The following is a 112,130-nucleotide window of genomic DNA, read 5'->3' on the forward strand; positions in this document are numbered from 1 at the left end:
TCTGTGTCTGTGTGTGTGTGTCTGTGTGTGTGCCCAAGGGAGGCAGGCGCAAAGCTAAGGAAGTCTTGCTCTGTGTTACAAATGTCACCCCCTTTCCTAAGAGACCAAAGAGTTAAGAAATTTTTCAGGTTTGCTGGGATGCTGGGCTAAGCTGGACTAAGCTTCCTGTGAACGCCCCTCTGAAAAAAATTCTGGGGATTGATGGTAAAAAACAACAACAACAAAAGAGAATGGCAGGCTCACGGGGCAGCCTGTGAGGAGCTCGCAGTGGCCATGGGAGAGGGTCTGCAGGATGAGCGTCTCTTATTTCAAACGCTTGGGACCAGAAGTGTTTTGGATTTCTGATTTTTTTCAAATTTGGGAATATTTGCCTTACCCTGATCAGCAGAGCATCCCTGACCCAGCATCTGAAATCAGACATGCTCCAAGGAGCGTTTCCCAAGAGCATCATGTCAGAGCTCAAACAGTTTTGGATTCTGGGGCATTTTGGGTGAGGGATTCTCAACCCGTATGGTGTGCACACATCACAGAGCCGGGAGTGATTCATCTGTCCCAGAAGGTGCAGAAGGTCGAACTGTGACCAATTCATGTCCACCTGGAGCCGATGACTGTGGCCTTATTTCGTATAAGGGTGTTGTCAGATATAATTGCACTAAAGATCTCAAGATGAGGTTGTCCTGGACCAGGGTGGGGCCTAAATCCTACGACAAGTGTCCTTATAAGGAAAAGGGAGCCTGAGACAGGAAGATGGCAATGGGAGGACACGTGTGACAGAGATGGACAGGGGAGCCATGCTGGAAGATGCTGACGGGAGGACACATGTGACAGAGATGGACAGGGGACCCATGCAGCCACTGGGCACAGTAAGAGGCAGGGAGGACCCGCCAGAGCCTTTGGAGGGAGCACAGCCCTGCGCATGCCTTGATCCGGGACTTGCGGTTTCCAGGGCTGTGAGAAGACGAATATCTGTTGCTCCAAGCCACTAGGTTTGCCAGGAAACCAGGCCAGGCTCTCCACCACCCCAAAACTCAGAGCTTAACTGTGGGGTCAGATGCAGCCCAGGCTCTCCACCACCCCAAAACTCAGAGCTTGACCTCCTGGTTAGTACATATCTGGATGCACGTCAGGAATGCAGGCAGGGCTGGCTGCACTTCCGCTCCACGTGGTGTGGATGAGGGCCACTCCAGGTGCTCTGTGGGCAGCTGGGCTGGTCAAAAACTTCCAAGGCGGCCTTACTCCTGCAGCTGGTGCCATGGTGAGACAGCTGGAACATCCACACAGGGCCACTCTGGCACAGGGTCTCAGGGTGGCCAGGCCCCCTCCACAACCCCTCAGGGCTCCCAAAATGAGTGTCTGGAGGGGCCTCTGATGACCCAGCCACAGGGCCTCACTTTGGCCACACTCCACTGGTCAGGCATAACCAAGTCCAGGCAGATGCCCAGGAGGGGAATTAGCTCTGCCTCCTGATGGGAGGAGAAATGAGAGCCTCAATAAGCATTGAATGAATGAAAGAAAGAAACTTGCATGGAGGCATTGACACAGCAACAGCACGCACATTCATCCTGCACGTGAGACACTAATGCACCAATAACATGCAAGTTCATCCTTCATGTGAGACACTGACATGACATGCCAATACCACACATGTTCATCCTTCACGTGAGACACACAGCAATACCACACATGTTTGTCCTTCATGTAACACACTAATGTGCCAATACCACACACATTCATCCTTCACCTGAGACACCAACATGCCAATACCACACACATTCATCCTTCACCCGAGACACCGACGTGCTAATACCAGGCACGTTCATCCTTCACATGAGACACTGACGCACCAATACCACGCACGTTCATCCTTCACATGAGACACCAACATGCCAATACCACACACATTCATCCTTCATGTGAGACACCGACATGCCAATACCATGCACGTTCATCCTTCACCCGAGACACCGACGTGCTAATACCAGGCACGTTCATCCTTCACATGAGACACTGACGCACCAATACCACGCACGTTCATCCTTCACATGAGACACTGACACAGCAATACCACACACGTTCATCCTTCACATGAGACACTGACGCACCAATACCACGCACGTTCATCCTTCACATGAGACACTGACGCACCAATACCACACACGTTCATCCTTCACCTGAGACACTGACGTGCCAATACCACACACGTTCATCCTTCACATGAGACACTGACACAGCAATACCACACACGTTCATCCTTCACCTGAGACACTGACGCACCAATACCACACACGTTCATCCTTCACGTGAGACACTGACGCACCAATACCACACATGTTCATCCTTCACCTGAGACACTGACGCACCAATACCACACATGTTCATCCTTCACCTGAGACACTGACGTGCCAATACCAGGCACGTTCATCCTTCACGTGAGACACTGATACAGCAATACCACGCACGTTCATCCTTCACCTGAGACACTGACGTGCCAATACCAGGCATGTTCATCCTTCACGTGAGACACTGACACAGCAATACCACACACATTCATCCCTCACGTGAGACACTGACGCGCCAATACCACACACGTTCATCCTTCATGTGAGACACTGACACAGCAATACCACACACGTTCATCCTTCACATGAGACACTGACGCACCAATACCACACACGTTCATCCTTCACCTGAGACACTGACGCACCAATACCACGCACGTTCATCCTTCACATGAGACACTGACACAGCAATACCACACACGTTCATCCTTCACCTGAGACACTGACGTGCCAATACCACACACGTTCATCCTTCACCTGAGACACTGACGTGCCAATACCACACACGTTCATCCTTCACATGAGACACTGACACAGCAATACCACACACGTTCATCCTTCACCTGAGACACTGACGCACCAATACCACACACGTTCATCCTTCACCTGAGACACTGACGCGCCAATACCACGCACGTTCATCCTTCACCTGAGACACTGACGCACCAATACCACACACGTTCATCCTTCACGTGAGACACTGATGTGCCAATACCAGGCACATTCATCCTTCACATGAGACACTGACGCACCAATACCACACACGTTCATCCTTCACCTGAGACACTGACGTGCCAATACCAGGCACGTTCATCCTTCACGTGAGACACTGACGCACCAATACCACACATGTTCATCCTTCACCTGAGACACTGACGTGCCAATACCAGGCACGTTCATCCTTCACGTGAGACACTGATACAGCAATACCACGCATGTTCATCCTTCACCTGAGACACTGACGTGCCAATACCACACACATTCATCCCTCACGTGAGACACTGACGCACCAATACCACACACATTCATCCCTCACGTGAGACACTGACGCGCCAATACCACGCACGTTCATCCTTCACCTGAGACACTGACGTGCCAATACCAGGCATGTTCATCCTTCACGTGAGACACTGACACAGCAATACCACACACATTCATCCCTCACGTGAGACACTGACGCGCCAATACCACGCACGTTCATCCTTCATGTGAGACATTGACACAGCAATACCATGCACGTTCATCCTTCACATGAGACACTGACGCAGCAATACCACACACGTTCATCCTTCACGTGAGATGCTGATGCAGCAATGCCATGTACGTTCATCCTTCACCTGAGACACTGACATGCCAATACCATGCATGTTCATCCTTCACGTGAGACACTAACACAGCAATACCACACATGTTCATCCTTCACGTGACACACTAATGCACCAATATCATGCACATTCATCCTTCATGTGAGACACTGATGCAGCAATACCATGTACGTTCATCCTTCACCTGAGACACTGACATGCCAATACCACGCATGTTCATCCTTCACGTGAGACACCGACGTGCCAATACCATGCACATTCATCCTTCACGTGAGACACACAGCAATACCACACACATTCATCCTTCACATGAGACACCGACGTGCCAATACCACGCACGTTCATCCTTCACATGAGACACCGACGTGCCAATACCACGCACGTTCATCCTTCACGTGAGACACCGACGTGCCAATACCACACACGTTCATCCTTCACATGAGACACCGACGTGCCAATACCACGCACGTTCATCCTTCACGTGAGACACTGACGTGCCAATACCACGCATGTTCATCCTTCACGTGAGACACTGATATGCCAATACCACGCAGGTTTATCCTTCATTTGAGACACTGACACAGCAATACCATGCACGTCCATCCTTCATGTGAGACACTGATGTGCCAATACCATGCACATTCATCCTTCACGTGTACAATTTGGTGACTTTTCATGTATTCACAAAGTTATGCGGCCATCACCACTATCTCATTCCAGAACAGGTCATCGTCCCCAAAACAAACCCCATACCCATGGAAGTTCACTGCCTGCAGCTCCCCAGCCCCTGGCCACCCCTAGTCTACCATCTCTGCTCTTCTGGGCATTACCCATGAGCAGAATCATGCTGTGTTTACCCCTTTGTGTCTGGCTTCTTCCACTCGGCCCAGTGTTTTCAAGGTTCCTCCACGTTGCTTCATGGCTCTTCACTCCTCTACATGGCTAAAAAGTATATTCCATTGTGGTTTAACCATTCACCAAATAACGAGCCTCTTGGCCATTTCCACTCGGGCTATGGTGAGTAGTGCCGCTATGAACGTTCACACCTGATATGGTTTGACTGTGTCCCCAACCAAATCTCATCTTAAATGGTGGCTCCCACAATTCCCACATGTCTTGGGAAGGGCCCAGTAGGAGGGAATTGAATCATGGGGGCGGGCCTTTCCTATGCTGTTCTATGATAGTGAATGAGTCTCATGAGATCTGATGGTTTTATAGGGGAGCTCCCCTGTGCAGGCTCCCTCTTGCCTCCTGCCATGTAAGACGTCCCTTGCTCTTCCGCCATGATAGTGAGGCCTCCTCAGCCCTGTGGAACTGTGAGTCCATTAAACCTCTTTCCTTTATAATTACCCAGTCTCGGGCATGTCTTTATCAGCAGTGTGAGAACAGACCAATACAACAGCCAAGCGTTTGCGCAAACGTGTTTTCAATTCTACTGAGTTTACACCTAGTGACACGAGGTCCCAGGGTCACTCTCTGTCTTTTTGAGGAAGTGCCAGGCTGCTCTTCATTTTGCATCCCCATTTGCAAAGCATGAGGACTCCAGTCCTCTGCTTCCTCAGCAGCAAGCGTCACTGCACGTCTTCGGTTCTGGCCACCCCACAGCGTCAGGTGCAGCTCGCCGCAGCTGTGACGCACATTTCCCTGGTCACTGATGGTGTCAGGCGTCTCTCCATGTGCCTCAGAGAAGCCCACTCAGATACACTGCCTCTGCTTTAATGGGGTTGTCTGGCTTTTTGTTGTTGAGTTGTGCATGCTCTGTGTATATGCTGGACACTAGACCCTTCCCAGATGGACAGTTTGCCATTATTTCCTCCTGCTTTGTGACCTCCTTTCACTTTCTCAATGGTGTCCTTTGAAACACAAGTGTTTTTAGCTTATGAGGATCCACTTTCTCTATTTTTCCTCTGGTTGCTGTGCCTTCAGTGACACATCTACGAAAAGTGCTGTCACTTGGCCAGTGGTTCCTAACTTTGCTTTCTCACAGTGCCCCAAGACATCCCATGGCCCACAGGCAAACTTCCTCTTAGTGCTCCGTGCAGCCCTCCAGCACTGCCAATCGCCCAGGGAGAGACCCTCTGGCTCCTCCAGTCACCTGGGGAGAGACCCTCTGGCTCCCAGAAGGCCAGGGTCCCGTGGGTGGGGAGCTGCTGACTGTAGTGCTGTGCCGAGAGGTGGTCCTGAGCTGGGTCCAGGCTGCAGGATAGTGCTCTGTGATTGATTAGCAATGTCTGCCCCGGCAAGCGAGGAGCCTGCACCCTGCAGCCACCCCCGGCTCCTGACTCTCAGGGATGCTCATCACTGTGCCCTGGTCCACTGGATGAGGAGAGGCGGCCTCGGGAATGCACTGAGGCTCCACGCCCCAGGGTGTGTTTGCCCTGCACAGGTACTGGGCCATCTGTAGAGACTGTCTCCTGGGAACCACAGAGCCCCCAAGCCATCTTGTGCTGTCACCAAGGAAGAAACACGGAGGCCAGAGGCCTCTGCTGGGTGAACATTGCCCCCAAACACATGTCCACCCACAACCTGTGAACATGGACTGATTTACAGACAGGGTCTTTGCAGGTGCAATTAGTTAAGATGAGATCAGGCTGGTGTCCTTATCAGAAGGGGGGATATGGGCAGACACACAGAGGAAGGGCCGGGCCATGGCAGAGGTGGAGGCTGTGGCAATACAGGCACAGGCCACGGGCCAAGAGTGTCATAGAAGCCGGCGTCCCGCAGAAGCAGGGAGGGGCAGCAGGGACCCTCCTGGAGCCTCAGGAGGAGCGTGGCCCTGCAATGCCTCAGTTTCAGGCTTCTGTACTGAGAGAACATTTGTCTCTTTTTGAAGTTCCCCAGTTTAAGGCACTTTGTTCGGGAAGTCCCAGAGAACCCACATCACACCTGATAGTGTGTGTTCACCGCACGGCAGGGCCACCTGAGCTGGACTGCCCAGGGCTGCTGCATCCTGGAGGGGGCGTGCCCACCTGAGCAGAGAAGTCACTCAGGTGCACTCCCAGAACCAGCAGGGTCACTGGGGCGAGAGTGGGCGCCAGGGAGGACAGGGTGGCAGGGGGATGTGGGGACAGGATGTGGGGACAGGGTGATGGGGGACAGGATAGCAGGGGAATGGGGGACATGGTGGCAGGGGGAAAGACCGGCAGGGGAATGGGGGACAGGATGGCAGGGGGATGGGGAACATAATGGCAGGGGAACGGGGGACATGGTGGCCGTGGCATGGGGGCACAGAATGGCAGGGGGATGGGGGACGTGGTGGCAGGGGGATGAGGGGACAGGATGGCAGGGGGATGGGGGAACAGACTGGCGGGGGATGGGGGGGACATGGTGGCAGGGGGATGAGGGGACAGGATGGCAGGGGGATGGGGGAACAGACTGGCAGGGGATGGGGGGACATAGTGACGGCGGGACATGGTGGCAGGGGAACAGACCGGCAGGGGAATGGGGGACAGGATGGCAGGGGAACGGGGGACATGGTGGCCGCGGGATGGGGGGACAGGATGGCAGGGGAACGGGGGACATGGTGGCCATGGGATGGGGGGACAGAATGGCAGGGGGATGGGGCACATGGTGGCAGGGGTATGGGGAGACCGGATGGCAGGCGGATGGGGGAACAGACTAGCAGGGGGATGGGGGACATGGCGGCAGGAGGATGGGGGACATGGTGGCAGGGGGATGAAGGGGCAGGATGGCAGGGGGATGGGGGTCATGGTGTCAGGAGGACGGGGGACAGAGTGGCAGTGGGCCTGATCATGGCAAAGCCCAGGTGCTTGACAGGGTGGCACAGTGTTGGGGACGGGGCCACCCTGCAGAGGGGAGCGAGTGGGGGGGCCTCTTTACTAAGACACAAACCTTGGTCATCTTCTGAGCATGCAGGGACAGGTGCAATATTTTTAAGCAGGAGTAGTGCCAGGTCTGAGCCACGGACACCACTCCACTCTATAAAGTGAGTTAGCGAGCAAACAGCCCCCTCACCACCACTCCTCCTCCTACCCCAGCAGACATGGCCGAGCAGGCACAGAGGTGCCTCCCCTGCACGGCAGTCCAGGCCGGTGTGGCAGCTGGAGGAGTTCACGTGCAGAGCGGGGGGCTGTTGTTCAGGCACAGAGCACCTCATAGGTGGGAGTGAGGCACGTGTACCAAACCAGGTGTTGTCGTGGACCAGGTATCAAAGGCCAGGCGACATGAGCAGGTATAATGGATGAGGTATCATAGGCCAGTTATCATAGGCCAGATGTCATGCATCAGGTGACATGAACAGGTGTAACGGGCCAGGTAACATAGGCCAGGTGTCACAGGTCAGCCATCACAGACTAGGTATAAAGGGCCAGGTATAATGAACCAGGTGACATAGGCCAGACATCACGGGCCAGGTGTCATGGGTCAGGCCCACAAGAAGTTCTGGAAGCTTTGATAGGACTGGGGAGTGCTGGGCTTTGGAGCCAGAAGATCTCCCGGGGCGGGTGCAGCCCAGCCCCAAGGAGCACGTAAAGAAACTGAGGCCCAGAGGGAGGCAGGAACAACAGTGCAGGGCCGCGCAGCTCAAAAGCCGGGGGCACAGAGGAGGCAGATGCTGGGGGAGGAGTCCCGCTGGCACAGAATCTGCCTGCCTGGGCTGGGAGCCGGCAGAGGGGAGGGTGGGGCAGAGGGGAGGGGGGTCAGAGGGGAGGGGGGCAGAGGGGAAGGGGGGCAGAGGGGAGGGACAGGGTGATGCACAGAGAGGAGTTTGCAGGCAGAGGCGTCAGGCAGAGCCACCCTGAGGGACCATGAGAGGACTTGGGACAGGGACCTGCTGGGAGAGCCCAGGGGCCTAGCAGGGAGGCGGGCCCTGCAGAGATCCCTGGGGGCTGGGGTAGTGAGGACCCTGCAGAGAGAGCTTGGGGCCTGGGCAAAGCAGTCCAGGCTGGTGTCTGGCTGGCAGCCTGCGCAGAGCTCCTGGCCCCCTCCTGAGCCACCTGAGCGCCTCATCTTCACCCCAGAGGTTCAGACCTCTCCCGTGAAGGTCCGGTAGTAAACCTCTCAGGCTTTGTGGGCCACACGTGGTCTCTGTCACACATCTATACATATTTTGTACAATCCTGTAAATGCGTAGGAGCCCTTCTTAGCTTACAGGCTGAGCAACACCAGGTCTCAGGGTGTCCCTGTTCAATGCCCACCTGGTGCACTGAATGCTGGGTGCCCGTACAGGGCCAGCCCCTCAGTCTATTCTCCAGGGCCAGGAGGCGTGTGGGCTGGGGCCTCCCGCTGGGAAGATGCGTTTGGAATCACTCCTGGTGGCTGCTGGGACTGCAGCTGGCCTGGGTATCTCGGTTTTGCCACCTGCGGGTGCATGGACACACACTCCCTGAAGCGGGAGGCACAGCGTCCACAGACTGGGGGTGGGGTTCAGATGAGCCAGGAAGGGTATGCGGGGAGGATGACTAGGGGCTGCCGTGCCCAGTGGGAGCCGGGTGGGCTACTGGGTGGGCCTGAAGGACTTGAGGACCAAGGTCATGACAGGTCCGGGGCCAAGGCGAGAGCATCACCGAGGGTGCTGGCCACCTGGGGAGGCCATGAGAAGGAGCTGTGTGGGTGTTGGGGCGGCCAGCGTGGATGTGTGGACTTCGAGGTGCCCAGCTGGGGAAGCAGACTGGGGGCTTTAGGCATCGTGGCAGGTGGCGGCTCTGGCCAACAGGGCCCCAGGTGAGGTGAGCAGCAACATGTGCAGGGCAGGGGCAGGGGCGGGGGCGGGGCTGGTTGGGGACGAAGAAGGCCGGTGGGAGAGGCCGGGCGGGGGCTGAGGAGGTGCTGCGACAGGGGGCTCCAGCCCTTTGCCCCCCAGCTCCTCGCAGATCTGGGCTCGGTCTCCACCTTGTCACTGCTGGGACGGTGACTCGAGAGATTTGCCCAAGGTGACCAGGGAGCTCAGTGTGGGTCCAGGCTGGGACTCGAGTCTCTGCCTCCCCTCCTGCCTGCATCTCTCACGTCCCTGGAGCTCCAGGAGCCTCAGGAAGATCTCGTTGGGGAGGCTAAATGTCCCAGTTCTCTGTAACCCACTCCCGGCCGAACATGGGCAAAGCCTCAGAATCCTCCTTAGCTCCCCACTCCGACGGCCACTGAGGGTCAGAGAGGACGATCGGAAAAAGCTGCTTCTGCCCTAATGCACTGTGGGGGCCACTGCCCTGCACTCAGGTGGGACATCACAGCCCCACTCCCCGTGGCCCTGCAGCCCCCTCCTCTGCTCAGCCTCGCGGACCTCCCGCCAGGGCCCACCGTGCAGAGGCGGCTCTGAGCAGTGAGCCTTTTCCCTCTAACTTGGGGACAGACCATGGGGGGACTGAGGCTGGGCCAGCAGGAGGTGGGCCTGCTTCTTTTCAAGGTGGCGTCTGTTCTGCGTCGGGCCGGGTGGGAGGACGTGCGCAAGCGTAAGACTCTAGCAGCCGCCTGATGCCAGCATAGGGCGATACCCGCCAAGCCCTTGTCGGGACCCAGTTGCAGGACGTCATGTGTGTTTGGGTGGTGGGTCCCTGCAGGAGGTAGCCCTCTCTCACCTGGAGGGGCACAGGGGCAGCAAGGCTGGGCTCGAGTCCTTCATGGCCACTGGACAAGCTTTGTGGGCAACTGCTGAGCTCTGCATGGTGCACAGGCAAAGCGGTGGGCACATAGCACACGCGGGCACATAGCACACGGGGGCACATAGCACACGCGGGCACATAGCACACGGGGGCACATAGCACACGGGGGCACATAGCACACGGTGGGCACATAGCACACGGGGGCACATAGCACACGCGGGCACATAGCACACGCGGGCACATAGCACACGGTGGGCACATAGCACACGCGGGCACATAGCACACGGGGTCACATAGCACACGGTGGGCACATAGCACACGGTGGGCACATAGCACACGGGGGCACATAGCACACGCGGGCACATAGCACACGGGAGCACATAGCACACGCGGGCACATAGCACACGGCGGGCACATAGCACACGGGGGCACATAGCACACGGTGGGCACATAGCACACGCGGGCACATAGCACACGGGGGCACATAGCACACGGTGGGCACATAGCACACGGGGGCACATAGCACACGGTGGGCACATAGCACACGGGGGCACATAGCACACGCGGGCACATAGCACACGCGGGCACATAGCACACGGGAGCACATAGCACACGCGGGCACATAGCACACACGGGCACATAGCACACGGTGGGCACATAGCACACGCGGGCACATAGCACACGGCGGGCACATAGCACACGGTGGGCACATAGCACACGGGGGCACATAGCACACGGTGGGCACATAGCACACGGGGGCACATAGCACACGGGGGCACATAGCACACGGTGGCACATAGCACACGCGGGCACATAGCACACGGTGGGCACATAGCACACGCGGGCACATAGCACACGCGGGCACATAGCACACGGGAGCACATAGCACACGCGGGCACATAGCACACGGGGGCACATAGCACACGGGGGCACATAGCACACGCGGGCACATAGCACACGGGGGCACATAGCACACGGGGGCACATAGCACACGGGGACTGAGAAGCACAGGCATCCTGTCTCACACCCTTGTGCTCCTGGGTCTGCGGTAGCCCGCCCTGCACTCGCTCTCCTGGGCCTCCGTCAGAGCTCAGGGCCAGGGCTGAGATGGCGTCCAGTGACAAAGTAAACATCGTAGTGTGGGGTTGTATGGGGCTAAAATCCCAAGGATAGAATAAATATCCACGAGCCCACATTCATATAAATAAAGTATCGAATGGATGAAATAAATAAATGGGGAAGAAAAGGCACATCCCTCCCAAACAATGTACATAGACACTTGCCCAGGAAGTAGCACAGAGCCCCTGCCCGTGTGCAGCCTGCCCATCGTGACTTCTTCCAAAGAGCAGAATGTGTGTCTTAGTCCATTTCTGCTGCTGCAGCTGAATCCCTGAGCCTGGGTAGTTTATCACGGAAAGAAGTTTATTTCTCTTGATCCTGGAGACTGGGAAGTCCAAGGTTGAGCGGCTGCCTGTGCTGAGGGCCTTCTTGCTAGTGGAGACTCTGCAGGGTCTGAGGCAGCACAGGGCATCCATGGCAAGGGGGCTGAGCCTGCTGGCTCAGGTGTTTCTTCTCCTTATGAAGCCACCAGTCCCACTCCTGTGATAACTCATGAATCCAAGAATGGATTAATCCATTCATGAGGGCAGAGCCCTCTAATCACCTCTTAAAGGCCCCACCTCTCAAGACTGCCACAATATGGATTGAGTTTCAACATGAGTTTTGCAGAGGACAAATATTCAAACCGTAGCCTATGGGGAGCTGGAAGAAGAGCAACCACACAGTGGAGATGCTGACAAACATGACCTCAGCCAGGAGGTCAAGGTCAACCTTGACCACAATGAGTCCTTGTGATGGTGTGGACCCTTGACAGGACATAATAAGATGGGCTCTTCAGCCCTGGGGTCTCTGTCCCAAAAACCCTTAACCCTAGTCTAATCATGAGGAAAACAGTAGGAGTCTCAACAGGGAGAGACTCTACAAAACACCTGAGTGGTCCTCACAGTGGTCAAGGTCATCAGAAACAAGGAGAGTCTGAGAATTTGTCATGGCCTAGAGGAGCCGAAGGAGACGTGAGGATCCTGGATGGGATCCTGGGGCAGAGAAAGGGAATGTGGAGAGAAGAGGCGGTGGGGGGACGGGTTCTGAACAAAGTGTGGACTTCAGTTCATACCAGCGTGTCGATGCTGGTTCCTCAGTTCTCGCTGGCGTCGCACGGCGGTGTGAGATGTTAACGGCAGGGCAACCTAGGTGAGGGGTGGACACAAACTCTCCGTGCTGTCTTTGCAGCCTTCACGTACATCTTCAACTGTTCTGAAATTAAGAGTTTATTTAAAAGCCAGTGAGCTTGGTTACGGTGCTGGGCCTGAGGCAGCTGCTCTGCAGAGTCGAAGTCCTCAGAGGCTTCTGGCAGGGATGGGGTCAGTGTGAAGAGAGGCACATTGCACTGGGGGCCAGGACAGCCCACTGTGCTTTGGCCCTGCCTCTACTGCTGTACACCCTCAGGCAGTACCCAGGCCCTCTCTGGGCCTGTGACCACAGCTGTGCACGGAGCATGGGAAGCAGTTCTGCATGTGGCCATGGTGGACCCACAATGCAGCCAGAAGATCCCTCAAAGTGCCTGGTTCCTGGGAGGGGCCGCTATGGACGTGTGCCCCGCGTCCCAGAGGCGAGGTCGGTTCGGAACCCGAGCCTCCTCCCCAAACCACCACATCGGCTCTGGGTCCCGCGTCTCGCGCCCCTCAGGTCACCCTGCCTGCGTCACCCGGCCTCTGTGATTTCCTGCAAACTGCCAGGTGCCAAGCGTGTGGCCTTGGCATCCCTGACAATACCGTGTATCTGTCACAGAAGTCACCCTGACTTGGGGTTTGGCTGGTCAGGCCCAGAGCCCTACAGCAGGTTCTAGAAGGGCCTGAGAAGACCAGTCACCTCCTCCTCACCTGTTGTAAAGGTGACATGAGCCTGGGGTGGGGGGAGTGGATCCTGAGGGTACAGGGCATGTTGCTGACAGAGCCTGAATTGTCCAGCCAGCCCCCTCCCAGGTGCCCAGGCCAGATGGTCCATTTCCATCCTTGCTCTTGAGTCCAAAAGGAGACCCTGGCATGGCGCCATCCACACGCACCTTGTGTGACCATGGGACAGCTCTGTGCCTGTGTTGGCAACACAGCCGCCACCACACACAGGGCTTCTGAGCACCTGAGGCCTGGGTAGTGGGATCAAAGAACCAGATTTTTAATGGTACCCAATTTCAGTTAACTTAAATTTAAGTAGCTCTGTGTGGCCCCGGGGCTTCCACATGGGACAGCACAGTCGTGATGGCCACACACACAAACGCTGGGTAGGTGACACCAGGAGCATGGGATCCGCACCAGGGCCCCTCTGAGGTCACTCATCTTGAGACTCAGGCACGTCACTGCCCTCTGTAAGATGAGAGGCCTCTGCAGGCTGGCATGGCAGAACCCACACCTGGGCAGCTGTCCCCTTGGCCCGTGGGGTCACTCCAGGGTCCATTTCACACAAGCCCAGAGGGAGCCTCTGGCTCACCATGCAGGGAAGGGCCCTTCCAAAGCCTTGCCTGCTTCCACCAAAACACTGGCTCCAACTCCCCTCACGTGGATGGAACTCCCCCCGCCGGGAAGAAGGAGGGTTTTACGAGAGTCAGCTTTTCAGAGGGGAGAATACTCGCCAGCCCGCCCGCCAGGCCCCACTGAGGCTGCCAGAGGTGACCTTCAGGCTTCAGTAACTCTGCCCTTCATCCAGAAGGATCTAGACCTGCTCCCTCGTCGAATATCACTATAATGACCTGGCATCGCATCGCCCTGGAAGGACCAGAGGAAAATGGCACCATCTGTTCCCATTATTTTTGGCTGGGGCAGGAGCGTGAGAGGCGGGACTCTGGACTGGGTCAGGCTGTGAGCGCACCACTCAGACTTCTGGCTAAAGAGTTGAACTTCGCAGCCGAGAGCATTACAAAAGAATTTTTATTCCTTTCCTACTCTTCCTCCGTGGGTGCCCGACAGATATCTCCCGGGATGGGAGTTCTCGGCTCCATCCCAGGCCCGATTCTCCAATGGTCTCCAGGATGCGGGCACAGCCAGTGCGGGCTGCTGGGGGAGGGAGAAGCGTGGTCTCTGGCCCGTTCATTTCGGGAGAACCTCTGCCGACCACGAGGCCCTGTGAGTGCTCTGAGGACCCAGCTACGCTTGTCCACTAATCACCAAAACAGACCCCAGGTCCTGGCAGGGCTCGCTGGGAAACTCCAGGTCGGCTGCCCGGAGCCCCTCCCTCCTAGCCCTGGCCTGGACCTGCATATGCAGCTCCCGGGTCACCTCAAAGCCACAGAGCAAACCCCACAGCAGGACCCTTGCTCCTACTTTTATTTATTTATTTATTTATTTTTTTATTTTATTTTATTTTTTATTTTATTTTTTTTTTGAGACAGAGTCTCACTCTGCCGCCCAGGCTGGAGTGCAGTGGCCGGATCTCAGCTCACTGCAAGCTCTGCCTCCCGGGTTTACACCATTCTCCTGCCTCAGCCTCCCGAGTAGCTGGGACTACAGGTGCCCGCCACTTCGCCCGGCTATTTTTTTGTATTTTTTTAGTAGAGACAGGGTTTCACCATGTTAGCCAGGATGGTCTCGATCTCCTGACCTCGTGATCCACCTGTCTCGGCCTCCCAAAGTGCTGGGATTACAGGCTTGAGCCACCGCGCCCGGCCCTTTTATTTATTTTTATTTTTTAGAGACAGGGTCTCGCTCTGTTGCCCAGGCTGGAGTACAGTGGCGCGATCCTGGCTCACTGCAGCCTGAACCTCCTGGGCTCAAGCAATCCTCCTGCCTCCACCTCCCAAGTAGCTGGGACTACAGGTGCGCACCACCACACCTGGCTAATTTTTTTAATTTTTGTAGTGACGGGGTCTCACTATGTTGTCCAGGCTGGACCTGTTCCTTCCTTTAAGAGGAGATGGGGAGATGGACAGCCCTGTGTGTGCGTCCCAAGCTGCTCAGGCAGCGAGCTGGCCCTGGACCCGCCCACTGCTGGACTTTCAGGCTCCCTTTGTGTCCACGCTGCCACATCCTCCCTCAGATGCTCGTCGCCAAGCCCAGGAGAGAGGTCCAGAGCAGACCCTCCCTCCCGACATCCGCAGGAACCGGCCCCACCATCCCTTCACTTTGGACTTCCAGCCTCCAGAACCGCGAGAAGATAAACTCCTGTTTTAACCACCCCATCTGTTGTGCTTGGTTACAATGGTTCCAGTAAATCCATCTGCCCCACATCCACCCCATGTTAAGAACTGTGGGGAAGGCGGGGCCCGTCTCCTCCAATCACAGTGAAGAAGCTGCGCCTCACGCCCACCTCTGGGCCTCCCATCTTCGCCTTTCCGGCCTTGGCTCAAATTCACCCCAAAGGCGTCTCAAGCCCTGGGCCACGCCCAGCACCCACCCACCTCCCAGTACCATTAGATGTGTTTGGGCCTCCCAGGAAGACAGCAGAGTCCTGTGAGGGGGGTGCGGGGCACACCTGGAGCAGGGGGGCCCCATGACCCCTGGGAAGGAGGATCTCAGACCAGGCAGGGCAGGGCCCGTCCCAGAGAGCTCCGCCAGGTGTCAGGAGCCCAGAGGCCCAAACAGCCTACCCTGCACCCCTACATCCTCCCCACTGTGGGAGCCTGGTGGGCAGAGCATGGCCATGGTGGCCCAGGGGGCAGCAGCGGGCCAGTCACGGCTGCTCCTAGCAGAGGACAGAGCTGAGTCTTCTTGCCTGGCCCACCTGCCCCTCTGCATCTGTGTGCATCCCCTGGGGCTTCCGTGACAGCAGCAGCAGAAGCGATCCTTTCAGAGCTCTGGGGCCTGAAGTGCAAAGTCAAGGTGGTTCAGGGCGGCCTTCCTGCCTCCTATGGCTCCTGGTGGCTGCGGGAGCTCCCTGGCTGTGGCCGCATTGCTGCTGTCACTGCCTCTGGCTTCACACCACTGTCTCCCTGTCCTTGCAGGGACGCCTGTCAGGATTCAGAGCCCCACCTACTCCTGCGCAACCCTTCCTCCATCACACTAGCAAAGACTCTGGCTCCAAATGAGGCCACACCCACAGGTCCCCAGGATTGGGACTTGGGCATATCCCTCAGGGGTCACCGTTGTACCTGCCTCAAGGCCCTGCGACCCTCAGCCCCAGAGCTGGGATGACCTGCTGATTTGCCCACAATGTCGGGGGCTGTACAGGGAGTGGGGGGCCAACAGTGTCCCAATGGACCAGGTCAAACAGGTGAGGGACAGCACTGACCAGGGCCAGCCCAGGCCCTGCCCAGACCCCTGCCGTGAGATCTGGGGACCTCCTGAGGTGCCATCTGGGGTCTGGGACCTGGGGTGGATCCAGGGAGCCCGCCTCAGCCGACTCACTGCCCTGGGACCCCCACTGCCCTGGGACCCCCACTCCCCAGGTGAAGAGTTGAAGAAGACCTGTCGTCCCCTTCCTGAGACCCCTGGGGCTGTCGGGGGAATGGTCACGCAGGACCTCACAGGCTCAACATCACGTGTGGGCGTGTGTGTGTGTGTGTGCGTGCGTGTGTGTGGTGCACACAGCCACTCTCCCAGGACAGGGTAGGGCTCACCACAGCCCTCACAGCCAGTCCTGAGCTCGGGGCAGCATACCAGCTCTCAGCCCCCGCCTCCTGCGCAGGCCCCAGGCAGACCACGGCCTCTCTTACCCTTTCCATCACTTCACTCAGAAAGATCCGCAGGCCAGCATGGCTCTGGGTGGGAAGCAGGAGGTTTCCAGCAACCTGGAAAAAGAAGCAAGCAGCCACTCGTCCCCCGTCACCAGCACCTCAGTTCCAGACACCCAGGCCGGTGCAGCCTCCCCCGACAGAGCAGGAAACTGAGGCCATGAGAGACAGACGGAGGCTTCACAGCCGAGAGGGCTGAGCGAGGCTCAGCGCATCCACGTGACCTTCTGGTAGCGGCAAACACCACACATGCTGCGTGTGACATGCGCATGAGCACCACACACCACACACAAGTACACACACACCAGGCACCACACACACCACACACAAGTACACACACACCAGGCACCACACACACCACACACAAGTACACACCCTGCACGATACACACCACACACAAGTGCACACGCACCATGCACAATACACACCAACACAAGTGCACGCACACGAGGCACCACACACACCACATACAAGTGCACACACATCACACATACACACAAGTGCACACACACCCGGCACAATACACACCACATACGAGTGCACACACATCACACATACACACAAGTGCACACACACCCGGCACAATACACACCACATACAAGTGCACACACATCACACATACACACAAGTGCACACACACCAGGCACAATACACACCACATACGAGTGCACACACATCACACACCCACACACAAGTGCACACACACACTAGGCACAATACACACCGACACAAGTGCACACACACCCTGCACAACACACATCAACACAAGTGCACACACACCCTGCACAATACACACCACACACAAGTGCACACATACCAGGCACAGTACACACCACTCATGAATGCACATGCACACCCTACACAGACCACACACCACATACTACACACACACCACACTACACACAAACACGCACTGCACAATACAAACCACACACTATACACACCTCACACCCCACACACACCACACACAAGTACACACACACGACACTGCACACAAACATGTGCTGCACACTACATACCACACACTACACACACCACACTCCATACATACACATTACATACTAACATGCACTGCACACTACACACCACACACTACACACCACACACCACACAGAGCACATACCACACACCCACCACACACACACCACATACTATACACAAATACGCACCGTGCACAATACATACCACACACTTGCACACATATCACACACAGTACACACTACACACCACATACCACACAATACACACCACACATACCACCATCACATGCAGTGTGCACAACACACAGACTGTGTGCACCCACACCACACACAGACACCCCCAGCTTCTGTGATGGCCCAGCCCGGCAGGCACGAGCAGGGCAGTTCCTCCTGCCCCCCTCAGGGCTGACGGTGCCATCACAGAGCTGCTTTAGTGGCCGAAGGTCAAATACTATCCACGTTTAAACACAAGGCAGCCATAGCAGCCACTCCAGGCTGATCTCCAAAGCTGTCACAGGGAGCAGCCTCCCACAGCACTGCCCTCCTGTCCCAAGGGCCCTGCCCTGCCCTCCCCTCCCCTCCGCTCCCCTCTCTTTGGCAAGATCCATGCAGGGACCTGGATGGTACCCACACCCAGGCTCCAGCACAAACGCCACATCCCGGCACAAGGCCATGGGCACTGCCTGGCACACCTGCCTCCTTGGCCAGAAGCGCCTCACGGAGGGTGGGACAGCCCCACCACCGGCTCACGCCTGGACTGGGCCACTCACCAGCACATGACCAGGCAGGTCACCTCCCTCTCAGAGCCTCGCTTTCCCCTCCAGAAGATGGCCAGGACCTGAATTAACTGGGGAGGCCAAGCAGCCTGGACTCACGCTCCGCCTCCCTGGGGTGGGCAGAATAAGATCCTGATTCCAGAACCTCACGTGGTGAAAGGGGGATGTTCAGGACCCTGAAATGGGAGAAGATCCCAGGGCTCCTGATGTCATCACCAAGCTCCTCAACACTGAGCCAACCTCCCTTTCGGCCAGAAGGAGATGTTGATTATGGCAACAGAGGTTAGAGACACGCGCTGCTGGCTCTGAAGGCGGAGGACCCTGAGCCCAGCAATGCAGGCCTCTAGAATTTGGAAAAGGCAAGAAACAGATTCTCCCCTGTAGCTTCCGGAAGGACCCAGCCCCACCAAAACCCTGACATTTGTGGAAGCTTCTGGAAGGACCGAACCCCGCCAACACCCTGACATTCGTGGAAGCTTCTGGAAGGACCCAACCCCGCCAACACCCTGACATTCGCGGAAGCTTCCAGAAGGACCCATCCCGGCCAACACCCTGATGTTCGTGGAAGCTTCCGGAAGGACACAACCCCACCAACACCCTGATGTTCGTGGAAGCAGTAAGAGTGATTTTGGACCCTGACTTCCAGAACTGTGCAGGAATAGATGCGGGTTCCAAGCCTCCAAGAGTGTGTGGCCCATTGCAGCAGCAAGGCGACCCGCCACGCTCCCCCAGTGTGGCCCTGTGACCCCGGACACATGCTGTGACCTTGTGACCTTGCTGGGCCTGTTTCCTGGTTGTCGGCAGGTCGGGGGCAATCACTCCAGGTGCTCAGGAGGGGGTGACAGATGACAGGCAGTGTGGCCTGTCCCTGACCTCAACACACACCCAGCCCTCGGTGGCACAGCCAAAGGCTGGACGGCTGCCCCCTCATACTGCTGGTCCTGGGCGACCACCTGCAGGTCACTGGGCTGTACGGGCCTCCGTTGCCCCAGCCATACGAAGAGGACGTTAAATGCTGGGAGTTTCTGAGACCTTCCTCTGCCCCACAGGCCTCCGTGCAGGCCTCCATCACCCCAGCCATGTGATGTGGACATTAAATTCAGGGGGTCTGAGACCTTCCTCAGCCCCACAGGCCTCACATGGCCCACCCTGGGCTTTTGGGATTGTTGTCTGACAAAACCGAAATCAAAGCACAGGCCCCAGAAGGGCCCTGACCCTTAGGAGCAAGAGCATCCCGGGCTCCCCAGGCGGCCTGTGATGTCCCCGTGTCCTCCAAGAAAGGGCAAACAGGCCGCCAATGCTCCGATGACGCCCACCGAGCCCTGTGCTGTGGTGGCCGCCCTGGGCTGTGGATCTGTGGAGGCCCCCACCCCCGCCGCCGGCAGCAGGCCCCAGCCGGAGCTCCTCCCCCACCAGCAGAGTGCAAGTGGCTGTGCGGGGCCCCAGGGCTTGAGGCTGGGCCACACTTTGCCACCAACCACCACCCTCTCCCCACCCTTGCTTGTCTCCACTGGGAAATGACAAGTGAGGCCATCCTCGCTCCAGCATCTCATTTGATGTCTACAGTGGGTTTCGAAACTGGGTCACCGGCTGCTGGAGAAACACGATGTGTCCCGTGTGAGGACAGGATGCTCCCCCACTCAGAGAAATACGATGCCGACGCTCACCACGACACAGATGAACCTGCAAGTGACAACACAGATGAACCTGCAAGTGATGACACAGATGAACCTGCAGGCCAAGACACAGATGAACCTGCAGGCCACGACACAGATGAACCTGCAAGTGACGACACAGATGAACCTGCAGGCCAAGACACAGATGAACCTGCAGGCCACAACACAGATGAACCTGCAGGCCAAGACACAGATGAACCTGCAGGCCAAGACACAGATGAACCTGCAGACCACGACACAGATGAACCTGCAGGCCACGACACAGATGAACCTGCAGGTGATGACGAACCTGCAGGTGGTGCAGCCACAACAGGCCACACACGGTGGGATTCCATTTCTAGGAAACACTGGAACAGGCACACACAGACAGCAGGTCCGTGGGTGTCAGGGGCTGGGAGAGGGGGATGGAGAGTGACTGCACAAAGGAACAGGTTTCTTTCTGGGGTGATGAAAAAGCTCCAGAACCAGCCAGAGGGGATGGGTACACAACGCCGTGGACAACTCACTGCCACTGAACTGCCACCAAACTGCCACTGAACTGCCACTGAACTGCCACCGAACTGTGCTCTTTCAGATGGTGGCAGCGGTGACTTTTAGGAGTGTGTATTTTGTTGCACTAGAGAAGCTTCATGCCAACCCAGAGGAATGACAAATTTGCACGGTGTCCTCGTGACTCATCTGAGAGAATTTCACTAATAAAACCGATAACAGAGGCAGGGCCTTTTGGAGGGCGCTGCAGGTGCACAGAGGGAGGGGCTGCCTGTGCGGGGGCTGAGCACGGTGCTGACGGGCACGGCAGGGCACACCGGGCACCATGGCTCAGCACCAGGCTGCTGGGCTGCTGGGCAGGTTCCTGAAGCCCTCGGGCCTGTGACTTTGTCATCCTTGTCTGTACAACCACAACAGGTGTGGGGCCAACTTCCTGGAGCTGGTGGAAGGGGCGGATGGTGGGCACTTCGGTACCAAACCTGCTGTGGGAATGAGCCCTTCGCCTCCCTGGCTGGTAGCAGCAGCCCTGGGGACGTGGCGTGGAAGATTTCAAGACTACAACCCCAAGGGAGGGTAGCCTCTTCTCCCTCCCTAGGCAGGTCCACATCACAGGGAGACGTGGGCACCTGGCTGCCCCGGCCTCACAGCTCTGACCCCATCCTGCTGCATGGGCCTGACCCCTGGGCACTTCCCCAGAGCCCACTGAGTGAGGCAGCTCCTCGTGGTTCCCATCCACTGGAGAGGCCTAGGAGGTGGGGGCAGAGAGCCAGGCCCAGCCTGGGGTGGTGACCAGCCAGAGAGATGTGGCTCTAAGACCCAGTAAGCTGAGGTTGCCCAGGCAGGCCCCGGTGAGGCTGCAGGGTGTGGGCAGGGAGAGACCAGGCTCAGGCTCAGGGTGGTGCCGAGCAGGAGGGAAACCCCCTGGGTGGGCTGACATCCCAGGGTGGGGTGGTCCAGAGAGTGCTGGTCGCCTAACAGTCCTGCTGACAGTGCACCTCCGAGGCCATAAGTCTCACCACAGAGAGTGCTCCCAGGCCCAGCCCTCTCGCTCGAGACGTCACAGTACCCTCCCAGTCGTGCAGCTGGAGGGATCCTGACTTTAAAACATGAGCCAGCCGTGTCTTCCTCCACACGGGAACCACCGATGGCTTCTGCCCTCCTCACGCAGAGGGCGGGCCAGCGTCACTCCTCCCATGCCAATGACAAGAGGCCCGTGACCCGGCGCCCACCTCCCCTTGGAACTCAGTCCCACCCAGCTTCCCCAGCCCCACCCTGGCCCCCTTCAAGCTGCTCGAAGCCACCAGCAGCTTCCTGTCCCAGGGCCTTTGCGCATCGCGCCCTCTGCCAGCCTCTCGCCCCGCCTCACTAAGGCCTCGGCTCACTGCTGCCTGCCCAGAGAGGCTTCCGGAGCCCATCGGGTGTCCTAGGCCTTCCCTGCTCCGTGTTGCTTGAGAGTATGCGTGCGTGTCGTGGTGAGCAGTTCTCCCAACAACTCAGTCCACACGAATCCTCAGAATGCGACCTCTGGAAACAGGGGCCTTGCAGGTGTGATTTGCTAAGGATTGAAATGAGGTCATACACAGATGCAGGGAAGATAAGCCCAGGATGACGGAGGCAGAGATTCTGGAGCTGCGGCCACTCGCTAAGGACCGCCTGGGGCCTCCGGCAGCTGGAAGGGCCAGGAAGGAAGCTTCCCTGGAGCCTCCGGAGGGAGCGCGACCCTCCCCTCCCTGCTGTTGGCCTCCAGGCAGCCAGAGGGTAAAGCCAGTTGTCTCAGCCCCTCTTCACGGCAGCCATGAGGGATGAATGTGCCCCTGCCTGCATCATATCTACCTGCTTATGGCTGCCCTGGCTGGAATACAAGGACACAGGGCCAGGGACCGTGTTGCCAGGCTGTGGCTGCCACCTTAGCATTGGGGACAGTTTCACAAACAGGGGGCACTCAGTGAACGCCTATGGACTCAGCGGCTGGGTGACAGGTCCCGGTGACACAGCCTCCTTGCAACCCAAGGGGTTCCCTTCTATGGGCAGAAAGTCTGCTGCAGGAGCTGCCAGCGTTTGAATCCAGGTCTGCAGCTCCCCAGGGGGACCAGGGAGAAGCAAGGGATGGTGCCTCGCGTCCTGGGGCCGGCTACCTGCCAGCCCAGTGCCAGGCTCGGGGTCGGGGGTGGTGTGATATCTCAGCTCCTGGCAGCCAGGTCCTCGGCTCCCAGGATATTCTCTGGAACCCGGGGTGCAGGCGGCGGGAGTGGAGAGGGCTGTCTGCAGAGTGGTTACCAGCTCGTGTTCAGAATTGGATGCAGCCGGGATCAAGTCTGTGTTTTACCACTGACTAGTCCTGTGACCTGGGGTGAGCCACAGGAGCTGACCGCATCCCGGTTTCCCAGCCTGTCCAGTAGGGATAGTGGGACGAAGTCGCAGCAATGACTTAAGGATGAAACAAGAGGGTGCTTGCAAAGGCGCTTTTCAGCGTGCCCGGCTCCCTAGCTCAAATGGAATGGAGGCTGCGGCCGTGATGTGCTAATGTATGTAAACACTCCTAGATTTTAATTTCCATTCTCCGCCCAAGCAGCCTCCCGAGCAGACCAGGCTCCCAGGCCTCCTCGCTGCAGATGAACAGGGCTTCCTTTTATTCACACTAGACCCACCTTGGTCAGCTTCAAAAGAGGCCTCTGAGCAGTAAGGCTCCAGGGTTTGATGGGCAGCCGAGATCGGAGCAGGGTGCTGGGAGGAAGGCCTGAGCTGGGTCAAGTCCAGGGTCTCCAGTGGGGGAAGGGGGCTGAGAAGAGACTTGTCCTTATTCAGCCCTGCTCATCTCTGGGCCCTTGTCCCCACTGGGGGAAGAACACAGCGCTGTCCCACCTGATACGGAGGGAATGTGGACTCACAGCCCTGTCTCCCATGGGCCTTGGGCCCAGGGAGGGTGGGCAGGGGCACAGAACACTGGGCAGAATGCTGGCGGCCTGCCCAGCTTCAGACACTCAGCTCTGCCAGCCTCAGCCTCCCAACTCTAAAAGGAGACTATCACGCCCCCTCCCAGAGTCCACCGTGCAGACGGCTGAACACCCATGGCTGCAGGTGCTTAGGGGCTGGGCTATTTTCTCATCCTAACTCCAGCAGCGTGACCTTGAGTAGTCCCCCAACCTTCTCGGGCCTCGGTTTCCGCTGCTGCAAAACAAAGAAGCTAAACTGGAGGCCCCTGAAAGCACCCTCTGTTTCCTACCCTCCGTGTCCCGCCACCGTGGCGCTCAAGGACAAATGGGTCCATGTTCATCTTCCCGCTGAACCCTTACCTGACCTGAAGGACGGGGAGAAACGTGAGCGTGGCATGGGTGACCCGGGCTCCCACACCCTGCAGCAGCTGCTGCCGAGCCTGGGGATGGGTGAGGAGTCCAGGCCAGGCCCTCAGATCTCGGTGCTGGTCATCAGATCAGCCTATGAGTCCACAGGCAGCTGTTGGCTCCGTGAGTGGGCAGGTGTTTCTGGGACCCACAGGAAGCCCGGGAACCCAGACAGGCCTGCCCTCCAGGGGCTTGGAGTCTTGCAGGGAGAGTCCTCTAGACCACATGCTCAGATCCAGCGTGGTGACAGCTCTGCGGAGCTGTGAGTGGGGCCAGGGGACACGCAGGAAGCAGGATGGACCTGGACCCGAAGGAGGTGTGGGACTCCCAGGGGAGGACCAAGACCACACTTCGGGGTGCAGACGTGCCCTCGGTGGCCGCCTCTTGAGTCAGCCTCTGGGGCATGCTGTGGGGGTCCTGCACAGACCCACACAGAAGGGGATTTTAAAGCCTCCGGCCTGGCGGGCATCCCACGTGTGGCCACATCCCCCGAGCCTCTCTGAGGAGGAGAGGGCCCTAGAAGCTGGCACCACCGGCCTTCATCATCACTTTCAAATGTCAGCCAATCAGACCGCATGCCCTGCCCTCTGCCACATCACTTCAGATCTATGTGTGTACCCCAAAATCAGACCTGTACCCTCCATCCCTCGTGCCCCTTCCACACCACTGGTGGGGGCCTCCTCGGCTCTGGGCACAGAGAGTTCAACGTGGGAGCTGTGGGTCTAAGGTTGGAGATCAAAGGGGAGTGGTCAGGGTCCAAGACTCCATGATTGAATCTCAGTCCTGCCACTGCCCAGCTCTGAGCCACCTAGTTTCAGCTCTCGAAGCCCTGGTGGCCTCGGGAAACCTCTGACCCAGTGCACAGGGAGGGGGCAGGGCTCCTGGAGCCCCTGGGGAGGGCTGTGTTTTAGTATAAACAAATGCGTGTGTCACTGTGTGTTGATGTGTGCCTGTGTGTGTATTGCCGTGTGCCTGTGTGCATTGATGTGTGCCTGTGTGTGTTAACATGTATCTGTGTGTGTTGCCGTGTGCCTGTGTGTGTGTATACATGTGCCTGTGTGTGTATTGCCCTATGCCTGTGTGTGTTGACGTGTGCCTGTGTGTGTTGACGTGTGCCTGTGTGTGTTGACATGTGCCTGTGTGTGTGTGTTGCCCTGTGTGTGTGTATTGCCCTGTGCCTGTGTGTGTATTGCCGTGTGCCTGTGTGTGTTGACGTGTGCCTGTGTGTTGACATGTGCCTGTGTGTGTGTGTATACATGTGCCTGTGTGTGTATTGCCCTGTGCCTGTGTGTGTTGACGTGTGCCTGTGTGTGTGTGTGTACCTGTGCCTGTGTGTGTGTATTGCCGTGTGCCTGTGTGTGTTGACATGTGCCTGTGTGTACATGTGCTTGTGTGTGTGTATTGCCCTGTGCCTGTGTGCGTTAACGTGTGCCTGTGTGTGTATTGCCCTGTGCCTGTGTGCGTTGACGTGTGCCTGTGTGTGTATTGCCATGTGCCTGTGTGTGTTGACGTGTGCCTGTGTGTGTATTGCCATGTGCCTGTGTGCGTTGACGTGTGCTTGTGTGTGTATTGCGGTGTGCCTGTGTGTGTTGACGTGTGCCTGTGTGTGTGCGTGCATATACCTATCATCACTGTTAACATCATCACCATCTGCCCACTCCCAGTGGACTGGGCTCAGAACGTCCTCCAAGGCCGTGTCAGGGAGAGGCCGGATCAATGAACAAGGCACCACGGAGAAAACCTCCAGCCATGGTCTCCATTGTTCCCTGACCTTGACGCAGCCCCACGTGCAGAGGGGCCTGTCCTGGCACAGCCCACAGACTCGCCCATCTCTGCTGTTGGCCTGGAAGCTCCCTGGGGCAGGAGCTGCATCAGCTCATGGAGATGGGGCAAGAGGCACCAGGCCAGGGTCCGCAGACTCGTGCTGAATCCCGGCTCTCCCGTTAGCTGTGCAGGGTTAGGCAGTGACAGAGAACCTTCTGGAAGCTGGACTTGCCCTGCTATAACATGGAGGTGCAGCTATGGTGGCACATGGTGGGTGCCCAGGCAATGCTTGTGAGGGAGCTGCAGGGTGCCCGGCCAGCCCCCCTTAAAGGTCCCCTCCCAGCCCTCGGTGGTCCCCACCTGTACCCTCTGACCTGGGCCGGGCTGGCCCTTGGCAGGAGGTGTGGGGCCTGGTGGTCTTCCTGGCAGCAGGGACAGAACAGGGCTCCTTCTGGGGTGACGACAGAGCACTGGGCCTGGGTTTGAATCCCCACTCCCCACTTACTATCCCTTCAAGCTGCACTCATGGCCTCAGTTTCTCACCTGTACAATGGGATGACAACCTCTCTGCAGAGGTGGTGGGGACCATCTGTCACTGCACCATGGTGCCACCTCTCCACAGGTCCAGACACTGCCCCTAGCCGCCTGCAGATATCCAGTCCTCAACTGCGTTGACCCCCAGACCCTGGAATGAAGACTTCCTAATGGACGTGGGAAGTGTAGGTTCGAGTCTCAGCCTGGCCCTGATCCTGGGAGGCCACCTCCCCTCCCTGGGCCTCAGTGGCATCAGCGGGGAAGTAGCAGGTCAACCCCAAGGCCTCTTTCCAAGCCAGCATCTCAGTGCACTGGGTGCTAGTGGGCAGGGGAGGCCTGGGCAGGGAGGCGATGGCTGAGACAGAGGTGAAGAGAGGGGCCCGGGCTTGGTTTGAGTTAGCTGTGGCTGGGTTCCGAGGCGCGCCAAGTCTATTTTGAGGCGGTGCAGGGTTATTTTATTTCCCATCGCGTTTACGGGAGATCATGATTCAATTAATCCTTTTGTTGCCCATGCAATGAAAAAATGTGCAGCATGTCCTAACTGCCTCCCAAACTGTGGTTCTTATTAAGCGAGTGACTCAGGCCGCGAGGTGTAGACAAGGGAGGCCTGAGGGAGCCGGTGGTGGGGCCTGTCGGGAGGACGGGGCGGAAACAAGAAGCGCCTCTTCTGCAGGCGCCTTCCGCACCCACAGCGCAGACGCCTGGGACGGCGTTTGGCCCGAAACGTCCACTTGTCCTGGGAGGAAACAGGCACAGAGAGAGGGAATGAGTGGTCACAGGGACACGCGGGCGGCTGGGGCAGGTGGCCTCAAGATCCAGGCTCCTTGCAGGGCAAGCTCCGCTCCAGTGTGGGCTGCTTGAGGGCCCACCTCCCCCAGGTCCCCAGCCGGCCGCACTGCAGCATGGGTGTCAGGCCCCGGGAAGAACAGAGGCGGGCATTGTAAAGAGGCCCAGCTAAGCAAACAGACTCAGCTCGGACCCCCAACGCCCAGGGGCTCGGACCTCAGACCCCCACCACGGCCCCACAGCTGGAAGGTCCACACCCGGGCGGGGCTGGTCTTCCCACCCGGCCTCCAGGGACCGTCTTGGGCAGAGTGTCATCACGGGAGACCTCTGGGGTCTGGGTGCATTTCCTGTGTTGCGGGATCATTTATGTACAGAAAACCACACAACTTGAATGTCTGCAAAATGAACCTGCCCACCCATGTAACAACGACCAAGATCCGAACATTCCAGGATCCAGGAATCCTCCCTGGAGGCAGCCACGAGCCTGCCCACTCCCACCCAGGTCAGGCCCTGATGCTGAATTTTATTTCCATCAATGACATGGAGCAGGCTCTTTTGTGTCTGCCTCTCTTGCAGAGAACACCAGGTCTCTTGAGAGTCACCCCATCCTGGGGTGCATAGCATTCCACTGTGTGAAGGCACCACTTTTCTTTTGTTTTAATTAATTCATTTTAATTTTATTTTTTTATTTTTATTTTTTGAGACTGTGTCTCACTCTGTCTCCCAGGCTGGAGTGCAGTGGTGTGATCTCGGCTCACTGCAACCTCCACCTCCCAGGTTCAAGCGATTCTCCTGCCTCAGCCTCCTGAGTAGCTGGGACTACAGACACGTGCCACCGTGCCAGGCTAGCCTCACCTTTTCTTGTCCTTTCTGCCGTTGGTGGACACCTGGGATGTTCCAGTCTCGGGCTCTTCTGACTTGCAGACTGTAAGCTTTCTTGGACAGCTCTTGGGAGCATAAGTGTTCACTCACTTCTACGGGGACTCACCAAGTCGTTGGCCGTGCAGACGCTCTGCCCCAAAGATGCTGTCACACAGATATTCAGAGGATCTGTGGCAAGTTACGCTCCCACCAGCAGCACGTGAGTGTCCTGGGGGCTCGGTATCCTAGCCCACATTTGCTATTGTCTGGTTTTGTGCTGTGTTTTGCTGTGTTTTGATCTGAGTCATTCGGTTTGTGTGAGAAGGAGTTTTGATTTACATTTCACCGCTGCCTAAAGACGTTGCGAACTTTCTTAAACCTCGTTGGCCATCGGGATAGCCTTGTGAGGTATCTGCTCAAGTTTTAGTCCACTTACCTAAGATCACCTCTGTCTTTTTCATATTGATTTTAGAGGTATTGAAAAACACTGTCTGGATACCAGTCTTTTGTTGGAAGAAAAACAAGGTGTTGGCCGGGCGCGGTGGCTCAAGCCTGTAATCCCAGCACTTTGGGAGGCCGAGAGGGGCGGATCACGAGGTCAGGAGATCGAGACCTTCCTGGCTAACACGGTGAAACCCCGTCTCTACTAAAAACACAAAAAATGAGCCGGGCATGGTGGCGGGCGCCTGTAATCCCAGCTACTCGGGAGGCTGAGGCAGGAGAATGGCGTGAACCCGGGAGGCGGAGCTTGCAGTGAGCTGAGATCCGGCCACTGCACTCTAGCCTGGGCGACAGAGCGACACTCCGTCACAAAAAAAAAAAGAAAAACAAGGTGTTGCAAATATATTCTTTTACTCTGGGACTTACATTATTTCTTCTTTTTTCCCCCAACATTGGATCTGAAAATGTTCAAATATCTGGAAAGCTTGAAAGATTTCTGCAGTGATGATCCATATACCTGGACTGTAGAACTAACATTGAATAGACTTTATCATGTCTCTGTCCATCTTTCTATCCGTTCGTCTTGTTTTTTGATGCATTTCAAAGTAAGTTGCAGACATTAATACACATTGCTCAAAATGCTTCCACATGTACATCATTAACAGAGAGGTCAATATTTGTATATTGGTTCTTGAGGGTTTTTTTTTTTTTTTTTTTTTTTTTTGAGACGGAGTCTCGCTCTGTCGACCAGGCTGGAGTGCAGTGGCGCAATCTCGGCTCACTGCAAGCTCCGCCTCCCGGGTTCACGCCATTCTCCTACCTCAGCCTCCCCAGTAGCTGGGACTACAGGCGCCCGCCACTGCGCCCGGCTAATTTTTTCTATTTTTAGTAGAGACGGGGTTTCACCATGATCTCGATCTCCTGACCTTGTGATCCGCCCGCCTCGGCCTCCCAAAGTGCTGGGATTACAGGCGTGAGCCACCGCGCCCGGCCGAGGGTTTTTTTTAAGTAGAGATGGGGTTTCGCCATGTTAGCCAAGCTAGTCTCAAACTCCTGACCTCAGGTGATCCACCCGCCTCGGCCTCCCAAAGTGCTGGGATTACAGGCCTGAGCCACCGTGTCTGGCCTTGACTTTCTTTTCAGGTGAACTGTACATGCAATGAAATGCACAACTCGAGCGCCATTCAGTGAAGTCCAACAAATACAGCCTAAAATCTGCCAATGTACAGGAGAACCTCATCTCTCCAGACAGTGCCCGCAAGCCCCTCAAAGGCAGCCCACCCCCAGACGATGCCCACATGTCCCCCCAAAGGCAGTCTACCCCCAGACAGTGCCCGCATGCCCCTCAAAGGCAGTCCACCCCCAGACAATGCCCACATGCCCCTCAAAGGCAGTCCACCCCCAGACAGTGCCCGCATGCCCCTCAAAGGCAGCCCACCCCCAGACAATGCCCGCATGTCCCCCCAAAGGCAGTCTACCCCCAGACAGTGCCTGCATGCTCCCACAAAGGCAGTCCACCCCCAGACAGTGCCTGCATGCCCCTCAAAGGCAGCCCACCCCTGCCCAACACCCCCTAGAGCAGCGATCCCCAACCTTTTTAGCATCAGGGACCAGTTTCATGGAAGATAATTTTTTCACAGACAAGGGACGAGGAGGATGGTTTTGGGATGATTCAAGCACATTACTTTTATTGTGCACATTATTTCTATTATTATTACATTGCAATATATAATAAGTAATTATGCAACTCACCATAATGTAGAATCAGTGGGAGCCCTGAGCTTCCTGCAACTAGATGGTCCCATCTAGGGGTTATGGGAGAGAGTGACAGATCATCAGGCATTGGATTCTCAAAAGGAGCACGCAGCCTCGATCCCTCACATACACAGTTCACAATAGGGCTCACACTCCTGTGAGAATCTAATGCTGCTGATCTGACAGGAGGTGGAGCTCAGGTGGTAATGCGAGCCATGGGGAGTGGCTGTAAATACAGATGAAGCTTCCCTCACTCATCTCCTGCTGTGTGGCCCGGTTCCTAATAGGCTTGGGGGTTGAGGACCCATGCCCTGGGGGAAGCACACGTTGTATGATTCTATTTCCATATCTATAGGAAAATCTAGAACAGGTGAAACTAACCTATGATGGAGAAATGAAAACACCAAATCAGGCAGACTTTGCATTTCCCAGAAGACCGATGATGTTGACACCTTTCCATGTGCTTATTGGCCATCTGGATATCTTCCTTTTGTGAAGGCCTCTTTAAATTATTTGCCCATTTAAGAAATTTTCTGTTCTAATTCTTTATATGCCCTGGATACCAGTGCTTTGTCAGATACAAATACTTTCTCCCGGTCTGTGTCCTGCCTATTCATTTTCTCAATGGTGACTTTTCATGAGCACTAGTTTCTTTTCTGTTGTTCTTGAAATCTAACTTATAAATAATTTTCTCGTATGTTCTTGCTTTTCATGTCCTAAGAAACTTTCTCCAGTCCCTAAGGTGTGAAGATATTCATCTAAATTTCTTTCTTTTAAGCATGATTGGTTTAGCCTTTAGGTCTGCGGTTCATCCTGACTGAGTCTGGAGTGTACAGATACTCAGTGGTGCCTGTGCCATTGGTTGGAAGATTCACCATTGGATTGCATTGACACTTCTGTTGAAAAACAAATCATCATATAAGTGTGCGTCTGTTCCTGAATTGTCAGTTCTGCTCATTGATCCGTTTATTGACTGCTCTGTCAGTTCCTGCTGTCTGGCTTCTATAACTTTTAATTAATTATTAAATTCAGCTAGTATCAATTCTTCAACTTTGTTCTTTTCAATGTTGCTTTGGATATTCTTGGTCCTTTACATTTCCCTATCATTTTAGAATCAGTTTGTCGATTTCTACTGAAAAAATCTGGTAAGATTATCATTGGAATCGTATACCAATTCCAATGGTATGCAATCGTAAGATCTATTTATGGCTCCTGGTTTTTGCATAGAATGTCAAAATTTGGAAAGAGTTTTGCTCCCATCCTCACGCTATTCACCCATATAGTTACCATTTCTGATGTTCTCCATTTCCTCCAGAAGACCTGAATTTCTCTCTGAATTCCTATCTCTTCAGCCTTGAGAAGTTTGTTTAGTATTTTCTTATAACCTAGGTCAGCTGCTCATGAATTCTGTAGTTTGCTTTTATCCAAAAATATTTCACCTTCATTCTTGAAGGGTGTTTTTACTGGATATAAATTTCTGGGTTGACATTTTTTCCCCTCATCACTTTGAAGATGTTGGCCTACTGTCTTCTGAATTCTGGTGTTTTTAATGGTGTTTTTAGTGAGGATTAATAATTTGGATCATTATTCCCCTGGATTTGTGGTGCCAATTATCTTCGGTTTTCAGAAGTTTGACTATAATATGCCTGAGTATAGCTTCTTTATATTCTTCTTTCTTCTCGTTGACTTTCTTATAGCTGTACATTTATCTTTCACCAAATTTGAGAAAAACTTAACTGTTGTTTGTCCAAATAATTTTTTACCCATTCTCACCCTCCTTTGTTTCTGAGGCTCCAATTACACACATAGCAGACCTTTTGATATTGTCCTGTAGATCTCTGAGGCTCTGTTAATTTTGACTTTCATCTTTATCTCGGGTTAAGTCACGTCCATTAATCTATGTTCAAACTTACAGATTTTTTTTTCTTTGTTATCTCCATTCTGCCATAGAGCCCATCCAGCAAATTTCTCATTTCACATATTGTATATTTTAGTTCTAGATTTTTACTTGTTTCCTTTTTATTGTTTCTATTTTTTATTGAGGCTTTCTGTCTTTTTTATTTATGACAAGCATAATTTCCTTTACAACCTTGAGCCTAGTAAAAGAACTACTTTAAAAATCTTTGTTGATTCTAGCCCCTAGGTCATATCAGACTTGGTCTCTGTTGATTGTCTTTGCGCTTGAGAAAGTATCACATTCTTCTGGTTTTGTTTTTTGTTGTTGTTGCTGTTGGTTTTGTTTTTACATGTCAGGTAATTTCTTTTTTTTTTTTTTTTTTTTTTTTTTTTTGTTGAGACAGAGTCTTGCTCTATCGCCCAGGCTGGGGTGCAGTGGCCGGATCTCAGCTCACTGCAAGCTCCGCCTCCCAGGTTTATGCCATTCTCCTGCCTCAGCCTCCCGAGCAGCTGGGACTACAGGAGCCCGCCACCTCGCCCGGCTAGTTTTTTGTATTTTTTAGTAGAGACGGGGTTTCACCGTGTTAGCCAGGATGGTCTCGATCTCCTGACCTCGTGATCCGCCCGTCTCGGCCTCCCAAAGTGCTGGGATTACAGGCACATGTCAGGTAATTTCAGATTTTATTCTGGACATTGTGAGTGACGTCTTTTAGAATCTCTAGATTCGGCTGTGTGCCTCCAAAGAGTGATGCCTCCAGACAGGAAGCATTTAAGTTGGATAAACTCAAACTGAAAGAAAACTCTGTCTCCTCTGTTGTGGATGACAGCTCAAATCTTGATTCCAATTTTTTTTAGCCCCAGCCAGACTGCTTGGGGTCTACCCCATGCATGTGTGGCTTAGGGGAGTCAGCCAGATGTTCTGGCAAAGTTTAAATACAGGATTTTTCCCATGTTGTTCTCTCCTATTTAAGATCTCCCCTCCTCAGTTTTCAGTGTCTGTAGCTACCCTCAACTCTGTCTTCTGGTTCTTCCACCCAGCAAGACCACAGGTTTTGCATCAGAGTTTTAGCTGTCCCACGTGGTAGAGACTAGAGTCGTCTCTCAGACCAAAAGCTGTAAAACCCAGGAAACACCACAAATACTCATCCTTTTTCCCATGTGCAGATACCCCTCCAACATCAGGCTACCTTTATTCCCTCTCCGGCACCTCTGAGTGGTTGTTTTCTCGTATTTTGTCTGCAGTTTATAGTTATTACCTGCCTGCAGGCTGGTCTGGAAGGGGCTAGTTGGCCATTAGCAGGAGCAGAACTTGTGGTTTGCATCTCACTCTCTAATGGTGTCTACTGGTGAACCAATTATTTTAATTTTAATGCACTTTTATTTATCAGTTTTTTCCTTTATAACTAGCGTTTTGTGTCATGTTTAAGAAATCACTGCCTATTCCAAGACCACAAATATATTTTTTATATTACCTTCTGGAAGCTTTGTTATTTTACCTTTCACACTTAGAGCTAAGATTCTGAAATTGAGTTTTTGGTATGATGTTAAGTAGGGCTCACCATTCAGTATTCAGTTGATCCAGCAGCATTTACTGAAAATACTATCATTTCCCCTGTAATATTTCATTGGCACCTTTGTAATCAACCAGGTGACTGCATATGTGTGGATTTATTTCTGAACTCCAACTCCAAATTTTGTTACTTTAGCCTACCTATTCCTGTGCCAATATCACTGTTTTCATTACTTTAACCTCACAGGAAGTCACGATATCTTGTGGTGGAAGCCTTCCAGCGTGTTCTTCCTTTATTTTGTCTGGCTATTATGGTTCCTTGCTTTTCCACACAAATTCTAGAATCAGCTTGTTGATTTCCAAAATAAAATAAAATAAAAATAAAAAAGCTGCTGGGATTTAGATTGAAATTGTGTTTAATCCAGAGATCAATTTGAAAAGAATCAACATCTTTCCATTGTAGTCTTGCAGTCTGTGAATATGGCATCACCCTACACTTATTTGGGTCTTAATTTCACTCAGTGATGTCGTGTCATTTTCTGCATAAAAGTCTTGTATAGGCTGGGCACAGTGGCTCACGCCGGTAATCCCAGCACTTTGGGAGGCCAAAGCAGTCAGATCACTGGAGGTCAGGAGTTCAAGACCAGCCTGGCCCGTGTGGTGAAACCCCGTCTCTACTAAAAATACAAAAATAAACTGGGTGTGGTGGCAGGAGCCTGTAATCCCATCTACTCAGGAGGCTGAGACAGGAGAATCACTTGAACCCAAGGGGCGGGGGTTACAGCAAGCTAAGATCGTGCCACTGCACTCCAGCCTGGGCAACAGAGTGAGACTCCATCTCAAAAATAAATAAATAAATGAATAAAAAGGTTTGCACATGTTTCATGAGCTTATTCCTGGATATTTGATGTTTTACGATGTTATTTCAAATGGTATCAATTTTTAAATTTCATTTTCCGATTGCATGTGGGGAAAATGAAATAGCATTTTTTTGGGATCCCTGAGTCGAGTCTCAGCCCAGTTAATCATTAGCTGAGTAATCTCGAGCAGACCTCCAGGCATCAATTTTCCTATCTGCAGGATGGAAGCTAGCTAGGCCTATGTGCCAGATATTAGTTGTGTTTAACTCCCAACATCCAGCCTTTTCTGGTTGATGTTGCTCTACTTGTCTTCTGGGGATTGGCCTGGTGTTGGCTCCCGGGTGGCCCACAGCTAAGCCCATCCAATCAGAGCTCTGCATTCCTAGCCGCTGGGATGGACATGGGACCCACTGGAGTCGGTGGTCAGTCATGTCTTCTGGGACTGTCAGAAGGGCCCAAGCACCCATCTGCTGCTGGACCAGGAGGTGGCAGGCATGAAGCTAGCATCGGGGGGCTGTCTTCCTGCTGCCAGGGGCAGGGCTCTGCTGGAAAAGAACGCTGGAGCCGGCCAGCAGAAACCCTCAGCTGTGCCTGGGCTTTCCAGTTATGTGAGCCAAGCACTGCCTTTTCTCAGCTGGTTCATTTGGGCCAGGGTTTCTGCCACTTGCTGCCAGAGGGCCCTGACCAGGAGCAGGTCCACTCCATGGCACTGGTATGGCTTCAGGGCTGAGTGTAGTTGCAGGTGTCCTCACCAGCCTTGGAGTCCTTTGTAATTACATCTGTGGTCGGGGTAAGTGAGGGAGTCACAGGGTTCCATTTACCTTAGCATGGCAGAGGCAATGCCGCCACACAAGCTACCAGACAGAGACTGCCAAACCCTGCCCAGATTGAGTTCTGCCTCCTCACTAAAGCCTCCTCTACCTCCTCCAACCAGCCATACACACATGATGACAGTGCCCCCTGCAGAAGTCTGGTGTTCCCCCACAGTCTACCATGTATTGCAATTAAGATAATGTAGGCCCGGCGCGGTGGCTCACGCCTGTAATCCCAACACTTTGGGAGGCCGAGACGGGCAGATCATGAGGTCAGGAGATCGAAGCCATCCTGGCTAACACGGTGAAACCCCGTCTCTACTAAAAATGCAAAAAAAAATTAGCTGGGCGTGGTGGCGGGCATCTGTAGTCCCAGCTACTCGGGAGGCTGAGGCAGGAGAATGGTGTGAACCTGGGAGGCGGAACTTGCAGTGAGCCGAGATCACGCCACTGCACTCCAGCCTGGGCGACAGAGCGAGACTCCGTCAAAAAAAAAAAAAAAAAGATAATGTAGACAATAAGTTTACAAGCCCTGGTATAAAGTAAGTGCTAAAAATGTGAGGTCAGCATCATCACCACCACCATCATCATCACTATAACCATTATCATCATCGTTATCATCACCACCATCATCATTGTCACCACAACCACCATCACCACCACCATTATCATCACCATCATCACCTTCACCACCACCACCGTCATCACCATCATTATCACTGTCACCATCACCACCATCAGCATCACCTCCATCATCACCTTCACCATGACCATCATCACCTACCACCATCATCATCATTGTCACCACAACCACCATCATCACCACTATCATCATCACCATCACCATCATCATCATCACCACCACCGTCACCATGATTGTCATCACTATCACCACCATCATCATCACCACCATCGTCATCACTATCACCTCCATCATTCACCTCCACCACCATCACCTTCACCACCATCATGATTACCACCACCATCACCATCATTATCATCACCATCACCATCATCCTCATCACCACCACCATCATCACCATCACTATCACCTCCATCACCTTCACCACCATCATCATCATTGTCACCACAACCACCATCACCACTATCATCACCATCATCACCATCACCATCATCATCATCACCATCATCACATCACCATCATTATCATCACTATCACCATCACCATAACCATTATCATCATTACCATCATCACCACCACACCATCAACACCATCACCATCATCATCACCAAGACCATCATTATCACCAAGACCAGCATCATCACCATCATCATTATGAACAATAACAGTGCTAACATGATCTCCATCATTAACACCATCACTGACACCTCCATCCTCATTACCAGCATCTTCGCCACCACCATCATCATCATCATCGTTGTCTTCATCACCATCATCATCTTCACTTGAGGGCAAGATCCATGTCTTCCCCCTCTTTGTGTCCCCTCAGTGCCTGTCACAGACTCTGATTCCTGTGGGTACTCAGCAAATGTTTGCTAAGTAAATGAAAGAAAATAGCCTATTGAGCTCCAACTGTATACCAAATTCTTAGTTTTAACAATAGCAGCAGCATATATTGAGTTAGATGTTGGTCCCCGAGGTCTCATCTCAACGGTCATAGGCAAGACTCAATCCTTAAAGGCAAGTATTCCAAGCCCACTTTACAGATGAGGAAATTAAGGCACAAGAGGTGTTAAGCTCAAAGTCCCAGAACTTGTGAGTGATGGAGCTGTGATTCACATGTGGTGTGACTGGCTCCGAAGCCTTGCTTCCCCTACCCCAGGATAGCTGATGAAGGTCATCCTCCACCTTCTTCTCCCAGGGCATGGGGCACCGGAACACTTGCTACAACAGCAGACACAGAGACAGCTTTGAGGGCTTTGGAAGGAAGTGCAAATCCCAGCGCCTGTAATGAACTAAAGCAGGAATTTAGAAATCAAAGCAAAGCGACCATGACCACAAAAAGGTGTTTGTGTGAGCGTTCTGTGTGCTGGAGCCAAGCCCAAGCATGCAGTGACCTCCACTATGCACCAGGCCCTGCACCCTTGGGCACCATCCTGAACCTGACTGGCAGCTGCTCATCGGCTGGTCACTGGCTCCAGTCCCTGGGGTCCCGGGCTCATGGCCCCATCTGGAATTCTTAATAATTCCATGAAGAGACCAGCTTTCCAAGAGACATTTATCAAAAAGCAAAAACATCCCTCTCCAAAGCAGCCCCCACGCTGCTGAACTGGTGAATCTGAGCCAGCATCAGCGTCAGTGCCAGCTCCACGGCAAACACAGAGACCCACATTCTTACCCCAGTGCCCGCAGACGAAAGCACGCCCGATCCCAACTCCACTCCAGATGAGTGTCTTCCCTGCACAGGATGAGAGAGGAAATCCAATATTATTTTAGGATTTGCCTTTGCATAATAGCAGCGAGGGCAGAGAACAATCCCGCGCTTATATCAAACACAAACAAGCCTGCTCCCTCAGCTGACACTGGGCCTCACTACTGCCCAGGGGTGAGCTTGGCATCAGATGCTGTGTCCTTCTGGACAGTGACCGGGTCTCTGGGTTGGAGTCCAGAGCCAGTCACAGCCTCCATGGAACCCAGGGGCAGGTACTGAGGAGGGGCAAGAGCTGCATGTATGGGACAGGGTACAGGTGACCTCCTGGGGCCTGGACGCCATCCCTGAGCTGGCAGCAGAGAACTCAGCTCTGATGGGAGGCCGAGCTCCTTGCAGGAGCTCTGTGAGGTGGGAGCTCTGCGAGGTGGGGGCCTCCATCCTTTCTCTTCGGAGGCTTCCTGAAACCATCTGGCTTCTTGGTCTTGAGAACAGAGTTTGGTCGTTGGCTGGGAGCAGCCTCTGGGGAGAGTGCAACCTTGGAGAGAAGGTGGCCTAGAGAGAGTGGCCAGGAGAGCATGGCCCTGGGAGAGTTTGTAGCCTGGAGAGAGAGTGGCCTGGGGGAATGTGGCCTGAGAGGGTGTGGCTGGGAGGACGTAGCCTGGAGAGAGAGTGGCCTGGGAGAGCATGGCCCTGGAAGAGAGATTGGCTCAGAAGAGCATGGCCTGGGAGACTGTGGCCTGGGAAAGTGTGGCCTGGGAAAGTGTGGCCTGGGAGAGTGTGGCCTCCGCAGTGCCGCCAGCTCACTCAGCTCCTTGTTCTCCTTCTCAAAGGCCAGGGCAGGCCACGCACAGTGGCTCACACCTGTAATCTCAGCACTTTGGGAGGCCGAGACAGGCAGATCATTTGAGGTCAGGAGTTCGAGACCAGCCTGGCCAACGTGGTGAAACCCTATCTCTACTAAAAACATAAAAATTAGCCGTGTGTGATGGCAGTCACCTGTAGTCCCAGCTACTTGGGAGGCTGAGGCAGGAGAATTGCTTGAACCCGGGAGGCAGAGGTTGCAGTGAGCTGAGATCGCACCACTGCACTCGAGCCTGGGCAACGGAGCAAGATTCTATCTCAAAAAAAAAAAAGACCTGGGTAGCAGGTCTCCACAGCTGCCACGTCTCTTCCTTGGGGGATCACAGGGAGTGGCCCAGCTTTATGGCAGGAGGTGGCCCTGCAGGCTTTCCAGAAAGTTCTGAGCCATGAATTTCTCCCGCCACTCCCCCACCCCACCCTGGGGAATAAACCCCTCCCTCCCAGGTAGGCAGAACACCCAGCACATGCATCACTGCCCTTGGAATGCCACATGCAAATAAATGCAAATGACATGCAAATCCACCTGTTGCTCCTTCCCGGGTTCCTTGGCATTGCCTGGCTTGCAGAATGGAGGCAACCCAGTAGGCTGGGGTCTGTGTGGCCTCCTCTCCCCACTTCTCCATTGCAGGGGGCACCCAAGCCACATGAGGAGAACATGGGAATTGAAGTAGGACGCAGCAGGGCATCATGTCAGCCCATGGCCCGTTGCTGTGTGACCCTGGGCAAGTCAGTTCACCTCTCTGAGCCCAGCTCCCTCAACTTGAGGCAGGATACTAATTTCATAAGCCAAGTTCACAAAGCAGTCCCTGGGTGTGATGACATTCTCACAGTGACTCTGAGGGGTGACACTGTTTCTCAGAGCAGAGCAGGCTCTCGCAGGGCTAGATAGAGAGGAGCAGGAATAAAGAGGGGCCCACGGTGAGGTGGGGCCTGCCCTGCGCTCTTCATGCCACAGAAGCCACCCCCGCGACCCCCGGTCCCAGCTTCCGGGGACAGTCACACAGTCTCAACAATCCGTCCCCACCGCGCCCTCAGAAACCACAGTGTCCGCTCCTTCCCTCCTGGGGACCCACCTCCCTGAGCACAGCTTTGACCACTTGGGCTGAGGCCACTGCTTTTAATTGCATTGTTTTCCTGTTTCAAAAATAATACCTGTTCTTTACACAAAGTTTGGACACTCCAGCGAAACCCAAACAGGGAAATTTCAACGTTCCCCTTGATCCCGTGGCCGGGATGTCGCCGCAGCCTTTCTGACTGCTGTCTGTCTTCCCACTGGTCCCGGGAACATCAGCTTCTTTTTGTTGCCTTTTCACAAAATGAGTGCCGACATCTCTTATAACCAGCTTTTTACACACACCTATTCAGCACAATTTCCAGTGTCAATAAGAACAAGCCTTTTGCGGCGTCTCCTAGTGAGAGCGTATGTACTTAAACCGTTTGCCTGTTGTGGGCATTTGTGCAGATTGTTGCCAACTCTGATACCATGAAGAGCGTGGGGTGGGCTCCACCTCACGGTGGGCCCCTCGTTATTCCTCAGGGGAAAGTCATGACACAGAGTTGCCAGAACAGAGGAAGGTTCCAGAATTCAGTAGCATGTGCGTGCTCACTGTCCCCCCACTCACTAGCCCTGGGATCCACGTGCCCTGGACCGTGGACAATTGGCTAAGGAATAATATCTTGTCGTGTCACCCACGTCTAGGTTCCTCACAGGGGTGGACGTTCCGTGCAACTGGGCTGTATGTTCCATACGACTGGGCTGGACATTCTGTGCGACTGGGCCGCTGTGTGTCTCACGTGTGTCACATGTTTGTGACCAGGGCCCACTCCTGAGTCCTGAAGCATGTGAGTCTCCTGGGACTGCTGTCACAAATGACCGCAAACTGGGCGAGTGAACTCAGCAGCACTCTGTCCCCTCAGCATGGAGACCAGAAGTCTGAGGCCGAGCTGTGGGCAGGGCGGGTGACTCTGTGGCTCCTGCCTTCAAGATTGGAGTCTTTCTCTCCATCCCTTGAAGTTGGCTTTGGTGACGGGGCAGCAGCAAGTGTGATGCAAGTAGAAAAAGCTTGGAAAGTTTTGCTTATGGGGGTTACGCTCTTCCTGAGCTTGGGAACCCTGCAATCTCTGCCATGTGAGTGAGCCAGGCTACCTTCTGGAGGATGGGAGACACGCAGCCCAGTCATTCCTGCCGCCCAGCTCACAGCAAGTCAACCATTAGACCATCCAGCCCCAGCCAAGTGGCCGGCTGAATGCAGATATCAGCCAAGCTGGCCTAGGCCAGAAAATGGCCCACATGCTCCTCTGTATCTTGGGAAATAATCTAGTTACTGTTTAAGCCGCTAACTTTGGGCCTGGCTGTTACACAGCAAAGGCTCACTGAGAGGGCATCCCACAGACACGGCAGCCTCCTCAGTCTGAGAAACCGACCTGGTCTCTTCTGAGATAGGAAGAGGAGTTAGTCAACACTAAGCACACACAATGCTCTGATAGATAAACGATTAGGAGAATCCAGGAGGGGAGATGCTCATTTATCCTAAAACCCACGTACAGTCATATACATGAGCAATCAGCTTCTCACATTTACACAGGATGTGACCATTGACAAAGGGTGTGACACGTGTCCCCAGTTCAGTCCTCATAGTAACCGCCTGATACAGGCCAGGCAGGTCTGATCATCCCCATGTGACAGACAGGAAAACCAAAGCTCAGGGAGGTGAAGGGATTTGCCCAAAGCTTCCAGTCATGCTTTGTAGAGGCAGAGCTACAATCTGGCTCTAGATCTCAGCCAGAAAGTCATGCTGTGGACAAAATGCATTCATGCTCATGCTCAGAGCAGGTTTGGTTTTGAGAATTTAGCATTCCTTGTTCCATCTCTTCCTCAGTGATGTAACCATTGAGCAAGCCTAGCCAGCCACCAACACCACAGCTTGGTTGTTTGTTCTCAGTGACATCAACACATTTGCAATGCTTAATTTGGTGTTTTCAGTGTACTACTCTGTGAGATCATCATCATCACCATCACCATCATCTCCACCATTATCACCACCATCACCATCACCACCATCACCACCATCATCATCATCATCACCATCATCACCATCATCATCACCATCACCATCACCACCATCACCACCATCACCACCATTAACACCACCATCACCACCATCACCATCACCATCACCACCATCACCACCATTAACACCACCATCACCATCACCATCATCACCATCATCACCACCATCACCATCATCACCATCATCACCATCACTACCATCACCATCATCACCATCATCATCACTATTAACACCACCACCATCATCACCATCATCATCATCACCATCACATCACCATCACCATCATCACCATCATCACCATCATCAGCACCATCACCATCACTACCATCACCATCATCACCACCATTATCATCATCCCCATCATCATCCCCATCATCATCACTATCACCATCATCACCACCATCACCATGATCATCACTATCACCACCATCATCATCACCATCTTTACTATCTTCACCATCATCATGATCTTTACCATCTTGACTATCACCACCATCATCGCCATCTTTACCATCATCACCATCACCACCATCATTACCACCATCATCATCACCACCATTACAACGTCATCATGATCTTTACCATCTTCACCATCATCAGCACCATCATCACCATCACCACCATCATCACCACCATCATGATGATCTCCACCATCATCGTCTCCATCATTACCATCTTCACCACCATCACCATCATCATCTTCATCCCTTCCTAACGCTGACAGAATCCCCTGGCTTGGTGCCAGCCACTCTTTTAAGTACTTTACATTGTTTTGTTGCATCATCATGACAATGTTTGAGGTGTCAACCTCTATTCTGTCACCTCTGTTTTTCAAAAAAGAAGACTGGGGCTCTAAGAGGAAACAAGACTTGCCCAAAGTCACCCAGCTGGCAACTGACAGGGCCCCTCCTGCAGTGGCCACAGTCACCCTGTGCCAGGGATGCCCGGCTCCCTGGTGTATGGCTTGCAGGAGTCTCATTGTGTGATGGGATGTGTTAGGTGGTTTGGTGGGGGAGTGGAATGAAGCCAGGGTGCCTGGAGAGCCAGCATCTCAGGATGGGGTGTTGAGCTATCAACAGGATGAGACGGCTGGGCTGCCCCTATGTGGAGGCAGATGGGGAGGCCACGTAGAGCAGAAAGTCCCCTGAAAAGAGCTGGTCCCGCCCTGCCTGTGCCCCACGTGGCCTCTCTCTCTCTCTCCGGGCCTCAGTTTTCATCTGTAAAGTGAAAAGCCTGGACCAGACCACCCCAAGAGGCTTTCTAGTGCCGACATTCTCAGATGTTCCATAGACTTGCTCACATCACACAGTCACATTGGGTTAAGCACAGAGCGCTCCCTGCAGGGGAGGAATCTTGAACAGGTTTTGGAAGAGAGAAGAGACGGCAGGGAGCGGTGGCTCACGCCTATAACCCCAGCACTTTAGGAGGCTGAGGTGGGCAGATCACTTGAGGCCAGGAGTTTGAGACCAACCTGACCAACATGGCAAACCTCCGTCAATACTAAACATACAAAAATTAGCTGAGCGTGGTAGCGCATGCCTGTAATCCCAGACACTTGGGAGGCTGAGGCAGGATAATCGCTTGAACCCAGGAGGCAGAGGCAGAGGTTGCAGTGAGCAGAGATTGCACCACTGCAGAGCCTGGGCAACAGAGTGAGACTCTGTCTTTTTTTTAAAAAAAAAAAAAAAGAGGCTTTAAGTGTCAGAGATATGAGCCATTCCAGGCTGAGGAATGAACATAGTGTGTGGTGAGGAATGAAAAAACAGACTCAGCCTGTCACAGTTGCACATAGCCTTGCATGGGGTTAGGCACTATCTGAAGTGTAGGGTGGACAGAAATGAGTAAGGCCTGGCACCCTGTGGTCCAGCAAGGGAGAGCCAGTGCACAGCCAGACACAGGACACAGTATGACATATGTGTGCCAAAATACAAGGAAGTGGCATAGAGGAGGTGACTTCTGAATGGGTCTTGAAGGATGAATAGGAGCTTGCTAGGCTGGCAAAGCTGGCAGCAAGGGAGGGGATTCTGGGAAGGAGAAACATCACATACAGGATGAGTGAGGTGCGGGAGACTGAGGAGCAGCAGCTCAGGGTGGCCTGAGTCAGAGTTGGGGAGGCACGGAAGAAGGGGCACTGAGACCAGGAACATAGCTGCGGGCCCCGACAGGGAAAGGCTGGGAGTCTAGAACTGAGTGAACATTCATGCTGTGGGCACCGGGGTGCCATGTGAGGCTTCTGAGCAGGGGCATGACACGACAAAGTCCACGTTTATTCCTAACCCCTTGGTGTTCAGGGACATTCTTGTGATGGGTAAGACGTTGTTTTCTTATTCACACTAACCCAGAGTTTCATGAACAAAGAGTTGCGTGTGCAGTGGACTGAGCTCAGCGCCGTGTGCCAAGTGGGCTGAGGTCGACACTGCTAAGCTGTGAGCGGCTGTATCTGCACTGAGACGTGCTAGTTTTGCCAGCAACTTGGGCAGTGATACAGGCCCCAGCACAGCTCACAGTTCGCAGCAGACGTAAAAGTTTTACCCGCTCTGAGGAAACACCTGCCAGCGGTCAGCGTGGTGGAGTCCACGTACGGGGCTCCCGGAAAACACACGCCCCCACTGCATTTGCACTCACTCAGGAGAGTGCAAAGTAAGAGGCGTGCACACTCAGGGGATCGCTCACTCAGGGGAGTGCACACCTTGGGGATCGAACACTCAGGGGAGATCACACTCAGGGGAGTGCACACTCAGGGGTGTCTACACCCAGGCGAGTGCACAGTCAGGGGTGTGTGCACTCCGGGGAGTAACCGCCCAGGCACCGAAGCACCCGGACGGTGCACGCAGCTGGGGCAGGGCCCTGGAAGGACAGGCCCAAAGGCTGCAGCAGGCACAGGGCGGAGTGGGTGATGGTCTCTCAGGCTTTTTCTGGTTATGAAATAGAATTCATGACCGGTGTGGAAATTGGGGAACATGTGAAGGAGAAAATAAGTCACCCAGAAAAGATTCCAAGAGGAGCCACAGAGTTCACCTCCATCCGGACCCAGGCCGGGCCGCCCTGAGGGCCTGGTGCAGGCCGCCATTCATCTCTCTCAGCACAAGGATGGGGAAACTGAGACACAGAGGGGCCAAGGCCACCAGCCCAAGGCTGCCAGTAAGAGGCAGAGCTGGGATTGAACCCGGACGTCTGCTGCACTACCTCTGAGCAAGCATCTGGGCCACTTAGCAGTGAGTTGGGTGAGTTACCAGAATGAAATACATTAACACCTGTGACGTTTCTGCACAGAGTACCACCAGGGACACAGGCCCGGCTGGCTACTGGTACCATTGCCATGAATGGTGCCACAGCATGGCCCCTGGTGTACCCAGACATCACCCCTACCGGTGCCTCTGCTCATCCTTCCCACGTTTCCTTCCAGCCGTTGAAGAATCTCTCTGTTCATTCATTTATTCAACAAAGATGAGTGCTCCTGGGTGCCGGGCGCCGTTGCAGGCTTAAGGCGCACTGTCCACTGGCGCCCGGCCTGGTCACATCCGGCCACAGTGGGAGTATGCTGAGCCACACAGCCAGCCTGTGCGAGTCTCTCCAAAGACCAAACGAAGGAAATCGTCTGACTGCCGAACTTCGCCCCCCGGGAAATCAGACGGAATGATTGTTTGGGCTCCAGCAGCAGGTGGCAAAAACGGAAGCATGATTTTTCTTTAATGTCACTAAAGGGAAGAAGAGCTGGCTGACGTGTGGGCCGGACTGGAGTGGATAAGCCATTTGGAGAGGAAAAGCTCCCAGGGAAACTTGCCACATTTTTTTCTAGAAGAATGTTGGAAGATTCAGTGGCCAGGTATGGAAAAGAAAACCCGCGTACACTGAGGCCATTCATGGCAGGTTCAGGGCGGGCGGCACGCAGGCCCAGGTGCTGGGAGAAGGACGCCGCTGTTCACCGCACACCCGGGCCACAAGGGCCAGTTGTCTGCACGCCTTCGCCAGTCGCCCCAGCAACACAAAAACACACATCAATGCGCCTTTTACTGCAGGCCTTTCTCGCAGGCTCCGGATAAATGACTGAGCTGAGCAAAATGTAAATGCGTAGTTATCCCCTGGAGACATAATTATAGGAAAAAAATGAGGACAGTGGCGATTCGGACTGCAGACGTCTGACTCCTTCACACAGCCCGGCCGGTGTGAGGGGGCGTCCAGGGTAAGAGGAGGAGGGAAGCTGCAGCGGGCGCTGAAGGCAGCTGTCCCTCTCCTCGCCTGCCCTGGGCCTGCCCCAGGCACTGCCATTCCTTGGGCCCAGCCCGGGTGCCTCCTCCCGGGCTCTCGCTCTGCAGCCGCCCATGAACAGGCCCATTCATGCGCCAGCCGCTGGCTGGGGTTCCCGCGGCCAGCCGGTCTCCGCCGCCTCTGTTTTCTTTTCATTAGAAGGATTCCCATTTTGAAGGTCTGCGAGGACTTAGTCAGGGATGCTGTGGCTGAGCTTGTCTGGAGAGAGCAGCTGCCCACGGCCCCAGCATATTCACTGGGTCACCACGGCAGATGGGGAAACTGAGGCTCGCGGGGTGTCCCGGCCACACGGCTGGCAGACAGCAGAGCTGGGGCTTGGACCCAGGCCACCAGCTGCCTGCTGTGCCTCAGATTCCCAGAGGGGCTCCCAGGGCAGCCAGGAGGTGCAGGGCACGGGTGTGGTGTGTGCCCAGAGCAGGCGCCCGGCCTCCCCTGAGCATGCCTCAAGGCCCCTGAGGGCCCAGCCTCCTGCTGGGTAAAGGGGGAGGATGGCTCTGCCTGCTCAGGCCACCAGGAGGGCCAGAGGCACCAGAGGGCCAGGCCGCAGCGTAGGCTGGCTCTCAGCTGGGTCACTTCAGCTCTGGCAAGTCCCTCTGTGCTCCCAGGAGGGACCTGCCAGAGCTGGAGGCAGAGCTGGGACTCGACCCAGAGCCCACTGTTAGCCACCAGTCCTGTGTCTTATGCACGCCGGGCAGGCCACAGAAGTCTTCCCAGTGGGGCAGGAGCACAGACCATGTGCCCAAAAGCAGCCCTGCTCAGAAGGCAGGAGCCGGGGTTGTGCAGGGCGCAGGCGGGCTTCCCAGGGGAGGGGCGTTGCTGCTCAGAACCTCACAGGGTGGGCAAGGTGGGTCCTGCGTGCCCAGACCCTCTGCCAGCCCGTGGGCCTGGTGGGTTCCAGCTACTCTCCTGCTGGGCCCGCCACACACGGCAGCAGGTGCGTGTGTGAGCCCGTGTGTGTGGCCTGCAGTGGGGATGTGTGCCCGTGTCCCTGTGCAGGACACCCTCAAGGCCACCCCTGTCCACCCCAGCTTCTTGCTCTCGACTGGGGCCATTCAGATGATGGGGTAGAAACGCTTGGGCCGTGGGCATCTGAGTCACGCGCCACCATCTGTCTGGAATGTCTCCTTGGACCGGGCTCAGCCAGGCTCCAGGCCTGACACTGCCTCCCTCGAGCTTCCCTCCATCCTTCCTCCCCTACACACCCCCCACTCTCCCTCCCCTATCACCCTCCTCCAGCCCTCCCCCCTCCCCTCTCACTTTCCAAAGCCTTCCCACTGTCCCAGCTGGTGTCCTGCACCCACACAGGTCCTCGGGGCACGGCCCACACCACCCCTCAAGCGCGGACCTTCAGGTGCTGTGCTTTGCAGATGAAGACTGATTCATCCCCACTTTTGTATTCTAGAGCTTGTATTTTTTTTTTTTTTTTTTTTTGAGGCCAGGGAAAAAAAAACGGTTTTTGAGCTCAGCCCTGGCCAGGTGCCTAGGGAAGCATGGGGGGCACCACAGCACAAGAGGAAACCTGCCCCAGGCACGGGCACCTGCATCCTCAAAGGCTCCAAGTCCGAAGAGCCACCTGCTCCTCCTACCTTGCACATACCCGTTATGTCCAACTGCCCCAGATGCTCCAAGACCCCCTAGTTCACTGCCAGGGAGTGGGGAGACCGCAGCCCCATAGCCTCTGGGGGCCAGCTCTGCCCTCCTGACAGGTGGGCGCCATGATGTCATCTCCCAGATGAGCAAGCGGAAACTCAGAGAGGCTACTGACTCACCCAGGCACACACAGTGGGCAGGGAGCAGGGGGCACTGGGGGCCAGTCCTGTTTGTGCCCTTTTCTCTGCAGCACCCAGACCCAAATTCAGGGTCTACTCAGCAAAGTCCACAGGTATTGATCGTGTTCCAGAAATTCCAGGCTGGTAAAATAATTAGCGCCATATCAGCCAGGTTGCACATTCTTGGAGAGGCCCCATGATCGCTGTCCTCTGTGCTTGCACACATCGTAATGGGAAGAGGACACATGAGCCCCCACTCACCTCCTGCTGCACCCAGGAGCCGTCCTCGGGGAGGCAGGAGCTCCAGAGGCCATCCAGGTGGGCTTCCTGCCCCATAGGGAGTGCCGAGTCTGCACCTCTGCCCGGCTGCTCACCCTGTATGTCGTGCAGATCCCAATGTTCAGGGGCCCCCAAAGCTGCTCTCCCCTCCACTCCCTCCCTGGACTAGGGAGAAGGTGGCAGCAGTCAGCACCTGGGACAGGCTCGACCACTAACTGCCACATCTTCGGGATGGGCTCTTTGCATCCAGCCTGAGTTTCCCTATCTAGCAAATGGGATTAAGGAGCCCATGAGATCACAGGTGAAACTTGCTTTGAAAACTCCCAGAGTATTTAAACATCCCACATGCCACATCTCGGTCACAGGTCAGGTCCTTGCTCAGAGGTCTCCTCTCTAGAGAGCCCATCTGGGGCAGGTGTGGGGCCCACACATGGCAGGGATGTGGCCTTGGTCTCAAGGTGCATGGTTGTCGGGATGAACGGGTGTCCACGCACCCAGGCCATCAGCGTTGAGCTCAAGTGCCAATGACAATCGCCCCTGGAATCTGTCGGAGTCTTCTCGTGCCTCCCCCCTGCACTGGCGCCGGTTACTCAGTTTCATTTTTACATCAGGCAGAAGTCCAGGGGGTGACTTGTGTGGACTGGCCCTCCTGACCGTCCACTGGGACCCAGGAAACCTCACCCCCTGAGGTTGATCAGTAGTAGGCCTGGAGCTCTGGGCAGCGTGGGGGCTTGGCCAGGGCAGGAGACCTGGGCTCAGTGGCTGTGGCTGATGGTAAGTCGAGTCAGTACCCTGCTGGGCCAGTTTCCTCCTGGAAAGCAGGGGCTCAGACCACCTGGGAGTCTTCCAGCTCTGCTGAGTTCACAGACACAGGGGACCCTTCCCAGCCCCTGGTCCCAGCAGAGCACCCCATCAAGCAACTCCTTCCAGGAGGGGTGGACATGGCCCTCCTTTTTGGCTCTCTGATGGCTTTGAGGGCTATGAAGAGGGGGAAGAGGCGCTGCCAGGGCCAGGCCAGGGGAGTGACGGGAATCAGGAGGCCAAGCCTGGAGCAAAGCCGCCCCCAGGAGGGCGTTGATACCAGGATTCTCACCTCCCACCATTGACACCTGGGGCAGGATGATTCCTGTGCACTGGCGAGGTGTGGCAGCAGTCCCTGCCCCCCAACTAGATGCCAGAGGTAGCCCCCAGTCTTAACAGTCCAAAGTGGCTCCTGATGCTGCCACTGGGTTAGTCAAAGCAGGAGGGTGTGGAACATGGGGACAGGCGAGGGGTGGACGGCGGCTCTGGGGCAGGGGAGGTGTGCTGTGGACCTTGGCCATGTTGCTAGTCCTCCCTGTGAAAGGGAAGAGGCAGTCCCACCTCGCAGGGTTGTCAGAGTCCTTCAATTCACACAGTGACCCAGGTTGGGCACAGGGTCATCCCCTGTTGTCACCATGCTTGTGAGCATGGGCTCGAGCGAGGGCTTCTGTCATTTCTCACGCCCAGGCAGCATTCAGGTGCCCCAGGACTGGGGAAAGAACTTGTTTGTGTGCACACACATGCACTCACACACACACACACGTACTCACACACAGACGTGCACACACACACACAAGCGCACTCATACACTCACAACTCACACGCATGTTCACACACACAGACATGCACACACACGCACTCACACACACAAATGCACTCACACGTGCACACACACACACTCACACAGACATGCACCCACACACGCACTCACACAGACATGCACTCAGACATGCACTCTCACACACACACACATGCACTCACACAGACATGTACACACACGCACCCCCCACACCCACAGACATGCACTTATGCACACACACGCACTCACACAGACATGCACTCACACACATGCACTCAGATGCACTCAGTCATGCACACACGCACCCACACACACAGACATGCACTCACACACATGCACCCGCACACACGCACACACACACACATGCACTCACACAGACATGTACACACACGCACCCCCCCACACCCACAGACATGCACTTATGCACACACACGCACTCAGACATGCACTCACACACATGCACTCAGATGCACTCAGTCATGCACACACGCACCCACACACACAGACATGCACTCACACACATGCACCCGCACACACGCACACACACACACATGCACTCACAGACATGCACTCACATGCACTCACATGCATACATGCACATAGACATGCACACACATGCACACACAGAGACATGCAGTCACATGCATTCACATGCATACATGCACACGCACACTCACATGCACTCACACAGACATGCACTCACACACACACATGCACACAGACATGCACACACACGCACCCACACACACACAGACATGCACTCACACACAGACATGCACTCACATACACATGCATTCACACAGACATGCACTCACATGCATACATGCACACACACGCACACTCACACGCACTCACAGACATGCACTCACACATAGACATGGACTCACACACGTACTCACATGCACACACACATGCATCCCACACATGCACTCACACACACACAGACATGCACTCACACATGCACTCACGTGCATACATGCACACACACGCACTCACACAGACATGCAGACACGCACTTACACACATACACACGCACTCACACAGGCACTCACACACACATGCACTCATGCACACACACACAGACATGCACTCACACACACAGACACACAGACATGTACTCACACACACATACACACATACAGACATGCACTCACAGACATGCACTCACACACACACAGACACACATGAGTTTGGAAATTGAAGTCTTTCTTGGAAATAAGAACAGACCCAGTAGAAACGACAAGGAAGGAAACGCCCTCTGGGGTCTTTGTCCAGAGCCAGGGGACCCCTGGCCCTTGAAACTTTAGGAAACTCGCTTGATTGAAATCCTGATTAACTCAAGAGGGTTTCTTAGTTCTTCCCCATTTTCCATGGAAAGAGAGATCCCAGGACCTGGAGGCCCCAGATGATGCCACGGAAATGTGAGCCAAGCCTCGAGCCTCTGGGGCCTCTCAGCCCCTGCCCCTTCTTCAATTCGAGTTTTCGCGTCTACTGGCAGGAATGCCGTGTGCTGCGATGCCCAGCACAGAAACCCCATTGCCATGTGCAGTTCCTTTTAGTTTATTCTATACTGTGCGTGCAGAGTCCGAAAACAGCTTCAGGAGGCAGACCAGATTGGGGGAGGGGGCAGGCCCACTCACTGGCCCCACAAGAAGGCCCATGGTTGGGTCACACCTTGCTTTACATAATAAAGGTGTCCCTTAAAGGGTGTGCAACTTGAACTTGTGTAAGTAAAGCATGCCTGACTTGCTCCCGGGGGAGCTTTGTCTGAAGGACTGATTCTGAAAGCGTTCCTTTCTGCGAAGGCCCCCCACTGCCACCCTATTTCTTAGAAGGCCACCAAGTTCATGACCTGGGATCCTCTGAAGTGGGAGAGGGCGATCCGTCCCCAGACGCTGCCCCTAACGCTGCACCCCTGTCCTTGGAGGAGGCCCACACGCCCCTGTCTGGGACAGCCAGGGATGGGCACGCACTGGGCCGGGGGGCTCTGCCTGGAGCCATCTCCGCCATGTGGCCTTGGGCAGGTTCCTTGGCTTCTCCAGGCGTTGGTTTCCTTGGCTGGGAATGGAGATGTTGGACAAATGACCTGTAAGGGCCTCTCCCTCTCTAGGGGCCTGGATGGCTCCTAGCGCCCCACCAGCAATGCCACAGAACTCATGGGCCAGTCTGGGGCGGTCCCAAGGCTGGACAAGGGACCCAGGTCTGGGGTCAATGTTAACTCCAACCTACGAGAAAGCGTCCCACGGGAACCTCCTTATGGTGCCTTCGAGGGCCAACCTGAGCCACTCAAACCGAACTTGCCCAGGCGGGTGCCAGGTGCCAGTTGGGACATCCCCCAACCCCCAGACAGAGGCACAGGGGCAAGCGTGTCATGTGTGGGCACCTGGGGGCTGCAGCGGACGCCAGGGATGGAGATAGTGCAGCCAGTGGAAGCCACATGGGTAGAATTATGGCAGGCGTTTTATAAGTTGTGCTAAGTCCAGTGTTTCCATCTGAGCAGCAAGGCCTGCCAGTCTGGGGTGGGCTGTCCGGGGAGCGTGGAGAGGGTGTTCAGGGAGCAATGCCTCAGGGCCCCCCATCGCCGGGGTGGGTCCCATGAAACAAACACCTAGGAAGAGCGGCGCTAAAAATAGCTGGGGGGAGGGTGCGGGGGTGGCGGAGTCTGTAACCTAAGCCGCCCCAGCCTCCGGGGGGCAGACCCCGCGGCCGCCGGCCGGCGTCCGGCCTTCCCAGCACCCGGCCCAGGGCTGGAGCTGGCTGCAGGGCTGGCCCGCGGCGACCTGGGCAGGGTGGCGGCTGCTCCCTCTCCTCCCACCCCGCCCCGAGGCGCAGCGCGCGGCAGAGCGGCTCGGTGCCCGGCGGGCGGGCGGCCCGGGCGGGCCTGCGGTCGGGATGAGGACGGCGCCTCCGCTGCAGAGCGCTGGGGCGGCGCGGGCCGGGAGCTCGTTGGCGGCGGCCGGCGTGGCGGGCGGAGCGGGCCTCGGAGCGGAGGTGAGTGCGGATGCGCCACCCGGGCGTGCGCGGTGCCTGGGGACCCAGGGCTGGAACGCGGGGCGGGGGTGTCACCGGGCTGCGCGGGGGTCCCCGGCCCGGCTCCCGCTCCTGCGCCCTCGGGGGCCGCTCCCCGGCGGGGCCGGACCCTCCCAGCGCTCGCGGCGCCCGGCCCGGCTCCCCGGACCTCCTCCGCCCGGGCCCGGACGTGCGGGGCTGCGAGCGCTGGGGCCCGGCGGGGGCCGCAGCCTTGCCCGCAGCGGAGCGTTCGTTGGCAGCGCGGGGTCCGGCTCTGCGGACAGTTTGGGAAGCGCCCGGGCTAAGTGCTGGCGGGGGCCGCGGAGCGGGGGGCTCGGGGAGCGGGGCCTCCGGGCGGGGCTGCGGGGAGCGGGGCCCGGACCGCTCCATTCATCGCGGATCGGAGCGGGGGTGCCCCAGCCGCCTCCTCCGGGCCGCCCCCCGGGCGTGCTGGCCCCGCGGCGCTCCGAGCGCGGCACAGGCTTGCGGGTCGGCGGTGTCAGCGCCCCGGACGGGGGTGGGAGCTTTGGAGCCGACCCTGGGGGAGACCACGCCGCGCCCCCGCCCAGCCCCGCGCACCCCCAGAGGCTTTTGCAGAGCCGGGAAGTTGGCTGGACGTCTAGACCCGTGGGGACGCGGCGCCCCGCGTGGCGGCGGCCGGAAGGGAAGGCCAGTGGGGCTCGGGGGACTCCCGCGGCCACCCAGACCTTGTCCCTGCACCCTGGGCCGAGGGCGGAGGGACAGGTCCACGGCGGGGGCGGGGGGGCCGCGAAGGCTGTGGGGCAGCTCAGCTGCCAAGTCCGCTCCTGCGGCGGAGGCGGTTAACTGCTTCATCCCCAGCCGTGAGCCATACTGGGCAAAGGGAGTGTGCCACGTGTTATTACGTTTAATCCTTACGTCCTGAGATCCGTGTGAACCCACATCTTAGATGAAGAAACCGATGGCCAGAGTGGGCTGATGCTGGGAAGTGAGCACAGCACGCGGTAGTGTCGTTGACAGCCCCTGCCCATTCTGCCAAGAGCAAGTCTAGTTCCCTTCTGCTGGTCGGTGGACAAAGGTGTCTTGAGGCTCTCAGTGCCCAGCCTGTCCTAGGTGCCCCCAGCACAGCCCAGAGCCCGGCATTCCTGAAAATAAACGAGATAAACAGGTAAATGCCTGGACAGCGTCGGGCGTGAGGGCTGAGCAGGGAGCTCGGAAGCGGGGCGGAGCTGCAGTTTTAGGAAGGGCAGCCAGGCACCCTCGGAGGAGGTGGCCTGGGAGGGACATGCCTTCCATGCCATGTGCCTGGCAGGTCCCAGACCACAGCACAGAACTAACCAGGAGCTGGTCATTCTGCCCTGCAAATAGAAAAGAGGGAGAAGGCCCCGGCAAAGAGGAAGGCCGGGGCCTTCTCGAAGGGAACCCAGGGGCTCTGCAGAGTCTCAGCTTGGGAAGCGTAGGTGAAGGGTGTGTGGCTGTAACGCCCCGAGGCTGGCAGCCCTGGGCAGTGTGCAAACTAGGAAGTCCCAGGATTTCAGGGTCAAGGGAAATTTTGGGGTCACGAACTTCAACACCCTCATCAGTGCTTCAGTCTCCACCAGACCCTGCCTCCAGGTTACTGACTCTGCTTGAATACCTCCGGTGACAGGGAACTCACTCCCCATCACAGCAGCTTGTTCCAGCCGTTCCAGCAGCCCTACCAGCTGGAATGCACTTAAGCTGGAACGTGATGAGAAGCTCTGCTTCAGGTTGCACCAACAGCCTCCCACCTGTTCTTTCTGCTGATTCTGGTCCATCATCCTGGGGCAGCAGGCAGCACATCAGCTCAGCTCGTCCACATGGCTGCCTTTGGAGAATTTTAATAGAGATGATGTCCCCCTGTATGCCTAATCTCTTCAGGTCATTTCTGACTTGACATTCCAGGTCAGGCCCCATCCTGCCACCTTCCCCTGGGAGAAATTCAGTGGGTTTCTGCCCTTTCCTCGTGTTTGTTGAACAGAAGTAAACCTGAACATCAGGGTGGCCTGGAAACAGAGATGCCCTCCCCTTCTTTCTCCTGGAGTCTTGCCACCACCTATGGTGCCCTAGATATCAGTCCACGGTAGATTCATCTGGAGCCCAGATGCTTTCAAGGCAAGCCCTCCACCCTCCCTTCTGGTTCTGACTGCTACTAAGAATTTGGTTACCAGCCGGGGGGTGGTGGCTCACACCTGTAATCCCTACACTTTGGGAGGCTGAGACGGGTAGATCACTTGAGCCCAGGAGTTTGAAGCCAGTCTGGGCAACATAGCAAGACCCCATCTCTACTAAAAAAACAAAGTAAAGTAAGTTAGCCAGGCATGGTGGTGTGCACCTGTACTCTCAGCTACCAGGGAGGCTGAGGAGAAAGGATCGCTTAAACTCAGGAGTTCAAGGCTGCAGTGAACGATGATTGTGCCGCCGCATTCCAGCCTGGGTGATAGAGTGAGACTCTGTCTCAAAAAAAAAAAAAAAAAAAAAAAATTCTGTTACCTTGCCTGCCTCCTTGTCCAAACATGGGGCTGACGATGTGGGGAATGGCTGTGTAGTGGTTAAGAGTCCAGGCTCTGGAAATAGCTACTAGGGGCTGTGTGGCCTTGACTGAGTGACCAAACCCCTCTGGGACTTGATTTCTCATCAGAAAAATGGGGAGCCCTCACAAGGGTTCGTGGGACGGGCTGGTGTGTGGAGCATCCTAGCATAGGCCTGGCACACCACAAGTGCTTGGTAGGTGCCAGCTGCTGTGGTCGCATCCCATGGGTTTCAGGAGACTCCATGGGACCTGTGGAGAGGGTTCTGAGGACAAGAAAGACCTGAGTGGTGCAAGGTGCCAACTAAAAGTCCAGATGGAGGCTGCCATAGGGAGCAGTGATGCTGGCAGGGCACATGCAGCCCAGTCCTGTGGACGCTGCCTTTCCCATCTTCCCAGCGCCTTCTCCATCTTCCCTCCTGGCCGGCCAGCCCACCATTGCTTTGGTTCATTCTCGACTTGCAGGGCAGGGAGTAGACCTGAGAGAGTGTGACCAGCCCATCCTCCTGCTCACTGTGGACAGTGGCCACACTCGGTGTCCTGCATTCCAGGCCACAGTCCAGGCCTGTTCTCCTCCCTGACAAGGGTCTTCATGGGTCCATCTCAGGATGCACGTTCTCTCTTCCCACCTCCTGCCTGGGACCCCACCGTCCCGCCCCATCTCCACTGGCAACTGTCTGCCTTACTCCCCCAGACGTCACCCCACCCTCGTGGGAACACCCCTCCTCTCCCTGCTGCCCTCACCCATCCTGCATCCCACCTCCCATTGTTGGTGTCCCATCTACCCTGCAAGGCCGTCCGCCTTGATGAAGGTGCCCTGTTCAGGCTGGATCCCTTCTCCCCAGGCTCAGCAGGAGCTGGCTGGTGACTCAAAGGGTCCTGTCACATCCAGGGCCCTCTAGTGATTCCTTTCCAGACGCAGCTCCATCCACCCACCTAGAGAGACCAGCCGCTCCCAGGTCAAGCCTGTCTCCAAGTGGCTTTAAGCTCCCAGGCCTCTCAACTGACCCCCATGAGCCGGCCTCGTTCTCTGATGGAGCTGACCTGCTACGTGCTGGGGGCTGGGCAGAGCATGGTGGAAGGCAGGGGGTGGTCCCGTAAGGATGGGGCTCTGTGAGGTGGCCTTGGAGTTGCTCAGGGCCTATTTCTTTGGCTACTTCCTCCCCATGCTCATCATTTGCTGATGGTCATGGTGGGGGTGGCAGATGCTGTCCTTGGGGACTGGCTGCAATCTTATACTTCGGAGCTAAGGACTTCCGTTTCCCTAGGTAGAAAGAAAAATGGGCCAGTACAGTTGGGCAGGTTGTTCACTGCACCTGGGCATGCAGTCCATACTCTGCTTGTCAGGCCTCCCCACCCTCCAAGACTGTGTCCGCCCAGAGGAGCGCCTTGTGCTAGACCCCCAGAGCCCCCCGGCAGCCCTGGGTTAGGTGTGGACCGCTGTCCGTACCCCTGAGGACCTTCCATCCTGCGTGCCTGCCGAAGCTGCCCCCAGTGGTCAGAGGGTCGTGGTCTTGGCCTTCATCAGGTGCTATCAGCCGTCCAGCCCTCTCATTCCTGTGAGTCCACGTCACTCCCGGTTCTGCCCCCTTGGTCTGGGTTCACCAGGCCAGCTTTGGGGCGGGGTGGGAGCGGCGGGCAGGACCCACCCCCGGGTGCCGGGGGACTCAGGCCGCGGTCAGCACGGCCTCCAGATGTTCTTCAAAGCGCGCCCCACCCCCTCGGCTGCTTGCGATTGCTGGTCCTGAGTCCGGAGGACCAGAAAGTGAGACCAGCGATGATGGTGGGGGCAGCTTGGGGACTGTAACCCGGCGTCAAACTGTAGGCTTCCTGCTCATTACTCACCCCAGCCCTGCCGGGAGTGAAGTGGTCTCTGAGAATCACCCTGTTGTTGAAAGGGGGCTGGCCTTGGGGAGGAGAATTCCAAATATAAGCTGTTTTTGACCCAGCGAGGAGAGTCCGCGGGCCAGGCTGAGGAGGCCCAGCGTGTCTGGGGAATGCTGGGTGCTCACCTGGCCCACCCTGGTATGGTGGACCTGGGGCTCTTGCTACCCCATCCCCCCACCACCCAGCTCTTGAAGCAAGAGGAGCTCTGTCCCCTGCCGTGGAGGAACTGGTAGCAAAGGCCTGTCTCCTCCCCAGCCCTTGCTCCTCCAATCAGGGTGGGTGGCCCCTCAAGTGGAAAGAACATGGGCTTGGGGGCCTCGGAGCTCTGGGGCCAAGCTTCACTCAGCCCTCCCAGTCACACCGCCAGGACAGGGCAGCCATGGCTCCCAGCCTCAGTTTGTATTACCAAGTGGGGTGCATGGTACCTGGAGTCTCTTTACAACCCCAAAGTGGCTCCCCAGAGAGGACAGCGGCCGAGCAGGCGCAAGGGTATGGATAGTGGATAGGCAGGTGAGTGGAGGGATGAGTGGGCAGTGAGTGTGAACTCAGCGGCCCCGGCCGAGGGAGCTGTGCCCAGGGCTGCTCCTAACACTCCCCACCCTCAGCCCCTCCTGGTCAGCGGGCCAGAGCCAGAGGCAGGATGGGGGACATTCCGTCCCCTGGCTGCCTGCTAACAGCGCCTGTCCTGTCTCTGGGCTGTTCGCAGGGCCAGCATCCCAGCCAGCGGCCGAACAGAGTCCGTATTCATGAGCAGCCATTGAGACTTCCCTACCGGCCGGGCACGGCAGCTGCCTGCAGAATGTGACCATTGGGAGCGTCCCTGAGCCGGGTTTTCCGCATTCCTCCGGGGCTGCCGGGCCAAGGTGGCTGTGTGTAAACAGAGCCTGCGTCGCCAGGCCTGGATGTGGCCAGCCGGGCACTGCCCACTGGGAGGCTACAGAATGGAGCTTCTCTGCATTCCGGGCAGGGGCAGGAATGTGACTTGCTAAGATCCCAGCCAGAGGGGGCGTGGGAGCCAGGACACCCGGGTCTCCATACTGGAGGAAGCCGCCCCATCTGTAGAAGCCGGGGAGCCGGGTGCCAGGGCCATCCTCTGTGCCTTACACCAACCCTTCGCTGTAGAAACCTTTTATAGAGAGCGATAAAGCTCTCGAGTCACATGACCAACCGGTCTTCTACAGTGCATGCTTCAGTGGTTTTCAGGATACTCACAAGGTTGTACAAACATCACCACCATCTAGTTCTAGAACGTTTTTATCACCCCCAAAAAAACCCTGTGCCCATGAAGAAGTCACTCCCTGTTCCCCTCCCCCAGCCCTCGGCAGCTGCTCCTTCCTGCCTGTGAATTTGCGCATTCTGGACACTTCCAGTACGTGGTTCCTACACCCTGCTCTTTTGTGACTGGCTCTGTCACTCAGCGTCACATCTTTAGGGTCCATCCTTGCCATGGCGGGAGTCGGCGCTTCCTTCCTCTTTGCGGCTGAGCGCTGTTCTGCCACGTGGATGGAGCTAGTTTTGTGCGCGCACCCCTCCTCCATTGGACACCTGGCTTGTCTCCACTGCCTGGCTGTTGTGAATCGAGGTGCCGTGAGCATTTGTGTACCGCTTCTCTGTGGGCACCCGTTTTCATCTCTCCTGGGCGGGTTCCTGGGGGTGGAAGTGGTTCGTCCCGTGGCCACCTTGGCCTTCAAGGAGCTGCCCCACTGTTTCCCTCCATTCTGCTCCCACCACTGTGTTCCGTTCCCACCACTGTGTTCTGTTCCGTTCAGCACCGTTCCGTTCCCACCAGTGTGTCAGTGGTGGGAACCTCTTACCCCGTCTCTGTGGATGAAGCAATCAGGCCCGGGGAGGGTGAAGCGCTGGCTCAGGACCACACAACTGGGAATGGGGCTAGGATTCAAACTCTGCCCTGAGTAGGGAGATCAAGGCGAGGGAGTGAGTGGCCATCGGGACCCCAAGGCCGTGTCTTTGAATGACAGTGCAGTCCCCCAGGAGGCTCCCTTACTGTGCCTCCTTGGTCCCCTGAGGACAGCACAGCCCTCACCTCCTGAGCACTTACCTGTCCACTCTCCACTTTCCACACGCAGGGCCAGGTGCTTCCTCACAGTGGGCTGAAGCCCTGAGTGAGGCCGGGTCGGCCTGGGGAGGGCCCCGCTGCACTGCCAGAGATGACGCTGTTCGTCCTTGCACAGGCTCCTCCCAAGGGAACCACAGCCTTTTTCCAGGGTGGCTATGTGTCAAGGAGAAAGAAATAATCAGACTTTTGGGGGCCACTAGACACTGGCTCTGAACTGACACTGGTTCTGGGAAACCCAGGACATCCCTGTGCTCTCCCGGCAGAGGGGCTCACGGAGGTCAGGTGGTCATGGGGTTCAGCTCAGGCCTGTCTCACAGTGGGCCCAGCAGGTCCTGGGATCTGTCCTATGTTCTGGAACCTTCCCCAGTTCTGGATACACATGGGAGTAGGGGCACCCACCAACTGGCAGGGCACCTGTCCAGAGCCCACCCAGCGGGGAGCAGTCAGAGGAGCTGGGGGAGGAGGCCGGACTGCGTAACCCCGCGTGGGGCCCATGAGCACTGTGTGTCTTCTCCAACCAAACAGGACGCGGCCACTCTGCCTGGGAACCCCACTGCTCCTCCTGACCCACGTCTCACTTGGATATAACCTCAAGGGCCCTCAGTTTCCCCTTCCTAGGCAAGCTGACTTTTCCTGCGCTGTCAGCTACTCAGCTGGAGGAAACAGGAAGCAGGGACGGCCACAGTTCTAACATTCGGACGCCGCCGGGCACTGCCCCCAAGCAGCCCCTCCAGAAAGCAGGAGCCGGCAGATAGACTAAGGAGACAGGCCAGTGTGTGAGGATCCCACAGAGGCTCCCTGGGGGAAGGCATCTCTGATCTGGGTGGGTTTTCAAGGGTGACTGGGAGTTCTCTAAGCACGCCAGATGGGAGAGGGTATCCCCAGCAAAGGCAGCAGCATAGGCAAAGGCACAGAGACACATTCCTCTTGGCAGAACTGAAACCTCTGGCAACTCATGGTCAGCAGTTCCGAAAGACCCGACCCAGGCAGCCGCCGCACCACAGGCCCAGGTGAATGGCCTGCGTCGTCCTCTCCAAACCAGGCTGCTGTCCTGGCAATGGTACCAGCTCCGGCTGCCGCCTGCCCACGTCATGCAATCGCAGTTGGGCGGCATGCTGTAGAATCCCACTGTGCCAGCTGCTGCCTGTGAGACTGTGGGCAAGTCCCCCACAGCCTCAGTTTCCCCACCTGTACAGTGGAGCGATAAGGTGTGGAGAGCACCCCAGTGGTGCTGAGGCAGCACAGGGTACCATGTGCAGGGTCTGGATGCCAGCCCCCAGTGGAGCATGGGAAGAGCTGGGCAGCACACAGGGCTGGGATTCGAAGCTGCCACCTCTTGCTTGGTAGGAGGGGCAGAGCCGGGACAGTTGCTCCATGTGACCGCACTTAACTGGCCACATTCCCCAGGTCCCAGCATCCAGAGGATCAAGTCTGACCCTGGGCAAAGCCCTGGGGAACGGCAAATTCAGGGCCATCATTTTGGATAGACTATAAGGGTTCGCTGTCTCTGCCACCCAAGGCAAGGGGCGTCCCTCTCCAGCTTTGGGGTCCTCTTCATCAGGTGAAGGGCTGAGTGGTCCCCAGAGGCATGGGCCCAATGCCTTGGGATCGGGAGCCTCTGACCTGTGCAGGTGGGAAGGCTCCTGGGACAGGTGGGGTTGGGGGACAGGAGGCAGCAGGGAGCAGTGTGGTCTGTAGCCCACGGCGAGCACCTGACACATCTTCAGAAGACATGAGGAGACAGGCTCATGGCGGCCACATCTCATCGGCTTTCAAGAGAAGCCTAACTGAACTTTTCTGTAACATCTCTTGGCTGGAAATTTTTACGAGCATTTTGAACCCTGTGCTGGCTGGGTTTGCAGCCTGTGGGTCAGAATTCACCAATAGAAATAGCTAGAAAGATATAGTATAATATGATACGCAACATAATGTAATAAAGTATAATATAATCTAAAGATATGATGTATGACAACCTGTCATATAATACAGAACATGATACAGTATCATTTTATGATACAGATACATTATATAACATGATACAATATCTTATGCAGGCTACAAACTCCAGCTATACAAGTGATTTTATAGCCACATTAAAAAATACATAAAGAAACAGGTGAAATTAATTGTACTATATCTACAACATATCCTCATTCCACCATGTGGTTGATACAAAGATCAGTGAGTTCACGTTCTCCTTGCTGCGCTCTCAGGAGTCACCTGCGTTCTGCACTTGCACCGCGTCTTGATCCTGGCCAGCCATGTGCAAACACTCCGTGGCCACGTGTGTCCACAGCTGCTGCATGGGCAGCTCAGCCCTGCACCCAGGGTCTCTGAGTGCCCTTGTACCTTGCAATCCTGATGCCAAACGCCTAGAATAGGTGCCTCCCCCCCGGCCCAGCCTTCTCACACCTGACAGCCTTCTCTGTTTTCTCCGGGAAGCCACACTCAACTTTTGTGTCCATCATGGACCTCTTTCTTCTCAGAGAGTTAGCTTCTTAAAATAGGGTCGGTGGGCCTGGATCAGACCCCCTCGGAGGCTGGTTAAACCACACATTCCCAGCTAAGTTGAAATCACTGGGGCAGGGCCTGGGGTTTGCATCTTAGGCTGCTCTGGTGATTTTTACCTATGTTGAGCTTTGAGATCCTTGTAAAGCACTCATCTCTCTGTCCCTAGATGCTGTTTCAGGCACCTGATGGCAGCTGCTGTCCCCAGACACCCCACTTCCTTGCTCACCACCGGACTGTTTTGCTCTTGCTATTCATCCACACCTGGAATTCTTGGAAGACTCCTATTCATCCTTCAAAATCCACCTCCAACATTGCCCTGCCTTTCCTCTGAGAAGGCCTCCCTTCTCCGGCAGGTTTCCTCCACAACCTCCCTTGCTCCTTGTAGATCTGCGGTTTGCGTGCTGGTCCTGAGTCCCTTCCCAGGCAGGTTCCCTCCGCAACCTCCCTTGCTCCTTGTAGATGTGTGGTTTGCGTGCTGGTCCTGAGTCCCTTCCCAGGCAGGTTCCCTCCGCAACCTCCCTTGCTCCTTGTAGATGTGTGGTTTGTGTGCTGGTCCTGGGTCCCAAGTCCCTGAAGCACTGACACCTGCTGAGGGTCATTGACTGTCACCAGCTCTCTGAGTCCCGGAGTCTGCCAGGTCCTGGCCCAGACAGGCCTCAGAGCGTGGATGTGGGATAAATCCAGGCGTGTGTGGGTGGGTTGGTCTCTGCAATCTCAGTAAACATCTGGCTGCAGGGCCTGGCAGGAAGCTGACCTCGTGGGTACCACGCGGCTGGCAGCTGTGGCTGGTCTATAAATACATTCTAAACGCGGACCAGCCCGTGTGCATTCCTGCCTCGCCCGCCCTGGAGTGCCCTCCCAGCGGAAGAAAGGCCGCCAGCGGCCCTCTGCGCCGGGCCAAGCGGTCACTCCCGGTGAGTGGGAGCAAGCCCACAGCAGGGTCAGCCCAGGGCCCGCGGCATCCGATTGTTAGCTGAGTGCTCAGGGCCGGCCTGGAGCTGGGAGCTGCATTTAGCTCTGGGAAAGGCTGTCCGCACCAGCAGCCTGCTTTGCTTGGATGTCTGGGCTGTGTTTATGCCGCACCGGTGCCTGGGGAATAATTAGAGTCTCCAGAGGGCACCCGCGGGGGCCTGCTGTAGGCGGGAGGTGCCTGGGACCCAAAGCCCTGCTGTGCCCTGTGGCCCAGGAGCCCATGGAGGAAAGAGCGGGAGTGGGCTCGCCCCAGTGCTGAGCTGCCCGGGCAGGAGGAGGGGCTCAGGTGGGGGTCAGCCCTGGAGCTGTGGGCTTTGTCAAGGTATTTTATACCCCCAGCCCCAGTTTCCCCACCTGTTCCCTGGTGTCACAAGTCCTGCCTCCAGGACACAGGTGACGACCAGCGAGGCTGGCAATTGGTCTGAAAGCCAGAGGCCAGGGCCGGTGTGTGGTGGCCGTCACGGTTCCAACCGCAAGTAGGGCGGACGCTGCCTCACCAGTCTCTGGCCAGCAGCTTGGAGGGCATGTGTCTAGGAGAGGTCACTGGGGACCCCCAAAGGGCGAGCCATGCTGGGGCCTCAGGAAGGAGCGACTCATGCTACACGTGCGCTGTCCGAGAGGAGTGGGTTTGACACATCTACACCTGCTTAGTCCGAGAGGGGCGGGGTTTGACCCGTCTACACCCGTGCTGTCCGAGAGGGGCGGGGTTTGACCCGTCTACACCCGCGCTGTCCGAGAGGGGCGGGGTTTGACACGTCTACACCCGCGCTGCCCGAGAGGAGCGGGGTTTGACACGTCTACACCTGCTTAGTCCGAGAGGGGCGGGGTTTGACCCGTCTACACCCGCGATGCCCGAGAGGGGCGGGGTTTGACACGTCTACACCCGCGATGCCCGAGAGGGGCGGGGTTTGACACGTCTACACCCGCGCTGCCCGAGAGGGGCGGGGTTTGACACGTCTACACCCGCGCTGCCCGAGAGGAGCGGGGTTTGACACGTCTACACCTGCGCAGTCCAAGAGGGGCGGGGTTTGACACGTCTACACCTGCGCTGTCCGAGAGGGGCGGGGTTTGACACGTCTACACCTGCGCTGTCCGAGAGGGGCGGGGTTTGACACGTCTACACCTGTGCTGTCCGAGAGGAGCGGGTTTGACACGTCTACACCTGCGTAGTCCGAGAGGGGTGGGGTTTGACACGTCTACACCTGCGCTGTCCGAGAGGGGCGGGGTTTGACACGTCTACACCTGCGCTGTCCAAGAGGGGCGGGGTTTGACACCTCTACACCTGCGCTGTCCAAGAGGGGCGGGGTTTGACACGTCTACACCTGCGCTGTCCAAGAGGGGCGGGGTTCCACACTCAAGTTTCAGGTGCTTAGTGGCTTCAGATGAGAAAAGAGGTGAAATGAACTTTAATGATACATTTCATTTAGCCCAGCATAACCACAATAGTTCCATGTTAACATGTGGTCTGGATTTTTAAAAATTATCCATGAAGCCTTCTGTGTTCTCTTGTACTCAGTGTTTGAAGGTGTCTGCTGGTCGCATCGTGAGCACAGGAGGTGCACATGGCAGGCGCCCTGAAGGACAGGCCTGTGGGGTGTGAGGTGGTGCTGACACTGCTGGCCCCTCCCCAGGTCAGGCCTGGCATCCCCGCTGCCGCCTGGTGAGCTTGTCGAATGCTGGGGGTACCTTGTCATTTTTTTGGCCCTGGAGGCCAGGAGACATCCAGGTGTTCAGAGAGTGAAAGATGCAGCGCCTGAGGGAACAGGGGGCTCAGGGCCTCTCAGAACATGACAACAGCATGTGGAGTCCCCTGGACACGTCAGAGCCCTGTCACCATGGCTTTCATGTGGTCCTGGTCCTTCTCTTGTGGTCCCCACAGATACCTGGGCCCACCACTGGGTGGGCACCCAATCCTCTTTACCAACCTGTACTCACCCCCATCCCTCCCTGCTCTCCGGGACAACTTTACTGTGCCTTGGCCCCAACAACAGCTTTGCCCACATCAGCCTCTCCACTCTGGGATCTGGGCTTTGCTGTCATGTCTTGGCCAGTACAGCCTTAGGTTGGCTCAGGTGCCCCCCGCCGCAAGCAGTGAATCAGCCCCAGGGACCCTTCTACTTTGAGGTGAACTCTGTAGGCAGAACTTCAGAAAGTTGAAGCCAGGAGGAACTTTCTCTTATAGCCATTGACAGTCAGCCAGGGAGCTCTGTAGGTTGGTGGGTATGTGGATGGATAGGTGGATGGGTGGGTGGGTGGGTGGGTGGATGGATGGATGAATGGATGGGTGGATGGGTGGATGGATGGATGGATGGATGGATGGATGGATGGATGGATGGGTGGATGGATGGGTTGGATGGGTGGATGGGTGGATGGATTGATGGGTTGGATGGGTGGATGGGTGGATGGGTGGGTGGGTGGATGGATGGATGGATGGATGGATGGGTGGATGGATAGGTGGATGGGTGGGTGGGTGGGTGGATGGATAGGTGGATGGGTGGGTGGGTGGGTGGGTGGATGGATGGATGGATGGATGGATGGATGGGTGGATGGATGGACGGATGGGTGGATGGATGGGTTGGATGGGTGGATGGATGGTTTGGATGAGTGGATGGATGGATGGATGGATAGATGGATGGATGGATGGATGGTGGGTGGATGGATGGGTGGGTGGATGGATTGATGGGTTGGATAGGTGGATGGGTGGGTGGATGGATGGGTGGGTGGATGGGTGGATGGATAGGTGGATGGGTGGGTGGATGGATGGATGGATGGATGGATGGAAGGATGGGTGGATGGATGGGTGGATGGATTGATGGGTTGGATAGGTGGATGGGTGGGTGGGTGGGTGGATGGATGGATGGATGGATGGATGGATGGATGGATGGATGGATTGATGGGTTGGATGGGTGGATGGATGGATGGGTGGATGGATGGATAGGTGGATGGGTGGATGGATGGGTGGATGGATGGATGGATGGGTGGATGGGTGGGTGGATGGATGGATGGATGGATGGATGGATGGATGGATGGATTGATGAGTTGGATGGGTGGATGGATGGATGGATGGATGGATGGGTGGATGGATGGATAGGTGGATGGGTGGATGGGTGGATGGATGGATGGGTGGATGGATGGGTGGGTGGGTGGGTGGATGGATGGTTGGTTGGATGGTTGGGTGGGTGGATGGCTGGATGACTGGATGGGTAGGTAGATAGAAAGATACACACATATATACAGATGTTATTATGTGTATACCTAGGTAACATATGTTACACGTATTGTATAAATAATATATAATGGCATATATGTACAAATATAAATTATATAACTGATATGTTATTGAGTTTGGATGTGCCACTCTTGGGTATGACATACAAGGCACCATGCTCTGACCTGCCCAGGTTCGTTGGTGTTGGGGATCCTCATGGAAGCCCTCTGGGTAGATAACATAATGTTCTAATTCCCACCTGAGGCTCACAGGCTAAATGCCTACTCAGAGCTGCATGACCAGCAAGGAGAAGGGATCAAAACCTGGAGGCAGAAGCTCTAGAGTCTGATCTTCACTCTATGCTGGGCCATTCCAGTGCCAGTAAGAGCTGCCACCACGCGGTGTGCACATGGCACAGAATGTTGACATGCATCAGGCAGGCCACATGTCTGGCCTGGATGGATCAAAAGCCCATGCTGTGTTCATACAGGCCCCATGCCCGTCCTCTGCACTTGTCCCAAGGGTCCTGACCCTGGGCCACCCCAAGTGAACTCTGGAGTTATCCCCACTGCAGGTGACGGCCTCCAGCCAGGCTTCCCACAGGCAGCAGAGTTTAGGTCCCAGGGCAGAGCCAGGACCATCTGTCGCGTATCCACTCTGCGTCCCTTCTCCCCGTTATCCCACCCTCAGTGTGACGGTCAAGCTGTGTTTTTCAGGTGCTTGTACTTCGGGTCTGTTGAGTGTGAGTGACAGGAACACAACTCATAGAACACAATAGAGAATTTCTTGGCTTGTGAGACTGAAAGGTCCATGGAATGATGGACTTCAGGCAAAGCTAAATCCGGGTTCTCAGACAGTGCCAGTGGGTGTCCACCTCTCTTCATCTCCTGGCTCTGCTTTTCCGCACATCAGCTCCAAACTCAAGAGACCCTCCTGCATGGAGACCAAGCAGAGACCCTCCTGCATGGAGGCCAAGCAGAGACCCTCATACATGGAGACCAAGCAGAGACCCTCCTGAAGGGAGGCCAAGCAGAGACCCTCCTGAAGGGAGGCCAGGCGGAGACCCTCCTACATGGAGACCAAGCAGAGACCCTCCTGAAGGGAGACTAAGCAGAGACCCTCCTACATGGAGACCAAGCAGAGACCCTCCTGAAGGGAGACTAAGCAGAGACCCTCCTGAAGGGAGGCCAGGCGGAGACCCTCCTACATGGAGACCAAGCAGAGACCCTCCTGAAGGGAGACTAAGCAGAGACCCTCCTGAAGGGAGGCCAAGCGGAGAACCTCCTGCAGGGAGGCCAGGCGGAGACCCTCCTGAAGGGAGGCTAAGTGGCCCCCAGGGCTCAGGGCTCCATCTGACCTGCACAGCAAAAGTACCTCCTCCTATGAGTGCCAGCAAAGGACCCAGGGAAGCCTCTCATTGATGGACCTGGTGCCCACCCTCAAGCGATCACCATGGCCCTGGGATGAATGTGGTGCCCTAGCTTGTGAGACTGGGCCATGCACCCTGAGACCTGGGACAGGGTCAGCCCCACTCAGGGCTTGTGGCCTGGGAGTGCCTTTCCTTCATCATCTCCCTCCCTCTGCCACACATGTCTGCCTGCTGCGGTCCCAGCTAAGAAGACTGCTAGGGAAGGTCGGCTAAAGAAGGAGATAGATGGAGCTGGCAAATTTCAGGATTCTCAGGGAGTTAAAGTGCAAGGTCGTGTATCTCAATGTTAGCAGTCTTTGCCCCACCATATAAATCTAAATCTGAATATTTATAGAGATATATATGTATGTAGTGTATGTGTATATGTGCAATGGATGGATGGATATAAATAAGAGAGAGAGAGAGAGAGATTCTCCTCTGTAAGATCTATTCTTCTGGTCATTTGAACGACAGTGTCAGTGTCAAAGACTGTTGGATATCCCCACCCTGGACAGCCTCTGACTCCCTGCATCCCAGACACTTTGGAGACTATGCCTGGGAGTGAGAGTCGAGGTCAAGAGAGGAACTCAGCTTTTGCTTCATGGCCTGTCATCAAGCCCCTGGTGTCAGGAGCCTGGCTGTCAGGTCCAGGGTCAGAGGTTCTGCCCTGCCCAGAGCCAGGCACAGGAGATGGTGCAGCTCCTCCTCAGCCTGGCAGGGCCAGGCCTCCATTAACCTCTGGACAGGGCCAGGTCAGAGAAAGAAAAACAAAGCACCAGAAAGTGCTGGAGGAGGTGATCTCTGGACAGCCTCCGATCCCTGCCCCCTGCTGTGGTGTCAGAAGTCCTGGCTGCGACATGCAGCTTTTAGAGTGACGGGTGGGGCTGTGCTCCCTCCACCACCCTCCTCACTACTGGTCCTGTGTTCAGGTCACACACGCAAGAGACCACAAGCCACAGACTAAGGAAAACACATGAGCCACGGACAAAGGGAACACGTGAACCACGGATGGAGGGCCACATGAGCTGCAGATGAAGGGACACGTGAGACACGGATGAAGGGACATGTGAGACACAGATGAAGGGACATGTGAGACATGGATGAAGGGACACGTGAGCCATGGATGAAGGGACACGTGAGACACGGATGAAGGGACATGTGAGACACAGATGAAGGGACACAGGAGCCATGGATGAAGGGACACGTGAGACACGGATGAAGGGACATGTGAGCCACAGATGAAGGGACATGTGAGACACAGATGAAGGGACATGTGAGACATGGATGAAGGGGGAACCCATGAGCCACGGATGAAGGGAACATGCGAGCCACGGATGAAGGAACATGTGAACCACGGATGAAGGGACATGTGAGCCACAGATGAAGGGACACGTGAGCCACAGATGAAGGGACATGTGAGACATGGATGAAGGGGGACTGATGAGCCACGGATGAAGGGGGGCATGTGAGCCATGGACAAGAGGACATGTGAGCCACAGATGAGGGGTGTGTGAGCCACGGATAAAGATAACATGTGAGCCACAGACAAAGGGAAATGTGCCACAGATGAAGGGGGCAGTGAGCCACGGATGAAGGGACATATGAGCACAGATGAAGGGGGGGTGTGAGCCACAGATGAGAGGACACGTGAACCACGGCTGAAAAGAGCATGTGAGCCACAGATGAAGGGAACACGTGAGTCCCAGACAAAGGGACATATGGGCCAGCAGAATGGACTTGGACTTGGATCCTTTGCAGTAGCCCAGGGCGTCTGGGCTGGGATTCGTGACCAAAGGTCAGGGCAGATCTGAGGAAAGTGTCGCTTTCATGGGTCAGGGACAAAGCAAACGATGACAGTCACTTGTCTGCACTCACGGTGACCTGCACCACCTCATTTCATCCCTACAGCAAACCACTGCCCCCACACACAGGGGTCTGTTTTTCACCTCACTTAACAGATAAGAAAACACAGCATAGAGACGTTAACCACTTCCAACTGCTGCGTAACAAGCAGCCCCACCGCTGAGGTTCACACGGCAATGGCTTCCCCTGTTCCAAGAGTCTGAGGTTGACTGTGGCGCTTCTGCAGGTCTCATCTGGCCACCCAGGGGCTGCATGTGGCTGGCAGTTTGGGAAGCAGCTCACTGGGCCCAAGCGGCTCTGTGTGTTTGCCTGGCAGTCGTCTGAGGCTGGGCCTGGGCCCCTCGCTCCCCTCTGCTCCCTCATGTGATGGCAAAGTCTCCAGACTCACATGACATCTGCCGCATCCCAATGATCAAAGCAAGTCCGGGGCCAGCCAAGTTCTGGGGACAAGGATACACTCCACGTCTGGATGGGACACAATGCAGAGACTGGGACCACATTCAATTACTTGCCCAGAGTCACAGCTACAAGATGGCAGTGTTGGAATTTAAACTGGGCCTGTGGGCTCACAGGTCACGCAGGCAGATGCCCGTGGGCCAGGCAGGAGAGGGCTGCGTGAGAAGCCCAGGTGTGGGTGGCAGGGGCAGACAGAGCCACCCTCATGGGACAGCCAGGCCAGAGTAGGGACAACCTTCTCACAAGAACCAGAAACGAGTGTCTGTGGTGCCTCCTGGCAGCTCAAAATCACCTAAAACCAAACACTTTCAATAGCAGAACACGCTTGCTGGGGCCAGGTATGAGCTGAGGCCCCACATCTGTGAGCTGCCCCCAGCCTCACTCCTGCAGCCTGAGCCAGCTGTGCGCCCCTCTCTGCTCTGGATGGAGTTCCCGGTCTCCCAGTCTTTCCTTCTCCCCCAAGGCCCAATCTTGCAGGAGTGCATAGGAGGCGTGGAACCCGGGACAGCAGCCAGGATGGCAGCCCCTCTGCCCGCTGCTCCTCCCCAGGGCTCTACCCAGGGCTGGGGCCACCTCAGGAGAAGCAGATCCCTAGAGCGGCAGACTCCAGGAGCTCTGGGATCCCATGCCGGTCACTCCACCTCCCTGGGCCTGGACTCCTCGTTGGGAAAATGGGAGCCACCATCGTGCCTGCCTCACAGGGTGAGTGAGGGCCGGCTGAAGTGTGGCAGGGACGTGGGGTGAAGAGAGGCAGTGTCTGGGCCAGCCGTTCATCAGCAGCAACTGCCATCGTGCCATCACTGGGGAGACGCAGAGCCGACGGCCCTCATGGCAGGTGAGGACGGGCACCCAGCAAGGAGGCTGGCATCTGGGTCAGCAGGCCCAAGTTTGAGCTCCGGTTCTGCCCTAGCTCACACAGGACCCCTTCTGCCCTCCTTGGAGCCTCAGCGTCCTGTGGCCCCACCCATGGAGAGCCCAGCAAAATGTGCCCAGGCCTGGTAGCTTGAAACCCTGCTGCAAAATTGGCCTGCCAGGACAACGGCTCCATTTTCCAGATGGGGAAACTGAGGCCCTGCCAGTTCACACCTGTCAGAGCTCCTGATGCTGCTCGCAGGAGCTGGCCAGACCAGGAAGGAGCACAATCCCAGAGCTGCTGTGGGTCTTGGAAGCAGTTTGCTCGTCCCTGCTTTCCGGAACCTCTAAGCCAGGCGAGCCCAAAGGCCTTCCTGGGACCAGGGACCCAACTGCTCCACATCAGTCCCTCCTCTCAGCTGTGAAAACAGAGCAACAGCAACGGCTGGACCCAGAGCCAGCTCTGTCCCCATAGCCATGTGGTCAGCAGTGCAAGGCCCCATTCCAGAGGCTGAGGGCAAGCTGAGATGGCACCCAAGGGCCGCCTGTGGGTCAGCAAACAGTCTGTCTCTGGGCAGGTCACCCCACCTCTGGATAAAATGGGCAGAATCTCTTCAGATCCTGTTCACAGGATTACCTGGGAGCATCTTCATAACACCAGGACTGTAGTTACCACCACTAGGGACTAAGCAGAGGGCCGGGGTTGGCCAGGGGCAGGAGATGGAGGGGCCCAGAAACAGTCCTGCTGAACAACAGGCCAGGGGTTGCTTCTGCGGACTGGAGGGGGATAGAGGGGTATCCACAGAAGTAAAAAGAAGAGGTCATTGTCCCCCACCAAGCCTGGTCCCTCCACCCCAGCCCCTCCCTGACCCTGGCTGATGAGGCCCTTGGACACTCAGTAGTCTCAAGCAGAAAAGTGCATTCAGACCCCCGAAGGCTGGGTACAGTTTCTCTCTCCCATGGGACCCAGAAATGACCAAGGGTAAATGCAAGAGAGGGGCAGCTTATCTCTTCTCCCAGCATTGGGGCATGCAAAGCAGTAGAAGACAGTGCCATGGGCACCATGCTGTCCAGCCTAACGATGTCAGGGCCTCTCTGGTTGAGGCTGGGCAGTGGGGGACAGTAGGGCAGTGGCTTACTCCAGGATGCCACTGCACCTTCAGCCCTTCAGTAAGCCAAGAGCTAGAATAGAGTACTTGTAGGCCCAAGATCCAGATTCTAGTCCTGATGATGGACAGATGGATAGAGGGATGAATGGATGGATACGTGGGTGGGCGGATGGATGGATGGATGGATGGATGGATGGATGGATGGTTGGATGCTGGGGTAGGTGGATGGGTCAGTGGATGAATGGATGGATGAATGCATGGGTGGATGGATGGTAGATGGATGGGTGGATGGATGGATGGTAGATGGATGGATACATAGATGGATGAATAGGTAGATGGACAGGTGGGCAAGTGGATGCATGGATGGATGGATGCTGGGGTGGGTGGATGGGTGAGTGGATGGATGGATGGATGGATGGATGGATGGATGGTTGGATGCTGGGGTAGGTGGATGGGTCAGTGGATGAATGGATGGATGAATGCATGGGTGGATGGATGGTAGATGGATGGGTGGATGGATGGATGGTAGATGGATGGATACATAGATGGATGAATAGGTAGATGGACAGGTGGGCAAGTGGATGCATGGATGGATGGATGCTGGGGTGGGTGGATGGGTGAGTGGATGGATGGATGGATACATGGGTGGATGGGTAGATGGATGGGTGAGTGCATGGATGGATGGATAGATGGATAAATGGATGGATAGATGGATAGGTGATTGTATGGATGGATGGATGGATGGGTAGATGGATGGATGCATGGGTGGATGGATAGTGGATGGATGGATGGATGGATGGATGGATGGATGGATGGATAGATGGATGGATGAATGGGTGATTGGATGGATGGATGGGTGATTGTATGGATGGATGGATGGGTAGATGGATGGATGCATGGGTGGATAGATGGTGGATGGATGGATACATGGGTGGATGAATAGGTAGATGGATGGATAGATGGGTGAGTGGATGGATGGATAGATAGATATGTGGGTGGATGGGTAGTTGGATGGGTGAGTGCATGGATGGATGGATAGATGGATAAATGGATGGATAGATGGATAGGTGATTGTATGGATGGATGGATGGGTAGATGGATGGATGCATGGGTGGATGGATAGTGGATGGATGGATGGATGGATGGATAGATGGATGGATGAATGGGTGATTGGATGGATGGATGGATGGATGGATGGATGGATGGATGGATGGGTGATTGTATGGATGGATGGATGGGTAGATGGATGGATGCATGGGTGGATGGATAGTGGATGGATGGATGGATGGATAGATGGATGGATGGATGGATGAATGGGTGATTGGACGGATGGATGGATGGATGGATGGATGGATGGGTGATTGTATGGATGGATGGATGGGTAGATGGATGGATGCATGGGTGGATGGATGGTGGATGGATGGATACATGGGTGGATGAATAGGTAGATGGATGGATAGATGGGTGAGTGGATGGATGGATAGATGGATGGATAGATAGATATGTGGGTGGATGGGTAGATGGATGGGTGAGTGCATGGATGAATGGATGGTAGATGGACGGGTGGGTGGATGGATGGATACATGGGTGGATGGGTAGATGGATGGGTGAGTGCATGGATGGATGGATAGATGGATAAATGGATGGATAGATGGATAGGTGATTGTATGGATGGATGGATGGGTAGATGGATGGATGCATGGGTGGATGGATAGTGGATGGATGGATGGATGGATGGATGGATGGATAGATGGATGGATGAATGGGTGATTGGATGGATGGATGGATGGATGGATGGATGGATGGATGGATGGGTGATTGTATGGATGGATGGATGGGTAGATGGATGGATGCATGGGTGGATGGATGGTGGATGGATGGATACATGGGTGGATGAATAGGTAGATGGATGGATAGATGGGTGAGTGGATGGATGGATAGATAGATATGTGGGTGGATGGGTAGATGGATGGGTGAGTGCATGGATGAATGGATGGATGGATGATGATGGATGGATGATGATGGATGGATGGATGATGATAGATGGATGGGTGGGTGGATGGATGGTGGGTGGATGGATGGATGGAAGGGGGAATGAGTGGGTGGCAGATGCTGGATGGTGACTGCAGTCTGCCAGGCATTGTGCCAGGCACCAGAAACACAGTGGTGACCCTGTCCTACTCTACTGTCTCCTTCCGGAGTGTCCTGTCTAGTGGAGGAAGCAGATTCACCACGTGAACAGGTGGATCGAGAACTCGACCCCAGTTATGCTGAGGATGCTGAGTGCTGTGAGCGGCACCATGGCTGGACCGTGAAGGCACAGGAGTGCAGTGGGAGGGAGGATGGCGAGGAGACAGTCTGGGGGCACCAGCATGGGGAGAGGATGCTACCTGGGCCATGTTGTGTTCGAAGGCCCCTGTGGAGAGGGGCAGTGTGTCCCTGCAGGGGCCTTGGTTTCCCTCTGTGAGTAGAGACTTTCCCCGGATGCTGGTTGCAGCCCAGACCCCTTTGCAGTTGACCTGGGTCTGCCCCCATGGTCAGGGCTTCCACCATCACCTGCTTTCTCAGGGCCCTCTCTCATGCCAGGCCAGCCCTGCTAGGATCTGAGGGCACAGAATGGGGCCCGGCCCCTGCCCACCTCTGGACATTATTCCTCCAGCTCCAGGGCCTCTGCTGAGCTGGGTTCATCTCCCACCGAACTCCCTTATGCACTTCATCTTACCAGTGGGGAAACTGAGGCAGGCCAGGCTAGGGCAGCGGCTGACCCAGGGTCACTCCACCAGTCAGGCTCTGCTGATTCTTCCAGCTGAGAACCACCCCCCGGGAACAGGAATACCCCATCAAAAGGCCGACCCGCCCTGGGAAAATGAGGCAGCAAATGGCAGCACCTGCCCTGCATACCAGCTGCCGTGCACTGCAGAGTGCAGACTCAAGGGAGACACGCTGCATCCAGGCACTTTTAACTTTACAAGCCCCAGGCACTTAAGAAGGAGAGGCGTGGGAGGGATCAGGGAGTCCAGGAGAGAACCTTGGATGGAGGCCGAGTGCGGTTGGGAGCCCACAGCCAGTGGCCGTGCTGGACGCTCCCGTCCGTCCATTGCCAGGGCTCTGTTCCGTGGGGTGGCCATGCATCCTGGTTGCCCAGAACAGTCCCTGCTGTCTCACACCTGTTCTAGGTGAGCATTTACCCTGGACTTCTCATTTTTTAACACAGTGTTGTTAATGGTTATGTTAAAATCCTCTGCGTGGGTTTGGTGGCTCTGGGTTCCGTCTCACACTTGTTGAATGGGGTGAACACAGGCTCCCATTTGGACAGTGGTGGGATTGGGCAGGTCACTGCTCTCCCAGGCACCACAGAGCTCACACCGCCGTCTCGGGAGCAGCTGCTGAAACACAGGGCAGAGGGCTCCAGGTCTCGGGGTCAGCAGCCGGGCCTGTGAGCTGCCATCCAGGCCTCAGTCTGCAGAGGCCAGGGAGGATGGAACCAGGGGCAGGCGAGGGTGGCAGAGCAGCTGCTGGGACAGAGCACAGGGCCTCCTGCCCTCGGCCCCCACAGTTTGTACCATTTGTTTGTCTTGATCGTTGTTGACCCTTTCCATTCTGCAATTGTTACAAACTTATAACTTGAATTGTTTTAGTCTCAGAAGTAGCCTGGTGCAGACAAAGCATTCTCCAGCCTCCATAGAGGCCAAGCCCTGGGTCTGTCTAGATGCCCCCGACCCCCTTTCAGTTCAGGTGCCCCCTCCCCTCAGTACCAGGACACTCCTCAGCCTGGTTCAAAAGCAAATTCGGGGGTTCCTGGTGGGCAAGGAGGGACAGCGCCCTTCCCACCTGCTCAGCTCTGTGGGTTGGGACGGTGCTGCAGAGCACCCCAGAGGCCTCTCCGCCACCACACGGACAGTGCAGACAGAGCCTATGCACTGCCAGGGGGCCCAAAGCCCCCCGACTCAGCTTCCCTGCCATTCTGGGATCCTCAGAAAAGCAGTTGGGATGTTTCTGGTGAGTGTTGTGTTACAGGACCTTTGTGTTTACACTTTTATTGTGGACTTTTTTAAACATACACAAAAGCAGCGAGTGAGACATCACAGCCCTACACCCCCAGCACCCGGCTGCAATAGGTGCTGAGCCTTGGGCAGCCTGGCATCATATGTCTCTGCCCCCATGCTTATTCTTGCTGTGCTTCTTTAAGCAGATTCTAGATACCAGGTCATTTCGCCTGTAGGGACTTCAACAAGAACTGCAGCCAGCCCTTGAGAGGCACGACAGACTGGCCCTGGGTGGCGCTGGTGGTGCACGTGCTGTTCGTGACTCACCAGCACGAGTGAGTTGCTCACCTGTGTGATTTAAACTGGAGCTGGTTCGAGGTCGTCCACCCATATATCCCTCTGGCCGTGTTCCTTAGGCCCACGTGGTGGGGAGAGGAAAGGGCAGCCGTCATGCCTGAGCCACAGTGGAGATATGTCATCTGTGCCCAGGTTGCAGGGGAAGAACTGGGAGGTCTTGGAACAGGTGGAAGGCTCTAGTGCAGGGTGGTTGCCTGCGACCTGCTGCTATGCAAATGAGTGCATGTGCTGGCAGGGGCGGGCACAGAGGGACGCTGCAGGAAGAAGGCACAGACCACCCAGAGGGGTGAGTGTGAGTGGCACTATGAAGAGAAAGGTAGATAGGGCCACAGGGCTGAGTCAGGCCCTCAGGACAGCCAGTGCAGATGCACAGCAGACCCAGGACAAAATCGGCACCCAACTGGGTCATGTGTGAGTCCCCATGTGGGGCCATGTTGGTCAGGATACCTTTCAGCTTCAGGAGGACAGAACCCAACTCCAAATAGGCTTAGCAGAAAGAAGACTATTGGCTTACATAACCAGGCTGTGCAGGGGGACTTCAGGCATAGCTGGATCTAGGTGTTCAAACATCAGCATGAGGATCCAGTCTAACAGGGCGGGGAGGGGTCAGCCCCCCCGGAACCACAGGAACACGGGGCAGGGGAGGGTAGCTCCACACAGCATGCTTGAGGCGCTGCTGCCAACAATGGGAGATTGGTGGTGGGCACGCAAGGAACAGATGTCCGCACGGAGGGGACATTTGCAGCCACAGGATGGGCCAGGGCTAGAAAGGAGGATGAGGAGAGCAGAGCAAGAGCATCTGAGCCCTGAGCCTTGGGTGTGGCCTCATACAGGACGAGGCTGGCACACGGGTAGCCCCTGGACTACCGCTGTGGTTTGGCCACTGCTGTTTTTAAAATATTAGAAGTGCACAAGAATATCCAAGCTTCTGTTGGAAACCAGAGAGGAGTGGTCATATGGGCCCGTGGTACCTTCGGCAGCAGCCAGGTGGGGCTGGGCGCTGCCACCCCTTGGGATGGGCCATGAGTTTCCCCAGCGTGCCCTGTGGCCCATCTGCCTCCCTGGCGTCCTCACCCAGTCGCTGGGGCATTTGCATCTGGGCCTCAGGGGCTGGAGGGGACTCCAGTGGGAAGGGCTGGGGAGAGAGTGGACACAGGTCCCCAGGGAAGTGAACACCAATGAGATTTCACCAAACACTCGTGAGAGCAGAGCAGAGGGTGCAGCCGGGCCCTGTGGACCCTGTGGGTGCTCAGAGTACCCCCAGGAAGTGCACGCGGGTGTGCAGGCTCCCGGCACTCCGAGCCACCTCGGTGGGGCCACAGCGTCCGTCCCGGTCGTAGCCCGCCCTGCCAAGCCCTGCCCAGCCCGCCCCACAGCCCAGGCCAGAAACGCCTCCAGCCCTGCAGCTCTTGGCCTCAGAAGCGGAAAAGCCTCTGCAGTTAGCAACGCAAGATGGTTTCTGCGTCCTCCCGACCCCCGCCCCCAAAACACACACACACATCGGAGCGTCTTGGCAGCTGGTGAGCGCTAACGTGGCTGAATTGCTTTTGGGGACTTTGAAGGAAACTAATTAAAACCAGCTGAGATGGGAAAGCTGGAAGATGGTGGGAGCCAGGGACAACTTTCCACAGGGCCCGGGAGGGAGCAGCCCGGAGCCGACCACGCCACCACGAGCCACAGTGTCCAGCCAGGCCCGACGACCTGCCCAGCCTCACCAAAGGTGGGACTGCCCAGGAAACCGCCCTTCCGTGGGGCCCAGAGCTGAGTACGGGAAATGGGGCGGGAGGGCAGAAACGTGGGTGTGTCTCAGGGTGGCCGTGTATGTGCGCACGTGTGTATTCATCCATGTACACGTGTGTGTTCCAAGGCAGCTTTGTGTGTAGTATGTGTCTCAGGATGGCCCTGTGTGTTTGTGCCTCAGTTTACCTGCCTATCCAAGTGCCCTGCAGTGCCCCCCACGCTGGGAAGCCCCCGCTGTCCCCTGTGGCCATCCTGTCCTCCTCCCTGCCTCGGGGGCTGCCCATGGCCAGGGTCCAGGTAGCCTGTGCCAGCCGCCTGCAGCTCAGCAGACGATTTCCAGGTTATCGGAAGGACCCATGCTTTGGTTCTTCCCATTGAAAAAGCTGTCCCTGCCCAGGATGAGGGACTGAGACGCAGAGGGTTCAACAGGGAGAGGAGAGGGGCAGCCGCCCCCACGCGCCTGCAGTCCCTGCCTCCGAGACCCGCACAGTCCGCTTCGTGTGTGCGCACCTGGGCATGGAGGTGGCTTTTCTTTGCCTTTTTACAAAGATGGAGTTGTGCCTGGAGTACTGTTAGTGTTTTGCTTTCTTGGTTGGGGATGACACAGGGTTGGTGCCACAGCTGCCCCCGTCGGCCCCCAGGTCTCCCGATTCGCTGTAGTGGCTGCTCAGGGCCCCTCAGGTCACCCAGTGCCTCGTGGGTCCCCCTCAGTGGACATTTGCTCTCATTTCCTACAATCTTTCTGCCTTAAAAATCAGCAAAAACACATGTTTTAAAAGACCAGGAGTCGCGCCTGTGATATTGGGGACAGTGCTTATCTGAGAAGCCCGCCCTGACTGCCGTGACCGACATGCCTGTGCCGTTGCTCTCTCTCTACCCTCTATGGCCCCAGGACTGAGGCGTGTGCCCGGCGCTCTGCAGCTAGCTGTCCCTGAGCGGGCGGCTGCGACTCGGAGCTCCCAAAGGGGTGAGGTTGGGCTGGGCCCCCAGAGTGGGAGCCCCTGAGTCACTGGGAATTGTCTCAGCTGCGTTCACACTTCCAGGGATCCGTCGGAATCTGTGGCCAGCACCTTCGTGCAGCTCTGAGCTGGGAGCCAGCATCATGGCAGGGCTCATGATCCCCTCTTCTCAATGTTACTCGAAGGAAGGAGCGAGGCTGGACGGGGATGGGGCGGACCCACATCGGCGTTTCTCTCTATCTGTAGCATGGCTGATAACGCACTAATTCAGAATCGTGACTGATATTTTTAGTGAGGAATCACCAAGTGCCCAACACCGAACAAGGCCCTGTGCATCAGATGTCTGATCTCATCTTCATTTCAACCCTGTGTGGCTGTGTCCTTGTCCCCGTTTTTTGCAGGGGAAACTGAGGCATGGGCAGAGGCGAGTCATTTGCCCAGATGGCTGGTATGTGGCAGAGCCTGGGTTCCAGGCCTGGCATGCATTTTGAGATGGTTCCGAGCCCCCAAGTCCCACCTGTGGGCCCAGGTTTAAATTACTCCCCCCAGGGTGGTCACACCACAGGCCCTGCTGGTGCTCAGACGCTGCCATCTGTGAATTGAGGGCGTGGGCGTCTCCTGTGGAGCCCTGCTGGTGCCCACTCTGTCTCTGAGTACGGGTTTGTGCAAATTAAGACAATATCACAGGTAGGACATAGAAACCACGTGCACACACCCGGCTGTGCCTGCACGTATGTGTCCGTGGCGTCACACGAGTGCATGCATCTGAGCATCTGACACACGGGCACTCACTCCCCTTGCTCAGGTCATAGAACAGACAAGCTCACTGTGTGTTGTTCCCTTTTTGCCTTGGTGGCCAGGAAGCTCAGAGTTTAGACTGCCTGTAAGCTTTTTGGTTTGTGGTTTGTGTCTCAACCTCTTATGGTGTTGGCCTCATTTTCCCTAAGCACCCTTAGTACTTTCTTTTGTTTTTTTGTGTGTGTTTTTTTGCAAAGGAGTCTCACTCTGTTGCCCAGGCTGGAGTGCAATGGTGCGATCTCAGCTCACTACAATCTCTGCCTCCCAGGTTCGAGCAATTCTCCTGCCTCAGCCTCTCGGTAACCGGGACTACAGGCGCACACCACCACGCCCGGCTAATTTTTGTATTTTTAGTAAAGATGGGGTTTCACCATGTTGGTCAGGCTGGTCTTGAACTCCTGACCTCAGGTGATCCGTCTGCCTCATTCTCCCAAAGTGCTGGGATTACAGGCGTGAGTCACCGTGCCTGGCCCCCTTAGTACTATTTGGAACAAAGGGAGTGCAAGTTTTCAAGAAACAAAGTTGGAAGGAGAAAAAGATTGAGGAATGAGAGGGAGGGGCTGTCACCGTGGAACCCTCACCAGAAGCAGGGTCAGCACGAGGCTCAGGAACGCCCTCCCAGACTGCCAACGCCCGCCAGCACGGACTGCTCAGGACTGAATTGGTGTCTCCCTGCTTTTCTTCCGGAATTGTCTCTCCCTTCCAGGCTTACTGCTGGGGCCACATGGGCTTCCCAGGCCGGCCCTGACCCTCCCGCCTGGCCCCCGTCCCTGCAGACCCCAGCTGGCCCGAGAGAGGGGCCGCCTGTGCCCAGCACCCAGTGCACCATTGAAGGAAAACATGGTCCCAGTGCCTTTTCCAGCCGCTGGCAGATATCCCTCTTTCTTCATTTCTTCCCTACTTTTTCTCCCAATGATGAAAGAAAAACCCTCACAGGGAAGCGGGGAGGGAGGGGTATTCCGCTGTGTCCTATCCAGCCTCACTCTCTGAAGCCAGCAGCTGGGACTTGTGCGGGCTGAAGGTCAGCCCAGCAGGGGGCCCTCCCTAGCTGCAGGGGAGATAAGGTTGGGGCTGGGCCTGCAAGGGAGCTTCTCCCTGGGGTCCCCTCTGCTGTGAGGAGGGTCATGGGACCAGAGACCCTGGGAGTGTGGCCTGTAGCTGGGGGCTCTCCCACCTGTGATGTGATGTGTCCGGGCTCAGGTCAGCATTTGGGGAGGGTCAGTTCCTGACCTCATGGTGACTCAGTTTCCCCACCTGCAAAGAGGCGATGATGATGGGGTCTCTTTGAGCCAGCTGTGAAATGGAGGTAGAGGCAGGATGTCCATCCTTCCCTCAGAGACACTCAAGAACTGGAGGATGAACAGAGACTGAGCACGGCTAGACAAACGTGAAAGCAGGAGGGCAGCAGCTGGGACAGAGGCTGGTCACTCGAGTCCTCAGGGCAGCAGCCAGGACACAGGCCAGTCACCTGTGTCCTCGGGGCAGCAACCAGGACACAGGCGGGTCACCCACGTGCGCAGGGCAGCAGTTGGGAGTGTGGGAGGAAGAGACCCTCACCAGGGGCAGGGGCCAGCCGGGGAGGGTCCTGGGTGTTCAGGGTGGAGGACACTCTCCTCATAGGCCACGTGCACCCCATGCACACATGCTGTATAAATGTGCGCACTCACGCACACCTTTTGAATGGAGATGCAAAATGCATGTGTTCACACGTATGCAGCACTGCGTGAGGAAAATGCAAACAAAGCTCAGTCAAGCAGGCCGGGGCCCACGTGTGCGGGCAGGGCGTCCAGGCAGCTTGGGCAGGTTGATCAGAGGTCCTTGCTCAGTGGCCTGTGAGTGGAGGCCTGAGTGCGACACGTGTGGTGGCCATCTGGCGGGGGCAGGGCCGGGCAGGGCATTCGAGGGCTCTGGGGGCGGTGGGCCCAGCGCAGGTCTTCCAGGCCAGCTCTGGCTGCTGAATGATGGTGAAGCAGGGTGTGCAGCAGAGCCCAGGAAGGGGATGCCAGGTGTCCAGTGGGAGATGAGAGTCAGGGGGTTCAGAACAGATACTGGAAAAGGCTGGGTTCTAGAAGGCAGAGCTACTGATGGATTGGATGTGGGGGTGGGGAAAGGAAGGCAACTTAGCAGATCAGGGAAGCCCAACTGTTCACGGTGAAGTTCACGGGGCAGGTCACACAGTTCACGGTGACGTCTATGATGCCGTTGACAGTGCAGGTCATGTGGTCACGGTGAAGTTCATGGTGCAGTTCATGGTGAAGTTTGCAGTGAAGCGATGACCTGACAGGTGTGGGCAAGGCCACCTCCTGCTCAGGCCCCTGGAGAAGGTCCCTCCCACCTCCTCCTCCTCCAGCCCCTGGAGGTCCCAGGCATTCCTGGCTCGTGGCCACCTCACTCCGTCTTCACGTGGCCTCCTACTGTGTCTGTCTTCTCTTTACGGGCCTCTCCTAAGGACACGTGTCTTTGGATGTAGAGCCCCCGTAATCCAGTGTGACTCCTCTTAGCTAACCGCATCTGCAAAGACCCTGTTTTTAGGTAAAGTCACATTCACAGGTGCTGGGGTTAGGACTTGCTTTTGGGGGACACACCTCGGCCCACATCTCACTATTCCCCACCCGCCACCCAACCTCGGCAACGACAACTTCAGAGGGTGAAAGCGCCACACAGACAATGACACAGAGACGCAGGTGAGCGGCTCCGTGGGGGTAGCTCAGACCCCAGAGAGCCAGCATCTGGGTCGAGGGCTCCAGAGCCCAACGCAGCCCCAGCGGGTGGTCCCGGGGGAGCAGCGAGCAGGGGTGGTGGGGCAGCAGGGGCAAGGGCAGGAGATGTGTGTGCTTGGGCTCAGGCAGGCAGGTGAGCAGCCAGGGGTGCGAGCGGCCAGGGGTGTGAGCGGGCAGTGGTGTAAGTCGGCAGTGGTGCGAGCGGGCAAGGCTGTGAGTGGGCAGGGGTACAAGTAAGCAGGGGTGGGTGTGAGCATGGCACTCCCGCATGGGTGCGGCCTCAGGTGTGTTTGGAAGGACCCCTCGGCCTGCCTCAGGTAAAATGGGGTGTACAGAGCCCCAGGAAGCTGGAGACAGGTGTGTCAAAATCTTCTGGGCAGGAGACAGCAGTGGCCTGAGGTGGTGCAGGGTGGATGCCAGCCCAAGTGCTCTGGGGCCTGGGGCCTCTCACTCTGTGTCCATGGTGAGTGTCTCACCCTCTCTGAGCTTGGTTTCTTTATCTGTAGGGTGTGCGTGAGGCCCCCACCTGGTTTCCCTTTCTGTCACAGCTGAACAGGGCCATAGGGGACCCCACACCTGGGGTCCCCTTCTTCCCTTCAGCATCCTGGGGGCCTCACAGGGCCCCCACCAGCCTGCCCTGCCTTCCCAGAAGAGATGAAAGCCTGGTATTCACGGAGCTCTGGTGCAGTGTCGGACAGCAAGGCCAGGTCCAGCTGCTGGCTGTGGACGGCCAGGGTGAGGGACCACCACCCTCTTCCCCCGGGGAGGGGAGGCCAAAGGCTCTGGGAAGGAGCTGGGGCCACTGCCCCACTGGGCAGACCTGGGGTCCCGAGTCCCTGCTGGTCTCGCCTCGGTCTCCTGCCAGAGCCAAGTCAGCCTCAGGCCAGGGAGGTGCAGGGGGCGGTGGGGGAGGCAGGAGACAGCATAGAGCCCCACCCTCCATCAGGAGCCCACCAGGCCCCCTGCCCCAGGCCCACCCTGCTCTGCCAGCCCCTCTCCAGTCCCAGGCCCGAGGTAACACACGTCCGCCAGCCCCACTTGGTCATGCAGGCCTCTGTGCAGCCTGGTGCCCACCTTCCCAGTGCCCTCTCCGCAGCCTGCTGTGTGACTGCAGGCACCTGACTTAACCTCTCTGAGCTGCTGCATCAGAGCTCATGAGGTCTTTGCCAGTGAATGCTTTTCCTGCTTCAATGGCAGTTCCAGAAACCCTTGACGTTTCCTGGGCACAGCAGCCCAGACCCAGCTAGAGTCGGGGACCTTTGTTCTGTCCTAGAGTTGCCCCAGACTGGGCCCCCGGGATGTCAGCATGCGGCCAGAGTGGGGAGCAGGAAGGGCCATCTGTCAGTCTGTCTCATCCACAGCAACGTCCCCACGCTCGGTTAATACACCAGAAAGAGCGAGTGGGTGAATGGGGGACCTCGTCGGGGCGGGGACACTTGGAAAATGTGCAGCCCAGAGAGAACGCTCACACGCCATAAACCACGCCGACGGCTTTGGCCCACATAGTAGTTTCTTGTTTTACATGAATTCTTGCCAAAGTTTTAAAATGGGGAGATTTCACTTTAAAACCTGGATTTCTGGCTTTTCCTGAAAAATCAGAAAGCCTGCCACTGTGCTCTGTGTCCTGGCAGCCACAGCCACAGCCGGGGTCCTGGCAGCAGTGGCCGCTTATCCAACTGCGGGCATGGGAGCCCTGTGACCCCCACCTGAGTGGGAGGGTCACATAGAGACCCAGGGCCCACCACAGTGTCATCAGGCCAGGTGTCAGCGGTGTGGCATCCCCACTGCTCCCTCCTTGAACAAATCTGGGCCATTATCTCTGCCTTATCCAAGGCACGGGGGCCATAGTCGTGCATAAAGCTAATTAAAATCTGGGTCACCACACGCACCTGATAAATGGGACAGCTGCAATCCAGTGTGCACGAGAGGCCGGGACCGAGAAGGCAGAGCAGCTGGAGATGGCTGGGTGCTGAGACTGGCGGCCTGGGCAGTGACACTCCAGGACAGACCTGCTCTGTCTCTCCCCTCAGCCCCTCCCTTCCCTTCACCCCCAAAACACCCGCCTGTGGGCCCTGGAGGTGGTGGAAGGAGCACGGGAGTGAGGAGACAGCAAAGGAGAGCCCAGCAGGCACCCTGGCAGACCGAGGCCCGGTGCACCACAGCTTTCCCGGCACAGATGTGTTTTCTGAGTTTTTCTGAAACTGAGGAGCCCTGGGCTCTGTGGCAGCCCTGCTCAGCCCCACTGGGTCCCACTGTCCTGCCTGCCAGTGAACTCAGGCCTCTGGAGAAGCGATTCCGTCCGGAGCGAGCCTCGGAGGGTGTCCTGCAGAACTGGAGGCAGAGTTATAGACGGGTTCAGTCAGTCCCACCACTGCCTCTAGCTGGGCATTGAGCTTAGTCTTCTCAGCTCTGAAATGCGGTGATTGTGGCAGTGCTGACGGCAGCTGTGGTCCAGAGGGTGCAGCACCCAGGGAGATCCCAGCTCCTGGGCTCCACACCTCAGTGCCTGGGCAGTGCCACAGAGGCCTCCACAGGCTCTGCAACAGTGGGGAGAGCGACTGGGCCAGCCCCCAGGGCTGTGTGCGTGTGGTGGCAGGTGCGGTAGAGGCAGGTGCCGTGGAAGCAGGCGCCGTGGTGGCACTTAGAGACAGTGACCCTGAGCCTCTACCAAGAGGGGTGAGGAGAAGGGCCCTGCCACCACCTGGCCAGTGACACCCCCAAGACTGTGCATTGGAGCCGTCTGGGACCCTCAGCATCCAGGCGTTCCCTACACCCTTGGGTCTGGGACTCCCTGAGGATAACTGGAGGCTGCAGGCGCTCAGGGCTGGCTCCCTGCAGTGGGTCCACACCCTGTCACCCTCAGGGCCTAGATCCCGAGTCCCCAGGAAGACAGAGTGGAGTCCAACCTTGGAAGCCCAAAGCCCCCACCTGGGTTCAGGCTGCTCCCCACAGGCCACAGGCCTCCAGGTCGGACATGGCCACAGATCCCATCACGCCCGGGCTTCAGTCCCCAACACAAACGCCTGCTGGGCATCGGGAAACGGGAACAAACGTGGGTGCGGGGTAAAGGCATCTGGCCTCGGGGGCGCCTGGAGGAGTCCACGGTCTCCTTACTTCCACCCTGAAGAGCCCTGGGGACCACAGACTCGAGTCACTGGAGGCCCAGGGATGCTGCGGAGCCGGGATTTGAAAGGTGGCAGCCTCCCGGGAGAGAGCCGTGAGGGCAGAGGCCCCCAGACCCGGCAGAGCTGCCTTGGATTGGGAGCAAGCTGTGGCCTGGAAGTGGGCCCCAAGGCAGGAGGGTCCGAGGCAGAGGCAGGCCCTGTGGCCTCAGGTTGGCACCATAGAGGCCTCCTCTGTCCTGGCTGTGGCCTCCTGCTCTCGAGAACAGGCCAAACCCAGGAGGATGTCCCAGTTGGGGGATAGCTTCCCCCACCCCAGGGAACAGGGCTTTTCAGTGCCCAGGCGGCACAGGGCCACCCCTCGCCAGGCCACTGTGGCCAGAGGTCCACGCGCAGGACAGCCCCGTCCAGATGTCCACCGCCACCCAGCCTGGCCTTCCCAGAGCCACGGGTCAGCCAGTTAGGGCGGGGCCGAAGGGAGCACGGCCAGGCCTCCGGTTTCCAGCTGCCCAGAGACAAGCTGAGGCCACACAGCAAGTGGGGACAGCAGGGTCAGCCACGCCAGGACCTAGGTAGCCTGGAGGAGACACTTGCAACAGGGAAGGGCTCTGCCTCGGCCTTGCAGAGACTCTGGTCCCGGGTGCCACTTCCCACTGTGTGGCCTTGGAAAAGTCCCTTCCCCTCTCTGAGCCTGTTTCTCATCTGAGCAATGGGGAGGAACAGAACCACCTCGTGGGGCCTTGAGAGGATTTAGGAGGCAGTGCTGGCCCGGTGACCGCCCAGAACATCAGGGGCCCTCCAGGATCTCAGGGTCGGTCAGGCCAGTGCCAGTCACAGCTAAGCAAGGGTCCTGGAGAGAGGCCGGGAGCCCCCACCGCAGCCTGCCACTCAGGGCCTTGAACAGCCCATGGCTCACTGCACTGCCGCAGGACCTCAGGAGCCAAGGCCCTTCCCCCAAGCCCCGCCGTAAACCTCAGCAAGACTCCACCCCTGGCTGGAGGAGGGAGGAAGGCTCTGTGTCCTGGGAACCCAGGGGCCTGTGCAGCGGGGGCAGTGCTGTGCCCATTTTACAGCTGAACACACTGAGACTGAGCCCCCAGCGTGGGAATGGCAGGGCAGTGACAATCCCTGTCGCTCAGGCCCCCTTTGCCAAGTGTCTGGAAAATCACAGCTGGCACTCCAGGTGGCCACCCAGCAGGATGTCTTCCAGGGGCAGGAGGACACCGACCCAGCTTGTCCAGGAGCAGCAAGAGAGCCCAGAAGTGGCCAGAGTTGGGTGCATGTCCCAGCCCCACGTCTAAGCCATGTGCCCTGGAACCCAGCACTAACACTTGAGCCCCATTTCCTCATCTGCAAACCGGCACCGACAGCTTCTTCCAGGCGTGTAGCTCCCAAGCCCGGCATGATCATTGGACCGATTGCCTGGAAGGCCACGCCCGGCACACAGTCGGTGCTCATAGCGTCCATCCTCGAGCCGGCGCAGCAGGCACGCAGCCCAGCCCCTCCCAGGATGGCTCACTTGCCAGCACTGCAGAGCCAGAGTGTGGACACCCCATCCCCACCCAGCTCCCACCTCGGGCACTTCACTAATCCTCTTGTCCTTAGGAGGTAAAATTATAATCACTTTTAATTGAAAAAGGAGGCTGATATGATTCTGAACCCCACAGCGGCAGGAGAGTAATTAACACAGCCACCAGGCCTCGGAGAAGCCCATTAATCATGTCACTCAGGAGACAGCTCATTAAACCTCTGCTGGGGCACTGGGAGGACCAGGTGACCCCCATGTGGGCCTCATCGGTCCCAGTTTCTCATGCAGAGACCTCACTTGAGGTGGGATGGACCCCGTTCCCAAAAACCAGAGGCCGTGACCTTCTCAGGAGGCCACTTGACGGCAGGGAGGAGTCCAGGCGGCTGCTCAAAGTTCACTTACGCTCTGGCAGCCTGGGCGTCCTCATCTGTGAGATGGGCCTGCTGGGCCTTCCCCACCCTGGAAGACAGAAGACACCCAGGCCTCCCGTCCGACCGCCCGCAGACCAGCTTCGCAGTGTCACACCGGAATCTTAGCAGTGTGTGACTTCGGCAGGATCTCCAAGGCAAGCTCTGGACCTAGCCCGAAGCTTCTGACCCACAGGGTCTGGGTAGGCCCCAGAAAAGGCCACTGAAAGAAGCCACCACTTCAGACGGCACCACCATTACCATGAAAAACGGCACACAGGGCTTCACTGAGAAAGAGTAATGGAGAATAACGACGGTTTCTATCTTCAACAAGCAGTCAGGTGGTGATCGGTGGTTTTAGGGGAGGGACGGTGACAACCCTGCCCACAAAGTCAAAATCCCGCAGGGCCACACACCCTTCACTCTTCCAGGGCTCCCTCCACAGGGCCCAGCCTGCAGAGGGTCCTGCAGGGAAACGGCCCACTCCCTCCCTGGGAGGGATCCAGGGCTCCTCTTGGGGGACCAGAGCCTGAGCAGGCGCCTGTCCTGGGGTCGGGTCTACCGCAGGGCCTGGGGACTGTCGGGTCAAGGTCAGCCACCCACCGACTCAGGGCGTCCTCCTGGGGTCCCACGGAGTCTCCCTGGTCCTCAGCTGCCTTCTCTGTGTGACAGGGTGAGGGCTGACAGCTCCGAGAGAAAGGCAGACCTGGGCGCCGTCTGCCCTTTTCCAGAGCTGCTGCTCGGCACCTGGAGGGCTGCTTGTCTTCTCTGCCTTCCCCGGGAGGCCGAGAACAAGGCCCCCAACCACCCTGCCCTGAGCGTCACTGAGAGGGAGCTCAAAGCCAGGGGTGAGAGAACCCAGGCTCCGCCGCTGTGTGGCCCGGGGCAGGCCCGCACCCTTTCTGAGCCACTGTTCCCCTCTGTGAAGTGGGCACACCGAGATACCCTCAAAGATCCTCGTTCTAGAAATCCAAGACTCGAGCGGCCAATGAGAGAAAGGCACCCCCTTCTTTAGTTTTTAAAGTGGGTTCTGGGGCTGTGGGCACCGTCGCCCGTTCTAACCACCTGCTGCCTCCATGCCCTGGACGAGCCGTCTCAGCCTTGGGACACCCGCCTGGCTTTATTCACCTTGGCTCCGCCAGAAGGTTCCTGGGGCCAATGAATCCCAATCCAGTCCCCGCAAGCCAGATGCCTGGCAGGGCGGCCCCCAGACAGTTCTCACTCCTCCCACATGGTCCTTCTTCCTACACCCTTTGGGCAGGGGAGAAGAACCCTCAGACAAATGTGCTGATGGAGGCAGCTGGCATTTGCTGGGCTCTGGTACGGCATTTACATTTAGAGGGTAGGCTGTGTCTCCAAAGTCATTTCTGGACAGCCTGCTACACACGCCCACCTCTAGTGGACAGCGCCTCCACCTCCCGGCGCTGGGGAGCTCTCAGAGTCTCCTGTAGAAATGAGGCCCCAAAGCCCCCCCACGGCCCAGCAGGGGAGTGTGTGTGAGCCCACATGTGCATGTGCATGTGCAGCTATATACATGTATTAGCGTGTGTTCACGCGTGTGCATGGAAGAGCATGCATAACTGTGCACACACCTGTACATGTGTGCGTGAGTGTGTCCACGTGTGTGCTCACAGGGGAGGCCTGTCCCCACCCTGCACCCCACCTGAATTGGTCCCTTGGCCTAACCTAGAGCCCCAGGTTCGAGGAGCAGCTCCCAGAGACCAAGGAATAACAGCTGCCCCAGCTGGACCCCCCTCCCCAGGCTCCTGAGCACCAACCCCCTGCCAGGCCCAGGATGGGGGCGAGCAGACGACCTGCGGCCCTGACCGGTGTGATGCTGATAGTGAGGACAGGGAACAGTACAGCAGCAAATGAACACCATCTACAGAGCCAGGACCAACAGCAACAGCTCTGTGGTCAGGGAGGGCTTCCTGGAGGAGGCGGCATTGGAGCTAGAGCTGAAGGCCCTTCTCGATGAGGCTGTGGAAGGTTGTCTAGGAGACTGGGCAGAGCTGGGTTGGGGCTTGGCCACTGGTGAGGTCCTGGTGTCCTTCTGGGTAATGACCCCCTGAATATTAGCCTTTGTGGCACGGAGCGGCAGAGAAAGGGGGGTTGCCGTTCTCGCCTGCCTCTTGCCATGTCCCAGCTCTCAGCAATTTCAGTGGGTGGCAGGGCTCCGTCTTTAAGCACAAATCCCCACCGCCCCCAGCCACCTCCCTGTCATTTTCGAAGACATCATTTTCTTTCCATGTGCCCCCTTATCTCCCTCCTGTTAAAGGATCTCAAATAGGCACCCCGATAAGGTGGGACGAACACCATTCCGCAGCCCCTCCAACACCGGCCTCCACTTTCCCCCAAAGTAATTAAGATAAATGCAGCTGATAATTTGCACTGTATTCTTAAACGTACCCTCCGGGCCATATCTCAGATATAATTTTACCTGCAAAGGTTTATCTGAGCACTCAGGTAACAGATAGTTTTTAAGCAAAGCAGCAGCGTTTGAAGCAAAAGGAAAGGAGAATGTTTGAGAAATAAATGTCAGAAGGCACCAGCGCTGCGGCCCCGTATGGCAAGGACTGCAGACGGGAGGCCCCCATGCTTTTCTCCTGGGCTGCTCGGCTCCGCCAGGGTTTGGGGTGAGCCTGGCTGCCTGCCTACACTGTGAATGGGGCCAGATGGGTGTGATGGGCAGACACGATGCTCAGGATGAAGGCTGGGGCACAGAGGCTGTGGACACAGCCGAACTCCTCCTTTATCCCAGCCTCGCTGTCTCGGGTGACCTGGGACCGAAGGCCCCTGCCCAGCGGCGCTGGCACACATGGCGTCTGACTTTCTGCTCCACACCCATCGGGGTGAGGCCAGCTGGCTGCAGGGGCCGTGCCAAGCCACGGAAGGGGGTGCAGACAGCAGGGGATGGTGCCCAGGGTGACACAGCTCGGGCAGGCTCAGCCCTGGTGGGCAGCCAGAGGCCGGAGAGAACCGACAGAGTGGACCAAGCTGGTCCCAGGACGGGCTGGTGCCTCCCAAACAGACCAGGAGAGCTCAGCGCCGGAGGCCAACATCCTGACCCCAGCTCTGCTCTCCAGACTTGCGGTGTGACCTTGGACAGGTTCTGTGAGCCTCAGTTCCCCCCATTTGGCCTAGAAGCCCAACCGCTCTTCCCAGCCCGGTCCCACCCCATGGCACATATTTCTTGGCCCTTGTTCGTGTCCAGGTGGGGCCCTGGGATTGGGTGTGGACGACCTCCCTAACCCCAGCAGCCTCCCACTCCCTGCCCCCAAAGCCCATGCTGGCCCCACCCCTTGAAGCCATGTGCCCCTCAATAGCACTCCGCCCCTCCTTAACGTTCCTCCAACAGCCAGGAGTGCCCCCAACGCCATGCCTGAGAGACCCTCACCCAAGGCCAGGCCTCAGCTGAGGGTCATGTCATCAGAGCAGCTGCTCAGGTCACCCGGAAGGCCCTAAGTGCCCACCCTTCTCTCTCAGGCCAGGGCCTTGGAGCTGGGATTGAGCCAGGCAGGACTCGGGGGCCTGTGGGGCTCACCCAGTGCCCTCCTCTGCCAAAGGGCAGAAGGCACAGAGAGGGGTGGAGGCCGGCCTGAGGTCACACAGGACACAGTGACAGACCCTGACCGCAGGTGGGAGCCAGATCCCGACTGCAGGTTCAGCTCTTAGCCATGCCGTCCTTCCCCAGTGCCATGTCCAGAAAGCAGGGGCCACACGCAGGTACCACGTGTGGGGAAGACAGGGCGTGTGCACCAGGCTCCACTCCCATGGACCGGGACGGGGGAAGAAAGGCAGCTCTCCCACAGCTCCCCCTCGCCAGGAAGCCCACACTTTCCACTCTTCCCACAGAGGGGTCGAGAAAAAAGGGAGAGCCAGTGCCTGCTGTTTGGGAAGGCATGGGCCAGCCCTGACGACAGCAGAAACAACCAGGAGAATACAACCTACCCTAAGCCAGGGACGGCTGCAGCTGAAAGGGCCGGGACCGTTCGCAAGGAGGAGGAGCGGGTTGCTCGCGACGCCTGGCTGCGAGTGGGACTTCATGAGCATTGATATCAGGGTGTCACAGACAGGCCCAAGGACCCATCAGATTCAACCTCCATCTACAGTTGGGGAAACTGAGGCCAGAAGACCCGATTGGACAGTAGCACTCCAGTTGGGCAGTGCAGCCGAGTGTACAGGGCTCCCGGTCCCCAGGGGATGGCCACCAGGATGTGGAAGGACAGGCGCCCTTTGAGAATTGCAGGATCATGGAGACACATGCCCAAGGAGTTCATACCACATGCAATCCAGGAAGGCTTCCTGGAAGAGGGACGCCATGCTTCTGAGCAAACGTCTGTGGGGCACTCACTGTGTGCTGGTTTGTGTGCTCCATAAGGTGGCTTGCGTTGTTCTGTTTAACCCTCTGACCACACCCTGTGAGGTCAAGACTCTGATCATCCCCATTTCACAGGTGGGAAAACAGGCTTAGAGAGGCTGGGACAAGGCCTGGATCCCACAGTCAGGGAGTGCCGGAGCTGAGAGTCAAGCCCAGGTCGAGCCAGCCCCAAAGCCCCCTGCATGGTCAGCCAGGAGCGAGTGGGGGTCGGGAAGAAGGGAAAGGGGAGGGGCAACCCAAGGGATCTTCTCCAGCAGAGCGAGGGGCTGGGGAGGAAGAGCCAGGGGTGGAGCCAGGGGCAGATTGGGAGAACCTGACCCTCAAGGGTGGAGAGGCTTAAACTGAGCAGGTTAAAAGAGGAGGTGAGGGGAAGAGGGTTGGGAGCAGCGGCCAGGTGTGGGGCAGAGGCGTGGGGGCAGGAGCCCAGGTGGAGGCACCCCTCCTCTCAGGCACTGGCATCCCCCACACCCCCAGCCAGAGCCACCCCGACCCGCTCTTGAGTTACTAGAGCACTTGGCCGGCTAAAGAGGGGCCAGTTCCTGTTTCTGAGAGAAAAGGAGCCGCTCACACTCCTCCGGGGTCTCCTTGGGGCCAGCCCTGGATCTGGGGGATAGGATCTCCCGACTTCAAAGGGGTCTGGCCTCCTGTAACCCACACCGACGGGCTGGCACCAAGGGGCTTTGCCAAGAGCCTGGACAGGGCCAGAACCCAAGGCCTGGGGCACACGCCACCCCCATGCCCACCCACCCCAGGTCCGAGGACTGGGACATGTCCCCAAGCTCCTGGAGGGAGAGCTGGCAACTGGCCCTCAAGTGCCCCAGGGTGCTGCAGGCAAACGTCCCTGCTGTCCTGGGACAGAGGAAAGGGAATGGTATGGCCAAGTTCTGCTTGCAAGCTGGGCAGGCAGAGGCAGGGCCACCCCAGGGGATAGGAAGGACAGAGGGACAGGGTGTGGAGGCAGTGGGGCAGGGCCACCCTTTGTTCAGCACAGAAGCAGCACAGTTACAGGCAGTCCTGCCTTCAAATCTCAGCTTGGCTGTGTGGGCGACCTTGGACCCATCACACCACCTCTCTGGGCTGTAACTTCCTCATTTGCAGCAATTTCTTGACTCACTGACTTTCTGGTCAGCCCAAGGTTGCAAATCTGTCACATCACTGTGTGCCCAGTGCCTGACACAGCATCCGACACAAATGTAAAGACTCATGGATGGATGGGTGGATGGGTGGGTGAATGAGTGGGTAGATTAGGAGGGATGGGCAGGTGGATGGATGAATGGGTGAGTGGGTAGGTAGATGGGTGGATGAATGGGTAGAAAGGTGGATGGGTGGATGGATTGGTGAGTGATGGATGGATTGATGGATGGATGGATGGATGGGTAAATGAGTGGGTAGATTGGGGGGATGGGCAGGTGGATGGATGAATGGGTGAGTGGGTGGATAGATGGGTGGATGAATGGGTAGAAGGGTGGATGGGTGGGTGGGTGGATGGATGGGTGAGTGATGAATGGATGGATGGGTGGATGGGTGGGTGGATGGGCAGGTGGATAGGTGGATAGGGATATGGGCAGGTGGATGGATGAATGGGTGAGTGGGTGGATAAATGGGTAGGTGAATGGTAGAAGGGTGGGTGGGTGGATGGATAGGTGGGTAATGGATGGATGAATGGATGAATGAGTGGGTGGACAGATGGGTGAGTGATAGATGGATGGGTGGATGGGCAGGTGAATGGGAGGATGGACGGGTGGATGGATAAATGGGTGAGTGGGTGGGTGGATAGATGGGTGGGTGGATGGATGGATGGGTGGGTGGATAGATGGGTGAGTGATGGATGGATGGATTGGTAGATGAATATGTGGATGGGCAGGTGGATGGGGGGATGGGCAGGTGGATAGATGAATGGGTGAGTGGGTGGGTGGATGAGTGGGTGGGTAGATGGATGGGTGGGTGGGTGATGGATGACTGGGCGGATGGATGGGTGGGTAGATAGATGGATGGGTGGGTGACAGATGGATGGGTGGGTGGGTGGGTGGATGGATGGATGGATAATGATGGATGAGTGGATGGATAGATTAATGGATGGGTGAATGAATGGATGAATGGATGGATGGATAGATGGATGAATGGGTGAGTAGGTGGGTATCTAGATGGATGAGTAGGTGGGTGGATGGATGGGTAGGTGATAGATGGATGGGTGGATAGATGGATGGGTGGATAGATGGATGATGATGGATGGATGGATGGATGGATGGATGGATGGATGAATGGATGGATGGATGAGTTGGTGGGTAGATGGATGGATGGATGGATGGATGGATGGATGGATGGATGGACGGATGGATAAATGGATAGGTGGGTGATGGATGGGTGGGTGGGTGATGGATGGGTGAGTGAGTGGGTGAATGGATGGATGGATGGATGGATCAATGGGTGGATGGATGGATGAATGGATGGATGGATGAGTTGGTGGATGGATGGGTGGGTGGGTAGATGGATGGATGGATGGATGGATGGATGGATGGATGGATGGACGGATGGACAAATGGATAGGTGGGTGATGGATGGGTGGGTGGGTGATGGATGGGTGAGTGAGTGGGTGAATGGATGGATGGATGGATGGATCAATGGGTGGGTGGGTGGATGGATGGATGGATAGGTGGGTGGGTGGATGGATACATGAACAGATGGATAGGACAGTGTGGCAAAGGCTCTACTGCTGAGTCCCAGTGGCTTCCTACAGTTCTTCACCCTCCCTGAGCCTCAGTCTATCCATCTCTTGGTAAGGTCACGCTTCCTCCTGTGACACAGGGACTCACATTAGGGCCTCTGCGTTCTCTACATTGCTAGGAGGGGCATGAGCTGGTTGTCTGTTCCCGTGTAATAAAGAACAGACTGAAACAACAAACCTTTATTATCTCTTAGTTTCCAAAGGTCAGGATGCAGGTACAGCCTAGCAGGTGGTTCTGCCTCAGGTTCCCTCACAAGGTTGTGGTCAGAATGTCAGCATGGGCTGCAGCATCATCCAAAGGCCCAACCGAGGCTGGGGAAGCCACTTCCAAGGTGGTTACCTCACACAGCTACATGCAGGAGGCCTTTGTTCCTCACCTCATGGCCTCTCCACGGGGCTGCTTGAGTGCCCTGAAAGCATGGCAGCTGCTTCCCCACATGTGTGATCTAAGTGTGCAAGGAGGTAGCTGCAATGCCTTTTAGGGCCCAGTCTTGAAGTCCAGCACCCCCGCTTCCAGCATCTTCTGTTCATTAGCGGTGAGGCAGTAAAAAAAGCTCAGCTGTGTTCAAGTGGGGAGAATGAGGCTCCACCTCTTGAAGGGAGGAGGGTTAAAGAACATGTGGCCATATTTTAAAACCATCACAGAGATTGACAATTGGACAATCTCCCTCCAAATGTCAAATGCAGGTGCCCTTTGATGCAGCTAGGCCCACAGTGTTGGAGCACAGGCTGTCACCATGTGAAGACCATTGCTGTATTGTTTCTAAGGGCCGAATGCAGGCAGCAGCCCAGTGTCCATCCAGGCAGGTCTGGGTGCTCTGCAGGCTGGATGGGAGGACAAGTGGACAGAGAGTGAGAAACTTCTTCATGGAATATTGTGGAATTATCTCTAGGATATATTGTTAAATGAAAAAAGTCAGGAGCACAACAGTGAGTGTAGCCGATGATCTTCTGATCAAGGAAGGAGGAAAGGGAGTGTGTGTTCCTGTGTGCTGGTGTTTGCATCAAGGGACTCTGGGAGGAAACACCGGAAGCTCCTCTAGTCTTCCCAGTGGGGCTGGGGAGGGATCGTGGCAGGGATGGGAGGGGCAGCGTTCTCACTGACTTGTAATAGAGTCTTGAGCTTCGGAGCCACGTGAATACACAATCTATGCATACAAAAGACCCAACAAAAAGAAATGTAAGATAGCCATCAAACCTGCGGCTGAGGCAACCAGGTGACCCCCAAACCCTTCGGGGTCCCCCAGACTGGCTGAGCTGCCCGCTGACCTCTGGGAGGAGCTCACCCATCTCCCGGTGGCCCTTGGTGGCTTCCTGGTGCCCTGAGGTTGCAGCTGGCTCTGCCCGGGAGCTGCTCCCTCCCACCTGCTCCTCCCGGGGCTCTTGGCCCAGAGTCAGGCACCACATCAGTCCTGACATGCTTTCCATTTTCTTTGCAGCCAAGAAATTCTCATTCCTCAGGAAGTTGTGCGGTGACCCAGCTGAGGGGCCCCCGACTCCCCAGGTATGTAGAGGCAGCAGCCTGCGCTGAGGCTGGCGAGAGATGCTCTGGTCTTGATGGTCCTGAGGCCCCCTCCACCCCCACCCACCCGGCCTTCCTCTCCCTCTCGGGACAGTAATCGGGCCTGCCCACTGCCTCCCGAGAGCCGTCTCCTGGGGCCTGTTGGGCAGGGCTTCCAGCCACAGCTCTGAGCCAGCAGGTGGGCATGTCACCTGATGTTCCTCATGGCAGCCGCTGAGCCAGCAGGCCTCACTCCTTCCCTTGATAAATCAGACCAACTCCTTTCCTTGACAAAGGCCACTGGGCACAGCTGTGTTCTCAACACTCCTCTCCACCATCCAGGACTCAGTAAAAGCCACCTCCACCAGGAAGCCTTTCTGATGCTCCATCTGGGCTGAGGTCCCCACTCTGAGCCCCCTCCTCCTCCATCACCTCCTGGAGGACTCTGGCCATGGGTAGGGGGGTCTGACTTGTGGGACTGGGCTTCATGTGGGGCCTGGCTGTTGCTGTTCCTACCCCCTGCAGCCTGGCCCCAGTGGGTGTCTGAGCCGTGCAGGACACGGCTAAGCCCAGTGCAGGGCAGGAGATGTGCAACCAGCCCTCCCAGGAGGACCCGCCTACACTGGCTGAGGCCTTGAGTGGGTTCCCCACCTCTCTGTGCCTGGATTCCTCACCCATAAATCCAGGGCGACAATGACAGATCACCTCTGAGCCACCATGAGCACGAGGGAGGCAGTTCAGGAAGGTGCTCAGACGCCCAGCATCATTTATTCAACAAACCTCACCTGTGAATCCTGGCCCCAAGGACTCCCAGGCCTTTGCCCCCTGGCAGTGAAGCCCAGAAGAGGGAAAGGGAAACTCCTCCTGGGGTCATGGGATAGGAGGTACCTCAGTGGTGGTGGCAGAGGAGGAAGGGGCACCCAGGCCCCCCACCTGGCATGACTCTTCTTGGTGCTGTGATGTGGAGCTTGCAGGCTGGGACCTTGCCCACCCTGGAGACCTTGGCCCAAATTGGGCGGGACCCTCCTCCCCCGTGCAGGCAGTCCCCGGGCACAGCAGGAAGAGCCGGCTGGAAGCGCAGGTACCAGTCTCGTGCTGGGGACAGAGGGCCTGCGAGCCTCTGCATTAGGAGTTCCCAGGCGGCTGTAGGGTGGGAACTCCTGGAGGGGCGTGAGACACCACCAGCTCAAGCCGGCGGGAGGGTCCTGTGACCACAGGAGGCAGCCCCCCGACTCCACAGAGGCAGCAGGGTCTCTGAGAGCACTCCAGGCCTGAGGCCTGTCCCTTCAGCTCCCAGCTGCTCTGCTGTTGGCTGTGTGACCCTGGCCAAGTCATCTGCCTCTCTGGGCCTGCCATGAGGACCCAGGGGTCAGTGGCAAGGATGATGCCCACAAGGGCTGAGTCCTTCCTCGCTCTCCTGTATAAAGGATGCCCGGTCCCTGCTGGGCAGGTCAGAAGGGGCCCCCACACCTAGAGGCCTGCATACCGCGTGGCCACAGCCCATGGCTCGGGTCTGAGTCCTGTCCGCACAGAGGACAGTCCTGTATATCATGACATGAGAACAGACATGATCAGCATGAAGCCAGCCCTGGGTGAGCAAGGGACCAGGCTCCTCTGGGTGGGCGGCCCCTGCTACATCTGGCATGTGCCAGAATGGAAGCCAGAACCGTCCAGAGGCTGGGGGCTTCCCGGAGCAGGGTCTGGACGTTACCCTGTGAGACCTGGTGGCAGGGAAATCCCGGCTGACAGCAGGGCAGGCTCTGCTCGGAACCAGCCGCCCAGGCCTGGAGAAGGTTCAGGCTGAGCCTCTGCTGCCTCAGTTCCCTACGTCCTGCAACGCAGCCTCCTGCCGCAAGGCCCTCCCCATGGCAGGTGTAGGCATCCACCTGGGCCCTCCTGGACGCTGCCAGGATCCTGCCCTGGGGCAGTTCCTGCAGGCCTGGAGCTTGTGCCCCACACAGGGGCCTGTCCTCTCCACAGCCTGGTCAAGGACTGCTCTGAGGCTGTAAGCGGCCTTCTCACACCCCAGAAAGCTCCCCACTGCCTCCCCCCTCCACTCGCTCTCTACACTCCACCTCTTCTCCCTGAGATGGGGAAGGATCCCTGCTCCATCTGGCGGGATGCTCTCTCCCTTCCTGCTTCTCTTAGGGGCCGAGCCGAGCATCCCTTCTAAGCTCGGAGTTTCTGTGATGGCTGCACGTAGCATCTTCTGCTTCCGGCCCGGCCACGCTCGCATGGAGTGCCTGGAAGCTCCCCGCCTAGGCGAGGGCCACCCAGCCCCTCCGCCCCACTCACCCCTGACCTTTCCTTCCAGGCTCCACTCAGGACCATGAGCGCAGGCTTCCCTGGGGCCCACCGAGGGCTGAGGATGGCCGTCCAGCCCACTACCCGGGGCCCCCTTCGGACGGCTGCATTGTCCTAGCGCCAGGACGGAGGGGCCATGCCTGGCGAGCGCCCCCGAGGAGCGCCACCCCCCACCATGACTGGAGACCTGCAGCCCTGCCAAGTTGCCAGCAGCCTGGAGCGCCCCTCCCAGCCCCCACTGGGGGACAACACCCCAGCCAGCAGGACCACCAAGGATGCCAGGGAGGCTGGCGGCCGGGCCCAGGACATGGAGCTCCCCGAGGTCCAGCCGAGGCAGGCCAGGGATGGGGAGCCCAAGCCCCCACCCCTGAGAGGCCAGGCCCTGAGCAGCACCCCTGGGAATGGGGGCAGCCCCCAGACCCCGCCGGGGAGAAGCCCCTTGCAGGCTCCCTCAAGGCTGGTGGGCAGGGCAGAGGGCAGCCCCCCGCAGTGCTACAGTCTGAGCATCGCCAGCTCGAGGACCAAGCCCATCCTGGACGAGACACCAGAGAACCCACAGCTGGAGGCTGCCCAGCTCCCTGAGGCGGAGGCCCTTGGGACTGGAACTCCACTCAGGCCGGGCCCCCCAAGGACTGAAGCCCAGTCCACCGCTGAAGAGCTTGGCTTCCACAGGTGCTTCCAGGAGACACCCTCCAGCTTTACCTCCACCAACTATACCTCACCAAGCGCCACCCCCAGACCCCCAGCCCCGGGGCCCCCCCAGAGCAGGGGCACCAGCCCCCTCCGGCCCGGTTCCTATCCCGAATTCCAGGCCAGTGGGGCCGACTCCTGGCCTCCCGCTGCTGAGAATAGCTTCCCAGGTGCTAATTTCGGGGTTCCCCCCGCCGAGCCGGAGCCCATTCCCAAAGGCAGCAGGCCCGGCGGCAGCCCCAGGGGAGTTTCCTTCCAGTTCCCCTTCCCAGCACTGCATGGGGCCAGCACAAAACCCCACTGCATGGGGCCAGCACAAAACCCTGCGAATGTGGCTGGGCATGCATTCACCGATGGGCCACTGGTGTTTGCCTTCCACCAGCCCCAGGGAGCGTGGCCGGAGGAGGCCGTGGGCACGGGCCCTGCCTACCCGCTGCCCACCCAGCCTGCGCCCTCACCCCTGCCCTGCTACCAGGGCCAGGCAGGTGGCCTCAACCCCCACAGCAACCTCAGTGGTGCCCTCTCTCCCCCTGGAGCTGCTCACTCGGCCCCGAGACCCTTCTCCGACAGTTTGCACAAGAGCCTGACCAAAATCCTTCCCGAAAGACCACCTTCAGCCCAGGATGGGCTGGGGAGTACAAGGGGGCCCCCTAGCTCCCTACCCCAGAGGCACTTTCCAGGGCAGGCATACGGAGCCAGCGGGGTGGACACCAGCCCCGGGCCTCTGGACACTGAGCTGGCTGCCCCAGGGCCCCCACCTGCCAGGCTGCCCCAGCTGTGGGATCCCACAGCAGCCCCCTACCCCACACCTCCTGGGGGCCCCCTGGCTGCCACCAGGAGTGTGTTCTTTAACGGCCAGCCCAGCCCAGGCCAGCGGCTCTGCCTGCCCCAGAGTGCCCCCCTGCCTTGGTCCCAGGTGCTCCCGACCACTGGGCCAAGCCCCCATGGAATGGAGATGCTGAGCCGGCTGCCTTTCCCCGCCGGGGCCCCCGAGTGGCAGGGGAGCAGCCAAGGAGCCCTGGGCACTGCTGGCAAGACACCGGGACCCGGGGAGAAGCTGCCAGCCGTGAGAAACAGCCCAGGCGGCTCCCCGGTGCTGTTCACCTACAACGGAATGACAGACCCTGGAGCCCAGCCCCTGTTCTTCGGGGTGGCCCAGCCCCAGGTTTCACCCCACAGGACACCCAGCCTGCCCCCACCCAGGGTGGTAGGAGCCTCCCCCAGCGAGTCCCCGCTGCCGTCACCGGCCACCAACACGGCCGGCAGCACCTGCTCTTCCCTGTCGCCGATGTCCAGCAGCCCTGCCAACCCCAGCTCAGAGGAAAGCCAGCTCCCCAGCTCACTCGGGCCCCCGGCCTTCTTCCACCCACCCACTCACCCCCAGGAGACGGGCAGCCCCTTCCCGTCCCCGGAGCCCCCCCACTCCCTCCCCACCCACTACCAGCCAGAGCCAGCCAAGGCCTTTCCTTTTCCCGCAGATGGGCTGGGAGCCGAGGGTGCCTTCCAATGCCTGGAGGAGACCCCATTCCCCCACGAGGGCCCCGAGGTGGGCCCGGGAGGGCTGCAGGGCTTCCCCCGCGTGCCGCCCCCGTACCCCACACACCACTTCTCCCTCAGCAGTGCCAGCCTGGACCAGCTGGACGTGCTGCTGACCTGCAGGCAGTGTGACCGAAACTACAGCAGCCTGGCGGCCTTCCTGGCACACCGGCAGTTCTGTGGCCTGCTCCTGGCCAGGGCCAAGGATGGCCACCAGCGGTCCCCAGGCCCCCCTGGGCTCCCCTCGCCCACCGCTGCTCCCAAAGTCCCCGACGACGCACATCCGGGCCTGCTCAACCACACGAAGACCTTCCTGTTGGCCGGGGACGCCCAGGTGGAGGGTAAAGACGACCCGCTGAGGACGGGCTTCTTGCCCAGCCTGGCCGCCACCCCCTTCCCGCTCCCTGCCTCGGACCTGGATATGGAAGACGACGCCAAGCTGGACAGCCTCATCACCGAGGCGCTCAACGGCATGGAGTACCAGTCGGACAACCCCGAGATAGACAGCAGCTTCATCGACGTCTTTGCGGACGAGGAGCCTTCCGGTCCCAGAGGTCCCAGCACTGGACAGCCCCCCAAGACCAAGGCGGGGGTGACTCCGGAGAACAAAGCTCCGCCCCCGCTCCCAGCAGCCACGCCGGACCCCCAAACCCCCCGCCCTGGGGACAGGGGCGGCCCAGCCCGGGGCAGGCCCAAAACGCGTTCCCTGGGTCTGGCCCCCATCGAGGCGGATGCGCCCAGCCAGGGCAGGCAGCAGAGGAGAGGGAAGCAGCTGAAGCTGTTCCGGAAGGATCTGGGCACGGCCAGCGCAGCAGAGGGGTCGGGCGGGGGCAGCAGAGCCTCCGGCCTGAGGCCCAGGAGGAAGGGCAGTCTCGGGGAGCGGCCCCCACCCCGCCCCCGGGGCCTTAGAACTCAGGGCCCCGAAGGCCGTGCAGACCCCGCCCCCCAGTCTCGGGGAGCCGCCGCCCTCCCCGAGGAGACCCGGAGCTCCCAGCGCCTCCGGCTGCCCCCCAAGAAGGACCCCAGGAAGAGGAAGGCTCGGGGCGGCACCTGGGGCAAGGAGCTCATCCTGAAAATCGTGCAGCAGAAGAACAAGCGCTACCGGCGGCTGGGGCTGGGGCGGCAGGCGGGCAGGCGCAGCTCCCGGGCGGCGGAGAGGCCCCAGCCCGGTGCCGAGGACCGCAGGCTCCGCGAGTACGACTACGCCTCGGAGTCCGAGGAGGACGAGCCGCCTCCGCAGCGGGGCCCCGGCTTCAGAGGCCGGCGGTGCCGAGGCGAGAAGAGGAAGGAAGTGGACTCGACCCCGGGTCCCAGAGAGGATGGAGGGCAGCAGAAACCCCGGAAGACAGTGAGGCAGGAAGCCGGCGGGGACAGAGCCCCCCCGAACCCCGAGGAGCCAGGCAGGCCTCGCCCAGGCCCGGGCAGGAGCCCTCAGGCCCATGGCCCATCTCGAAGCCTGGAGGCGGGAGCGGCTGCCAGGGAGAGAGGCCCCAAGTGTGCTGATCGCCCCTCAGTGGCCCCCAAGGATCCCCTGCAGGTCCCCACCAACACCGAGACCCCAGAGGAAACGCCCCCATCACTGGACTTGCCCCAGGAGGCCAAGGAGCCTGAAATTGCCAAAGAGTCACCCCCAGACACCGCAGAATTCACAGAGCCTTTGCCTTCTCCTCCAGCCGCCTGTGTGGGAGAAAGCCGCGGTCTCCTGACGCCAGAGCAGCCGCAGCCCAGCAGACATGACGCCTGCACCCCCAAGTTGTCGGGAAGCCTTGCCACCACGGCGCCCCACGGAAGCTCACCAACGCCAGGTGTGGGCAGCCTGCTGGGTGGTCCTGGGTGCACACAGGCCCCTGTCTCCCACAACAGCGAGGACCCCACTGCCCACCAGCCTGGAGAATTTCTGGCACCCATGGCTAACCCCTCAAGTACCGCCTGCCCCAAACCCAGTGTTCTGTCTTCAAAGATCTCCAGTTTGGGCTATGACCCTGCTGGTTTTAACGGAGACTCCTTGGGGGTTCCGGTTGCCAAAAAGGGGCCTCAGTCCTACAGCAGCCCCCACAGTGAGTTGTTCCTTGGACCCAAAGACCTGGCTGGCTGTTTCCTGGAAGAACTGCACCCCAAGCCCTCAGCCACAGATGCCCCGCCGGCCAGCAGCTCCTGCCTTTGCCAGGATGGCGAGGATGCCGGTTCCCTGGAGCCACAGCTGCCTAAGAGGCCACCTGGCATGGCTGAAACGGACCCAGGCAGAGCCGTGTCGCCACTGACCTTGGAGTCCACATCCCTTTTCCCAGACCTGCCGGTGGACAGATTCGACCCACCCCTCTATGGCAGCCTGTCTGCAAACAGGGACCCCCAGCTGCCATTCGCATGTGCCGACCCTCCCCAGAAGACGCCACCGTTAGATCCACCGTACCCCTCTTTTTTGCTGCTTGAGGAAGTATCCCCGATGCTGCCTAGCCATTTTCCTGATCTCTCGGGGGGAAAGGTGCTCAGTAAAACGTGTCCCCCTGAACGGAGAGTGGCTCCCAGTGCCCCGCCTTTGCCTGGGAAGGGGAGCAGATGTAATGTCGCTCTTGTGAGTCACCTGTCCGAGGACGAACTGGAGATCCAGAAATTGGTCACCGAGTTAGAAAGTCAGCTGCAAAGAAGCAAAGAAACGCATGGGGCCCCGAGAGAGCTTGGAGAAGCTGAGTCTGTGGGCCGGGTGGAGCTGGACACAGGCACAGAGCCACCCTCCCAACCGCACACGTGCCAGGCCACTGCGCCCCACAGGGACACGTTCTCAGCAGCTGACCTCAGGGGCGTTGGGGAATCTACCGCACATCGAGAGGGTGCGGAAACGGCTGTGGCCACCGTGGAAGGGGTTCAGGGGAGGCCCCGGGGGACGTGGCCCTGCCCAGCCTCCTTCAATCCGGGAGAGGCAGCCCTTCTCCCCTCTGCCCAGGAAGACCTGGTTTCTGGGGCTCCTTTCAGCCCCAGGGGAGCCAACTTCCATTTTCAGCCGGTGCAAAAAGCCAGAGCCTCCAGGACTGGACTCTCCCAGGCAGAAGGAAATAGCGGGGTCCCCCCAGATATCTGCCTGCCTGACCCCAGCAAACAGCCGGGGCCACAGCTGGATGCCCGGAGCTTAGCAAAGTGCAGCCCCAACCAGGAACTTTCATTTCCTAAGAATAAGGGGGCCACTGGCTCACAAGAAAGTAAAGACTCCCTGTGGCCGCTTCCCTGTGAACAGAGAGGAGGGTTCCTCCCAGAACCCGGCACAGCAGACCAGCCCCACCGAGAGACCCCTGCTCCGGAAGCTTTTGGCAGCCCTGCTGTCCATCTGGCCCCTGACTTGGCATTTCAGGTTGACGGGGCTCCGCCTCTGGATGCCACCTGGCCTTTTGGTGCCAGTCACAGCCATACTGCCCAGGGACATTCTGCAAGCAGAGCAGATGGGCGCTGCTACCCGACGGCAGGGGCGCCTGACTTTGAGGGTAGTGAGTTTGCACCGGCAGAGGCCTCCTCATTGACTGCCCCCCGGGGCAGGGAGGCTTGGTTGGTCCCTGTGCCAAGTCCTGCTTGTGTGTCCAACACCCACCCCAGCAGGAGGTCCCAGGACCCAGCTTCGAGCCCCCTACATCAGCTCCCGCTCCGGGGGCCTGGAGCGGCTGACAGTGCAGATGGCATCCTGGGCTTGCAGGAACCGACACCTGCTGCCCAGAGCCCTCGGCGAGTGAACCTCTCAGGTCGCAAAGGGGGCACTGTAGAAGGAGGGAAGGTGGCCTGTGGCCCTGCCCAGGGCTCCCCAGGGGGTGTGCAGGTGACAACTCTCCCTGCAGTGACCAGACGTCAGCTGGGGCTGGAGGCAGATGGACATCAAGGCTTGCTTGGCCAGGCTGAGAAAACCCAGGGCCAAGGCAGAGGCAACCAGCTTCAGCCAGAGAACGGGGGGAGCCCAGGGGGGATGGATAACCACGCCTCAGTCAATGCCAGTCCCAAAACAGTGCTGGCCAGCCCCACCGAGGGTGCAGTCCTGCTGGAGAAGCACAAGGGAAGCAGGGCAGCCACGAGCCTTCAGGAGGAGGCCCAGCCCACCCCAAGCCCTCCATCCCCTGATAGGGAGTCCCTAGCACTGGTCTTAACAGCAGCCTACACCCAAAATGGATCTGAGGGCTGGACTCCAGAGAGGGCGTCCAGCGCTGGCCTGAACAAGCCACTGCTGGCTGAAGGGGATAACCCAACACCCTCTGTTGGGGACCTGACCGCCTGCGCCCCCTCACCCACTTCAGCCACCCCCATGCCCTGCAGCCTCGGGCCCCTCCCCCATAAAGACCCACCCACCTCGCCTTCCAGTGCCACCAAGGCCCAAGGTGGGCTGGGGGGGCAGCTGCCAGCATCTCCATCCTGCAAGGACCCTCCCGGCCCCCAGCACCTGCTGGCCTGTTCTCCTGCCTGGGCACCTCTGGAAGAGGCAGATGGTGTCCAAGCCACAACAGATACTGGAGCTGAGGATCCCCCAGTGGTTCCCCTGTCTTTGACAACAAGCCCCTGTGATCCCAAGGAAGCCCTGGCTCATTGCCTTCTCCAGGGTGAGGGCAGCCCCCTGGAAGACCCTTCCTCCTGGCATCCTGGCTCCATCAGTGCCATAACCTGCAGTCACAGCAGAGACGGCCCCAAAGACAGCACTGTAAGAATTCCGGAGGATTCCAGAGAAGAGAAGCCGCAGGAGTCTCCTGGCCAAGCCACCTCTCCTCCTCTGGCGGGAGCTGTCTCCCCCAGCGTGGCCATCGGGGCTGCTGGCCTGTCTAGCACTCCCACCAAAGATGAGGCACAGGCAGGCAGGGGGCTCCCAGGGCCAGACCCCCAGAGCAGGGGAGCCCCGCCCCACACCAACCCTGACAGGATGCCCAGGGGCCACTCCTCGTATTCTCCAAGCAATACTGCCCACCTCGGCCACAGGGAGGACCAGGTTGTCACAGCTGTGCCCACTGAGCCTCCCACACTACAGGGTACAGGGCCAGATTCCCCCGCCTGCCTGGAAGCTGAGGTGGGGAGCAGCAGCAAGGAGCCAGAGGACCCAGGGACCCCTGAGGCCGGGCGCTCTGGCGTTACCAAGATGCCCAGGGTCACCTGCCCTTCCACAGGACTCTCCTTGGGCAGAACCACAGCTCTAAGCAGCACAGCCAGTGACTTCCAGTCTGACTCCCCCCAAAGTCACAGAAATGCCTCCCACCAGACTCCCCAGGGGGACCCCCTCAGCCCCCAAGACCTCAAACAGAGGCCTCGTGGCTATAAAAAGAAGCCTGCGTCTACAGAGAATGGCCACTGGAAGGACCAAGCTCCACACGGACCTGTGACCTGTGAGGTCTGCGCAGCCTCCTTCCGCTCCGGGCCGGGCCTGAGCCGGCACAAGGCCAGGAAGCACCGGCCACACCCGGGAGCCCCCGCGGAGGCAAGCCCAGCGGCCTTACCTGCTCAGCAGCCTCTGGAGCCCCTAGCCCAAAAGTGCCAGCCCCCCAGGAAGAAAAGCCGCAAAGTGCCTGGGAAGGAGAGACCAAATCACTCACGGGGAGACCCCAGCCACGTGGCCCAGCCACCGCCTGCCCAGAGCCCAAAGGAGGTTCTCAGAACACAGGGGAACACAGGCTCCCCACATAGCCAGCAGCTGCAGCCTCCAAGCCCTACTGAGCATGGGGTGAATGTGAAGGCTCCGGCCTCCAAGCCCAGATCAGACCAGGCCAGGGAAGATGAGCTCCATCCCAAACAGGTAGAGAAAAGAGAAGGCCGGAGGTGGCGCCGAGAACCCACCGTGGACTCCCCCAGCCACTCAGAGGGGAAGTCAAATAAGAAAAGGGGAAAGCCAAGAGGTAGAAGGCTCCGGGAGGAGAGCGCTCGTCCGGCCTCTTCTGATGCGATTTCAGATGGGCGCGGCTCCAGACCATCCCCTGCAACGGCCAGTTACGCAGCCCCTCTGAGCCACTGCCTCTCTCTGGAAGGAGGGCCTGAGACTGACAGGGAGCAGCCACCTCGCTTGACCACGCCGGGGCCTGGGGTGATGGAGGGTGCAGCGGAGACCGACCTGGAGGCTCTGTGTGCAGGGGAGACTGGCGTCCAGAAGCCACCTGGAGATCAGATGCTGCGTCCAGGGAGGATGGATGGTGCAGCTCTGGGGGAACAGCCAGCTGGGCAGAAGGGAGCCTTGGCAAGGGGGCTCTGGGGACTGAGAGAGACCAAGGCGTTGGGTGTGTGCAAAGCGTCTGGGAGTGAGCCTGCGGAGGACAGCAGTGGGGCCCACAGCAGATCAGAGGAAGGCATCTGGGAGGAGCACATGCCCACCTTGGGCCCCCTGGGTTTTCCCGAGACTTCCGGTTCTCCAGCGGATGGCACTACCAGCAGCTGCCTCCAGGGCCTCCCGGACAACCCAGATGCCCAGGGTGGAGTCCAGGGGCCTGAGGGCCCCACTCCTGATGCCTCCGGCTCCAGTGCCGAGGATCCTCCAAGCTTGTTTGATGATGAGGTCTCTTTCTCCCAGCTCTTCCCTCCGGGTGGCCGCTTGACTCGAAAGAGGAACCCGCGTGTCTATGGGAAGCGCTGTGAGAAGCCGGAACGCCCGCTGCCAACCCAGCCCAGCTTCGAGGAGGGCGGCAGCCCCACGCTGGGCCCAGCCGGCCTGCCCACGGACCTCAGCGACTCTGGTTCCCTCTGCCTCTGCCATGAGGACCCGTGGGAGGATGAGGATCCCACAGGTCTGCCCGAGTCCTTCCTCCTGGATGGGTTCCTCAGCAGCAGGGTGCCTGGCATTGACCCCTGGGCTCCCAGCCTCAGCCTGTGGGCCCTGGAGCCCAGCAGGGAAGCCAGTGCAGAGAAGCTGCCCTCTCACTGCCCCGAGGACGATCGGCCCGAGTCCATTCCTGAACTGCACATGGTCCCAGCGGCTTGGCGAGGCCTGGAGCTGCCGGCCCCTGCCGATGACTCCTCCTCTTCTGTCAGAGACGTGAGCCCCGAGCCCCCCAGCCTGGAGAGAGAACGCTGTGACAGTGGGCTTCCCGGGAACGCCCACCTGCTGCCGCTCCGGGCGGACTTTGAGGTGCTCACCACCAAGTTTGAAATGCAAGACCTGTGCTTTCTGGGACCCTTTGAAGACCCAGTGGGTCTCCCCGGCACCAGCTTCTTAGACTTCGAGGCCACGGCGAGCTCCCAGGGGCCACAGAGCCCAAGGACAGAGGAGGCTGCAGGGGCAGGGAGGGCCCAAGGCAGAGGCCGGCCGGCCAAGGGCAAGCGGGCCTCCTACAAGTGCAGGGTGTGCTTCCAGCGCTTCCGCGGCCTGGGTGAGCTGGACCTGCACAAGCTGGCCCACATGCCCGCGCCGCCGCCCACCTGCTACATGTGCGTGGAGCGCAGGTTCGGCTCAAGGGAACTGCTGCGGGGGCACCTGCAGGAGAGGCACGCGCAGAGCAAGGCAGGGCCCTGGGCGTGTGGCATGTGTCTGAAGGAGGTGGCCGACGTCTGGATGTACAACGAGCACCTGCGTGAGCACGCCGTGCGCTTCGCCCGCAAGGGGCAGGCGCGGAGGTCCTTGGGGGACCTGCCCAGAGGCCTGGAGGGCAGCAGCGCCATTGCCCACCTTCTGAACAGCATCATGGAACCCGCGCCCAAACCCCACAGGGGCAAGCGCTCCCTGGGCAAGGCCGCCAGGAGCCCGGGAGACCCGTCGGGGAAAGAGGGAGACGCCGGGAAAGAGAGCCCAGGCCAGAGGGCGAAACCCCGAGCGCGCAGCACCCCCAGCAACCCCGACGGGGCGGTGGCACCAGACAGCGCCCCTGCCAACGCCCTGGCTGACGCCGACAGCCCTGCGGCCTGCGAGAAGCCCGCTCCGGCCGGCAGCCCGGGCCTCCCCAAGACGACCCCCGGCCCGTCCCCCGACCCCGGGGCCGGCGGGGAGCCCCTCCTGCAAGCTGCCCCGGTGCACGAGGCCTGCAAGGACCCGTCCCGCGACTGCCACCACTGCGGGAAGCGCTTCCCCAAGCCCTTCAAGCTGCAGCGCCACCTGGCGGTGCACAGCCCGCAGCGCGTCTACCTGTGTCCGCGGTGCCCCCGGGTCTACCCCGAGCACGGGGAGCTGCTGGCACACCTGGGCGGGGCGCACGGGCTGCAGGAGCGGCCGGAGCTGCAGCACACGCCGCTGTACGCCTGCGAGCTCTGCGCCACGGTTATGCGCATCATCAAGAAGTCGTTCGCCTGCAGCTCCTGCAACTACACCTTCGCTAAGAAGGAGCAATTCGACCGCCACATGGACAAGCACCTCAGGAGAGGGCGGCAGCCCTTCACGTTCCGCGGCGTGCGGAGGCCGGGAGCGCCAGGGAAGAAGGCCCGGGCCCTCGAGGGCACACTGCCCAGCAAACGGCGCAAGGTGGCCATGCCCGGCAGTGCCCCCGGGCCCAGCGAGGACCGGCCTCTTCCCCGGGGAGGCAACCCCATCCTGACAGAGGGCTCCCTCCCAGCCCTGCTCCACCTCTGCCCAGAGGTGGCTCCCAGCACCACCAAGGGATGGCCTGAGACCCCAGAGAGGCCTGTAGACCCCGTGACCCAGATGATCAGTGGTTGCGATCTGCCATCCGACCGTCGGGAGTGTCCTCCGCCGTCTCTGTCTCCCTTCCCAGCTGCCTTGGCTGATGGCAGAGGGGAGTGTGCGCTAGACGGAGCCCTGAAGAGGCCAGAGAAGGAGGCTTCCCCAGGCAGCCCCAGGCCTCTTCTCCAGCAAGCTCTCCCTCTGGGGGCATCTCTGCCACGGCCGGGGGCCAGAGGCCAAGATGCGGAGGGAAAGAGGGCTCCTCTCCTGCTCTCAGGGAAACACAGGGCCCCCGGTGCCCATGGCAGATGTGCCCCTGACCATTTCCAGGAAGATCACACCCTGCTTCAGAAAGAGAAGGAGGTGTCCTCAAGCCACATGGTGTCTGAGGGGGGGGCCGGAGGCCCCTTCCACAAGGGCAGCACCACCAAGCCTGTGGGCTGTCAGAGCTCGTCAAAGGACAGGCCGGCAGCGTCCACCCCCAGCAAAGCACCCAAGTTCCCAGTGCACCCAAGGAAGGCGGTGGGGAGCCTGGCACCCGGAGAGCTGGCCCGTGGCACAGAGAATGGGACGAAGCCCGCCACCCCCAAAGCCAAACCAGGCCCCAGCTCCCAGGGCAGTGGAAGCCCTCGCCCCGGCACGAAGACGGGAGGTGGCAGCCAGCCCCAGCCAGCCAGTGGGCAGCTCCAGAGCGAGACAGCCACCACCCCAGCCAAGCCCAGCTTCCCCAGCCGGAGCCCTGCACCAGACAGGCTCCCCCCTCGAGCCCAAGCCAAGAGCTGCACCAAGGGGCCAAGGGAAGCTGGTGAGCAGGGGCCCCGCGGGAGCCCAGGTCCCAAGGAGAAGGGAGAGAGCAGTATGAAGAGGAAAAAGGGCCAGGTCCCAGGACCAGCCAGGAGTGAAAGTGTGGGGGGCTTCGGGAGAGCCCCCTCGGCCGCTGACAAGCCCCCCCGTACCCCTCGGAAGCAGGCAACTCCCAGCCGAGTGCTCCCAACCAAGACCAAGCCCAACAGCCAGAACAAACCCAGGCCACCACCCTCAGAGCAGCGGAAGGCAGAGCCGGGCCACACACACAGGAAGGACAGACTGGGCAAGGCCTTCCCCCAGGGGAGACCCCTGCTCAGGACCCCCAAGAGGGGCAGAGCTGTCCACGGTGCTGAACCTGCCGAGCCGCACACCCACCGGACGGCCGAGGCCCAGAGTGACCTCCTCAGCCAGCTCTTTGGGCAGAGACTAACTGGCTTCAAAATCCCTTTAAAGAAAGATGCTTCTGAGTAATTTCTAGGAGGAAGAGCCTGGGAGCGGAGCTGGGGGTTCCTGTCTGGGCCTGCCTCCTTGGCCAGCTCCAGCTCCCTGAGATGGTTCACTCCGTGGCCACTTAACTTCTTGTGCGACTGCTCAGTTCTTGATGTCAGAGCTGAGGCTGTGACGCTTTGAACAGGGCCCAGGGTAGGCAGCATTCCCTTTCTTGCTGGAAGGCTGCGGGTGAAAGACGGGGCCACTGCAGCCTCTTTGAGATCATACAGCTGTTTTCTTGGTACCAAGTACTTGAAGAGACAGCAGCCCGTCCCCCCATCCCCACCCCTGCGCCCTGTTGGCACCGACACCATAGAAGCCAATGTTTGGAGATTTGCACACCCTCCCGTTCCCCATATGGAGAAGGGAAGTAAGTTGAGGCAGCCGTGGGATGGTGGCAGGTTCCCTCTTAATCTTGCTGCTGTTGCTGGAATTCCAAAGTGACCTTAGAAACCACGTTGGGGAAGGCAGTGCTCACTACTTAGAAGAGCTGCTTCTGAGCCGCCTGGTCCCCCAAGAGCACAACATGCCTCCTCCCTCTGACCACAGGGTCATGCCTCCTCCCTCTGACCACAGGGTCATGCCAGCCTCCATTTGTGCTGCCAGAGAAAAGCCCATCTCTAGCACACCTTGACCCCGGGAACTGGGTTCCTGTATGGAACTGGGAAGAAACCGGCCCTGTGCCAGCTCCTGCGGGCCCTCACCGTTCTCACCCCCCCCACACCCCCAGCCTCCATGGCCGCCCTCCAGAGCCTCCCTGCTGTACGGAGTTCTGGGCTCCACCTATCTGCAATGTTACTCTGAAGTTTCTGGTGCTATTTTCATGTTGTAATGTGAATACAGGCTTCCTTGATTTTTTTTTTAAATGGGGGTATTGGGTGGAACAGATGGGGTCAGGGAGGCCCCACCACAGCTGCATTGAGGGCACGGGCACCCACGTGGTGGCGCTCTCCCTGCCTCCCCTGCTGGGCTGCAAACCTGAGGTCCGTGCTGCCAGACGGGGATGCTCAGGGCTGGGGCCGCAGAGCCGCTGCCCCAGCCGGGGCAGCCTCGTGCACTGACCTGACCCAGGCCCAGGACGCACGTGTCCTCTCACAGAGTTGTGCCTGTGACGGTGGGTCAAAGGGTGGGAGGGCTTCCTTCTCTCCGTAAGTATCTTGAAGATCCATGGTTTGTTTTGCTCTATTGTTTAGTTTTTACCTTGGGTGCAATGTGTATGACTAAAGTTTTTATTTTGATATTTGAAAGAGACCAAATCAGGCCCAGACTGCCTCTCTGGAAGGTGTTGTGGGCCATTCAAAATGCCTCCTGCCTCTGGAGTGTCGTAAACCAAGCACGGAGGGGCCCTGAGGTTGTACTGTAAACATCATAGTGACTTGTCTTTTCAAATATATTCCCACTATTTTCGCAGAAAACCTCCAGCTGTGTGACGTCTGTCCTCCCGCCAGTCGCCCACCCCTCGCCTGCACCTCCCTGAGCCTCAGAACTTGGTTCCCAGGGTGTCTGCACCGGCTGCCACTCTCAGGCCACCGTGGGCCAAGTGCCCGGCCAGGGCTGTGGGACCTCGTGCAGGACCCAGTGATGCAGCCATGGCTGTGTCCTAAGCACACCCCTTCAGCAGTGAGGGCTGGCCCCGGTTTTCCAGAAAGGGGCAAGCCCACCCCAGCCATCCTCGCTGAGGCCCCCCTCAGCCCGAGGAAGAACAGAGGGGAGGCTGAGGTGCCCTGGCGCCCCTCCCCCACATCAGAAGCAGCCCCGGGGGTCCAGGGAGTGATGGGGCTGTGCTGAGGGAGGGCGGGTGTGGGGCGTGGTCTCTGCCACCCTTGGGCCTCCCCACTGGCACCCGTCTGGTATGAGTTTTCCAGCCTTCACGTGCCAGGATGCAGCCCTCCCAAGCTGGGGAGCCAGGCCCCCTCACCTACACAGAAACACAGCCTTGTCCCCTCCTCTCTCCCACGCGCTGGTCCCTGCAAGTGTTCACTTGTCCCTACCTCAAAGCCTGCTCCCTCGTGTGCCCTTCCAGGTTTCTCCTG

The 112,130-nt window shown here is 57.7% G+C and overlaps 1 protein-coding gene across 1 annotated transcript; it reads left to right on the top strand.

The window, feature by feature from the left end:
- Positions 1-52,200: 52,200 nt before the first annotated feature.
- Positions 52,201-111,855, top strand: ZNF469 (zinc finger protein 469). The gene is made up of 3 exons (XM_007994325.3): positions 52,201-52,611; positions 95,662-95,726; positions 98,038-111,855. Exon 3 carries the CDS (start codon positions 98,164-98,166, stop codon positions 110,077-110,079), a length of 11,916 nt encoding a protein of 3,971 aa, XP_007992516.3. The 5' UTR covers positions 52,201-52,611; positions 95,662-95,726; positions 98,038-98,163; the 3' UTR covers positions 110,080-111,855.
- Positions 111,856-112,130: the final 275 nt, after the last annotated feature.

Source organism: Chlorocebus sabaeus, chromosome 5 (genome assembly GCF_047675955.1).
Source record: "Chlorocebus sabaeus isolate Y175 chromosome 5, mChlSab1.0.hap1, whole genome shotgun sequence".
NCBI classification, from domain to species: domain Eukaryota; kingdom Metazoa; phylum Chordata; class Mammalia; order Primates; family Cercopithecidae; genus Chlorocebus; species Chlorocebus sabaeus.

What these genes read in the sequence shown, in the direction of transcription:
- ZNF469 (XM_007994325.3), top strand. Translation starts at nt 98,164, where the DNA reads ATGCCTGGCGAGCGCCCCCGAGGAGCGCCACCCCCCACCATGACTGGA.